The sequence below is a fragment of the Protopterus annectens genome, chromosome 1.part0 (assembly GCF_019279795.1).
Source record: "Protopterus annectens isolate FY-2018-M chromosome 1.part0, PAN1.0, whole genome shotgun sequence".
Classification (NCBI taxonomy): domain Eukaryota; kingdom Metazoa; phylum Chordata; order Ceratodontiformes; family Protopteridae; genus Protopterus; species Protopterus annectens.
The window spans coordinates 479,868,348-480,012,526 of NC_056725.1; the positions used below are offsets into that span (position 1 = coordinate 479,868,348).

Sequence of the window (144,179 nt, forward strand, 5' to 3'; positions counted from 1 at the left end):
ATTCCACTCTCACCTGAAAAAAATTAAAAACGGGCAATCTGCTCCCACAAAAAAATTCCGCCCCATACATAGCTGCCCATTTTGCACAAATGTCCGCTGGACACAGAAACTGAAATTTAATTGGCAGTACAACATACTTCGTTGTCCTCACCCCTCTCTCAGGGGTGGAAAGTTTCAAATTTCCCTCAAAATTACTAGTATATGCACAGCTGCTGCTGTTAAAGAAATGGGCAGCTATGGACCTTCCCTACACCTGTTCTGCACATCTCGAGCTGTTTTCCCTACTGTCTTTCCCTCTTTGTGCCCCTTTTTCACCACTTTCCTATCTCCCCATTTTCTTTTCTTTCAAAGAAATGAGTGTGGGTGTTAGAGTGAGTAAGCACTTTTAAGCAGTAGTAAGCGGGTTTGCGTGACTGTGCGCTTGTGTGTGCTTAGCTTAGTATTGCTAAGGGTCACCGAAACCCATGCAAACCTGCTTACAACTGCTTAAAAGTGCCTTAGTCGCCCTGCATATGAGGGGCCTTATTCTGCTCAGCAGCAAAATAAAACACCACTGTCAGTCTCAAACCTGGACCTTGGACACACTAGACTGCATGAAGTACCACTAGGCCACAGTAGATATACAGCAGGTTGTTGCTGAAATTTATATATCATGCATCAGAATGTGTGAATGTAAAGGAAAGATAGGCATGCCATAACACAAAACCTGCTCTGTGGAACTTTACCAGCAGTTGCTGTGGAATTGCATTACATGACTGTGACAACAGAACCAGACATTCTGGCAGTAAATAATGTTACAGCAGCACTTTACAACCCCCACACAGTATCATAGCAGGACAATCTCCAACCAAATGTACAAAATACCTGTGTGTTCAAGGTACAGCAAGGATGTAGGTAGGCATACTCATTACTGGAATTGTCCAGTTTTCATGAGCATCCTGTGATAATGTCAACAAAAGAAAAAACACAAACTGTGCAGAAGTGAGTACATTAATATCCTCAGTACAGCAGTTCCCAAACAGTTCATGTGCAAAATGAAAACATCTTAATAACTATGTATGTATGCCAGCTAATTGTATAAGTAGAAAAGAAAATACAAACTCCCATGTATCTTGTGTTAGCATTTGTAGTGGTGAGTACAATTCTACACTGTCAACTGTGTACTGGAAGTGGAAACATTCAGGTCTGAGTACAACATTCAAATCACTGGCTACACCCCTAGCATCAGTTATGGGAAGTATACCAACCTTCTGACTTACATAACGGTGTCCATAGCAAACAAGCATGGTCCCCACTTTGGAAAGCTGAAAGGGCTATGCCTACCTGACTTAGCAATTTATAGTATTGGGTTGCTATGACAGTAAGTACTGCAAGTACCACACAGCAGGCTGCATGCAATTGCCAAATGGTGGCCACCAATTGGTGCAGAGGCCATCCCATGCACATGTGCAGATGCCTATAAAAGCAGGCTGTATGTGCTGTGCACACATGCAATCACTTCATTGTAAGTACGGAGGGAGAGAGAGAGAGAGAGAGAAGTACAGATGCAGCCAACAGCAGCAGGAAAAAAGAAAAAAGATCAACCATAAATATATTGAAAGAAAAAGTAATATATAGCAAATAAAAGAAAAACTAAAAGAATATATTGAAAAAAAATATATATTGAAACAAAATATATTGAAAAAAAGTATATTGAAAAGAAAAATATATTGCAAAAAAAATCTCATATTGAAAAAAATATATATTTAAAAAATATATATTTCAAAAATATATATATTGAAAAGAAAAATATATTGAAAAAAATAATATTGCAAAAGTAATAATATATTGAAAAGAATAATCATCTTGAAATAAAAAATATATCTTGAAGAAAATCATAAGCTATAAAAAGAAAAGCTATTACAAAGCACACGAAACAGAGGAATACGAACACATACAAAGGTAAGATATGTAACAGCTATGTATTTACTGGCATGTAGTAGATATTTATGAAGAGTACTCTACATAGTTTGAATCATCCATATGTGGCAGCAGTACGTATCTATGCACAGATGCCCTACATAATTACTGGCACGGAGACATCAGTGTGTAGCTGTGTGCAGTGGGATATGACTGTGACATATGTAGTTCAGCATTAAATGTCAAACATCTGATCCATGTTATCTGTGTTCTGTGTGTACAATGTTTGTTTGTGGGAGTAGTGCATACGATTATATAAACATGGATGTGACAGAGTAACAAATGCATGATAGTCATATTAATGTGTAGCTTAGTATTGGCAACAGCTGTACCAGGCTAGTATGTTAATCTAGCATTTGCAGCTATATATACACCCTCTAATATTACTGTGTGCTCACATGTGACACCTGTTCATGTTGCAGCAAGGCCCAACAGGTCAGCCGTGAGGTACACAAACTTATAAGAGTGTGGACCTTGTGTGTGTATGGCACACAGATACGGAGAGATCTGTCTGTGTCAGATATATTATCATCTGTACATGTGCATAGAGCAAGGGACATACTGCAACTGTTTGTGAAGGGTGGACATATATATGTTGTTGAAGGCTGTTATGTGCATATGTCTATGTAGGTTGTAGTGTGTGGCAAACAAGACAGCATACAGTGCTGTTATATGACATGTGGTGGTTAAACGCTGTGGGTATGATTCGTCAGGTTTGTAGTGTTGCAATCAGTGAGGCCTGCTAAAGCTACATGGGCTGAGAACACCTTCAATGCTGTGCTATATTATGACATAACGGTATACCTCACAACCTTTGCATAATTGATATCCCCATGAAAGGTGGACTGTATATGTGCCTATATGTATATCTACATGTACACCAATGGATGTTTATATGTATGTGCATGTGTATATATATATATATATATATATATATATATATATATATATATATATATATATATATATATATATATATATATATATATATATATATATATACATACATATATATATATATATATATATATATATATATATATATATACATAGATAGATATATATATTTAGATATATATATATATATATATATATATATATATATATATATATATATATATATATATATAGATTATATATATATCTATATATATATATATATATCTATATATGCATATATATATATATATATGCATATATATATATATATATAGAGAGAGAGAGAGGGTCATATTTACTGCAACAGATGCCTGGTGACAAAGCCATGGACTCAAGCTTAATGTTGACACTGCATTGGCATACCTTCTTGCAAAGACTCTGTACCCATGAACTACCACATAGGTGGAAGTCTACTTAACACCAAAGGTGTGATAAGAGACCATGGGACACAGGTGGACAGTAGTCACCCCTTTGATAATGACAGTGCCACACTAGTCATGTCAACTATCTACGTGGCACATGTCATCACAAAAGGTGTGTCATCCAGGAAAATATAGGTCAGTGTTCTCCTCTACTCATCACACATAAAGCCCATTATCAAGTACAATGCCCCATGCGGTATGTACCTCCCAAGACATCTACAGCAACTGGAAATGACACAGACATACCTCACAAAGAGTAATACCGGCCTGAAACAGATGCCCTATGTAGACCATTTCACAAACCCACAGCTAGACTGTGTTGCATACTGCCTACACAGAGGTGACCTCTGCCTAACATACTAAGCTATGTCAAATCCAGAGCTGTTGGACATGCTCCACATAGACAGATTACAATCCCTACAAGCTACACGCACTAGGGACCTAAACCTTGTTCCCTCAATAGACAGCACATGCTGGAGGGATAGATTCCTATCTCAGAGACATCCCATACTCTGGAACAAACCACCTATCAATAGCAAACAAAGCCCCTAATTAGCTGTCATCAGAAATAATCCTGATGAATGTATGGGAGATAGGAAATACACCCCGGGAATCACCTCTGGGGCTCTGCTTGACAGGGCCACGTGAAACGTACTTACCTGTGTGTCAAAGGCCAAGGTAGCGTATGGCTAGACTTCTATAAGCCCCAAGACCAATAGCCTATTACCTACCTATGAAGTGATACACACCCACATGTACTTGTTGCAATAATTGCTATGTGAGGTTGACTGACTGTGATGGTGAATGTGTTGGGGAATGTGTCAGAGTTCTGTATATGTGTGATAGCTTAGTGGGAAACTGTTTCAGTCATGGTATTATGTGTCCTAGCTGTGATCCCAGCAAAAGATGTGTATGCAATCGCTAGGCAGAAAAAGCAGTATGCCATATGGTCTGATGTAATCCCTTGGTGTTGACTGGGGTGTCCCATTGTAGGTTAAAGCAGTACATGTATGCTTATTGAGTGTTACTGCTGGTGAATCCAACTCATGTATGAACTGTAGTACTACCTGAAGCTGTATGCCTATACAGCACAGTATGGTGTATGTCCACATTTCTTGGAACCACTGTTTTGCTTGTTCCCTGTAATCCTCACAGATTGCATACCTCAGGCATAAGGCTTTGTAACTACTGACACACAGTACTGTATGGTACACAGGTAATGATCATCTGGGTTGCCATACCTTTGTGACTGGTATGTATGTCTGATGTGTGTGTGGGTATGCCTGTACCATGGCCTCGGTCATATGTGTGTTACAGGATATAAGTGCATATCTAGCAACATGTATAGTCTAGTACAGCAGTATGCCACCTATATTAATGAATGTGCACATATGTTAGGCAGGGGTTTGCCATCAACGACTAGTGTCGTATACTGGTAATACCGTAACTGGACTTTACAATCATTGCAATGGAATACATATTTCCTGATGCATTAGGTTGATATATTCCTCCTGTGGCTAGGTGGTGCATTGTGTCGCATACAGTGTGCCATGTATTGTTGTATAGTCTTACATACTGGATTATCTTTGTTGCTGTGCAAAACATGGTTTGATATATAGAGTGTGCCAGGCACTGTCAGGCAGTTGTGGGCTGAGCACTGATATGTGGTATCGAAAGTGTGCATCCTCTGACAGCCAATAGGTTGCTATATATGACAGTCAATTGATATCTGTACTTTAGAATGATAAGTGTGCCACATGACATGCTCACACATATTGTTTCATTGTCTTCCAGGGTATTGGTCCACTGTCATAACCCCACCTACAGCACAGCAGAGGAGGAACTGATAACAGCAAGCCTAGTGCAGCACTAGGCCCTGCTGTTCTCCAGAACCAGCCAGGACTAACATGAGCGAACTGCACTGTGGCAAGATCTTGTCCGTAGGGTAAATGACATAGGCATGCATAACCAGACATATGAGCAGGTACACCATCACTGCAGTGATTTAATTAGACATGTCCGGCAGCGTGTGTCAGATATCCGTAGACAACAGCTTGCCACAGGTGGTGGGGTACCCATTCATCCCCCCTCACCAGAGTGGAGGAGCTGCTCCTGAGCCAGGTGGCTCCTGTCCAACAGCAACAATATCAAGCAACATGAATCATCATAGAGGCCGGAGCCACCCAGCAAGTTGACACGGAGTGTGCAGGTAACATGGCATAGCTGTACACTAATGTTGCCTCTATTGGTAGAGCATGCTCATGTGAGATGTGTACTGTGTAGTTAGAGAATGTGGTGCCTAGTGTTGTGCAATACTAATAATTAGAAATGTAATCTGTAGGCCTGTGACTGTCAACCGTTGTACTACTGTAAGATTGCAGACACACAGTAGCAATGCCACAGTTGTTGCCACTGACAAACTGTCTCATATCCTTGTAGGTCCCTCTGGTGTGACAGCAAGGCAGCAGACCCATGCTGGTGAGTGTGTTCTACATTTAATATTACTAATTAAATGTGCATGTCATAGGTGAGCTGTAGGCCATGTACACGTAACACACCTATGCATAATGCATGCTGTGCATGTTTGCTGTGAGACTATGCACATCCCAGTAACGTGGGTAGCTGTCTAAAACACATAACAATACACAGAGCATCCCACACAATTGTGGCAACACTGTAGTGGACATTGGATGGGCAGAGGTAATACACATGCACATAACATACACAACTTTGTCATATGCGGTGCATGTTCACATGCTACACATGGCGTATTCAGAGACCCACTGTAAGGTCACACTCCAGTATCCCAAATGTCATCCACACAGCACACATAATATACCTGAGGGGCTGATGCCTTTCATGTGGCCTTGTGACACTCTTCAACACATAACACATTCATGTTAGGCAATGCCCCCTATTGGGCACCATACAAACCCATGTAACAACTGGCTGTGAAATGGTGAATGTAGCCATGGTACAGCAGTTCTGGTACAGCATGGTATGCACTGGTCTGGCACACATTTGTAGCCTTGAGTGACCACATGATGCTGCATGGTGATGGCTCATGGTACTACACCCCATCCAGTTACAGTGACCACAGTACTACACATAGCATTAACTGCTGTGCACCTCAATGTTGTGTGTGTGCACACATATGGACCAATACACAATATGCATAGCAATCACCTTTTGTACAAAGTGACACATATATGCCTTGTAATGCCATTGAGTGTATTGGTCACATGACATACACTGTGTATGTGTGATGTTTAATGTTGCAGTTGTGTTGTAGCATGCAATGTCATGACGGGCACTGGCATGGCCACAATACGTCCTACACTCAACATAACCACTGTACAATGGCTATGTTGAGCAATGGTATTCCATCAGGTATACATGCACCACTCATCCTGTGTGTATACATCGCATGCATGTGCTAAACCTGTGTCCACATTTATCTGCTAAAGACACAGATGCTCTAATCAGAAATGAATATCTATGTGACACACGATACACATCCAGCCATGGTATGTATACCTGTGAGTGATGGTGCACAGGACATTGCAGAGCTTTTAATACTTACACAGCAATGTTGTGTCCATGTACACATTGCTTTCCAGGGTGAGACCAATCACTGAACAACAACACACATGCATCAAAGCCATGCATACTGTTATTAGCAAGGGCTGTCTACACCCGCACTGCATGCTGTTGAGCAACACACGTCCTGCATGCTGACACGTGTGATATCACTGTTTGCCTTGTGATACTGTACCCCACCATCACCAGCTATTGAGTACGTTCTGGATTGCTGGTGGTGTGTGTGTGTGTGTGTGTGTGTGTGTGTGTGTGTGTGTGTGTGTGTGTCTGTTTTAGTGAGGTGTGCATTCGTGTGCATGTGTGCATGTGTTCATGTCTGCATGTGTTAATGTGTTCATGTGTGCATGTGTTCATGTGTGCATGTGTGCATGTGTGCATGTGTTCATGTATTCATGTGTTCATGTGTGCTTGTGTGCATGTGTGCATGTGTGCATGTGTTCATGTGTGTCGACATCATGTACAGGTCATAAAGTGTGTTTCCTGTCTTCCTCTCACAGGTGCTGACTTTGGGCAGGTTCACTGCAGTAGGGAAACTGATGTCACTGAGCAAAATAGTGATAATGATGATAGGTGTGTTGAAGCACAGGCATGTTTGCCAGGGTCTGTCGTTGGGCCACCAATCGACAGTACACAAGTGTCCACCCCATCCATACACACAGTCATACTGCCAATACATCCATCACCAATGCCCTTAGCTGAGGGACAGCATACAGCTGGCATTGGCCAGGACAGTGTGGTATCCATGGCACATGCATCCTGACACAGCAGCCATACCCAGATGTCGGGAAGGGTACCACATAGGCAGATGTCCAGGGGTTCTCGTCAGAGCACTGCTGCTCATCATGCCACTGGCAGATGTGCCACAGGTCTTACATCACGCATGTTCCAGGCTGTCATGGAGGCACAGGCACGTATGGCACGGTACACCAGATAGGGACTAAGGGCACAGAGGGCACATAACACTGCCGTAATTGACAGTATCTGTGACCTAGATGGTGCCATCCGTAATTACACTGAGGTCACTGATAGATGTTGGGGAGAGACATTATATGTCCTCCGTAATGTCATGTCCATGTGTCAGTACAGTATGGGATGGTTGAGTCATCGACATGGACATATGCCAGCAACATCAGCAGCTGGCAGTCGCCGCGGACATCCCTCAAGCCACATCCACTCCTGTAGTGCCAGTACCAGCCCTAGCAATGTTGGGGGTGTGCTGTCCATAAAACATCCTAGAAGACCACATGCACGTGGCTCTGGACAGTCCCAGCAGGGACCTGGGTCCAGTGTACATCCATCTACCTCTGGGAATAGTACCCAGTCTGGCTTAGTACCTGATAGTGTCAGTAACACCCCTGCCAGGCACAGGTACCGTATCCATGGCCAGAGACGGTGATCTGTAAAGCCTTGCAGGTACAGCCTGTGGCTGTCCCACAAATACCTGTATATGGCAGCCACATGGTGGAACTGTGTGCATGCAGACATACACACACATAATCCAGACACTTAGGGCTAACATATACCCACACACATTACATCAACATTGGCCCATACCAGTATTCTTGCACCACACACACACACACACACACACACACACACACACACACACACACACACACACACACACACACACACACACACACATACACATGTCGATTGGATGGCTCACTGTAGGCCTCTGGCAAACCAACAACACACCCTGTGCATATGATGAAACCTGTGCCACCTCCTGTCATCTGTAACATCGATGCAGGAACAGGCTACCATGGTGCTGATACACAGGGTGTCTTTATAGCAGTATAGCAATGTTAGCATGTTGTCAGCAGTAGAGTGTAATACTATGCTTGAAGGTGTAGCTGAGCAGGCATGATGCATTAAAGCTATGATTGTCATTGTAGTGTTATTTACACCAGTGTTAGTTCCAATTGTGTATTGTCCACCCACGTGCCACTTGGCTGATGTGTGCAGTATTGGCAGCATGTGTTAGAGAGTGGACAGTATGTGTGGTATGTGTGTAGCACAGATTTACAGGTGTACAGTTGTGAACATGGTGGAGGTGCACTGTCTGCATGTACATGCATAATGGACACATGGGGAGGGTGACATGCTCTGTATTACACAGTAACACTCCATAGTTTCTATTGGTGGCCAGTATGCATTGTACTACACACATTTCGGAACCTGACTACACATGTGTGTATGACATGGTTTGACACTGTGCTGTGGGTGATACTGTTACTATCTGTCATTGTTTTGCATTCTGGTAGTATACATGACTTCAACAGCCTGACCATAACCAATTGTTAGATGATATCTTGACAACTGACACACATATGTAGGACACACAGCAACATTTGGATCCTTCAGGAACTATACTATGCCAGTAACCAGTGGTATTCACCTGCACCCATTACTGAGACCACTCCTGTTTGGCATATGGCTCTCTTAGGTACAAGCAATCACAATAGGGATATGTCTGTCCATGTCTGGTAATGCATACTGTGGCCTATACTGCATTCTCCAGGTGACACACATATCCTCCACAAGGGTATCATACAGACAGATACCTGTTGTCAAACCCATGCTGTAAAGCTATAGGCCAAACTAAGCATAGTCATCCACCTTTACGGAGCATAGTATCCCCACAGTACCACATAGGTAGTAGCCACCAACATGATGAACAGGTACCGATGTGTACATGCAACCTAGTGTTACGTCATCTCTCCTTTGATAATCACATTTCCTAAGGTATTTTGAAATCCCTTGGTGGATCACATAAGGATAAGGGGTTTGCATGCATATCCACAAAGGTTGTTGTACACCTATCATGAATAGTCATCATTGACAAACTTTGCTTTGTTTGAACAGGCCTGACATATACCTCAGCCATAAACCCTCACTCACACAATTCAATAGGAACCGTAATGAGTGTGTGAGACACAGATGACCTAGGTCAGGCATCACTGCAGTGGCTGGCCTTGTCACAAGCATACAGATGTGACCTAAGGTCTGGGAAGCAGCAGCACGGTTTGGCTAAGTTGACAGCTGTGTTCTTGGATAAAGCAGGGTTCCACACATGCAATAACTGAGGTAACATGTATGTATATGTATTTGCCTCACAGCTACCTCACATGTGCAATGCCTACTAATATGTTATACAGTAGTAAAAGCAAAACCCACAACACATTGACCAACAGTGTCACACACATAGAGCACACACACTCACCAATTGCAGGATTCAAACCCCTACCTAATTACTTCATTATACTAGAGGAGTATGCAGTAACACAACACACTATACACATTACTGGGAGGTCTTATTTCCACAGGTATATTTGTAGGATGGTGACATCATCAGACTTGACAAAGATAAGTATACCACTTGTAAGGTGTACTACTACTCTACAAAAAGGTTGCTCTTCTCCAAGGTAATTACACACACACAGTTGTCAAATTCAGGATTCAAACCGCTACTTAATTACTTCATGATGCTAGAGGAGAATGCATCAATATGACACACTTCATATATTACTGGGAGATCTCATTTCCACAGGTATATTTGTAGGATGGTGAAATCATCAGACTTGATAAAGATAAGTATACCACTTGCAAGGTGTACTACTACTCTACAGTAAGGCTGCTCCTCTCAAAAGTAATTATACACACATACAGTTGTTAAGTGCAGGATTCAAACTCCTACCTAATTACTTCATGATATTAGAAAAGTACGCATTAACACGACACGCTATACACATTACTGGGACATCTCTTTTCCACAGGTATATTTGTAGGATGGTGACATCATCAGACTTGACAAAGATAAGTATACCACTTATAAGGTGTACTACTACTCTACAAAAAGGCTGCTCCTCTTCAAGGTAATTACACACACAGTTGTCAAGTGCAGGATTCAAACCCCTACTTAACGATACTAAAGGAGTATGCCTTAACACGACACACTATACACATTATTTGGAGGGCTTTTTTCCACAGGTATATTCATAGGATGGTGACATCATCAGACTTGAAAAAGATAAGTATACCACTTGTAAGGTGTACTACTACTCTATAAAAAGGTTGCTCCTCTCCAAGATAATTACACACACACACACACACACACACACACAGTTGTCAATTGCAGGACTCAAACCCCTATCTAATTACTTCATGACACTAGAAAAGTACGCATTAATATGTCGTGCCGAATACATTGCTGAGAAGTGTTTTTTCCACACGTATATTTGTAGAGTGGTGACATCATCAGACCTGACAATGATTAGTATACCACTTTTAAGGTACTTTACTACTCTCCAAAAAGGTTGCTCTTCTCAAGGAGACTACACACAGACACATACTTGTTGAGTGCAGGATTCAAACCCCTACCTTACTACTTTAAGAGGACGCATTTACACAATGCGCTATGCACATTACTGTGAGTTTTTTTTCCATAGGTATATTTGTAGGATGGTGACATAATCAGACTCTACAATGTGGGTTACATTAGGTGACATTAGGTGGGCTACATAGAAGGAATGTCTGAACACTTTGGCCATGTGACCATCAAAGGGGAGTTTGCTATCTACCTGTGTCCCCAGGGCCATAATGACTTTCTCTGTACATACTGGATTACCACCTATGTGGTAATTTGTGTGCACATTGTTTTACCCACAGGGGATGACTATGCATTCATTGGCATTCAGCTTGAGGGCATTGTTTTGAAACCAGGTATCAGTCTCTGTAAGACACTTCTGGAGGATGTCTGTGTCAGCCATAGAGTTGATTATGGACCACAGTTAGCAGTCATCTGAAAACTTGTTCAGCCATACAACTCCCATGCTTGCCTGTACCTCTGAGCAGTATCTACTGAACAGGTGGGGTCCCAGGACCAACACCTGTGGGATGTCATTTGTGACTGGCTTAGAGTCAGACATAGCACCCGCAACTCTGAACATGTGTGTTTGATCTGTGAGCCACTTGGCCACCCATCCTGTGACATAGCTGTTAATGTTCAAGCTGGTACACTTGTCCATGATGACAGAGTGGGGAATAGTGTAGAAAGTCCTTAGTGAGGTCCAGGTGGGCTGTGTGGACTACTTTCACCTCCATCCATGTCCTTGGTAACTGTTTGACATAAGTCAACTAGGTGTAGGAGACAGGATCTGCCTTTAACAAGGCAGAGATGTGTAGAGTCAGTGTCTGGAGGTCTCCAATGTCTCTGTTTATGGGTTCCATAACAATTTGCTCAATAGCTTTGTAGACCAGGCTGAGTAGACATATAGGGCAATGGTTTCCAGGCTCTATTGTGGCACCCCCTTTGTGGAGCTGGATGACTGTTAGTGTATGCCATTCTTTGGGTACATAGCCTGTGGTATGCTTGAGTCTGGCCAGTGGATGTAGGTGAGGGTGTAGTTCCTTTTGGGCCCAGTGTGGGATGCAGCCTGGGACACCATCCAGTCCCATTGATGCTGTGTTCTTAACTTTGGAGAGGGCTGTCTTTACCTGCATGTCCATGACGTCTGGGGCTCAGCATCCTTCTGTGATGGACACAGGGCCATTTGGGGGTGATGGGGCGAAGTTTACACTGAACTTGTCCCCCGGGATGTGGGCAATAAAAGTTGGTTCAGTGTATTTCTTTCCTTTTTCAGTAGCTGACAGCATAGTTGGAAGTTGACACCTACATGTCTGGTATAGCTACCGAAGACTATATGGTTGTTAATCTTACATTGGCTATTTGTCTATATAAAAAGTCCTTGGATTATTTTATGAGCGATCATTGTTTCTTCCTAATAATGATCAGTGATGCCTTTCCTTTAGTGAAGTTGGCTCTATCATGTGTTCGCTTCCTCCTTCTGTTGTCTAGCTTATTTATGGGCAACAACCACCTGATTGTTGTCTTATTTTTTGAGGAGTGCATCTTGGATTTCTTTGTGTTGTCTCATTCCATGCATCACTGTAGATGCTCATAGGATGCACTTGTAAATGATTCTGCAGATTGTATACCATTATCCTATAGCAAGAGGTCTTTGGAATGTTCCACTTTGGTTTTGGGAAGTGTGCAGTTTGCTTTGGAATATGTCTTCGCAGTGGTTTCATTGACTGGGTGGGGGGTATGTGGATGTCCAGTGTGATTACTTTATGATCTGATATTACCAGTGAGGGGTTTATCTCTGTTGTGGAACCCTGGTACCCCATGTTGGTGATGATCATGTCCAGTATGTTGTCACCTGTAGTGGGTGTGGTGACCAGCTGTTCCAGGGTGTTAGAGTTTTTAAACTCTAGGAAACATTGGGCAAAGGACGTTGTACACAAGTAATTCTCCCACTCAATGTTTGGGTAGTTGTAATCTCATATAATGGTGTTTGACAGGACCCTTGTATTTTCTCCTATTCTCAGGAATACTGAGTGGGGTTCCTGAGACAAGATACATGATCTGTAGCAGGCTACAATCTGATGAGCAGCTTTGCCCAATGTTAGTTGCACTTGCATGGTCTCCAAGGCCTCATGCAGTGCCACTTACCTGAAGGTGTGGGTATCCATAAGGTAAATGGGTACACCCCTTCCTTTTGTATTTCACTCGTGGTTTTGGGTCCGAAGGTCAGAGGGATTGTGAGTGTTTTATGTGGAGCATGTCCAACAGCTCTGTGTTTGACATAGCTTTGCATGTTAGGCAGTGAACACCTCTGAGTAGGCGATATGCAAGGGAGTATGGATGGAGCATTTTGAGATGGTCTGTGTATGGCATGTATTCCAGTCCACTAATGCTCTTTGTGAGGTATTGCTGCAGGCTTTCCGGTTGTTGTGGTTGTCTTGTGAGGTACATAGCAGAAGTGGCGTTGTACTCTATTATAGTTCTAGTGAGTGATGAGTAGAGGGGAACAATGTCCTCTTCTATTCTGCATGAGACACATTTTGTGATGAGGTGTGCCACATAGGAGGGTTTCCTGACTACTGTGGAAATGTGGTTATCACAGTTGTGCCCACTGTCCACCTGTGACCCAAGGTCTCTTGTCACATTTTCAGTATGAAGTATACTACCACCTATGTTGTAGTTCTTGGCTACAGAGTTTTTAACAAAGGGGATGAAAATGCACCTTTTGGCATTGAGATAGAGCCCATGGCTTTGACAACAGTCATCTGTCTCAGTGAGGCCCTTTTGTAGGATGTCCACATCTTTAGTGTTTACAATTATGGCTCCTAATTTGCAGTCCTCTGGAAACTTCAGTTGCCACAGACCTTCCATGTTAAATTTTACTTCGGGGAAGTAGATGCTACACAGCCTGGGATGTTATCTGGTCCCATGGCTGCTGTGATACTGGCTTTGGAGAGTGTTTTTTACCTGTGCAGCCGTGATGACAGCAACTTTGCAGTCTTCCATTATAAAGATGTGCTCTTTCATGGGTGAGGGGGGGTAAAGTTAACACTGATCCTATCTGCCAGGATGTTGGCAATAACAGTTGGGTCTGTATATTTAGTGCCATTGAGCTGTAACTCAGAACAGATCTGAGTGTAGCCATGACATGGACCTGTCTGTTGGGCAGAGATCTCCTGAGTTGACAGTATGCAACAGAGTACAGATTGGGTTACATTCAGTCTTGTTGCATGGGCCAGCTATTTGAGGCCAGTAATCCTCTTGTTAAGGTACTTCAGTGGTCTTTCTGGCTGCTGAACATGCCTCGTCAGATTCATCGCAAGTGTGTTGTGGTACTCTCTGATGGGTCTGATGACCGCTGAGTAGTGGGAACCTCCTTTGACCTACATGCACAGACCTTGGCAGTTTGTGTGAACACATGGCATGATTTTCTGACCACTTTGTGAATGTGCTTCTGGAAGTAGAGATGACTATCCACATTTGTCCTAGATCCCTTATTATCACATCCGTATTTAGCCTAAGTGTATGAGCATGCCCAGTATGACCTTTCAGTGTGATGCTGAATGCAATCCACTACATTTGTTGGAGTGTATGAGCATGTCCAGTATAGACGTTTATACTATATGTGTATGGCAAATCAAGTTGTATTTTTACAGCAGCACTCACCTTTGTGTCATAGATCAACACAGATCATGCTTTGTCTGCAGGGCTTCCATGAGACAGTTTGCATAGACTTATCAACATTTCTACATACAGCGGGGACAGCTATTCTCTGTACATTTCTACCCGGGGGCACACCTGATTGTTACTGTGGATGTACATAGGATGAAGGTTTCACCTGACACTTATACACATTTGCTATGCCTGCACTGCTATGTACGGTACACCATTTCAGTCTGTACTGTTGCCTATCGTACTGGCTTGAGGCATACTACTGTGCTACAAATCCTAGTGTCCAATGTCACATATATTAGATTGCGACTTCATAGCCTACACAACCCACATCACACCGCCTGGCCTGATGTTCTCTGTGTACATAGGCCTGTGGGGGAGGTTACCCATATGCCTCTTTAGGGGCATGATACAGTATTTCTTTGTGTTTGTATTAGTGTACAATTGTCCTGCTGTGTCAGTGCCATTGAAATGCTATCATGGCTTAGTGGTTCAGTACTGTGACTATAGTGCACAGTATTCTAGGTTCGAGCCCTGTCACTGCTTTTTATTTTCATGCTGGGCAGACCAGACTGCTTAAGGAACAGTGAAGCAAATATGAGCATGTTTACCTGACTTTTCTCAACTTTGTACGACTTTGCCCAACCTTGCCCAACATTGCTCAACGTTGCCCAACATTGCGCTAGTTAACACGGGCAATTTTGTTTACATATACTAAATATTGGTAAACGTTGCTTAGCACTACTTTATATTGCTTAAAATATGGCAATCGTGCCTCAGGTGGTGCTGCAGGGCTACCTATGTTGGATGCACATACTACACTCCCTATACATGTTTGGAAACAGGTAGTGTCAAGTTAGGCATCCCTTTTATTTTATGTGTGAGTCAGAGAGAGGTATAATTTCCAGGGTTCCTACTGAGCCAGTGTATGTGCTATGCGTTGCCTCTTTGCCAAGGCCAAGGCATACTGGGCATGCCTCCTTCTGCCTACTGGGGCAGGCTCAGGTTGTTCCTCCTCCAAGTCACGCTGTGCCTGTGCAGGCCTTGGCAATGGTGGGGGCTGTGTGGCCCTGCCCCATGCTGTTCCTGCTGCAGCTGTTTTCACAGGATCATATTGTGTAGCATGACACATACCATGACAATTTGGGTACATGTAGTTGGTGAGTACTGCAAGGCTCCACCAGATGTGTCCAGGCACCAGAACCATGACTTGAGCATCCCAAACACACGCTCGATTATATTTCGTGTTTGTGCATGTGCCTCATTATGGAGTTCTTGTTCAGATGGGTGTGAATTTCTGATGGGTGTCATCAGCCATGGCTTCAGTGCGTATCCAGCATCCCCCACTAGGTGACCGTCAGGGATGTCCCCATTGGCAAATGTCTGGTACAGCTGCATCAGATGCCAGATATGGGAATCATGGTAGCTTCCTGGGCAGCCAGCACACACATTCAGTATTATACCCTGGGCATCGCACACAACCTGGCAGTTGATGGAGTGGAAGCCCTTGCGGTTGATGTAGGCCCTACCCCATTCACCGGCTGGTGCTTTGATGTGTATGTGTGTGCAGTCAATTGCACCCACTACCTCGGGGTAGTCCGCTATTTGCTGGAAGAGGCGCATATTGCTGGCCAATACCTCACGGGCATTGGGGAAATATACATGATCACCGACATGTGCTGACATGGCATTCAGGAACTGGTGCAGTACCCTGGATGCTGATGCCTGTGAAATCCCCATCATATCACCAGTTGGTCTCTGGAAGGTACCTGTTGCTAGTATTCTTAGGCCAACACATACCTTGGTTTCCACTGGGATGGGTTCCCCTCTGTTGGTTCTGTTTGTGAGGCGTGGCCTGCACAGCTCAACAATTTGCTGCAGGAGGTCTCTGTCCACTCTATAGCGTTCCACTATCTCCAGCTCATGTAGCCCCTGGTAGGTTACCCTGAGTCTGTACACTCTTCACCGTCTCTTCACTGTGGGTTGCTCAGCAGCATTTGCAATGGCACCACCCTCAGCATCTTTCACATGTTGCCTTATAATAGCAATTGCAGCCCCTAACATTTTTTTGTCTCAGTTAAGTTTTTTAAGTTTTCACTTCTCTTTGTAGACTGCAGTGTTGCAGTGTTTCTGAGAAAAACATGGGGGAATGTTGTTTGCAGAGTTTTAAGTGCTGGGCTGGGCTAGTGTACTGCCTGTGTAATTGACTGATTCTGATTGATTTCACCTGGCAGCTCTGCTAGTTCTCCTTGGTTAACTTCCTACTACTTCTTTTCCTTCCTTTTCCTTTTCTGTTTCCACAGGGGGCAGCGACGAGCAAACAAGCACAAACACGCGCACATGTGCACACACAGCCTTACACAGGCTTAGGCGGGTGCACATGTGTGCACCCAGGCTTAGACAGCCTTACACAGGCTTACATGGGCGCACACATGCGCACACAGGCTTAGACGGGTTTACAAGTGCGTACACGCGCGCACACAGTGTAAGCATCTTTGCAAGAAACTTTAGTGATAGCCATGGCTTACACCTTCAGTTTCTGGGTTTCAGTTCAGACAACTGTAGACACGCCTCTTCCAGTCCTGAGTAACTCACAGCAAACACATGCCACTCTGCTCCAATAAGCTTACAGTCTTTGTAACATACCCCCTCCTGATGTCACCTATTTTCTACTCTGTTACCTCCTAATCCTACTCTTACACTCTAGGGACATGGTTCACATGGCAGGGAAAATTGGGATTCACTATCTGTATACTCATTTGCATAGGATTGCCTACTAATGCTTGGTTACATCTCTCAGACTGAGCTTCCCCCCTTAGCAACCTCTACTCAGTAGCCATGTTGTCTTCAGCCTGCCATTCACCTGCATGGCAGATGAATATATTTAATAAAATGCCTATTTTTAGGCTTATTTTTCTGGTTTTTAGAGCGCCGCACATTTACTCGGCGCTGCACTATGCTTAAACATCGAAGATCGGGGGGAGAAAATTGTTTTTTTTTATTTTGCAACACATAATAATGCCAATGGCCTTATATTTGGCCATTGGCATGCTTCCTCAACTGGATGCATCCTTTATTTGGAGCTGTCATAGCTCCGTTTTGCTATTTGCAGAACGGTACTCATTTACCAACTGAGTACATTTCTGCAAATAACACTATTCTTACTCGCACAGGTTAGTGTTTCCTGGATCGCAAATTTACCTCATTTGCATAGCTTTCAGCAGCAGATGAGGTAATTTGCATATCCTAACACTGTCCGTGCAAGAGTCGTTTTAAGAGCTCTCGTGCATGCCCCTGCCGGCTGTTCCTGAATCGCTCGTCAGACATGTTGGCTGTCTGGAGTCTTACTCTACTCTTAGACTACATGCAAGCCTTCGTGAATCCGGCCCTTTGTTTTCTTGAATATATCTTTGAATAAGATTATAATTTATTACAGTCTTCTGTTTCCAACACTTGATTTACTTTCTGCCAGGCAATGCTCAGGAAAGTAGATTGTTCTGTTCTTTCCTTGATTGTTTTAAATTCCAACTGAAAGACTAATAAAATCATGTTCTTGAAATGTTTAAAACAGGGAGGAGTTACAGCTTTCTAGTTCTGTGTAATATTTTTTCCTTGCAATAGCAAGAAGAGTATACAAAATTACATATTTCTGCCTTGGAACACAAGACAGCACAGTTGTATTCAACAAAACTAGAGATTTTGTAAGTTGGAAATTATCAGTGAACAGTGTCTGTAACAAATAATTAATATTTTTTCCAATATTAAGTAAATGGCATTCATAGAACATGTATTGCCAGTTGGCTATTGATTGTGATTTACACCTCCAACATCTATTTTCTTTACTATATATTAGTTTTAATTTGTGTGGTGTTAAGTATGTTCTATGTATAAATTGCCATGTGAAATGTTGCCAATATAGTGATAAAGATATAAGTTTTGGAGATGTAAAAATTATTTTTTTATCTTTATCATCTGGAATTTTACCATTAACAGTTTAATCGCATTTCCATATATTTTGTTTATTATGAACTCTTGTTTCTTTAATTAATTTGTACAATACTGATAAAATTCCTTTCCCATTTGTGGGAAATTCCATCAGTGTTACTAACTGCTCTATGAACCTAGGAATCTTTTCCCTAACAGACGTCTGCCTTATTGCCTGTTGGTTTAAAACTGTTTCCCATGGATTCACAAAAGTTTGCACAGAGTGCAAGATTGGTGCAGGAGCCCACGCAGGCAATATGTCTGCCATGCGATCCAGGAACAGCCTGCAGGGGTATGCATGAGCCCTCCTGCACTAATCTTGCACAGACTAAGCCCTGGTATGCAAATCACCTCATTTGCAGGTGAAATCCATGCAAATCAGGTGATTTTGCAATCCAGGAAGCTTGCAACAGTCCGTGCAAGACTAGTGCTATCTGCAGAAATGTACTTGGTTAGTAACCAAGTACATTTCTGAAAAATCCAAAACGGAGCTATGACAGCCTCAAATAAAGACTGCATATCATTAAGGAAGCATTCCAATGGCCAAGTATAAGGCCAATGGCATTGCAAACAATACAAAAAAATTAAAAATCAACTTTTTTTTTTGCCAATCTCGGCTGTTTAAGCATAGGGCAGTGGCGCACAAACGGGATTGGGAGGAAAATAAAAAAAATAAACCTAAAATAAGCATTCTAACTAAAATCAGTATTCTGCCATGCAAGTCAATGGCAGGCAGAAGACAACCTGGCCAGTCAGTAGTGGTTGCTAAGGGGGCAGGCTCAGTGTGACACATGTAACTATGCATTAGCAGACAATCCTATGCAAATGAGGGGAAGGATGGTGAATCCAAGTTTTCCCAGCATGTGAGTCAGGTCCCAACAGTGTAAGAGTAGGAATAGCTGGGTGCAAGACTAGGAGGTAGGTGACATCATGGGTGGGTGTGTCAGGCATATTGTAAGTGGAATGGAGCCCTGTGGCTCAGGTTTGCTCCTAGCTTATCACAGCTAAGCTAGGGGGTGTGTCTAAACCTGCCTAGGACTCGTTACAAAGTGTAAGCGGGTGTGAACACCGTGCATTGGGTTTTACAGGCAGAAAAAAGAAGTTAAACCAGGAAATAGCAGCAGTGTGCACATTTGAGCACTCTGCATGGCACACACACAGGCTTAAACAGGGAGGCAATGGGAAAGGAAAATAGCAGTAGGAAGGTAATCAAAGAGAACTAGCCTAGCTGGCAGGTGAAATGTATCAGAATCAGCCAATTACACAGGCAGCAGACCAGCCCAGCTCAGCACACTACTATAAACTATGCAAACACATTTCCCCCTTGTTTTTTCCCAAAAACTCTGCATACGAACGGGGAAATTTTACAAAATGAAAGCAAGAGAAAACATATTAGGGGCTGCTTTTGCTATTATAAACCAGCATGTGCAAGAGGCCGAGGGTGGTGAGGATGTGAATGCTGATGACCAACCCACAATGAGGAGGAGGAGAAGAGTGTACAGACCCAGGAAAATGTACCAGGGGCTACATGAGCTGGAGATAGTGGAGCACTATAGGGTGGATGGGGACCTCCTACAGCATATCGTTGAGCTGTGTCGGCCACATCTCAGACACAAAACCAACAGAGGGGAACCCATCCCAGTGGAAACCAAGGTATGAGTAGGCTTAAGAATACTAGCCACAGGTACCTTTCAAAGGCCAACTGGGGATATCATGGGAATCTCACAGGCATCAGCAGCCAGGGTACTCCACCAGTTCCTGGATGCCATATCAGCACATACCGGTGAGCACATATATTTCCTCAACACCCATGAGGTATTGGACAGCAATATGCGTCTCTTCCAACAAATAGCAGAATACCCTGAAGTAGTGGGTGCTATACACTGCATGCACATACACATAAAAGCACCACCCCATGAGCAGGGCAGGGTCTACATAAACCACAAGGGCTTCCCTTCCATCAACTGCCAGGTCATGTGCGATGCCCAGGGTATTATAATGAATGTGTGTGCTGGAAGTCCTGTGAGCTATCATGATTCCCACATCTGGCATCTGATGCTGCTGTACCAGAGATTTGCCAGTGGGGACATCCCATATGGGCACCTAGTTGGGGATGTTGGTTATGTACTGGAGCCGTGGTTGATGACACCCATCAGAAATGCACACACACCTGAACAAGAGCTCCATAATAAGACACACGCACAAACAAGAATCATAATAGAGCATGTGTTTGGGATGCTCAAGTCATGTTTCCGATGCCTGGACACATCTGGTGGAGTCTTGCAGTACTCACCAGCTACATGTACCCAAATTTTTATGGTATGTGTCATGCTACACAACATGATCCTGCGGAAGCAGCTGCAGCAGGAACAGCATGGGGCAGGGCCTCACAGCCCCCCACCATTGCCAAGGCCAGAACAGGCATAGAGTGACTCAGAGGAGGAAAAACCTGAGCCTGCACCTGTAGACAGAAGGATGCGTGCACAGTATGCCTTGACTTTGGCAAAGAGGCAATGCATAGCACACATACTGACACAGTAGGAACCTAGGGAATGAAAACTCTCTCTGACTCATACATACAGTAAAAGGGATGCCAAAAATGACACTACCTGTGCTTTACCATGTATAGGGAGTGTACTATGTGCATCTGACATAGTCAGCCCTCTAGCACCATCCTCAATATTGGCACAGCCGCAAGGTAAGTCACCATTCCTATCAATCACTGAAAGCAGTAGTATGGTCTGCTAGTTGTATCAATGGTATGGATGTGAACATGCAAGGAAGGGAACCGGTTGGCTGAATGGGATGGCAGCAGATAGTGGACAGCTATATGGACAACATGAAACCATAACAAATACTGGTGTCAACAAAGTAGGCAGTAACAGACAAGTTAAAAAAACACTGCAGGACATGTGCTGGCCAAAATGTGTGTCCATTGGGCGCACACATGCATGTCATGGAGGTTCACATACCCAGCAACAGTCCCAGCCAGCAGGACAGATGTAGATGAACACAAGGAAAGGCTGTGCTAAGGTCTTCAAGGTATGGCAATGGAGATCAACCCCCTCCAGACCTACACAGAGTATAACAGGTCAGGAAGTGGGATGTCATTCATGAAGGGTAGGAAGTCTGAAATGGCAATGTAGGTCAATGAAGCCTATAAATTGCACTACACTGATAAGCCTGTAGTCTGCACGATAGGTCAGAATACAGATTTAAAAGAAAGCCAACAGACTACTAGAAATACCAGTACGGTCAAAGCAAATGTCCACATTTGGCAAGTGTGCTCCCCCAAATCCTATGTAGAAATGTATTAGCATCCATGTGTTGGAGTAATAACAGTGAGCACAGAGTACCTGTGCTTGCCAAAGTAGAAGCATGTATTATGTCATGTGTACAATATGCAGAGCTCTGAGGGTCAGGTTGATGTGTAGAGGCCAACAGGGTACCTGAAATATCAGGTGGGTATAGCAGAAATGTCTACAATTGTCAGGTGTGCCCCCCCCCCAATCCTATGTAGTATAGCAGTAGCATCTATATGTGGGTATCACAGCAGCAGAGCACATGGGAGTAATAACAGTGAGCACCGAGTACCTGAGCTGGTCAAAGCAGCAATATGGATAGTAGCATGTCTACAATAGGCAGAGCTCTGTGTGTTAGGTAGTTCTGAGTGGTATGCTGTGTGAAAGTGTTCAGCAAATAGCCATGGATGGTGTGTCCTGGTGTCCAATGGTCAGTACTGCTGATGACCGGGCCAAGTCCACACAACTGCAGTGCCAAACAGACTGGTATCCCAGCAAGACATGTTGCAGCAGTAGACCCATATGATTTGTACAGATGTCATAACTGTCACCATCTGGAAGATGGACATGGCATGAGCATTGGCCCAGACGTACACATAGTACACAGGTGGAAGTACCGTAGAGAGAAACTGTTTAAAATCTCACAGTGAAATGGAGACACCCTCCGTTTGTACATACAGGTTTACAGCACACCAGTTGGTTGTGTAGTATGGAAAACTAAAATGTACTGTGGGCAAACACTGGCAGACCACAAAAGGCAGAGGTATGATGTATGCAGAAGCTGCTGGTGTCCACCCACTAGCCACCAGCAGGGGAAAGGGCCACGTATCCCTGTGAGGCAGTTGCAAGTAGTTACCCTAGCACACATGCAGCCAGTCTGGCCTAACATTAGCCTCAGGTAACACAGAGGCCACTCCCCTGCTGCTGTGAGTGAGTACAATATGATCCCCACATTACTATGTGAATACTCACAGAATGCAGCATGCTGAAAAGGTGTCCCATGCAGGTGTGTCCATAGCTGTAGGATGCACTCTGCCAGCATCCACACCAATGGATTAATAAGGACAGAAACAATTGCCATCACCACCTTGCACACCTATCCTGTCAACCCAGGGGAATACATTGTCTTGCAGCCTGGGTCTGTAGAACTGATATAATGCACTGGCCTGCTACAGACAGCCTGCATCAGTACCCCATGCCCCACTGTCCTCTGTCACAGGTATGTGTCACACTTGTATTGCCACTGTATGTTACCTCATGGACTCCCACATAATGACAAAACACAGTCCACAGAACACAAATGCAAGGACATGTTGACAAATTCCATTAGTATGTCCATCATGTTCCAATGCATGAACTGTGGACCAACCTGTACATACTGCTGGGATGGAGTGGCAACTATAGGCATACCTATCAGATATCATGTGCATAATGGTAGGAAGAGGACAGAATAACAGAGGGGGGGGTAGCATCTCCACCATGGAGTGTGTGAAGAGTGAAACCCTGATGTGTGTACATACTTATCATGGCTGCAAACACTGGGATGGGTGGCCACAAACCTGCTTGCAAAACAAATTGTGAAGGGTTAATGAACAGAATAATGAGCCCTGCCTCTGGATAACCTCAATGAGTCTGAATACCTGGGAGGTATGGCCATAGCACGATATGGCCATCCTGTCATGGTGATAATTGTACAGGCATGGGCCCCACAGCCACAACAGCACCAAGGTGCTGGACCATATACACAGACTCATCAGCAAATGTCTGCAGTTTCCATGCCAGAATGATGTGAGTGTGCAAGAATATGTAGGTTGTACACCACATTACTGGACAAAGCTGCATTCAACCTGTAATCCCCAGGAACCTACTGCCAGCAAATATGTATACCTGTCAGAAGTTGATGACAAAAAAAATCAGAGGGTAAAACACCACATATCACTGAGTATCCCTGCCAGCACTGAAACCATGCAGCAGAAGCACTACAGACACAATTAGCAACAATCTCACTAGCCTTTGCCCAATGTCAACCCACATTGTCAGCCAATCTACAGATATCCTGCAGAAGCAGGTTACTAGCTATAGGTGTAGAGCACAAAAACCTGCACTGGAGTACAATCTACCTGGAATGGAGTCATGCATGCAATACAAACACTCATACTGGGCATGTTCACACACTTAGAGAAGCGAAGGCCATGTCAGAAAACAAATTACAGAAAATTCATACTGGGCATGCTCACACATTTAGAGAAATGAAGCCCATGTCTGGAAACAACTGTGGACTATACACAGCCATCAGTTACAGATGTCTGTGTAAACACTCCACATTACACACCAGTCATGCTCTGCACACACAACAGATGAGAATATGCACATATATCCAAGGAGAGCACACTATAACAGCTCAGACATACATGTAATAGATGTTGGAAGAGAGTGACAGACAGTGACAGACAGCTCCCCTCTCATGAGGCCTGTCCCACACAGCACACTCCCATTTTGCAAAAACATATAATGCACAAATGAACATCACTGTACACAACTGCCCCTGGTAGCCCTCCAGTCAATACACCTTTCATTGCCTTTCTTTGACAAGCCTGCTGATGTCATTCCCTGTGAAATACACCTTTGGTGTTCTAATCCCATTCATGGCAACTGTGTGTGTGTGTCTGTGCATATGTGTAGGGCCCAATGCTTTTGAGGATACTCAGTACACCTGTCATTGCCCTTCTTTGATAAGCCTGCTGATGTCAATCCCTGTAAAATACACCTTTGGTGAAAGAGTATCCCCGTAATCTCTGTGGTGTGTTCTTATAGGTTCTGTAACTGTGTAATGCTTTACTGTGCTGTAGTAGCTAGGTAGGTGCTCTAATCCCAGGCATGGCAACTGTGAGACTTTTGGTGTGTGTGTGTGTGTGTGCATTTGTCATATGTATCCTGTGTGAAGCACGAAGCAATGTGGAGTGGGTTTTGCACTTTTCCTATATGTTGGGCCTATTAAATGTCATAATGTCCACCTTACAAGCATAACAGATGTCAAACATCACAGTGGCTGGGGTAAACAATCCATACCCCCACATGTGACATCATGGCATGGGGAACAATATAGGCAACACCTGTATTACTAGAGAACACTCTCCACCCATGTCCCGGACAACCAATAAGTTGGTAGTCCCCTGCATATTGCCCACAGATGGTAACCATGGTGTGATTGCAGTGGACTACATTGGACATAGCACCCTGTCCCATCCCTACAATAGGCAATGCATTGCATACAGTGCTCCATCGCTATGTGTCCCAATGCCAGTTGTAGTAGACATGTGATAGCAGTACATAGTCAGGGGTTTGATACCCTGGACTGGTAGGTGTGTGACACAAACATGCTTACATTTTACTCTCCCAACCCTCCCTGACTTATCTTTGCTTCTGTCTGCCTCTCTCACTCCCTCTCTGGTGGATGTGGAGACATACACCTGCTTTGCTTAGGCAGCAGCATGTGTATAGTCAGTGATGCTCATGATCAGCTGATGGCCTCTGCACGAATTGCAGCCCTCATCTAGCTGATTGCATGTGGAACAGCTGTGGTAACATTCCCATAGCCAATTGCATGGAAACACACTCCAATATCTAGGAACATCATGTTGGTGTTAGGCCTTTTCATTCACTGTGAGCAGGAACTAGATTTGTTGTTTGGCAAACAGCATCACAGATGGATTGGGGACTTACCTCTGACAACATACACTGTGCAAACAGGCCAACACACAGGAGGGAGATGTGCCTGTCTTGACTACAGACTGTAAGTGCTGCTATACTGCAGTTGGGGTAATGTTGATTTAACAGGGTGTGTGTGGATATGGCTGTCCTACATGTTTAATACTTGTTATGTTAGTGCTATGTTTATGAGGAAACCCCATCTGTAGGATCATCTGCAGACTGGGCAGTGTGAGGTGCCTTGTGTTCCTTGTATTACCTACAGAGCACCTATCTGTCAACTGCAGAAGGTAGTGTGAGGATTGCAGTCAGCTGATAGTGACAGCTGGAAGAGTTACTGACTTCATATCCCTCATAGGACATATGTTGCAACAAACCCTGTTACGACAGGGTTATGAGGTTATCACAGCAACATGTCAATATTGGCCCTGTGTTTGTGCCTCCAGTCACAACTCTGTCAACCTTTGTATATATGCCATGCAGTAGGGGTGCATATGTTCTGTACACCATATTCATTGACAGCATATCTGATAAACCAGTGAGATATCACACTGCTACACATGTTATGTATAGTAGGGGTTATATTTGAGGACATAGCCTGGACATTCTGTGGTTGTGTGTACAGTACTGAGGTATGTGTAAGTCTGATAATTGTCAACAGTGTGTGTATAGTGAATATGTACCTTGGCCAGTGTAGAGACTGTGGTAGATGTCATTGTTCTTGGTTTTGATCTATCTGATGTTACATGCTGCTCCACTGTATGTCACCCTATCAGCTTACATGTTTGCATGGGCAAACACACATGTCCCATACCACAGACAGGCATCGTACCACACTGTGTAGCGGCCCAGTATATGTAGGGTTGGTGTGTGAGCGCACATATGAGGATGGTGTTGATCAGATAGTCCATATTCTGTAATATTATGCTAGCTAACCATATGTGACTGTGGCTGTGCTCACATTGGTTGTGGTATGCACTTTCACACAGGTGTCTGTTACTCTGAGATGTGACATGCCTGTAGAGCCTATCTATGCAGGTACATGTGTATTCCCACATAGGAGATGTAGGCCAGAGTTGAGTCAATCTTCCTGTAGCCTGCACTGTGCTTTGTTACATGCCTAGCAGCTTACTGTACTTACCCAGTGAGATGTCATGTCCAGATACTTGCCAGATGTACTGCTGCCGGGCCACCATAACAGTCATGTATGTCAGACAAAGCAGTGGGATGCTGTAAGATGTCTGTCACTAACTAGTTGGTAGTATGTGGCCATAGCACCTCTGTACCAGTGGTTGTTATGTGTCAGGACAGACAGGGGTGTATGAATGCATAACCTATGGGGGCAAATGTATACCAGTATTTATGTGATATACCCATCTACATGGCTGTTAACATCCACATTGTCAGGCTTGGTCCACATGTCTTGCATGAAGGGGTTCTGTGTATACCCCTGGACTGACCAGAGTGTGTCAGACTGTCCAAATATATTGGCCATATCTCAGCTGTAGTCCACAGAGGCATTACTGTGCTAACAGTGGTACTGTACTATGATGTCCTTAGGATATCTGTCAGTAGCCAATGGCACACATGTTAACAGCTGATGTGGCCTCCCACACACACCATTTCACACATATGTGCCTGTGTTCCAGCCTCTGTCCTCCACCTACATACCAGGCTTTGCACATATGACATGCTGTCAGGGGTTGTTATGTAGTGGCCTGTGTGTATGTCATGCTGTCATTTCTGCCATAACTCCACTACTGTTGTGACCCCACACATACTGGGGGGTTGGGGCCATATATGTGTGGGCTTCACCTACACAATACATGTGTGCCCTAATGCACTCCAGAGGTCAGTGTATATAACAGTGGTATATGCCCCAGTATTATTGAGTCTAGGGGGGTGCATCATAACTAACCTAGGCTGTTACAATGTGTGGGTATCAGGGGTAAGCTGCCTTAAGGTATCTGGATGTACATTACCATACAATCCACCTTGGGTAAATGCAGGCCTACTGCATCCTGCCATACAGAATGTTCTGTTTGTCATTGTGATTGTGATGGTATCAGTTATGCCTTGTTATGTAACAGATACATCCCATTGTGTCAACTGGGGTCTTTATCCCCTAGGGATTGTGTACAGTGTGTAGATAGAGGCTGCTGAACTATACATCTGCATTACATGCTGTTGATTGTTTGGTATGCTGTGCCCAGTCTGTCTTTACTATTGTACTACTTGAAGGCCTTGGCCTGGGCAGCAATATATGTCAACCTTTCCAGACTACTGTATTAGTATCACTGTTTCACAGTTGCATTACTCTGTTCATATGGATGTCAGTGTCTAAGCTATATGACATGGCATATAAAACAGTCATAGTACACAAATAAAGCTTTCCCAATTATGCCCACCTGTGTGTGGTGTTATATCCTTTGATATCTCTGTGGGTATATGTTGCAGGCAATGAATGTCATTTGTATGGGTGGCTCATACAGTTCCCAGTTGGTAAGGTGGTAACTGTAGGAATACTGTCTGCTCCGTATTGTGTGTACGTACTACATATGTATCTCTGTGTGTGTATTTGTAGTTACATATATATATATATATATATATATATATATATATATATATGTGTGTGTGTGTGTGTGTGTGTGTGTGTGTGTGTGTGTGTGTAGATATATATGTATAACTGTACCTGCATATATGTGTCTGTGTATATGTATCCTAGGGATGGCCATGTTGTGTCTGGTCCTGGTTATGGGATCTGCAACATTTGGTAGTGTATTGCAGGGGGGATGTGTTTGGCTGTGGGGGGTATATACCTATTCATACAAGACGTATATTGTTTGGGGCCTTTCAACCCCATAAACATTGCATGGGGACATAGATTCTCTGTACTGTTGAATGGTCTAATTGATATGTTTTGAATACATCAGGGCTATGTATATCTGACATGGCTAAGTGGTAAAGCATGTTGGCTATGGTGTGCAAGGTCCTGAGTTCAAGCCTAGCACAGGCTGTTTATTTTGTTGCTAGGCAGAACAAGGGCCATTGGAAACAGAGTGGTTAAGGCACTTTTAAGCAGTTGTAAGCGAGTTTGCACAACGGTAAGCACTGCTAACTTCCGGTTACTGTTTCTCATACTCAGCTAGCTCCTGAACTGCTTAACCTGTGTAGGCATTGCTTACCCCCATGCAAACAGGCTAAAACGTGCTTACCGCTGCTTAAAAGTGCTTACTCCCCCTTACCCCAGTGCTAATTTCTTTAAAAGAAAAAAGGGGTTGATAGAAAAGTGGTGAAAAAGGGGCACAAAGAGGGAAAGACAGTAGGAAAAATAGCCAGGGATGTGCAGGAAGGGTGTAGGGAAGGTCCATAGCTGCCCATTTCTTCTACATCAACAGCTGTGCATATGCACTGAATTTGGAAGTAGATTCGGACACTCAAACCCCTGGGAGTCAGTGAGAACAACAATAATTTGTTGTGATGCCAATTAGACTAGATTACATATGTCCAGTGGACACATGTGCAAAATGGACAGCTATGTATGGGGCGAGATTTTTTTGTGGGAACAGATTGCCCTTTTTTTTTCAGGTGAGAGTGGGATGTTGGGGAGGGGTAGTAGGTATATTTGAGGAGGTAGGTTGGGTAGGTTAACAGATAAGACAAACAAGATGCATACCACTGCACCTTCACGGCCCCAAAGTTGGCCATGCTGGGGTTGGGTAGGAGGGCAGGCTCACCCTCTAACTGCACCACATGGCCCTCAAGCTGGTGTAGCTGGTCTCAAAATGCCCTATTGATCTCCCTATGCACCACAGCCCAGACCTGATGATAGGTCACAGGTTCCTCTCCACCCCCGCCCCCAGGGGGGCCATGCCCCATCCCCTGCGGCGGTTCCACTCAAAGGTGGTGGAGGACCTACAGAGGAGGAGGTCCCAGGCTGGGCCCCAGATGTGCTGGTGCCGGATGCCATGGCCAGCTGAGGTGGGACAGATGGGTCCGCTAGGTATGGGCCTTACCATACGAGTGCGGTGTTGCAGTTTAAGGACATATATGGGTTAGTAATAGTCAACAGCATTCATGATTAGTTATAACAGCATACATAGGTATACCTATTAACCTAAGACAGCAAATTTAAACCAGTTGCATAGCGAGCAGAACGCATGCATATATGGAACAGCAGCGGCCATTACAACTGCATGCAGGTTTTATTGATGGCAACAGGCCACCAATATGGGTGCATTTCAACATGGCACATGCACAGAACCAAATGTGGATATTTATGAACCAATAGGACATATGTCCCAACATAAGTTTGGAGAGTAAACATACCCATTGAGGTGTATAATTGGGTTAATGTTGCACATATGATGGGGCAAGAGAGTGAGTTCAATTAACAACTGATATATCCCTGTAGTTTTCACAACTTTCTTAGTCACTGCAGTGATCTGTCCCTTACGAGTATTATTACACTATCCATTGGCTTTATTTTGTACAATGGTATGTTTGTAGATTAGTATATATGTGGACTGTGTCTAACGTATAGTCTACACCTTTTACCTGTTATAGCTGTTGAGAAGATCTTTGTTAACACTACCTGACAATTTCTACACATACTCCAAGACTCCATGTTGATATTATACACATACCCCACAATCCGTTATTGCACACACTCTGGTTGAGGCCTGACAGGATGCAGGTGTTACTGCAACATATTATGCAAATTGCTCTCATACACCTTGGGTGTGTTGCTACAATGACAGGTTTGTTTTCATATACATTCTCCGACTATGTACAGGTTTGACTATAGGTTATATGTCATCACAGGCTGTCTACATTTCTGGGATCCCCACACTGATTTCTTAGGGGAACAGGGTCCCAGGTAGCAGATTTGGGCCATTTATCTGCACATGCTGGGCAGATCAGAATAGTTGAGGGTATGCATATGCATACAGCTTACTATCTGAACTTTCTGAAGCAGTTTGTACAGTTGATGGTTATGACTATGCTTACAGCTTACTATCTGAACATTCTAGCAAAATCTGTACAGTTGTTGGGTCTAATTATGCATACAGATTTTTATCTGGACATTCTCAAAAATTCTGTACAGCTGTGGGGTATGATTATGCATACAACTTACTACCACTCCTGAGATTCTAAACCCTGCTGTGTGTGGTAAAAATATTACAGTTAACATCACAGTATGCTGTACTATTAGGAAATTGGTGTAAAGTTTCCAATGTTGTCTCTCTAAGTCTCCCTCAGTTGTACAATATGATTAACCTCTTGTTATACAGAACTTCCTATACATTTTATCTGCATACCACAGTGTGGGTAACACTGCTTAATAAAACAGTACTATTTATAGCATGCAACACTACAACATATTAAATCAAAGTATACACACACACTCCAGGGGTTATACCTTTATTCACAGGATATGACAGTTCATACAGGATTATTACTAACCTGCCTCGTAACACAGCCTTTGTAACCTAGCGGCATGGACTTGCTGGTTCAGCCATCTGCCTGGACTCCTGGATCTACTGTTCCAGTAGTTCCCCCCTATGCTGCTTCAGGTCAGCATGGTGATGCCTGACCTGCTCACCAGTCTGGGGGATACCTGTGGCACTAGTGAGGTCATGGGCAAGACTGCCCCAGGCCTCTGCTTTCCACTGGGAGGTCTGGTATTGGCCCTGCAGGAGTCTCTGCTCATGGTGTTTGACCAGGAGCCACACCATATATTTAGACTCATTAATGCCCCAGCATTGCACTCTAAATCGAGTGCCTTCTCCAACTCCAGCCATTCTGACTACAGTAGGAAGCTGCAACCAGTTATGGGATGTATTCCCACTTATGGGGTTTAAATATACCTGATTTCCCACACTCTTCTGTGATTGGACAGTTTTGAAAAGGCTAAGCTATGGGCACACCTGCTTACTTAAGGTTGGCATTACTTAAAGGGGCATACCACTGGGCAGATTGAGTTAGCCAGCCTACACATTGCTTACACAATGTAATCTGACCCGTGCAATGCTTAGCATTGCTTAATATCTAATTGGCATTATGTTTTCCTTTTGACATTGATTTATTATTTGTTACATGTTATATCTGTGATTCATGTGTATGTACACTGTATGAGGTCCTGGGCAATTCAACATTTTATTACAATAACGCCTTACTGCAGTACTCCAATTCACATATTTATGTTATGTAGCAGGTTATACAACATCACACTGTATATAGTTTCATTTCACATGTTTAGTTTGATTTTCCTATGGTGAGGATTTGTTTGTTGAAACGTCACTCTTATGTATTGCTATAATGGCTTAGTGGTTAACTACTGTGATTGTAGTGTACAGAGTCCTGGGTTCGAGCCTTTCAGAGGCTGTTTATTTTGTTGCTGGGCAGAACACGGGCTGTTGGGTACAGAGTGATTAAGGCACTTTAAAGCAGTTCTGCACGGGTTTGCGCGACGGTAAGCACTGATAACTGCCGGTTCCAGTTTCTTACACGCAGTTAGCTTCTACTTTTCTTAATCTGTGTAGCCAATGCTTACCCTTGCACAAATGCACTTAAACATGCTTACTAGTGCTTATATATGCTTACAACTGCTTATTTGTGCTTAAACCTGCTTACTAGTGCCTTATTCATTATGACACTGACACTTCACATGTGCATTTAATAAAGCACTCCAGTTCACATTTAAATGTTATTTTGTAGGTTATATAGCAATAAAATGTTCATATACAGATTTCACATGGAAAATGGTAGGTGCTGCAGTGGGACTCGAACCGGGAATGCCTGCTCATTAGGTGAATACTCTGCCCACTACACTATTGCTGTATTGCTTCATTTGCATATATCTTCCTTGTTATCCTCTTCAGCCTTTTAAGTTGCTTGAACTGTAGCTAAGCACTGGGCACACCCGCGCATTTATGGTTAGCTGTACTCGGATTCTTAATAAATATAATGGGGTTTGTTCTGTTTATTTATATGTACTGTTGCTGTTCCACACATGGGGGACTGTTGGTGGGGATATGCAGACACCTATGAGCAGTCTCGCTCATTTATTTCCACTTTCTGCTGTTCTACATTGCTGGGGCATGTTTATTCTGGTAGCTCTGCTCTCAGACACGCCCCTGCACTCATACACGCTCCATGTAAGCCTGGGAGGTTGGGCAGCGTGCCTTCATTAATATGCATGGCGCGCTGCCATTCTCCTCCTACATGGGTACTTCCGTGCAGGACTACACTAGTCCTGCACGAAAGATTAGTGAATCTGGGGGAACATCTTAATCCCTGCAGTGTTAACCACATATTATTTTCAAAGTTGGAATCATTAATAATTTGTTCTATCTTTAGTACTTTATTAGTGTTTATCAACTGATGCCAGTAAATTAGACCATTCTTACTAAGTGTTTTAATTGTTATATTATCATGTGTATATGCTATTGGGTATATGAAAAACACCATGCTTTTATATCTGGATTTTTGTTTACAAAGTGCATAAAAGACTTTAGGGTATTGATAATGTACTTAGAATTTATATTTTTGTTTCCCTGTTGCCATATATTCCTTCAATAACTAAAGTAAGCCATTCAGTACTATATCTATATGTTTGTTGTATCATGATTATTTTTAACCAGATTTTTTCATTCACTAGTTTCCATTTGGAAGTATATTTTTTGTTTAACCATAGATAAACTGTTTTTAAAGCCAACAATTGTATATATCCTTCTAAATCTGGTAAGCCTATTCCATCTTCTTCCCACAGATTTTCTTAATTCTTTTTTTCTATGAAAGTAAAAACATAACTGTCTGTGCACATCCAATAAACACATAACATATTCTCTTTTGTTAGATAAAATTAGGAAAGAAGACTGGGAGGCTGATGACCTGATTAATATTGGATTCGGACACCACGTTTGGTAAAATGGAAGGATTGGTCTGTAAAGAAACCCTATCTGTTTGAAAAATTAAATAAGGAGGTATAGAAGACAGTGCTTGACGTTCCAACACTCTTCTTGCAGAAGTGATATGAACTAGGAAAACAGTTGTCCAGGTCAAAAACTTCAAATCTCAAACTTTAATCACACTTAGCTGATGGTTTGAAAAGAGGTTGACTCAAGGTCTAAAGAACAATATTCAAACCCCAAGGAGGAATAGGATCTTTCAAAGGAGGTCTAAGTAAGTAGGTCCCTTTAAGAAAGGCTTTACAAAGCTTTTAGGAAGCTAAGGTAGAATTATTTACTCCTATATGAAAGTTGGAAATTACTGCTAATTGTACTCTGATAGTTGCGGAGCTAGTACCTTCATTAAAAATTGCAGGTAAGAAGTCAAGAGACCGGAGCACCAAGCGTGAAGTAGACTCTCGCTTGGGGAGTCCCCCACTGGGGGGATCAGGGCAAAGAACTTGCCTCACTTGTTGAGGTGAGATGCAAAATGATCATAGCCTGGTTGGCGCCATATATGGAAAAATCATCTCCACTGCATTAATATTGAGACTACTTGTGAGGCATCAGAATGGACCTGCTTAACTTGTCTGCAATCGTGTTGGACTTCCACTGGCTGAACATTGCTATCGGGGGAGATCATCCATTGCCATACTCACATAGCTTTTTGACAAAGAGGGTAAGATGTGGATCCTCCCAATTGCTTGTTGATGTACCATACCACCATTTTGTCAGTCTGAATCACAATAGTCCCAGTTGGGAGAGTGTCACAAAAGGCCTGTAATGCTAGGAAGACAGCTCTCATTACCAGGGCATTGATATTCATGTTGACCTCTTATGGTGACCATGTGCCTTGGACTGTCTTTACCAAGTAGTGCCTCCTCATCTAATTTGAGAGACATCCATGGTCATTGTGGCTTTGGGTTGAGGGAGAACAAAGGGACAGCCTTCATGTATTTGATTGGAGAGGCTCCACCAGACAAGGTAATTCTTGCAAGCTTGAGTTATCTTGACTGGTCTAGATAATGAGTGTTGGAAAATAGACCATTGAGTTGCGAGTGTTCATTGGAGGATTTTCATATGGAAGCTGACCAGTGGTACAAGGTTGATTGCCATTGACATGGATCCCAAGGCTTAGAGTATGAGATGCACTGAAAGAGAAGAATTCTGAATAATCATTTTGACCTGAAACTGAGTAGTTTGAATTCGAGACAGAGGGAGTAAAGTTTTAGACTGTGTATTGAAAAAAACACCGATGAATTCTAGAGTTTGAGCTGGATTGAGTTAAGATTTGTTGTAATTGACAGATATCCCCAGATGAGAGCACAGCTGAAGTAGGTAGTTCCTTGCTTGAATTAGTTGATGCATGGGTGTGAGCAGTCAGGAGCCAGTCATCCAGGTATGAAAACACTTGGAATCCCAGCAGTCTCAGGTGAGTTACTACTACTGCCATGCACTTAGTAAACACCCTGGGGTTTATGGTGAGAGAAAGGGCAGTGCTCTCAATTGGTAATGAATGGCTCCCACCTGGAAGCGAAGATATCTTCTAGATTGCCTGTTCATTTTGATGTGGTAGTATGCACCCTGAAGATCTATCAAGCACATCAAGCTGTCCTTGTGCAGAAATGGCAGAATGGACTGAACTGTGACCATCTGAAACTTTGTATGCTGAACCATTTGATTTAGTTTGCTGAGATCCAAGACTGGTCTCCGGCCCCTGTCTTTTTTGGAACTAAATAGAATCTTGAATAAGTTCTGGACTTCTTCTGGTCTAGAGGGACCTCTTGGATGACTCTTCTAGCAGCTTGTTAATTTCTAGTGCTGCTGCTGCTTCCCTCTGACTGGGTGGAACATCATGGATTTTATTTGAAACTGTCAAGAGTGAATGGGAAAATGGTATGATATAACTTTTAGATATTATCCTCTGCACCCACATTTTTTTTGTGATTGATAGATGACCCCAACTTCCTCCAGAGATGGACAGTCAGTCCTCCTTTCAGGAGAGCTGATATAATCTGTCAGAGAAGGTATCCCTACATACTTGATTGAGTGGACCAACTCTGCTGCATGGAGGTCGTCTTCCATTTGAATTTCCCCCTTGAGCCCTGGAGGAACTGTCTTCATGCAGATATTGAAAGGGACTTTGGGATTTCTTGAACCACATTTTTCTTCCTCCTCGTTGGTTTCTACAAAAGGACTGTTAAGGTGTCAAAAAACATACATCCACAGCAGACAAGGTTTTCCCTTCCTGTTCACACCTACAGAGAGTGTTTTTTACTTTGTGGCCAAAAAGGTTCGATCAAAGGGTGCACTGATGAGAGAAGATTTGAAGGGTGCTACAAAATCACATAACCACATTCCGGCATGTCTCCTAATGGAGATACCAAAACCCACCACCTGAGAGGTACCTTCAGCAGCGTGGGAAATAAGCCTCATGGATGAATTTGCAATAGAGTGAGGGGTGGTCAACTGCATGGAAATAGCACTCTCTTCCTCTGAGGATACAGTCCTAGAGAGAGAGATTTGGAAAGCTTCTTTATCAAATCTGCCTGAAGCCTTGTGAAATGTGCCAAGTAATTCATTGACCTAAGGGTGAAGGTCATTGAAGCACAGACACACTTCCCAAATTTGTCCAGTGCCTAGACTCCCTGTTGGGGGTGGACAGAGGAACTTTGCTCTGCAAGTTCCTTTCTAGTGGCCACCACTATGACCATGGCATCAATGGATACTCCTTTACTCCAGTGTGGTCTGTCTTTATGTGGTGCCAGGATCCTATCTGGTCACTTAGGGATTGGCTCAGCTGTGTTTGGTACGTTCCACGCCCATCAAAAGTCAATCTATTAGCTCATTGGCTGGTGGAGTCACCCAGGAGGTAGATGGACTAGGCCCAAATGCCTCCAGAAACACTGATTCTTCATGGGAATGGTTATCAGGGGACCAACCACCCCTTTGAGGAGCTCTAAGATGTCTCCAAAAAAGAAGTTATGTACTCACCATAACATTCCATCTGAGTAAATAAACTTCATTTGTCAGCAACCTGTGGGTTACGGATCCGACATGGATCCGAGTCAGCAGCATACCAAGCAAAAAGATCCGAGCTCCTCCCCTTACCCATACTACACTGCAACCTTCTTCCAATCCTCAGATCACGTTTGCCACCTGCACATAATAACAAAACCAACTAACAACCTGAGACACCTGACTCAAGGACAAAGTAAAGCTCATAAGTCCGAACCTCAAGCTCAGCTAAATAACCATGAAGGTCAGGGGGAAGGAGGGAGGGACGGTTGCTGACAAATGAAGTTTACCTACTCAGATGAAATGTTAAGGTGAGTACATAACTTCTTTATCTGAAGTAGTTAACTTCATTTGATCAGCAACCTGTGAGACAGAGTCCACAGCTACCTGAATCCTGAGAGGCCCTTAAGGAAGGATATTCCAGAGCACTGCAGAGCAAAAGGCAGCCTTCCTCTAGACACCAAATCCAGTTTATAATGAGAGATAAAGGTATGAGAGGACGCCCAGGTAGCGGCTGAACAAAGGTCATCCAGGGAAACTCTAGATCAGAATGCAGCAGACGTTGCCATAGAACATGTAGAATGAGCATGAACTCCCATTGGTTCTGGTAAGCCAGATTCTCTGTATGCCTGTAAGATACAACTTGAAATCCACCTGGCAAGAGTCACCTTTGAAAATGGTTTCCCTAGAAAAGGCTTAGCAAAGGAGACAAAAAGTTGATCAGATTTACGAAAGACAGCCGTCCTGTGCAAATAAAAACGTAACTGTCTGTGAACGTCCAGCAAATGAAGTTTATATTGTCCTTTGTTCTGGAAATTAGGGAAAAAGACAGGCAAATTAATGGACTGATTAATGTTCATCTTGGAAGTAACTTTTGGGAGAAAGGAGGGATTAGTCCTGAGCGATACCCTATCCTTATGAAACACAGGGTATGGAGGTTTGATACAGAGAGCCTGAAGCTCCAACACTCTCCTGGCTGAAGTAATTGCTACCAAAAAAAGCCATCTTCCATGACAAGAACTTCAGATCAATGGAAGCTGCGGGTTCAAAGGGAGACGCAAGTAGCGCCTGAAGAACTAAGGTCAGATCCCACGGCAGAGATGAATTTCTAACAGGGGGTCTCAAAAGGAAAGCGCCTTTTAGAAAGGTCTTACAAATTCTGGCAGCAGCAAGGGAACCAAAGTTTTCGCCAATATGAAAATGGGAAATGGCAGCCAGCTGGACCTTCACAGTAGATGAGCTGTCCCCTTGCTGAAAAATATGAGATAAGAATTCCAGTACCGCTGAAACAGAAGCGGTGAAAGGATCCATGTTCTTTTGTGAAGCCCAAATTGAAAAACGTTTCCATTTGCTACTGTAAATCTTCCTGGTAGAGGGTTTATGTGCTGCCACCGGGATAGACTTGACGCTGGAAGAGATACCGGGAGTCCTGGCAACTAGTGGAACTGTATTAGCCAAGCTGAGAGCTTGAGACCGTCGAGGTTTGGAGGAGCCATTCCCGAGGGCAGAGAAATCAGATCCGGAATGGGATCCAAGATCCAGAATGGAGCTATAAGATGATACCACAGGCAGGGGAACCGGACTTGATGAGGCCAGAATGGGGCTATGAGGATAAACTTGCTCCCCAACTGGCGAGCTTTCTGCAGAAATTTTGTCATAAGCGGAAGTGGAGGATATGCATAAAGAAGACCAGGTGGCCAAGCATGGACAAGAGCGTCTCTGGGGGCTTCTCCCAAAGGAGGAATTAGAGCAAAAAACTCACTGCACTTTGCACTGGAAGGCGATGCGAAGAGATCGCAGCAAGGCTGACCCCACTTGACGAAGATCTGTTCTGCTACACAAGGATTTAGAGACCACTCGTAAGGAGAGAGGGTAGGTCTGCACACTTTGTCTGCCAGTATGTTGGACTGACCCGGAATGTGCATTACTAACAGGAAGCGGTTGGTGGAGATTGCCCATTCCCAAACTCTCAAGGCTTCTCGGCAAAGGGGGTAAGACCTGGTTTCCCCGTTTGTTGATATACCAGACCACTGACATATTGTCCTACTGGATAGCAATAGTCCCCAAAGGAAGAAAGGCATGGATGGCCTGCAATGTCAAAAGGACCGCTCTCATCTCCAGGGCATTTATATGCAGTACGGTCTCAGTCTGAGTCCACGTGCCTTGTGTCTTGCCCACACAATGCCCCCCCCCACCCTAGGCAGGAGGCATTCATGGTCACTGTGGCCGTGGGTGGTGACATAACAAAAAGTCGTCCTTCTCGAAGGGTTCGGGATTGAAGCTACCACATGAGGGAGTTCCTGCAAACCAAATGAAGGAGATGAACAAGCGACCAACAATTACTAACAACAAAACCAAAAAAGTCACTCAGGAGTAGCCAAATAGGGGCTCAAGACCAAGGAGAGTAATCCACAATAATTCCAAGTCACTTTATTTGAAAAAAAAAAAAAATGAACGAGCGTACACCAATAATGCGTTTTCGAACGTCTTCCTCAGAAGCCAAACAGCAAGTCATTTTACCAAAATCTCTTATATAGCACATGTTCAATCAATTGAAAACATTAACACATCAAGAAATTATTCAATTAAAACAATTAAATAAATGCATGAGCCTAACTGTTCACATTGCCAAAATGTCAAAGCACAATAAAACCAGAAAATGACTGGTTGTATAGAAAATAAATAATGAAAAACACATTAAAATTCTTATAAAAATTCACATAATAATTATATAAAATTTATATAAAAGATATATTATATCTTGTATTAACAAAACGTATTGTTCAACTATAATAAAAGTAAATATGTGAATATATAAATGTATATTATTTGGTGACATACTGCCATCTGCTGAAAAAAATGTTAAAATTGTATAAAAATAAAGTTATAATTTTGCAGCTCTTAGCTTGAGAACAGGGAGAAGGGAAAGCATATCATTGAAATCAGGACTTTTTGTGGCCTCCAAAATGATCTGCCAAAATAATTCCCTATATTCTTTGTTTCCCACATTCCACCCCTAACTTCTTTGGGAACAACTTCAAGAACAAAAAAATTAAAAGAGGCCTGCTGGCAAATTTGTGTATGATGAAATAATGCTTTGTTTGCATTTTGTTTTTTTAATTTCATAATAATATTCATAAATTCTGGATTTTAGCTTCCTCTCTGTCTTCCCCACATAGAAGGAATGGCAGAAATAACAAGTAGCTAAATATACCACACCATTAGTATTACAGTTGGAATATTTGGTGCTTGTAATCTGCCTGTTTCGACTGGGAATATCAATGCTGGTACTATTCAAAATGTGCTGGCATTGAAAACAGGAACCACACTTGAAGGTTCCCACTCTACCAGTTCTGTTCTTAAGGCTGGAACCTCCACCAAACTTAAATAGTTTCTTGAAATTCAGGTCTTTTTTGTATATACTTTTTAAAGGCTGCCTGTGTATATACTCCAAATCTGTAATTTGTTTGAATCTATCCCATTCTCTAACAACAGTCTGTTTAATAACACCCGAGTCACCTGTATAATCCATAATGTATGCTTGTTCCCAACTATTTGTAATACTCTTGTTGGCAGTGGGGTTAAAATTGACAGAATCTACTTGACCCAAAATAGGTGCAAACCTCCCTTTTCTTCCTTCCAATACCTCATGAAAAATCTCACAAACTAGATTTTCTGGGTAACCCCTCTCTCTAAACATATCCATAACAAAACCACTGTCTTTAATGAAATCCGCTTCATCTGAAGTCATATGACTGCACATAACCAATTGCCCTTTAAGCAGATTTTTCTTTTGGAAAAAGGGGTGACCACTGGTGAAATGGAGGTAAGAATTTGAAAAGGTTTTTTTCCTATGTATTTTAGAGGTAAAGGCGTTGTTGGACTTATTCAGAGAGATATCCAAATAGATACATTCTTGACCATTTAGATTATAAGTAAAATCCAAAAAGTTGGTTGTACCTTTTAGGTAAGCCAAAAATTCAAAAAATCTTTTTTGAGAATCCATCCAAAATATACAAATGTCGTCCAGAAAACGTTTATAAAAAAACCAACAACTAGCATATTCACAATTGTTGACAAATAGGTTCTCCCACCATGAAAGAACAATGTTAGCATATGTGGGGGCATATTTCGCTCCATAGCTACACCCCTTTCCTGTTTAAAAAACTCCCCTTCAAAGTACATGAAATTATTTTTGAGAATGACCTCCATAAGCAAAAGGCAGGTCCTAAAATCATCTGAGGAGAAAGCACCACTCTCCCTCATGCTTTCTTCCAACCATAAAAGACCAATGTCATGTGGAATTGATCCAAATAAGTCAACATTATCAAGCGTCACAAAAATAATGTCAGGAGAATAAAGATTTGTTTTAACCTGCCTCAGAAAATCCCATGAATCTTTTAACAGTCTCCCCCTTGTTTGACAAGTCCTTCAATTTTACATCTATATATTTGGCTAATGGGGTGGTAATAGATCCCTCCAAAGAAACAATAAGTCATAGTGGGGGATCAATAGGATCTTTATGAACCTTCGGAATGCCAAAAACTGAAGGTACCCTAGGATTTTTGTTTGACAAAAAATTAAATGTATCAATATCTATGGAACCTTCAAACAATAGATCATTAATTAAAATATTTTTTTTTAGATTTGGCAATATTAACCTCATTAATGGAGGCTCTAGAATACTTGGAAGTGTCATGTAAAGAATCCTTCATTTTGGATTCATAAAGAATAGTGTCCATGAGAACCGTTCCACCCCCTTTGTCTGGTTGCATAATTCTTATCGATTTGTTGTTTTTTAAAACATTCAATAAACAATTCTCATTTTTAGATAAGTTAGAAAACACCCTATGCTCATTGATCGTGTTTCTAATCTCTCTTTCTAATAAATTTTCGAGATTTTTAACTGAGGGTGAAGGGGGGATTTATAATGCTTTTTTTTCTTGAACAATGGTGGTTCATAAATATTGGGACTTGAATCATGAAACATTAAGGACAAATTTTGTTTCCTTAAAAAAAGTTTTAAATCCACAATGACCCTTGGAATACTAACTTTCCTGGTGGGAATAATTTTAAAACCCTTTGAAAATAACATAAAATGGTCCAAATGAATGTCCAAAGTACTATAATTAAAAATTTTGTAGTTATTAAACTCAAAAATATGTCCTTGTTGAATAATGCTAGTGTTGGGTGGTACCAAATTCACCTCCTGATGTTCCCCCTGTGATTGTGATAGTTGTAATACACTGGGTTCTGATTCTGTATCTTGTCCGACCTCAGGAGGGGGGATTGTGGTGTGGTGGAGGGGTGATGGGGGTGAGTAATCTAAAGGGATATCTCTATTGTTTCTTTGAGCAACATCCTGTAGAACTTCCAAATTGGCCCGTTGGTCTATGATAGATGTATCATCCCCTAACACCATTCCATCGATTATTGTAGGTGTTAAAAGGCCTGGGTTTGGTCTAAGCTGTCCCTTCCTGATATTCCCTAATATACCTTTCTAATTTTCCTACCTTTCTCTTCATATTAAGGATACATTCCTTATCTATGTGTGTAAAAATGTTATAAGGCCTTCTCTGATTCGACCTTGAACAAAAGATCATTAATGATACATGTATTGATGGAATTTATCGTCTCTAAAAGGGAAGTTCTAACCCTTTCATTCTCTGCCAAAATGGCTTTCACAATGTCCAAGCCACATTTGTCGAAGATCTGTATCAGATCTGTATGAAAAACTGAACCTACTTCCACCCTGTTGGGAAATTTACAGACCCAGAGGCCTTTGGGGACTATGTTTTTGTTTAAACATTCCTTGTTTATCCCTTATTTGGCTACTCCCGAGCAACTGTTTTGGATTTGGAATTCCTGCAAACCCTGCTGAGGGGAATCGGGAAGTCTAGAGGGTGGTGTAGAATAGACCACTGGACCTGCAACATCCACTGTAGAACCCTCATGTGCAGATGAGCGTAAGGAATCAGGTTGATCACTGCCGCCATGGACCCCAAAGCTCTCAGGACTAATTCTGCTGGGACAGCAGAGGACTGAAAGAGGGCTAGCACAAGCAGAGTCATGCTGTGAAGTTTGTCTGACGTTAGGAAGGCCCTGGTCTGGAGGGAATCTATCCTGGCCCCTATGAAGTCTAACACTTGAACAGGCTGGAGGAAAGACTTCTTGACATTTATGGTTATCCCCAACCGGGGTGACATCCGGAGGAAGAAATCCCTGGCTAGAGAAAGTAGATGCCTGGTGGGGGCAGTGAGGAGCCAGTTGTCTAGGTACGAGAAGACCCGTATGCCCTGGAGCCTCAGGTGGGCCGCTACAACTGCGATGACCTTGGTGAACACCCCTGGGGCTGTGGTGAGATCGAAGGGTGGAGAAACCTACTGGACCGTCTTTTCATGAGAATATAGTAGTACGCATCCTTGAGGTCTATGGAGCACATCCAGTCCTCCTCCTGCAAAAGGGGCAGGATGGATTGAATCGTGACCATCTGGAATTTCTCTTTGGCAACGAAAAGGTTCATTGCTGACAGGTCGAGAATCGGCCTTAAGTCCCCCATCTTTTTTGACACCAGAAAGAACGTGGAGTAGATGCCTGATCCGGACTGGTCTGGGGGCACATCCTGGATGGCTGTTTTTTCTAGCAGCTTCTTTATTACCAAAGCCGCGGCCTCCCTTTGAGTGGGTGGGACATCTGGGAGGTGTCTTCAGTAAGGGAGCTTGTTGATGAAGGGGATTGAATAGCCTCTGAATATAATCTGAAGCACCCAGTGATCTGTCGTGATGGACTCCCATTGAGCCAGGTGCCTCAAAAAATGCCCCATGACTGCCTCCAGAGAGGAGCAGTCAGGCAATCCCTCGGGGCTGCTGCACGGGTCGGTTGTAAAAGCATTCCCGTGACTCGAAGTTCTTCAGTCCCCCTCTGCCTCTGGGCCGGCATCCACCTTGTCCCCCTCTGCCTCTGGGGGAGAAGGAGCCCTGAGCATTCCCGGGCCTGCTGAAATTTCCAGAACCACATCTTTTTCTGCCCTCAATAGTTCCTAGAGAAGGACCTTTGAGAGGTAGAGAAGCGTATTCCAACGGCTGACAGCATTTTTCCATCTTTCTCGCTCTGTACCAGCATCTTGCGGACAGTCTTCCTGAAGAGGGTCGACCTGTCAAAGGGTGCATTCGTGAAGGACGCCTTGAAGGGTTCTGAGAAATCACAAAGTCGAAGCCAGGCATTACGACTTACGGCGATACCGGACCCGCTAGCTCTAGCGGCTCCTTCTGTGGCATGGGAAAGTAGCTGCATAGAAGTATTGGACACTGACTTGAGAGTGGCCATACGAGCCGAGAAAGTCCGTTTATCCTCGGCCGACATGGACTCTGAGGGAGACTCAGCGTACTCTTTGACCAGGTCCCACTGCAGTCTGATTACATGGGCCAAGCAATTCAGCGCCCCTATAGAAAAGGTAGCTGAAGCAAAAGTCCGCTTTCCAATATGGTTCATTGCCTGAGACTCCTTGACAGGGGGATGGACCGAAGAACTTTCCTGGGAGAGTTCCTTTTTGGTGGCCACTGCCACCACCATGGCATCAACCGGGGAACCCTTGCTCCACGAAGCTCTGTCTGCAGGGGGGCTGAGAACCTTATCAGGCCTTCTAGGTATCGGCTCTACAGTGTCCGGCTCCTTCCATGCCCTGGTGGTAATCAGGTCGACCAGGGGGTCGGCTGGGGGGGGGACACCCAAGAGGTAGATGGGCCTGTGTCGAATACCTCCAGGAATACTGACTCATCTGAGGAGGGTTTTTGGGCAAACCACTGCCCCCTCTGGCGGAGTATTTCCATATTATCTCCAAAGGAGACATCGTCGGGGGTGATTTGGGGGAAACCTCCCCTCCCTCCAAATCGTTATCCTCGGTGAGGGACTCTGGGGAGTCCAAGTGCCTTCTTTTGCACAGGCATTTTTGAGGGACCTCCTTGGGGGGACTGTCCGAGGGGGGCTCACCCACAAATTTATGTTCCTCCAAGGAAACTGGCTTGGGCATCAACAACACAGGATGCCCTGGGGGGACTGGATGATGGAGGACAAACTGAGCTGCCAGGGAGTGGGGGTGGACCCTGAGGAAAGAGCGAGGGGTCTCGGTCCTCCAGAGAGAACCCTCTCCACTAGGAACGCTGAAGGGGAACTGGCTTCTCTAAGACAGGTGGCCGGGGCCCTCGGATCCGACGAGGTGATTGGTGTCGGAGCCGAAGTGATCAGACCCGAGAGGATGGTGTGCTCTGACCACAAAGGAGCCGAAGACACACTCAGCCCCCGGATCCGACACCAAGCTCTCAGTTCTGAGAGCTCGGATCCAAAAGTGGATTCCATAAGCTCGGAGGCAGCAACACGCCCATCTGCAGCTGAGTTTGAAAAAATCAACACATCATCCGGTCCATATCTGCCTCCGAAATGCATCGAGTAGACCTGGAGGAAGCCGCTGAAGCAGGCTAGGAGGGCCGCCGTGACGACGCTCTCGAGGCTGGTCGGGTCTCCTCCGGCTCTGGGGAGAAACGTGGAGAATGGAGCCATGGGGAGGAAGGCTTGGACACTCTTAGTGGGGAAGAGACCACCTTCGCAGGAGGGGCCAAGGGGTCCAATTCAACCTGCCACTTGCGGCTTCTTTCTCTCTCGCTTTTTCTTTCTCTCTCTCCCTTCTCTCTTATTTATCTTTCTTGGCCTCTCGTTCTCCCTGAGACAAGGTGGGAGGGTGAGTCCCAGACAGGGGAAGAGGGCCAGTTGGCTGAGCAGCCGCAGCTGTTGCTACTGAGAAGGAAAGAGAAGAAGCTGATTCCGTGGGTAGAAGACCCACCAGAATCTGCTTGTTCCTCCTATCCCTTAAGGCTCGAGGGTTAAAGGCCGCACAAATCTGGCAGCCCGAGGAAAGGTGCGTAACCCCCAAGCAAATCACACATTGAGTGTGACCATCCACTGGTGACAGCTTATGGCCATACTCAGAACATTTGGAAAGGTCACTTTGTGACTTTCAGCCATACCAGAGACACACACACACAGCCACACACGCGCACCTGAAAGAGGGAAAAATAGGAGCCTACAAAGGGATGAGAAACTACCAAAGGTAAATTGGAGATAAAAGCTAGGTAGAAGGAACACCTGTAGAAAGGTATTAAAATATACTCACACACCAAATAAAGAAGACTAAAAAAAAAGTTTGAAGAAAAATATTGCTAAACTTGCCTGGAGCTCTAAGAATTCCGTGCTTGGCAAAGCCGTGGCAAATGAGATCTGGGGATTGGAAGGAGGTTGCAGTCTAGTATGGGTAAGGGGGAGGAGTTTGGAGCTCGGATCTTTTTGCTTGGTATGCTGCCGGCTCGGATCCGTGTTGGATCTGTAACCCACAGGTTGCTGATCAAATGAAGTTAACTACTTCAGATTGAGTCATCACTGGATGGTGATCTGGGTAACCCTTTCTCCTCGTCAAAATCAAGTGCCCTCAGTGACAGATTCTTGCGGATAGTCTAAGTGCCTCCTTTTGCAATTTCTCTTCTGAAAGGCCTCCTTGTTGGGGTGCTCCAGGGAGGTATCAGAAGAGACAATATGCTGCTGGGTGGCCTGGAGACCAGTTCGCACTGGCTGTCCCAGTGGAATGGATGACTGAGGTTCTGGATGCAAAATCAGATTAGACTGGGAAATCAGAACACAGGAGAACAGAGCGGTTTGAACTCTAGGTATAGAGAATACCGTCTCTACTGTTTCAAAAGTGGAGTGCCTGTGAGAAGCAGAAACCAAGAGATCAGACAAGGCAGGCTGGCGGATCATTGGATCCTCCTGTCACACAGGCAAACCACCCAAGGAGGGAGTCAGAGCTGAACTATCTAACATCGATGCTCAAGGGGAAGAGACAGCTTTGACAATTTCTGAGTCAAATCCAACACCCTAGAGCTGGTGCCGATGCTTTGGCTCAAAGTCATCTGGTTCCAAAGTACTCAGGACCGGACAGCTCAGATACACCATCAAAGTCAAAGATGCCAACATCTTCAGATCAGAGGCATATGACTCCAAGGCTTTGGGTGATGGAACTCTCAACATAATTGACTCTGTACCTTACAGTGGAGAATGGATCCAAGGTGATTTCACAAATGTTGACTTTGGATCCAATACACTTGGATCCAACGTTTTAGCCAGTTTAGCTGGTGGCTCCAAAGACTGTCAAAGCCAAAGGGTATTCTGGTGATCTCTTCAGAGATTTCTTGGAGGAATCTTCTTTCTTCTCTTGCCATTTAGGAGTTTGAGCCCCAGTAGCTATTGATGACAATTTACAAGGTAGCAAACCATGAGGATTAACTTATTTTTTCTGTCTATTAAGGCACGAGAGGTGAATCCCTTACAAATGTCGCAGCTAGTATCTAGATGTTTAGGTCCTAAACAATAAAAACATTCAGAATGTGTGTCAGAGTTCCAAATTTTGTGGGCAAAAGCCACACATTTCTTAAATCCTTAGGGCTTATCTGACATTTTAACACTATCACAGAAAGGATAGAAAAGTTTTTTTTTTTTTAAGAAATAAACACAGAAAATGGGAAAGAATTTCCAAAGATGGTAATAAAAAGTACTTTTCAAAGTACAGTAAGGAAGAGATATCAGCAATGATATCACAAGTACTTAAGAAGTACGAAAAAAAAGGATAGCTAATACTATGAAATAAGCATTAAAGGAGGTAAAGATAATAGCAAAAATAATATAGAAGATTAAACTCACTGACTTTCAAGATGTAGAAGAAATTAGAAATTCCCAACTACTCGAGAGTTCACAATCTACGTCAGAATACCATGGCAGCAAATGATATTTGAAGTATGTTAGGCGCCTGGAGCATTAAGTGTAAAGGGAGGAGCTTGAGAGTTCAAGTGTTCTACGGTCTGGAAGAAGCAGCTGAGTTGGATCCAAGGATCTGATCTGGACCTGGACCCAACAGTTGAGGAATGAATGAAAATGACATCAGACTCTTCAGATCTATCTAAATATGGAACTATGGAAATGATGTGCAGTCTGCAATGAGTTATCCCTGAAGCTAGACACTTCATAAACACCCTTGGAGCTGTGGACAACCCAAAGTATAATGAAGTATAATGCAGTAAACTGATAATGTGACCCAGACACAAGAGAGTCCAAGAAATTTGTTGAAGTCTTGGGCTATGGGTATGTGGCAAGCATCATAGACTTAGTGATACCATTAAATTCAAAGAAGGAATGAGATGTAACATACTCTGAAGGTCAGTATTTAGAATGTTAGTACTTTCACATAGGGACTGAGAAAGGAAAGATCTAGATCTGGCCTAGTTGAAAGCTCTTTGTTTGAAACCAGAAACATTTTGGATTATAGTCCTTTGCCACTTTGATCTAAAAGCTCTAGTCCTATGACTCTGTCTGTATGTCTATATTACTACGGGTGAGCAGTGTTGAAGAACCTGAGTAAAAATCATTCTTTAGCTTGGAGGATGGGGAGGCATTCCATTGAAAGGAGGTATTTATATCCAGTGCCAGCTTTGTTAGTTTGAGGGCTATCCTACGTTTTTAAGGACTGAGGATTGAAAGGATTATTTCAAACAGAATTAAACTCATCTTTCTTGGCTGGCAAATTAGGAGGGACGGATGTAGAATGAGGTATACATACTTGTAACATATCATCTTCTCAGTTCATGGAGAACATCCCCTTGTTCCGACAAAAATACTTAATTCATCCAGAACAGTCTGTGAAAAAGAAAATTCCCCCAAATGAGGTGGTGAGGGCAAAGTTTAATCAGAGTTAATTTTGCTTGGGAATCTGTAAGAGAAGAAGCCCTGTCTCCATCCAAGTCAGGATCCTCTGAAAAAATTCCCTCAGGAATTTCTTTACTAATATTGACCTCAGGTAGGGATTTCTGAGCAACAGAAGTAACAAGCCTATCATAATCGTCTGGATAAATTTAAGAAAATATTTTTTACAAACAGACACTATGTCTTCAGATGAACATCTAAGCCTCTTTGTTTTCCCTTTACAAATTAACCTTGAAGAAGACTGACAAGGAGATGGCACCTCAACCCTGTCAAGAGGTCTCTTTCCCTGGCTACCCCAAGAAACATCTCCCTGCATGTCTTTCATACTAAAAAAGATGCTTTTCCCATGCCCAAATTCGACATTGTAACAGCCATGAAGGACCTGGCTGACCCCCTGTACCATAGTGGCAGAAAGGACTACACCAGAGGAACCCAGAGAAGTGAGTGGCCTGAGGAACAACAGTTGGCCACTACAGGTCCACACATCCATGAAGTACTGCTTGAACCCATGGTGGTGGCAAAGGCTCTTTATTCTGCTGTTTTTTATTTCTTCTTAGGTACAGAGGGAGAAGTGCTGATGACTAAGTATCCATGCTGTAACCTGGGAAGAAGCTAGTAAGTGCTGCTGAAATGAGCCGATCAGAAGGCAAGTTGTCAGAACAAGTATTCAGAAGCCACACACACACAGTCTCATATAAACTGTAAAAGAATAAGCAGTACACTAAAAGTCCTGTCAAAAAAGAACACAACTGAAAACCGCACTGACAGAAAATGTTTCAAGATATCAAAGTGAATGGAAGCATTAAAACAGTCATCATTTTATGCCTGTAAAAACCCTTCCCAATCCTTAAATTGGCACACAAAATTGAAAGCTTTCACAAGTAGCACACATTTACCACAAAAATCTTCCTAAATACAGACCATAAATCCTAAACGAAAAATAACCGTACCTGACAGTAAATTTCTGATACTGAGAAAAAAAATACCAAATTTCTTAAAGGGAAAATACTACATTTATCTACATAATAAAATAGGCCGATATTTTCTTAAAAGGGCAACCATTTCTGTGGGAATTTATCTGCCAGAAAATGAAGCTTGAATGCAGATTATTGCTCCTGTGAAGCCTCACAGTTGCTTCCTCTAAAGGTAGTAAGAAAGTACTTAAGGTTTCGACTCTCTGACTGCTGATTTTCATCCAAAGGGCTGACGGATCAACATTCAGGGTACAGGTGTGGGAGGGAACGGGATGCAACCAATACAGCCAAAGGCCACTGAAGCAGTTAGAATGATAAACATCTGTTAACTGTTATGTTTTGCAGTGTTAAACTATGCTTCTACTGCTTCTGGAATTTGCTTAGTTCTTTGCATATTTTCCAGATCCATGCTAAATAACCAATAATACAAAACATATTTAAGAATTCCACAGATTGCCCTTGAACCTTTACTATGCAGCTTCTCTGGTCATTTTCTCTAAAATGAGAACTACGTACCATCATTCTTCTTTATTACTTAAAAACATTCTAACTACTGCAATGTGCAATCTTAATACCAGTCAAGACACTAGTGCCAATTCTGGCCTGCTTTAACATAATCATAGCAAAAAGCCAGTCAAATATAACCCAAATGTGATGACTGCAACAGTGAAACATGAAGAACATCAAATATTACATATATATGCGTGTTTTGGGCTGTAATCTGTCTGTCTGGGTTAATCACTGCATAAGTAATTTCTTCGGTCAAGGGGAGGGGGTGACTATTTTAGCACCTATTATGTTCCTAAAAATACACCAGATCACCAGACAAATCCTCCTTAACATTTAGACTATGTAAATTGTGGTCTATGTAATAAGAGTGTGTCCAAAAATAACCACTATACTGGAAATAAAAGAACCATGTCCATCTTAAACTATCTCGTAGGCCAAGACCAACAGGACTAAGACAGTTTGGAACCCAAAACTTTGCAGGACTACTCAAATCTTCCATTTTTATCCTCAAACCTGTGTGCAGAAAGTCCCATCTCAAAAGCTATACTAGCTCACAAAAAGGTGAATGCAAAGAACCTAAAAAAATAACATCCTCTGAAAGACCCAACTACCCAGACTAACTGTATTGGGGAAGAAGTGTGGAATCGTATAAGATGGACCAGATGAAATTATTTTTCCCTGAAAGGGTAGGAACTCATGAACAGGCGTAGCTCTGTGTAGCCTTATGAGTACCGAGCAGTAAAGCCAACTCATCCAGCAGGAAGCAGATACCAGTTCGGACAATCAAAGTACTGCCTTACATATCCATGCAGCTACTCAAGATTTAAAAAAAAATGTAGATAAGGTATCCAGCATTATTTATACTAGTCTACTGATCTTTAGAAATAACATATAATACCATATAGAAGGTGCTGCGGTAGTTTTGTCGCCTCATAGCAAGATGTTGTCCCATTCGATTCTCAGCTAGAGCGTCTTCTGTGTGGAGGCATACGTGAATGGGGTGTGTACCTTCGTTGAAGGTTGTGTGTTAGGGCTGGTAACCCGGTACATAAAAATCCACTACCAATCATTAGAGGACCAGAGTTCCGCTGTGGCGACCCCTAACCGGGAAAAGCCAAAAGACACAAACAAACAAACCATATAGAATACCTCAACAGTGATCTAAGGAAGGATATAATGTATAGAAGATTGTACCTGGCTATAGGTTTGGGGGCAGAAACTGTCAATGAAAAAGTTCAAATGGAGACTAAACAAAAAAGAGAGAGGTACAGTGTAATTATGAAATACATCCTCCACTGATCTCAAAGGAGGCAAGTGAAGAATGAGATAAGCAGATCTATAAATGCATTCTATTATTCAGTCAGAACAGGAAGGAAGTAAGGAAACAGCATCCTCTGAAAACATGCACGAGTCAACATTGATCCATCTGCTGTCTAAATGGGGTAAAAGAGTTAATTATGCCAAGGTGAAAATTTGTATTAACAAAACTGGTATAAACTAAATAAATTCCCTTCCAACTGAAATCTTTAAAGGGAAGGGGAAGAAGTTCTATACAAGACAGTACAGGTTCCTTTAGACACAACCATAGCAAAGCAAGATCTAACATCACTAAAATAAATGAGCAACTCAGGAGTTTAATCAAAACAGCTAAAGCCAAACTTGAGGCAGAGCCACCCATGCAAAGGGCAACCATAAAACCTTCTTAATCTATGTTCATCACCTCATAGCTCTAGACACAGCAATGTGTTGAGTGGATAACACCTACAATGAAATTGAAAATATAGCAAACTTACTAGCTGATAAATTCAGCTCCAACTTCATACCTGTTTTACCTGCATTATGTCACAAGATATGCCAGTAACCGATACCCCCCTCACCTTCATGCAGGACCAAAGTCCTGAACGAGCTGTCAAAGAACAGGACTACTGCATCAATGTGCCCTGACAATATTCCAAGGCATATCTTAAATAGTTTGTAGCACAATTTATCTGCAACCCTAACAATGCTAGTCAACGTCAGCCTCCACACAAGGCTTTGTACCAAGTGAATGGAGAACTCCAAATGTCAAACCCCTGCACAAGGAAGGGCCATCTATTGATTTGACTAATTATCAACCCATAAGTCTGACCAGCATCATTTGCAAGGCCATAGAAAGACTCATCATGGAATTAATCAATAAGGACACAGAGAACCTCCAAGCTGAAGATGAAGCCATCCCCATTTTGGGCTCGACAAAGGCAGGTCTTTCTTACTCAACCTAACAGACTTCTTTGAAAGGATCATCAATACAATGGAAGGCAAGATTCTGTATACAACATACCTGGATTTGGCCAAAGCTTTTACACAGTACCTCAATCAGGCATAGTGGAGAAACTTGCCTAACTGAGGTTAAACCTCTATGTCACCCATTGGATTGCCAACTGACTCACAGATATGATTAAGAGGTCAGCACAGGGAAACTACCTCAACAGAAAGACCAGTCACCAGTGCAGTCTCACAGGGATCAGTACTGAGAAGCCTCCTGTTTGAAATCTACTTCTCTGAAATAAAGGAAAACACCAAGGGTCTTCAGTGACAAAGTCTGTGGACGACTGCAAGACAGGAGCAGTCACTGAATCCCCAAATGACTATGTCATTCTGTAGGAAGGATTGTCCTAAACAAATAATTGAAGCCAGAACTAAAACTAAACACAAAGTGCATTATTGTATGCTTTGTAAAACCATTAGCCACAGAAATTACCACACTGACAATATGCCGTTAAGAGTTGACTTTGTAGTTCAGAATTTATATATATATATATATATATATATATATATATATATATATATATATATATATATATATATGGACAGTAACCCTGCACTGACTGTCATTTCACAGTGGTAAGAAAATACTTCTATTTTGCACAGTTTATAATGCAAAGGGATAGCCGCCAGGCTCAAAGATGTCATTATTCCATTTACTCTGCTCTCATTAGGCAAATCAATGAGTACAATGACCCCTTTGGCATCCATCTGGCCAGACATATACCAACAATTCAAATGCTCACAGAGGTTCCTCACAAAGAGAATGTGGGGACTAAAAAAACTGTCACTCTATTTTGGTATTCTACAGACTGCTGAGAGAAGACCAGTGTTCGGCTTATAAGTCATCCTCTGACTCAAAAGTGATGGACTTACTGCACACCCACAAGTCAACTGTCATCAGAGGTTCTCCTTCCAGGGACCAAAATCTCATCTGTAACTTAAACAGAATGGTTTGGAGAGGCAAGTTAATCTTCAGAGGTTACTACTATTCTGGAACAATCTACTCTCCATGTAAAATAAAGTTCAACCCTGTCTTTGTGTCTTTGTTCAAACATAACCTGGATCTATAAATGGGAATGAGGAAAATTTACCCCAGGAATGCCCCCTAAATGCTCATCCCACAGAAATAATCACTACCTCACCCAGCACTAGTCACTATCCTGTGGGTAGTAAATCCTGGAACTATGTATTGGCAAGTTTAACTAATAACTGTCTATGCTTAAAATAGACCACATGGACAGTTAACTTAGTATTCACCTGTGAACCAGACAGTGTTCTTCATCTGAATTTGAAAAAAAAATACAGTGCCTGTGTGGCTCAGTACTCTACTCTGGTTAACAAGCAATAAAAAACATAAATGCATAAATAAGTCACCATATTAGACGTGAAGAATACAATAAATTTAAGTCCCACTCTGTGCCCTGATTGACAGGGAATAATAGCAGATAATCCAAATGTGTAGAACTGATCCTTACATAGAAAATGCATGCAGCATATAACTAAACTCTAGATCAGCATGTATAGGTGAATTGACTACAAGCCTAAAGTTCCTCGAAGAGCCAAGTTATGTAGAATTGGAAATATTAACGTCAATACTGATATGAAGGGTAAAAAAAATGCAGAGAACTCCAATAAACCCCTTGGGGATTGAGAGTCAGATTCCTAACAGTGTTTTGACGAAGTCGAGCTTATGAACATTGAACACTGAAACGATTCTTGATGAAAACTCTCAAGGAGACCAAGTGGTACAGCTGCAGTCCAACAAGATAAAACTCATATCAGCACTGTTACCATCATCAAATCATGACGTCTGAGGTTGTGTCCAGCTTGCATCTACTCTGATGCTATCAGTACTGAACCACAAGCATTGAATTTGGTACTGACCCTGTGACAGAGTTGGCAGTTATCTGCACCATGCCACAAGAGTCAAGGTCGGTGCAGAGAAATGTTTAAAACATTAGCAAGAAGGAATGCCTCTGTCTCAAGACGATGGTTGTCATTGAGGCCCATCTCAACTAAATAGCTTTGCTGAAATCAAACAGAAAAGATCTCAACTGTCAGCTAAATATACTCCTTCTAAAGGTCTGTTTGACCAGGGAAATTGGGTCAAAGCTGACATTGAGACAGACCCAGATAGGCCGGCTGGGAGCAAAAGCAGATCAAGGGCGAGATGAATCTTATCTTGACAAGCCAGAAATCGACCTTCCTGAATCTCTATATTTAACAAATTAAGGTCGATATTTAGGTGAAGACAGGACACAGATGTACCAACCTTGATGAAACTGGAAAAGGTCAAAGAAGAAACTGTCACATAGAAGCCTAAAGGGGCTAATGAAAGGGTCACATTACAAACTGGCTTGACTGTTCTGCACAAATCATCTTTGATAATCAATAATATATCTTTCAGTGGTTCAAGCACCATGTACTACTTGGAAAAATTTGTCATTGGGAAATCATGTTTTCAAAGGACAACCAAAAGGAAATCAGAAACACCACATAATCATCTAAGGAAACTGGCTACTACCAAAAAAGTACTTAATGTTTAATAAAGGGCATCAAAATATGTATTTTCTCAATTATCTTGACAAAAAGTACCCTCAAGGAATTAACAGTAACTCTGCAGCAAAAATCTAATATACAGAAGCAGACAAAACCCTGAAGTAAAAAATATAGTAGGCTGGGGCAACTTACAGATTCAAGTGTTCTTACATGTGGCCAGAAATTTGGAGAAGTGTCCTTTTGTGTTTGTGTTTATGGACAAAAAGGGGGGGGGGTCAGGCAGCCTTGGAAAGCTTTAGTTATTAAGTCCTGCCAGCTTTAATCCTACAGGTGGAGGAAGGTGGACCTGGCTTATGACATCTGGAATCACCTTACTCTAAAAAACAAGAATGCAATTAGTAATATCACATGTGAGTGACTTGCTCAAGACTGCTGTTGCTGAGTGTCATAATCAAAACAAAATTCTAAATTTTATTTGACTGGGTAAGGGATCAAAACACACTGGGCAATGTGTCAAAATGTTATCACACGTAAAAATCTCTAGAGACTTGATTAGGTATAGAGGAGCTTCTGAGCAACTACTGCAAGGTGTTATAAGGATGTGAACATTGAAATACTACAATTAGATTGTAGCTTCTATTTCTTACAGAATATCACTGACGATGCTGTGGTCAATACACTGGAGAAAAATGCCTATTTCCTGGCAAACAGTGAATTTAGAGCAGATATAAAACTTACAGGATGCATGATACAAACTCCTCTTCTTGGAAAAAGTAGGACTCTGCTCCACTCCCCCGTGAAATACAGCTTATAATACATCTTCTTGAGTCACCATTAATTTGGGTAGATAATACTGGGCAAGGATGTACTTTGTCAAGTAGAGATTTTGCCAAATTGTCCAGTTTTTTGCATGCTGTCTCATTTGTCCTACTTGTCATACAGTCTGTTTAATCATTTATTTTGGATAACACACTATTTTACCATATTTATTGCAGCCATTTACTTAAGTCACATATATGAGATAAATTGTCAATGTATAGTTCTTTAAATACTTTGCATGGATTAAACAAGCTACATTCCTCTTTTTCCCTTAATACATGTTCAATTTAAATTCAGTGAGTGAACCCATCTACTGTTGCTACTTTCACAGTGGAAACATACATAATGACTTTACTGTTTCCTCTTGTTGCCCTTTCTATCAATTAACTGCATATCAACAATTGTTAAGTAGAACTTATCTTTCAATGAAAGAAACATCTTCCCTGGGATTCAGTAACGCCTACAGTAAGTGTACACTGTTATGAGTGAACAGACAACACAGGCATAACTCATACCTTCTTCCTCCTAATTTTAGTTTTCCTATGGATATTCTTGCAGCTTTACATATTGACAGGGATTCATAAAGGTTACCACAAAGTGTAGACTACATGTAACTTTAGTGCAATCTTTCTGAGTGACTAGAATGTGATAAAAATGTTCTTGAATACATACTGTGTACACAGTGTAGGCTTTACTGAAAATGGCCCATAATGTTTATTAATGTTCTGTTCAAACCACAATTTGTTGACATTATTTATGAAAATGTATCTTAGATTGCAGGACCATTGCATTATTACCAAAAAAATACATAATAGAAAGGCAGATCTGAATCTTACAAAACAAATTGCACAGGCAATGGCTACTTAGAATTAAAATTTATAAGAAAACCATTTTGTTTTCATTTGACATTCTTCATCTTGAAGGCTTCTGGTGCCAAGTGTTTTCTGTGGATGCTGTCAGCTATTTACATGTAAATACCCACCTGCCACCACTAGCTATGGCCCAGATACACAGATCAAATGGTCTGTTCAGGCAAATCAACATCAAAACAGCCAGCTCACCATCTTCAATTACTAAATACAACTGAAAGTCAACAGATCTGTGGCATACCTGCACAACCAAGTTAATAGTGCGTTTGCTTCAGAAGTAGCACAAATAGTTAATTATATACAAAATATGGGGTTATTAACTTTTATAATACTCATGGATTTCAGTAAAATATATGCACCGTCAGTTAAGGAAACAGTCCTTATAATAAATAAAACTTAATGACCAAACAATATGTGTGGATCTTAAAGTCTTTAATACAAAATGAATTCAAGATATTACCGCTCTTTAAAATAAATACAGTTGACTACAGAATATTTTAATAAAAGAAACTAACAAATTCAAATAGTGTTGTTAATATTAAACTTCTTTCTTTCAGTATGGTAGCACCAATAAATAACAACATATACTACAAAAGATATACTTAACTTGGAGATTTTTTTTAAAAATAAAAAAAAAAATGCAGAATTGATGGTCCTACCTGCATGTTATAGTTTTAGAATATTTAGAGCTCTTAAATGGAAATGTAGTGCTGGCAACAAGATTTCTTGAAAGCAAGTTTATAGGAATGTGTAGGGGTTAGGACAGCTGAAATGCAGTTATAGATGTAGTGATGTGTCTGATAACCATGAAAACTTAAGTAAAAAGGACGAGGAAGGTCAGGAGTCATAAATGATAAGGAAACTGTAACAAAACCAGTAACAAAGAATGGAAAATGCAGGTAGTTCATACTGATCATAAATTAACTGAATTTAAATAGCAACACAGAATATACAATGAACACTGAACATTCTAATTTTAATTTATAAATTCTAACTTTTAGAAATAGGAGATATTATATTATATCCGTATATACAGAGCCATGGTTTAAGCAAATGGGAAGATGATTTCCCTGTTATGAATGTACAAAACATTTTTCACCGACATTAAAGATCAACCACATCAGCCTTCCATATTTCAAAGCTGTATTTAATAAATATGACAACAAACTGAACAACCAATAAATAAATAACCATAATCTAACTGATACAAGCTGAAAGCAACTGTGAATTAAATGCAATGAAAATTTGGTCAAAATGAAATCTATACTACTTCAAGTACAAAAACCTCACAAGGGTAAGACAATAACAGTTTCTAATTCTGAACTGTAAAAAAATTGCTGCACAACCAAGTAAAGGTGAAAGCCTTCCAGAATTGGCCATGCCCCATAGCAAGCAATGGGGAAGTCGCAACACCATTTGTCATTGTCTGTCTGCTTTCATACAGAACTATTTGGGAAAACAAGTTATTAATCTGAATAAATGTAGGTAATCCTAATGCCATAACAAGTGCAAAAGTCTCTTACAGCTATGCAAGGTGTCAAACCACTACAAACATTCCTCCTTGGGGGAAGGTAACTACAAAGTGCCTGTCTAAGGGTCGTTCTATAATGAACAGTAGCAGCCTCTCTAAATACTGTCAAATACAGTAAGATGCAAAGTGGGCTGATTTCCACTTTCACAGCACCACCTAAGTTTCATATTTTAATTCCTGTCCATTCTCCTTTATTCTCCCATCAATTATGTAACAGTTTTGTTTTTTTTTAGGTCAGCACACCAAAGGCTCCGTTACTATTCTGCCATTAGCCCTCATTCAATAACATATTCACCTCAACCCTATTGATACACATAACATACTGTTAAGTCTCACACTTTCTATAGGGAAAGCCATTTCACACATCTCTAAAAATTCACCTGTAAACATTCAAGTATCCATCTCCCCTCTTTAGTTTGCAATTATCAAACTGAATGAAATGGCCTTAAAATGTTTGTTCTTTTTAAACAAAATAACTTCCAGCTATTTACTGCAGATTTTTTTTTTTGGTCTAAAACAGCATTTAATGCTTTTAACAGCTACAGCAAATAAATGGCTGACTACATTAGTTTCCGGAAAATTCAGAAGGACTTGAGTGTATGTATATATGTGCATCTGCAAGTAACAGAAGTTGAGGCCCATATACATAAAATTAAATCAATTTTTAATAAGGCAAAAGTGCTTGTCTAACATGGTGCTGAACAAGGTAAGAGCTATACTGTTTTATCTTATTCCTAAGACTATCCAAATAAGGAATGCACTCAGTGCCCCTACTAAATGGGGAAGGTTGCAATCAGATATATTCAGCAACTGCAGCACAACAGAATATTTAAAAAAAAAAACAGGACAGAATCTGCAGCTGCATTACAAGGCACTCACTGTTATAAAACAGCTGTTTCATTAGCAGTTATGTCTCAGTCCAATGTGTAGAGTAGTAGTCTCTTACTAATCCCATGTTCCAACAAGCATAAAATCTTACTGATGAAGCAAGTTTCACTTTGCCCAAGAATATCTAGAAAGAGCAGTGACCAAGGGATTCAGATCATGACTTCTGTCCGTCTACACTGAATAAAAGAAACTGACAGTATCTGACAGATTTTGAAGAATTCAAGCAGGAAATCTTTCAGGAATCCTGTTTGTTTTTCCTTCTGTAGTTTAAAAGTCATGTTTACACCCCCTCCCCCATATTACTAGGTAATGGAAATTTTTGTTTAGCTGAAAATCTAGTAGCAGTGCAGTTCTTTACTAGCATAAATATGCTCTGTCCCAGGCTTAACAAACTAACCCAACTTCTAAGAGCTATCATGTGATTTTCCTGCATGAAGTGACACAAACTGGCAGTATAACAGATGTGGTAGAGTGTGTTAGATATGTAGCTCTGTATATACAGATATTTAATATCATCCATGTACAAGTAATATTCTGAATCAACTTGAGAAAATTGTTTGCTGTTAATCCAAAGGACTGACTACACACATCAATATGCAAAGCTCCACTGTGTCTTGATGATGTTATTGCTGTTACGGGTCACAGAGGAAGAAGGAGGGAATAAACAGGTTTGTTGTATAAGGCTGAAGAACTGAACCAAAAGGCACTAGATGTCAAAACACCATGGGACATTCATTTTCACATCTGACATTCATTTATAATATAGGTCTGTTTATTTTCCTAGTGGTTTGGATATAGTATTATGTCTCAAGCAGATGCTGACATCCTGCAGCAGAGGGTCCAATAGGGTGGAGTACAGAAATATCAAACAATAAAACAGTGCCACCCTTTGCTTTGGGAAATTTCACACAAGAACACTTCCCCTCCTCAAAGTCCAAACTCTGCAATCTGTCTTTTCCACACTTCACAGGAAGGGGAGCAGATGTGTCTGTGCATGTCTAAACATCAATATGTTTATCCAGTATAGCCACAGATACCAAAGGCATCAACAGTCCGACTTACAAGTAATGTGGCTCCTCTGAACATTTCGGATGGACTGCATAATTCCAAGCAAGAAAAAATCCATCAGCTGTATTCAGTGAAGGAATAATGCTTCTTATGAGGATCATGTGCCTGGGTACCCCAGGAAATACAGTTTCAGAGAGTCTCTCTGTTGCATATAGCAGCAATTATTTTAAAAATAACCGAAAGTCCCCCTCCACCCACCCCTTATGCAACGATGATCATTTCTAAAGATTGTGAAATGTAAAGGGTCCTCTTTCCATAAAAAATATCCATGTTAAGTTCATCCAGGGAATGCTCCAGAATTCAAACCGCCAGGAACAAAAGTGCTGTGCTCTGTCACTCCTTCATCTTCTTCACCATTTGAACTGGGAAAGTTAAAATTAAAAATTCAAAACAGAAACACACCAATGTGTCTCCCTTGACTGGCAAACAATCCCTTTTTCATGTCCATTTATCATCTAGGCTTCTCACATCTAGAAGAGAAAATAAATAATTAATAAAGGTATAACATTCAGAAAAGGTGTATAACATTCACAACCAAACAAAATGAACAAAGTTTTAAGTCATAAATGACACTGAAAAACAATCTTTGAGAAATGACTGCTACAGTGAAAAAGCCCACCTTCAACAGATTCCATTTTAAGAAAATTTCTAAAGTATGCTGAACTGAATCCTAAATGAACCCAGTCTTTAATAATGTGCTAATACCATTGTATGGATTGCCTTAACAAGTGATGCCTGCAACGTATTATCATCTTCATCTCAGTCTTGCCAAATTTCCTGTAAAACATGTCACTAAGTCAGCAGTCTTTTGTTAGTAACAACGTGAGACGAGACTAAGATAGGTTCTATTTTGGTTAGTTTCTACACAGTACTCTTAACTACCCACAAGATTTTTTAATTGTGTTAGCCACATATTTATAATAATGAACCTGACACATCAACCAGGTAACCATGTATACCAAAAGACAAGTACTAAGCAAATCAGTTAAGCAAATTTATCCCATAAGGGTCAATACTTTGCTACAGCAAGACTAGGATTTCAGAGAACAATTCTCAGGCCAACCGCCAGATTTTTTTAGACTACTCTTTACTAACTTACTTACTAATTACAGCACTTTTGCTGTTCTCTTGTGTCCTTTCAACACAATACCTATTACAGTTTGCTGACCAAATTGTCAAGAGGGCGGTACCCATTTTCACTGAAAAACTGTGGATGCAAACTATAGACAAATAATAACAAACTAGGGTAAGGATTAAAAATAAGTTTAATAAGAAGTTATTGAGGAAAACTTAGGATTTTCTTGGGTAAGAGAACGGAATCTAAAATGAGCCATAAACAACATTTATGCTTATGTAGCAAGATGCACAGGAATGGAGAAAAAAAAAACAACACACTGCAAGCACTACAAACTGGTATTTTAAAGTAGCAAACTCAAATGCAATTATATTTTCCTAGCATTCTTTGTTGCAGAAAACACACTACAGATAGATGGGCACACACTTCAGTGCTTTTAGTGTTTTTCAAAAAAAGCAGAGGACATTTCAATGTCTATTTAGTGTTATAAAGGGGTGGTATTATTTATTTTATTTATTTTACATTTGTTTACCGGGATAGTCCGACTGGATACATGTCCATTTTCATGGGAGGCCCGGGAAGAAAAGCTCCACAAAGACAAACTTACATAGATTACACAGAAGTTAGCAAACAATTATAAAAACAAAGCGATTATATACAATGTGTTAGTAGTGTTCCCTAGTAGGGACTCACAATTGTCATGGACAGACAATTAAAAGTAAGAGACATCAGATTGGAAGCAGAGCTTGGTGATGTAGTTACATGTTATGATAATTGCAGAATATGCTTTTAGTTTATAACTTAATCAGGGTTGGTACATGGGCATAGCCAATTCACTTTGAGATACTGTTTGAGGTTTTTTTTTTTTTAAGAGACTTTTTGAGGATTGTAGGGTTATATAGTTTGGCAACGAATTCCAGGTTTTGCCAATGAAGTTGGCAAACAGGGATTCACCAGCAGAGTTATTAGCTTTGTGGGTTTGGACCGGTAGTTTATCGGCTGACCGTAGGGATCTTAGATTGTTATATGGCTTAATAATATTTTTAAGTGAGGGGGTATCCTCAGGGTGGTACAAAATTTTGTGCGCTATTAAGAGTTGATTGAATTGAATTAAGCTGGGCAGTTCTAGCCACTCTAGTTGTTTAAGGTTCTGGCAGTGGTGGGTTCTATAGGTGGAGCCAGTGGCGAATCTGGCAATATGATTGTAGCTATGGGACAGCTTACCTAGGTCAAATTTGAGATTACTGTCTATGATAACCCCTAGCAGTTTGGTGTGATTATCTGGTGAAATAGTGGTACCATTGTTAGATGTGACAGAGAATGAAAGTGTGGTGGATCTACTAGTGGGAGAGAAGAGTAGAAGTTTAGTTTTATTGGGGTTCAGAAGTAGGCATTGATTATTTGAAAATGAATATTTTTAAGTGAGGGGGTATCCTCAGGGTGGTACAAAATTTTGTGCGCTATTAAGAGTTGATTGAATTGAATTAAGCTGGGCAGTTCTAGCCACTCTAGTTGTTTAAGGTTCTGGCAGTGGTGGGTTCTATAGGTGGAGCCAGTGGCGAATCTGGCAATATGATTGTAGCTATGGGACAGCTTACCTAGTTCGGATTTGTTGAGGTCTGAGAGTACAGGCGAGGCATATAAGTTAGTACAGAGTAGGTGTGATCGGGCGATTGCAGTCCTAGCCAGTGAGGTTAAAATGTCTTGTTTCTATACAGTGATCCAAGCTTCCTATTGATGATCTGTATGGTTTTGTTGACCTGTAGGTCAAATTTGAGATTACTGTCTATGATAACCCCTAGCAGTTTGGTGTGATTATCTGGTGAAATAGTGGTACCATTGTTAGATGTGACAGAGAATGAAAGTGTGGTGGATCTACTAGTGGGAGAGAAGAGTAGAAGTTTAGTTTTATTGGGGTTCAGAAGTAGGCATTGATTAGTGAGCCAGTTCTCGACAGTGTTAAAAGTATTTTGGGTTAAGATTTGCAAGTCGGATGGGGAGGTGGCTGAGCAGATGAGAGTGGAATCATCTGCGTATTGGATGCAGGTGGCTTTAGGGATAGCAGCGTGGAGGTGGTTGATAAAAATAGAGAAGAGTAGTGGACCTAGTATGGACCCTTGAGGGACACCAAGTGTGAGAGGTAACTGCCATAGTACCGCCTGCTGTCTACCAGTCAGGTAGGACTGAAACCACTGGATAGCAGGCTTGTTGAGGGAAATAGATTTTAGTGAAAGAATGAGAAATTCATGGTTGACCATGTCAAAGGGTTTTGACAGGTCAAGAAAGAGGGCAGAGGTTAGCCTATTGTCATTCCTGTTTTGGTTTATGGCAGTAGTAAAGGAAAGGAGGGCTGAGTTGGTGCTGTGGTATGGCCTGAAACCATGCTGGGAGTCGGACAGTAAGTTATTCTGTGAAAGGTATTGTATTAGTTGCTTGTGTACACATTTCTCCATTATTTTGGCTAGTGGGGAAAGGATATGTCTGAGGAGCTACCACCTTTATGGAGTGGGATGACGTGAGATATTTTCCAGAGGGAGGGGATAACATTTTCGGATAAGATTCTGTTGATGAGGATAGATATGGGATATGCAATGGCATCTGCAGCTATTTACAGGTACTCTGCAGGGAGGAGGTCAGCAGCGAGGGTGGTAGGTTTTAGATTTTTTAGAAGTGTTTTGATAAAACTAGAGGATATTGGTTGGAAGCCAAATTCCGGGTGATTATTAGGTATTTAGGCATTAGGCATGTGGTTTAAGTTAGAGGGGGTTAGTTGATTTGCTAGGGATTGGATTGTTTCAGTGAAAAAGTTATTAAAGGCGCTAGCTATTGTCTCTGGGGAACTATGGGTGTAGTTAGCTGGGATAGTGGTGGAGGAGTGACCTGGACAAAGCAGTTGATTTAAGCCTGCCCAGAACTTTTGAGGGTTGCTGTGGTGTTTTTTGTAGGAGATTTTGGTAGAAGCTTTTTTTATCCAGTAAAATAGAGTTTTTTGTATCATTCCTAAGATGATGATATTTTACATGGTCAAGTGGCGCTTTGGTTGTTCTCCAGCTGGCCCAGGCTCAGTTTCTAGTTTTGATTTTTGCTTTGGTATCTTTTGTGAGCCATGGTGCTGTATTTGATCTAGTTTTTATTGTACATGCTGGAGCATGGGAATCGAGGATAATTAGGAATTTAGTGTTAAAGTGATCTATGGCCTCCTCTAATGTTAGATGTTTTAGTTTTTACCAGTCAACTGCTTTTAATTTATTTTGGAATATAGCAGCATCAAAGTTTTTCCTGTTTCTAAATGTTTTACATTTGGGCTGGTGAGGGTTTCCTGCCTTATGTTTTATGATATAGGTTAGACAATGGTCGCTGAGGTCATCAGGGAGAGTACCAGCTGTGTACAGTTGGGATTGGTTATTAACTAGGATCCAGTCTAGAATACTTTCCTTGTTGGTTGGTTTGTTTATCCTAGTGGGAGAGGTTATGGTCTGTTTAAACCCAGTTAAGTTTATATGAGTGGGGGAGGGGGTCGGTCTTAAAATCACCAGGAACTATGGTTTCTTGGGGATAGGCAGTGGATAAACAGTAAAGGAGATCTTCTAGTTGTTGCCTGGTGGAATGTAAGCACAGACGATGTTCAAGTGTTTGTTTTGGTTAATCTGTAGCTTGGTTATGAGGAGTTCCGCGTTATTGAATTGGGGAGGTTGAATGGTATCTCTATTAACGGTTAGAGTATTTTTGTAAAGGACTGCTATCTCACCTCCTTTCCTTGTAGCACAGTCTAACCAATGAATATTGTATCCTGGAGGTAGTATCTCATTGTCAGTAGTACTGGGTTTTGGCCAGGTTTCCGTAAGACACATAATGTCTGGGGAGTGGGTTGCTAGGAGGGCGTGTAGATTAGGAATATTATTGTTAATACTTCTAATATTTAGGTGAAATGCTAGGAGGGAACTAGTGGGAGTATTCATGGGTAGCTTGACTGTGGGGGTTGTGGTAGGGGAGTGGAGGTTATTGGGTGTGGGTGGGCCAGGGTTGGGATGAATGTCTCCATGTGTTATAAGGTTATAGTGACAGGATATTCTGAGCTTTAGGAGTTTGTTTATAAGCTTTATATAGTCTTTGTCTTTAGGATTATGTTTTGTGGCTGTACAAGGGTGGTATTTTATAGAGGGTGGTATATTCGGTGTGCAGGGGAAGGTAAAGTGTTTGGTGTTATGTGTGAAGTCGTGGGTGTCCATTTGACCATTTGGGTACTGAATACCATGGTCAAGTGTTTGTTCATAGGCAGTGAGATGGTAAAATAGAAACAGTATAGGCATTTGGGTAATTAGTGTTTTTTTTGCTTGTTTGCATTTTGATAGGGGGCGAGCCAAATTTGATGGCTGACTGTGCTAACAGGGTGTGGAAGAATGAGGGAGAAGGAAATGGGTTAAGGGGGCAGGGTTGCTCAATGATGTGTGAGGTGCCGATTGGTGCTTAGCAGGAGGGGAGTGGCAAGGTACATATTACAAGGTATTTTATGTCAGCTATGGAATTTAGTGAATTACACTGTGTTGTACCAGGTGCAAGCACTGAATTGTAAGCAGACATCGAATGCAGCACTCATCTTGGAAGACATCATACATTTTCTAGCTAATAATGTCTCTTTTTAAGAGCTGTTTATGCCAACTCCTGACAATTATGACTAAAATATAAAAAGATGGTCACTACCATCCCATTCTCAAGTGCTACTGATCAGATCACATATGATACCAGGCTTAATTAGTGCCAAGGCGACTCGCTATATAAACATGAGTATGGGTGACCCAAACATAGGAGTACATTCTAGGGTAAGTACTTTCCTTAAGGTCTACTGCTTCCTCACAACCAGATCAGTGACATGTACATCCAGTACTCTGGTGACAATCCAGTTACCTGGTTTTACATTGATAAAACAAATAATGTCCCTTTGGGATATCAAGAAAGAAAAAAAATATTTCTGGAATGTGTCTGATTCAGCAGATATGCAAGTGCGCCTGTCAGACTGACAGAGACGAGATAAATAAAACCACCATAAGGAACTAACCACAACTGTCAGTTAGCAGCATGCAGATGTGATCATGTAGATATGTCATGCGGACGTGATAATGTAGATATGTCATGTTTACGTGATCATGTAGATATCTACATGATCACATCCGCATGACATATGTCATGTTTATGTGATCATGTAGATATGTCATGCTGATGTGATCATGTAGATATGTCATGTGGATGTGATCATGTAGATATGTCATCAACTAATCGTTAACTTACATGTTTAACAATAATTACATTGTTCACATACAGTAAATGTAACAGTGTTCACAAACACTAAATGTAGTAGATTAGGTTGGGAACTTTGTGACAAGGGCAGCAGTAATCTGTTCCATACTAGCAAAACTCACTAAGTACACACTGTGGTAAAGATGTAGTATATGAAAAGTTATTGCACAAGATATGCAGTGCAGCTAGCCGCAAATACTGCATCTTATATCTGTAGAAGCAGGGAATGCAATGGTTACTTATTCTCTGACGTCAGAGCAGAGGAGATCACTGATGCAAGTTATGAAAGGAAAAGAAGGAGCTCTATACCGGAACATTCCACTCAAAACACACAAGCATCAGAGGTTGAACACCTGAATAAAAAGGGCACTTATTATGGCAATGCACACTAAGCAGAAGGTAAGACTGGAAATCAGGAAAAGCCTACAGATGATTTATCAGTATCCCTTTCCCTACCTGTAGGAACAATGCATAAAGTGTTTTTTCCAGGCCATGCTTGCTAATTTAATTTTTTTTTAATTAATCGAAACGTGTTAATCTATGCCATCATGATGCTTAAAAAGTAATCTTCTCTGGACAGGTCTTTCATTTTGTAATGGAGAAGCACTAAAAATGAATAAATGTTAATGACAGGTCAGAAATTCACTGCTGACAAGCATTTTTGTACAGTATATTTACTCTATACTACTTGCCTGTATCAGATATGGAAAGCATGTCTGACATTCATTAAAATTAAATTCATTCAGGGGATAGATATAGGTCTAGTAATAATACTCCTGAAGTACAGCAAAATCTTTTTTACAGGATTAAAGCCAAAAAGTCAGGGCACTTAACTAATCAGATGGTGCCATTCATTCTAAGCATATCCATGGCTAGTAAATAAAAGCAAAACTGCATGCACTGAAAGGGCATTTCATATTGCACTGTGTGTCTGGAATGTCACCAAAACTCAAGAATAGGGAAAGGAAGGGCTGGGTGATGCTTTGCCAGGGAAAGACGAGAAGCATATAATGCCAAACATCTGACAGAAGACTATAGACAACTACATTTAAAAAACATTTTTGGAGCAAAGGCAAAACAGAGATGCACACAGACAGAGGCACATGGACAGAGGGAGGGAGGGACAGACAGAGAGGGGGAGAAGACACACACGGACACAGAGACAAAGAAGAGAGAGAAAGAGAAGACGCACACAGACACAAAGACAAGACAGACAGGGAAAAAGACAGAAGTTGCATATTGACAGAGAAAGAGATGCACATAGACAGAGGGAGAGACAGACACACACACTGACAGAGAGCGACACACACACACATAGACACACACACACACACACACATAAAGAGAGAGAGAAAGATAAACACACACGAAGAGAGAGAGAGACACACACACACACACGAACAGACATAGAGATGAACAGAGAAAAAGACACATACATGAACAGAGAAAAAGACACATACATGAACAGACAGACACATGCAGATGAACAGAGACAGAGAAAATGGCGCACGAACAGAGAGAGAAGGAGAGAAAGACACACAAACAGAGAGAGAAGGAGAGAAAGACACACGGATAGAGAGACAGACACACATACACATGAGCACTGAGAAAGGGAGAAAAAGACATACACGCACATATACCCATGAGCAGAGAGAGAGAGAGAGAGAGACAGAGAGATACACACACGCACACAAGCAGAGAGAGAGAGACAGACACATGAGGAGAGAGAGACAGCGATAGAGAGAGAGAAAAACACAAGAGCAGAGACAGAGCGGGAGAGACAGAGTGAGAGAGACACCCACAAGGGCAGAAACACACAGGTACAGAGATGCACACTCACGCACACACACACACACACACACACACACACACACACACACACACACACACACACACACACACACACACAGGGACAGTCATAAGCGCACACACGAGACTCACACACAGGGACAGTCATAAGCACACACACAAGACTCACAGACAGGGACAGAGACACGCACACACGAGACACACAGGGACAGAGACACGCGCACACACACGAGACACGCACACAGGGACAGAGACATGCACACACACACAAACCGGGACAGGGCCCCCCACACACATACACGCACACGACAGATACACACACGCAAACAGGGACAGAGACATGCACACATGACACACGCAAACAGGGACAGAGACATGCACATACGACACACACGCAAACAGGGACAGAGACATGCACGCATAACACACACGCAAACAGGGACAGAGACATGCACACACGACATGTAAACAGGGACAGAGACATGCACACATGACACACGCAAACAGGGACAGAGACATGCACACACGAGACACACACACTATCAGAGACATGCACACATGAGACACGCACACACACACACACAGGGACAGAGACATGCACACAGGAGACACACAGGGACAGAGACAAGCACACAAGAGGCACACACACAGGGACAGAGAAGCACACACGAGACACACACACACACAGGGACAGAGACATACACACCCACACGCACTCACACACAGGGACAGAGACATGCACACATGAGACACACACAAGGACAGAGACATGCACACACTAGATACATGCACACAGGGACACAGACATACACACATGAGACACACGCACACAGGGACAGAGACATGCACATACGAGATATAGACAAACAGGGACAAAGACATGCGCACACGAGACATGCACACACAAACAGGGACAGAGAATTGCACACACACACACACACAGGGACAGAGACATGCACACACGACACTCAAACACACAAGACATACACACAGGGAGAGAAACATGCACACACAAGATGCACACAGGGACAGAGACATGCACACACACAGGGACAGAAATATACATGCACACATGAGACACACACAGGGACAGAGACGTGCACACACAAGACACACAGGGACAGAGACGTGCACACACGAGACACATAGGGACAGACATGCACACACAGGGACAGACATGCACACACAGGGACAGACATATACACACAAGACACACAGATACAGAAACATGCACATACAAGACACATGGGGACATTGACATGCACACACAAGACACACACACAGGGACAGAGACATGCACACATGAGACACACATACACACACACACACACACACACAGGGACAGAGACATGCACACATGAGACAGGCACACACACAGGGACAGAGACATGCACACATGAGACATGCACACACACAGGGACAGAGACACACACACACACAGGGACAGAGACACACACACAGGGACAGAGACACACACACACACACACTCACAGACAGAAACATGCACACACGAGACACACACACACACACAGGGACAGAGACAAGCACACACGAGACACACACACAGGGACAGAGACAAGCACACACGAGACACACACACACAGGGACAGAGACATGCACACACGAGACACACACACAGGGACAGAGACATGCACACACATGACACACACACAGGGACAGCGACATACACACACGTGACACACACACAGGGACAGACATGCACACACGAGACACACACACACAGGGATAGAGACATGCACACATGAGACACACACACAGGGATAGAGACATGAATACACGAGACACACACAGGGACAGAGACATGCACACATGAGACACACACACAGGGACAGAGACATGCACACACGAGACATACACACACACAGGGACATGCACACACACAGGGACATGCACACACGAGACATACACACACACAGGGACATGCACACACAAGACATACACACACACAGGGACAGAGACATGCACACACGAGACATACACACACACAGGGACAGAGACATGCACACATGAGACACACACACACACAGGGACAGAGACATGCACACATGAGACACACACACACACAGGGACAGAGACATACACACGAAACACACGGACAGACACACACATAAGACAACACATATACACACAGGGACAGAGACATGCACACACGAGACACACACACAGGGACAGAGACATGCACACACAAGACACACACAGGGACAGAGACATGCACACATGAGACATACACACACAGGGACAGAGACATGTACACAAGAGACACACAAGGACAGAGACATGCACACACGAGACACACATACAGGGACAGAGACATGCACACACGAGACACACACACACACAAGGACAGACATGCACACACGAGTCACACACACACGCACAGGGACAGAGACAGGCACACACGAGACACACATACGAGACATGCACACACGAGACATGCACACCACGACACACACAGAGACATGTACACACACAGAGACAGAGACATGCACACACGAGACACACACAGACGGATAGGGTGACACCCACATGCAGACAGGGAGAGACACATGGACAGGGAGAGAGACACACATGAAAGACAGAGGGGCAGAGAGACATGCACATGAGAGACGCACAGGGACAGAGACATGCACACGGACACGGAGATGCACACACACACCAAGCAGGGATAGGGACACACACACAAAAGACATGCAGGGACAGAAAGACACACAAACACAGGGTCAGAGAGATACGCACAAACACACTGACCGAGAGACGCATGTGCTCATGGACAGAGACAAGGGTGTGCGCCCAGAGAGACAAGCGTGCGCACAACAGAGAAACAAGCGTGCACACCCACGGACAGAGAGAAGCGTGCGCGCCCACAGACAGATCGACAAGTGTGTGCGCCCACGAACAGAGAGACACCAGGGACAGAGAAAGACAGAGAGAGACACCCACACACATGGAAGGAAAGAAAAAGAATGAACAAATGGACCAGCTCTTCAACGCAGACATTTGAAACCCAGGTGATGGAGCAGCTGCCCAGGTAATGAAATTAGTGGGAATAGAAGTCTTATCCTTTACCTTTCCTGTTCTGGGTGGGGGGACATTGTAAAACACATTAAAAACTGCTGTGGCCACTGTTAGCGCTGATGTACTGGAGAACTATGATGCTGCTCTACCTTGTTCAGTAAGTTGAATTGTTGGACTTAGCCTTCAGAAGTCCCACTTCCCCTCTGTATCCTCTGTCTGTGGACTAGCAGGGGGGCTGGACAGCTGGGTTAATAGGGAGGATAGAAATTGGAACACAGATGATTAGCGCTAAGGAGGATTGGGAAAACAGTATGATAAGGCTAATGTTTAAGCTTTTTTCAGAGACAGTAATCAGAGCATTGAGTGTAACTTTATACCACCAAGGAGCTTCATGCATCTGTGCACATATGACAAAATGCACTAGTTTAAGTACCATGCATTTATAAATAAGAAGTTTAATCTCCACACATTTTCAAAACACTGTTCACAGATGGAAAATGTAAGAAAATGAACTGCATTTTCAACTTAGTGCTGCTATCTGTATGGGATATACTGACAAAGGCAAGCTAACAAAATTATCACTCTCTGAACATACAATAGCCCTGCAAACTTCATCACTTCCTGCTGAAATAGTTAAGAATAAGACAGCACTCAAAGACTTGTAATCAAAAATACATCTTTTTTGCAGCATATTTAACAGCCCTGGTAGAGAGAGAGAAAAAGGGGTATACAGACAGGCAAAGGATTTAAGAAAACACGTTATAAAGATGTGGAGTGAATGTCAGAACTCAAGAAGCCTAGAACAAGGACTGAAATGTTAAGTGGTGAGCAGAGTTACTAAATATTTCATTAAGTGACTTACTGCATAAAAAGAATATCTATTATTAGCATAAGGTGACAGCTACGAATATTAAGATTCATGTAAAACACAGAGAACAAATATGTCAAAGTTGGAAGTAAATTTTCCATATGGTTAAGTGGTAAAAGTGATCAAAAATGTGGTGTGAAAGGCTATGGTTTATAGCCAAGCTAAGTCTAACAAAAACAAAACAGGAGAGAAAGAAATGAAAACAAGCACGCAACTGTCAACTTCCAGACTAGCAGCAAACATCCTTTCATTTACTCTAATTACCTACTTAATCCATTCCAGGGTTGCCAGGGAGCTAGAGCCTATATTTGCCCTTACTGGTCACAAGGCAAGGAAGTAATCCTGAATGAGGCACTAGGTCAGTGCAAGATATATCCCCAAGGAGAATATGGAGGGACAACAATTCACCTGCAGCACATCTTAAGCATGAGGGAGGGAATCAAACCACCCAAGAAAAAAACAAGTGGATACAGAGAGAATGTGCAAACTGCACCTGGGACACACCTCAACCAAGAACCTCTGTGCTGCATGTTTATGTCGCAGAACATGTTTGGCAAGATTATGGTACTGGTTCCTTCACTGAAAAAGGAAACAAATGTGGACATCAACACTGTAGGATGTGGAAAATTCACCTCCACATATGGAGCCAGAGAAATGGGTAATGTTCTAAAGACACTGGCTACATTATGTGAACAGGTTCAAATCAGCAATAAGGGAAACATTAAAAAGAATCTTATTAGAAAGGACTGAGTAAACGGAGAACACAGACTGTTAATGTTAATTCTGTTTTAACCATTTATGTGCTCTAGCCCTGCTTAGGCCTGTTTCAGTAATGAATTTGGTCGCAATCGAAATGCAGTCGATACAGACTACTTCAAGCGTGGTAGAATGAAAATGCTAAACTTTTGTTAGTCATTCATTATTACATTAATAGCTACATATAACCATTCTCCACATCAAAACACATTTTAATTCTGCAGCAGTACATTTTGGCTATGTTACTGCTACCAGATTTAAAACAGAGCAGGGATTCATTTGCATGCTTTCATTTTTCAACCTGAAAACTCTTTGTATAGACAACAAATGCAATCAGTTAAACATAAAAACTAAACAGATAAATGCTAAATTCCCTCCCCAGTGAACCTTTAAAACAAGAACAGCTACACTTGTCAATACTCAAAAAAAACATTGAGAGAACACTAAGCAAGCCACATCACAACACATTATTCTCACCCCCACATAAAAATACAAAGCATTATTTCTAACTTTAAAAGCCAGCAAAAGCAAGCTTTTTTAGAAAAGTTTGTTACTGTCATTGTACCTGCAAGTGCGTTCGTTTAACTCAAGCTGCTTCAACTTGCAGTGCGAGTGTGAGTGTTTGCAGGAACATTTACAGGTCAGCGGGTCCTGTACAAAGAAGCGTTTTCTCCTCTCTGAGCAAGGCTCACAGGGACTGCAAAAAGGCAAAGGAAAAGAAGTTCTAAGCTACAGCGCTCATAGCAAGAAGTCAACATGCAATCCCCCCCAAACAACACCGCAACATCAAGTACACCTTCCCCTTGATCACAGACCATACAGGGAACAGGCGTACACATTTATCTTTAAAGGTCTCGTCATCTCAAAAATTAGCACAGTCCTAAATTCTCTAAGCAGGAAGTGCGACAGATGCTTAGGGGAAGAGTTGGGGGAAGTATAGGAGTTAGGTTCAGAAGAAAAGTATTCAGGTATGATACACCTTTAATATGCAATCACAGAACAAAAATGAGGTGGGTACATCAAACATTAGTTGATTACGTGCACTTCTATTTGATCAACCACATCTCAAATCACTACAGAGTCCAAAAGAACTTCAAACTTAATTGCTCATAAATGTTAAAAGTATAATATTAAACAATATCCAACTACTAAAATGAATTTTACATTTAAAAGTATGTGTAGAATCTATTGAAAAGTATGAACAAGGTGAAACAATATACATTCACACATCAAGTCTGTTAAATATGTGCTTCTCATAACTCCACCCACCACTATCACCACCATCTTTGCTCACAAAAGACTTTAGTTCTACTTTTGCCTTTAGTAACAAGTTCTCGCATATTAAAGGTGCTTTCAGAATACTACCTCTTCTTGGTCAAGCAACTAAAATGCATTGTTAACTGACAGAGCATAAACGTTGCTTTTAACACTTCTTCATTACATCACATCATAAAAAATGGTTATACAATTCAAAAACAATATTTCTACTTCTTTACAAACATCAAAATGGCACTGAGTAAGGATCAGGAACTATCCAGTGTTGTATCTGACAGTCTGCCAGCACCTTAAAGAAGCTGGGGGCATCCACAAGGCAAAGCAGCAGAGACACCTACACCTGCTGGAAATTGCCTCAAAGTGGGTAGAACAGGAGACTGGAGTTTGCAGAATAAACTTATAAAGGAAAGAATGCTGATACATATAGTGGTACAAGGAATTTTAACCAAAGCTATGTCAATAGGCTGGTATCAATCAGGCCATCGATAAGGAAAAAAATATTATACTGGTAAATGCTAAATCAGACTTAAACCTTCATCTTTTTGCTGCACATTTTTACTTAACTTTCTTTAAGTGCTTTTCTGAGATGTCACTGTTCTGTAGTTCAGATATCTGCAATGCCATTCTGATGCTTTAAGTAAATCATTCATTCTGCTATTAGCTTTACCTATACAGGTTATGGGAATCTGGAGGTTATCCTGGCAAGGAATGGATACAAGGGATTCAACTAATCCTGGATGCTAAAGATTGTCCTTCATAGGACACACATATCTACTCAACCACACATATCTACTCAACCACACCACGTTCATACATGAAAGACAACTTAGAAGACCACTGAGTCATCTAAGATCACTTTTTTATTTGAGATGACAGAGGAAACCACAATACTCAGTGGAAACAAGGCAGACATGGGGAGGACATGCATCTCCATGCAGAGGGCACTCATCTGGTAAATGGATCAGAGAAACAAGAACTGGGGTGGGCTAACCACTGTGCCACCCTACCAAGCAAAATGAATACCTCGAGTCAAAGGGACACAAGTGTAGCTGCAGTCTGCACTGACTGTCACTAGACAATAATTCACATTGTCTTAAGTCTGTGCCTCCAGCATCAAACCATATACTTATTTCTATTTTCCATCCATACACCTGACTATTGGAAACACATTTATTCCTTTTACTTTTCACAACGATCACTGTGCAGTAGCTACAGCTTGTGAGGAAAGACTTCTGTGATACTATGCGGGACAGCGTTTCCCATACACTCATTCCATTTAACTTGGTCTTCTTGCTTTTAGTGTAGATCAACACGTAATGAGACGTAGTCACACCATCCTAGTATCACATTGTTACAAGACAGCAGAATAGCTAGGGTGTACATTTTAAAAATATTTGTGCAAATAAAAAAGATGAACCCACGCTTTTACAGACTGATAAATACTATATGGAAGAAATGGAACCAAAGGAATTAACCAGAGAAAATAGGAGTAGATATAAAATCACAATTTTTCCCGATCCTTCACAAATCCAAAAACTAATTAGAAGGGATGAAAGGTAATATTTGTAGAAAGCAAGGATGAAAAAAAAGTCCCACATGTACAGTGTGAATTAAAAAATGCTTTATAAATAGAAAAGTAAGGAAAAGAGAATTATTTTAAATGTTTAGTTAACTAGCTCTGATCTCAGAACGGAAGCACACAGATGTAGCAGTCTACAATACAAACGTCTATGCATGGATGTGTGTGGAGTCAAGAACAGTGATGATATTACTGCTGAAGTCAACGCCTAACATTTATTTTTGTATTTGAATTCATGAAGAAAGAACTGAGCAGAGGTGCACTGTTACACACAATATTTTATATAATATTTAGACTTACCAGAGGAAAAAAATCATGGCCTATCAGTGCTATAACACAGTTAACAGGTTGTGTCATAACAGATTGAGGACTGATCATTAAGCAAGGATTTTCTACTAATAAAATAAGATGGTTCCATTGACCATTTAAAAAGGGTGCCTTGAGGGTGAATCAGCAAACCAATATGTACAATGAAATAAACTAGTCATTGGAGAGTTCAAGGTGAGGGTCTCTAGTAGGCCCTTATCTTTACAACATTTACAGCTAGGGAAATGTAGCTACAATATAACCTTTAAGAAGCTACCAAACAAAGGGGAACATGATACAAAAAAAATGTTCAAAAATAAAGGAGGAAGCTAAAGAAACTGGGATTGCTACACAACACTGACCACAACTGAAATGCTCAATAACTGGCATGCTGCAGTTTATGTGAGACTAAACTAGAAAGGAAAAAAAAAATAAAAGTACAGGAAGCTTAAACGTATGCACAAAGAAACAATAGAAGAGCACCTGAAGGCAAGGTACTACAGCAGAATGTTAGGAAAATACATTATGAAGTGAAAAACCTCACTAGGCTGGACATGTCCAACAGATTTTTTTGCACACATTTTGCATTCTTCTACTCACCCACTGATGACAATACTACTACTAATTGTACTACAAAACAAAGCAATGCAGCATTGAGGACAGTGCACAGCACACAGAATGACAGTAAACTACCTTGCACTAAAACATCCCTTTACCATAAGTCTTCAGCAATCTAGTACTGCAACCACACTGAACTCAGCACATATGAGGACATAAGTGCATCAGGCACATGTGATTCATGTAATCAACCAAAATGGATGGTATTACAAGAAAAATTGCATCAGTGATTTGGAGTTCCTGATCTAAGTTCTAACACTTGCACATGGCTATCAAGGCTGAATGCTGCTGTAAGAATAAGTTTTAAAAAAAGTACTCTGGCTTGGGAATTTAAAGTGGAGTGGAATAACATGGACAGCCAAGCATTCATACATTTCTTCTCACATTACACTTCGTATGTACTACAGGCACATTTTTCCTGGAGTACTAGCTTTATAATTTCTATGAATTTCCTATAAGTTAAACTTAACTGAATAATTTTAAAATGAGACCTTTCTTTTGTCAGTTAGCAGTTAGGCAGGAGGACTAAACTAGTATGTCTGTTTTGCTTCAGCTTTCTGGAGTAGTGGTAGCAACCTCATAACACAACTCTGAAAACTACACAAAATATCAGATATTTTATTCTGCTTCAGAAGTCATTGCCTGGGTTTATATGTACTTGAGTATTTACAATTATACAAGATTCCAATCGACATAACCAAATGATGATTTTATTCAACTGAAAATTATTAGACAAGAAAACAAAAAGCACAATGAGAACAGCTGACATTCTTAAATCATTTGTAGGTTGGAATGGATGTGATTAATCACATAAGCAGAAAGTATACAACTATGGAATTACTCACATTTTTAAAAAGCTGTTAAGAAAGATAACTGGCAGAAGTTTTAAACAGTTGCAAGCAGCAGCAGCAGCAACGCTGGCTTGACGAATACAGACAGATATGGACTACAGCCTGAACTGGACTATAACACAGAGGAAAATATGTTTCTTAAGTAGCTGAACCAATGTGTGCAGATTGTATAAAAAATGGAAGCAAAAAAATTAAAAAGACTTCATTTTTGTCATGATCTATTGATTTCTGCAGTCTCTAGCTTATGTTTAAATGTGCCACTTTCCAGCAGGGATGTTACAGGGGAAACAATACCTCTGCTATAAGCTCTATAGTGGGCAATGCCAATAGGCCAAGATGATTGTTCTACATTCCCCTGTGGTGTCTTGTAAAATAATGTAATCTGTGGGTCACTGGAGCAAACTGCACCCCCCAGTCTACCCAAAAGCCAGAAGACAGCAAAGGTGAGGAATCACTGATCTTATCTAAGTGACCTAAAGTAGATTATGAGGAAGGAAAGGGACAAAAATGGGGAGTGAAGAATAAAAAACAGCTGACAAGAATGGTGTATAAAGAAAGAGTGAAGAATGTTGTAGTTTGAGGGGTATACCAATAAAGAAAATGAAAGAACACATATTTCTGTTGACTGTATAAAGATACAGTTATTGCATCACTAATACTTTTTAAGTTGCTATAAACCCATACAAACTAAACATTTTGAATTTCAGCTCCAGCAGAACAAAAGAAAGACAGCAACAAAAAAAATCAAAAATAACCAGAGAAAAAGAAAGAAAACAGCATAACAGCTGCATGCAGATACACAAGTCTGAAATTTCCCAGGAAGTTTTACCAAAGTGTTCTTTACTGGCAAAGAAACATGTAATAATGTTATCTTAAATGGTGCCCCTAAACAAAGATTCCCACTGTCTAAATACAGTACCCCCATGGCCAACTAAAACCACTGGAGATATAAAAAGGCCATTACTGTCCGCAACCTCCTATCAAAACAGGATAACCCTGTGGCATACAGGGAAGAAGCTCCAAATTGTGCCAGATGATCTGTACTCAATGAGGATGGAAACTTAAGTAGCTGATGCTGGCTCGCCCACCCTGTGGTGGGGAAGCAGTGGCTTGGCCTTCCACATTGTTGACATCTCCTGGAAGTTAGGTAGTATTCTGTTGTCAGATGCCAGTCTTGCTTAGGCTGTGAGCTGCACATCTACACTGCTGGAGCCATGGGATATGGGACGTGTGGGGAACATGTACGTCACACTCTCCTAGCCAGGTATCTTAGTGAGACAGCAAGCTGCATTGTGGGTGGGAAGGTAAGATGCTTCTTAGGATTTGCAGGCTGATCTACTCGTCTCGCTGCAGGGAAATGATGATCCAAATGGGTTTCCTCAACAGGAATGAAGAGGCTGCAGGGCCCTCACCTAACCAGAGGATATCCAACTCCCATCTTGTGGAACAAATGAGACGAACAGCAGGTAGAGGAGCCACTGATGCAGTGTCCTGAAGACGTTAGGGAACATTCTTGACAACTCAGCTACTTATTTTAAACTTGTTACTTTGATTATCTCCACCCTGATCAACTGTACTATATCAGGCAGTTTCTCATTTGCTAACACAAGGCATTTAACCAGGATAAATCAATAAAAATAATGGTTGCAATGTCAAAATTATAACTGTGTGTGTGTGCTCATAAACAGCAAACATTACCTGAGGAGGTTGTGTTTACATTGAGTTCAGGTTATGTTTTTATGTGAGGTACACTTTTGTGAGCATGTCTGAGAAGGTTTAAATATTTAGATAATTACATAATCTGATTGTACATTTGCAATTACCTGAAGCTTTCCGGAAAGCAGAGTTGGTCTTGTAGACAAACCTTACATCAAGAAATGTGGATAGTACTTGTGAAATGAATGAATAAGCATTTTAAGGTAAGCAGTAAGGAATATGTATGTATCAGTACTTAAACCTCATGTGAAACACACAAGTCAGTCACTTATATACACTGGAAAAAATTATGAAATGTGGTATTTAAGCCCAAAGTATTCACAGAACTGTCTGTCACCTGAAGCTGTTTACAATGCATTAGAAATGTGTGACTCAAAGTATTACCACTTTAGGACTATGGTGGTTTCAGTTTGCAAAACCAGTGCAGAACAGTACAGGACTGAAGCTCTCCATGGGGGGGGGGGGGGGCAGGACCCACATTTAAGAATTTATTTCTGTTTATTCAGTGTTATATAAAAAAGCAAACAAGTGGATACAAAAGAAACAGAAGTGCTAGTGAACATTTGACATTTACTTTAATTCACCACTACTAAAAGCTATTTAACCAAGAATTACACTAGCACCTGTAGCAAATGAACGTCAGGGCGCAGACATCAAATGATATACACACACACACACACACACACACATATATATATATATATATATATATATATATATATATATATATATATATATATATTATAAATACACACACATACTCACACACTGTATACAGGGAAAATATTCCCATATTCCCTGAAATTTTTTTTATATTTCTGTTAATACAGTTATACATTTATTCAGGTCATATTTATTTTGCGAAGTGCAAATCACGACACCTGTTGGGTATCCTCATGTGTCCTATGGCCCCACCCCAGTCTTAATAATTTAGGGCATTATTCTAAAATCAGGTAAAGTGATTTCCTGCAAACATACCAAAAGTGAAACTTAGTGTTTTAAGTGGCTTTGTTGGTAGACAGATCAAACTAGAATTAAGATGCTAGAAAAATGGTGTGGGCATTTTAACTTTGTTTTTGCTAAGCTGTTATTTTTCTACTTGGCTTACATTTCTCATTTCATAGAGTATACCCTACAAAATACTACCTATTTTAATAGGCAACTACAACACTTTGCTGTCTTGAGATGGTGTACTTTAATTGTGACTGTTTGTACAACACAACACACACATATTAGCAAAGACATAGGGAGAAGACTATGGCAACATAATCCCTTACTGCCAACCCCAGATCCCCACACTTGATATTTATTTTCTCACAAGTACCTCCTTAGACATTAGCAGAGTTTCTATTAATTTAACTTACAGTAAATGAGTCCATTAAAGCCACTTTTTACTTTATGAAGCCTTATCTCCTATTCTATTGTATTCCTTTCTCCATGTACATTTTCCTTAAACATTTCCTCAAGAATGAGTCTTAGAAATGTCTAAATTAGTACATTAGTTCTTACCCCATATACATATACATATGGCAAAGCATATAACCCTAGCAGTTTAAGTCTGCACGTATGTTGATAGTCGTTCATTCCTCTTATCTTTAAAATAGTTTGGATGTTCTTTACTCTTTGTATTTGCCTTTTTTGTCACTAAAAACACATAATACACGCTTGTAACACAAAATGTCAAAAGAAAAACTGGAATCGTTGCTTTGATCTAGGATGTCATCACTTATAGTAACAGTGACAAAGAAAAGAACAGAAAGTTAAACTGGAGAAAATGCAGAAAATTGAAAAGAAATTAATGTTGAATCAAGATACCAAAAGTGCATCAACATGCAGCTATATGGAAGTGACATAAAACACAACAGATAGTATCTAATTCCTCAAAACTCCATATCCAAGGGGGCCATACCCCATACATGCCTACATTTTATGAGCAACTCTGACGTAGTTGCATGTTGGGGAAGACAATTTCTCTTTTGCAACAAAAGCAAATTGTAGAGTGCCTCCCTAGGAGAACACCTATAAAGTACACATCTTTATCTATAACATTATTTCTATGTGACTATACCCCTAATAGCACATCAAGAAATGTTTTCAGATTGCCAAACAAAATGTACTGACACACAATTAGATCAACAATCAGGTATCAGCAAATAGAAAAATAGCAGGGAGCTTTGCACCATGTCTCTCTTGAGACTTAAATACTCCAATTCCAAGGTCACTGTAGATCACGGGAAAGTGAACTCCATAACTGCAGTAACTTTTCCTGTTTTGGAATACTGCGTGTCAGTGATTCTGACTTCAAAGAACAGAAAAACTGCTATTTCACTGATGCTCAAACTTCTGTTCAGCTATTACAAAGTGGGTACAGAAAAAAAAATATCTGCAGCACTCACTGGCAGCATGTTTGCAACATTTTTGCAAACATCAAGTTCACATTTAGTATTTGCAGAATCAAAGTTCTTTACCCTCCCCTGTCATAAAACATAAAGGCCCTTCAAACTGTGGACTAAATGTTAAGCAAACCATTTGCTCATGATGCTTCCCACTTTGTTCTAGACCAATATCAGATGTAGAAATAGGCATCTTAATGCTCCAGAATGAACTTTAAAGGAGTTTTGTTACATAAGAGATAGAAAGGGAGAGACACAGAGAGAAAGATCCAGTTCTTTGTATTTTTTGATAATCTAATTAAATATTTTGATCACAAGTAAGTTTCTCAAGTTAAGACCTTTATTCTAGCAGTTGCAGCACTAATAGATGCCATATGTAATAGTAGGCAAGGTCCACAACCAAAATCGTGTATCAACTCATTCCAAAAGGGAAGAGAAACAAACCAAAATTATACGTTAACTCATTCCGAAGGGAAGGTGAGCAAATGGCTTGGCAGCTACACAAAATGATGCAACACTGAATGTTTGCAACACGAAATGTTACTTTTGTCACGTTTGAAAGGAGTACAATACTGCATCTAGGACAATGAAGAATGGATAGCAGATACAGCTGAATGACAGCTGAATGACAGCACTGAATCTATCTTCTTGGGTTTCCTTCTGTAATTTCAGAATTGATCCTTAAGACAGCCAAAGACAGCATATAGGCCACACAAAGAACGGTGAACAAAAATGGGTAACCATTACACTGCTGGTGAAATGGAACATCTCCATGCATGTAACTGTACGCAGCAAGAGGCAAACAAAACAAGTTAAATACTCCAGAACTGTATGTACCTCCTGTCCAAGAACAAATGAAGCAGGAAGCTCAGAGTGACTGAAGAAAACACAAGTAGGAGAAACTCAACATTGAAAGGTACGTGAAAAAAAACTTGTTTGCAGAACATTTCAGGATAATCAGGTGACCAGAAATGGAGGTCATTAGGGTTAGATGTGGATATTCAAAAATTAAAAGATGCATTTTCTACAGCAAATGAGAATATTAAGGTAAAACCAGGATGGTTATATGAGGCAGGCAATTTCACTACTAAAAGAGATAAGAATAGAAAACAGGGAGTTATGTATTTGGTTTTTAGGTCTCTCGCAATCAATAACTGACACACAATACTTCTTCTACAAGCTGCTGTTTCTGTTTATAAACAAATGCACCTATTTTTTCTATTAATATTTACAGCAGAGCTTTCTCTTTCAGATAACTCAGCACAACACTTCTCCTTATGACAAAAATCTCTCTCTCTCCTAAAACTTTTGGTTTCATAACATTAAGTGCCTTATCTCTACCAATATGTACTATCATGCAGTTCCTCAAGTCTATAAAATTAGTTTCTGGTCCTCATAAACTAATTAACTCTGGGAAACAACATTGATAAAATGGATGCATAGTGAGGTGCATTCCCAATGGTATGACAATTCACGAATTAATATTCAGGAAACCTACACAGAACAATGGCAAAGACTCATTCGTACTTTGCAGTTGCGGCTTAGCTATCCCAAACCTAAGCATGTCCATTTCTGCTTACGCGAAAGAATGCGATTAGACCAGCGTGCCACCTACTGGTCAAAAGGACATGTACACAGGTGGATACTTACAGGTTACAGTGCTTGAAAACAACAACACTCCCCTCCCCCCATATCTTCAGTTATCAATGGCAATTCAGGAAGCAAATGGAATCATTATTCCATTAAAAAAGGAAAAGAAAGAAGTTGTTACTCACTTTTCAGGTTTAACTGTAGCTACTTCCTTCGGCCTATAAAAAAATGAAAGTGAAGGGCTAAGCATTAATGTTAAAGTCTCATTCTCTTTTTCCCATTCCCACCTCATGTAAAAAAAGTAATAAAAAAGGCATTACCTGCATGTACAGTTTTTGTGTTGAGAGAAGCTCATTAGCACTTTGTGTCCCCCATGATGAGGCTTAAGTCTCATTATCTATAAAAAACAAAAATGCATAAAAGTATGACTTAATACTGAAACTGCAAAATGTAGTGTTTTTCAGGTCAAATACGTACAATACAGTACATAAACAAGCCTTACAAGTTATTCAAAAGTACAATCCACAAACACAAGTCAAGAAACAGTAACATAGAGAAGTCAAGTGCACAATTCAAAATGTCAAATCTCACATGCTACAATAAATTTGTCTTGCATTTTTATCATATATAGCAGAAAATTACTAGTACAACAAAATAAAACTAATGATTCTTCTGCTCTGAGACAAGGCTTGGCTAGGTGACTTGCTCAGAGTCAAAGTAGGCAAAATGAAACAGAAGGACTCAAACCCCGAACTACGAGACTGACCAATTAGTAGTCCTAAACCTTAATCCCCTGTGCTAACCATCATACATTCTAAGTAAAAGACCAAAGCACAAAAGAATACAGGAATTTGCTTTGGGTTCTCTTGGTGGCTTCCCTTTACTTTTATGTACCTTTCTAACAAGACCAACAATTATCAGCTGCAAAGTGAGCCAAGTAACTGTCACTAGATACAAGCTCTGACTTACCTCCATTGTTACATTATATGTAACCAATGGAATGCACTCTAAACTTTCATCACTGCAGCAGCCTGCACATCTCATCAACGGCACACAAGATGGCCTAAAGATGTATTCCACTTCTTCTGGGTATTCTTGAAAGATGTCAACCATCATTTCTATCGATCGACAGTAGCTTCGCGCGTACACTTCCACAAAGCCAATAACTGTAATACAAAATGTATAAAGAAAACTTGTAAAGAATGGACTTTCACCACAGAAAGGATCTAATGCTCACATTGCACACAAACATACACTACATGCATGTGAAATAATCAGTTAATAATTTGGTTGTACTCATAATCATTGGAAAGAAATATCTGTGATTTAAGAGAAGAGAGCAAGCTACCAATTGCTCTGAAATGCTTTGTTATATCTCCTGAGAGCAGAGTAATACATTTGTACACAGACATTCCAGCTGCCACAAAGGTCAGCAACTATTCACTCTATTTTGCAAATGTACATAATTTGGTCAACAGCACAATGGTTTAGGCATAGGAATGAGTGATCTAAAAGACAAAGAATAGTAAAGCATGATCACAGTTGAAGTAAGTGTGAATACAGCATAATGCTGTTTTATCTGTGATTGGAACACACTCCTTATAAGCAGGCCTGGATATAATGCTATAAACATCCATGAAAATTATACTTGCAGGAATGTCAATAATTTGTATACTTGAAAACTACTTGACATGGATTTCTTAACATCTAAATTTGATGATCCCCATCCACATCAGAGTATGTTGGGAGAATGAGAAAAAGCATTTTTGGGGGGAGGGGTACAAATCTCACACTTTCTATACAGAGGGATTTGCAACTTGGTACTCCTCTCTCTCCAAGATTGCTGCATATCAAAGACAGTTTCACACAAACTTTGCCTGAAAATCTCTTTTGGAAAGTGAAGGTTTTGCTTTTTTGAAAACTTGGTACTCCTCTCTCCAAGATTGCTGCATATCAAAGACAGTTTCACACAAACTTTGCCTGAAAATCTCTTTTGGAAAGTGAAGGTTTTGCTTTTTTGAAAACTTGGTACTCCTCTCTCTCCAAGATTGCTGCATATCAAAGACAGTTTCACACAAACTTTGCCTGAAAATCTCTTTTGGAAAGTGAAGGTTTTGCTTTTTTGAAAACTTGGTACTCCTCTCTCTCCAAGATTGCTGCATATCAAAGACAGTTTCACACAAACTTTGCCTGAAAATCTCTTTTGGAAAGTGAAGGTTTTTCTTTTTTGAAATAGTGGGTGCCAAAAAATCTAGAGTTGGGGAATGTTTCATAATCAGCCATCCCGCTACTCAGTAATTCACTCAACATTCCTCCTCTTCTTTGGTGGCATACATCAATGTAGTTATTTAGTTTTACTTGCAGGAATAATATGCAGCCAGCAGTTTCTAGATTTACTTATAAAATTAAATGTATGAAGGAGAACATAAAGAATAAATGAACTGTGTTCTTTTTACTTAAGCAGTGTTCCGCGGCCTTACACTTTAAGCAAATGTAGTTAAACTCAAAGTAAAATATTATGTCCACATTCTAGGAAAGATCCAAAGCCTCATTTCTTTAACTGAAGTAGACCAGCACTAGCGGATTTGGTAATGTAAGGAAAGGGCTTCTGCTGTCACCCCTAGCAAATTGGGATCCAAGAGGCAATACAGCTGCTGAGTACAGATAGTTAAAAAAACAGGCTAACTGCAAAATGTCAACTTGTTTTTCAAAAGGCAGGGGTGGGATTTTCACTGTAACAGTGACCACTAAGAATGCATGGGAAACTCTGATGGCATGTGAGCTGTGGCATGATGCAGTGAAGTCCACAGACAGAGCACATGCTTGGAATTGCATCCGTCTGGCACCACCACACTGGAAATGTTATGCTTCCGGTGCCTCAAATGTCCATTACACCATTAAGATGCAATGCCAAGGCTGGTCAGGCTAATTTTAATATCAGAGTTTTTTTGTCTCATGATGGCCTGACAGGCACTAATGAAAACCAGTAGATTTATCTTGGCATTGCAATTAGAGCTATAAGTTAGAAGACTTGACTGTTGTAGTGAGTAAATGAATGTCCCAGCTTCAAAACTTAGACACCATGCTAAAACTGATCTAGGAATCTTGGGTTTAAATTATCCTTGGAGCAGTCCATTAAATAACAGTTTACATTCTATAGTAGATTTCATACTGCACGACCTTGTACAATATTATTGGTTATGGTCCTTCTTTGTCCCCGCTCTTATCTACAATATGTAGATTTACAGTTGGTCAAGACACTCACCTTATTAAACAGAAGGTTTAATAGAACTTTGAAGCTTTTAGATTATATTGTTTCTGAATTAATCACTGGTAATTGGTCTGTTCAGATCTTTAATTCTACTTACTCCATGTCACTACCAGAGGTATGAGATTTTAAGCTTGTATAAAGAATATTTTCAATGTTTACTTGATGGCTGTTATCTTTATTTTTTGAATACACTTATTAAAAAAGAAAAACAGATGCACAGCTGGTGAGGTAAGCTTGCCCAGGCATAAAAAGCCATAACACTGTAAATGTGCCTTCAGACTTGTTTGTGACAGAACTGGTGCTGGCAGTCATGATGCCATCAGCTTTGCAAATGGCAAAACCAAACAAGCCATCATGCCAGAGTGACATACACCAAGCACAAGAGCAAAGCAGAAAAATCTGAAAGGAGGAAATGGGGACAGTGATGGAAAAAGACAAAAAAAAACTCTCCAGTATTAGACACTAAGGGAATAAAGGTGAACTTTCCTATTGCACATTGCAGACATATGTACCGAGCAACATAACTGCACGGCACCTGCTGCAATAAATGTTCCTGTTTACAAATGTAAAAAAAAACTGTCACAGCAAAAAGTTAATGTAGCAATATCATCATAGCAAATTCTACAGCAACATGTTTGTCAACGTCTAACAAATTCCAAATTATAAAAAGTGCACGCCTTAAGATCTAATGAGAAACAGCAAATCAACATGAATTTTGCATTGACCAACATAATGAGACTTATCACAAAACAATAAGCAAAGGCCAGCCAGTCAATGAGAATTCCCATTAACATTGTTAGCTAAATAAAAAAACATGCCAAAATGCATAACCATGGAAATAAGCAACTGTCATAGAAGTAATTCTTCAAAAGCACAGTCAAAAATGACTTGTCACTCTACAGACTTATGAAGCACTGCACAAAGTGAGCCACCTGCTCAGCAATTACATGAAGCCCCCCGAGCATTTCTGTGATGTGAACTGCAACATGTTGTGTGATTTAAAAGGCTACATGAAGTCCACCAGGCAGCCTTACAAATTTACTGTGAAGAAAACTTTTCCCTAAAAAAAGGGCAAAAAAAAAAAAAAAAAAAAAAAACAAGAGACAGAGACCATAAAATATCCATAGTCCTGCAGTACAGAAGTGATCCAATAATTATGTTTCTCCACAAAAACTCACAATGCACAGCTATACTACCAGTTAAGATAGAAGGTGCTGTTTTGTGTGCAGTTCATATTAGCTTATCAAGTGCATCACTTCAAATCCCAACTGGAATTTGCAAGCAAGGAGAATGTAATTATGTGGTAGTCAGAAGGATCTCGTAACACAGAGGGATTACTCCTGACACGACTGATATTAAATGAGAGTACAACATATGACAGATTCCTCAGTAGCAAAGCTATAAACAACACAAATATACAGGACAAACATACAAACTATATTGTTCCCGAGGATTCTTGTTTTCAGTTCCATGACTCCAAATTTAGCAAATGCTAATGATTTGGTAAGTGCATATTTGCAGTGAAGTCACAAGTGTTTTGTAGGACATTCTAAGAGTATTTATAATGTTGTGTGGGGAAATAAAGTTAGCACTCACTGCAAGCTCTGCAGACTCTATTCTGATCTAAGGATTTCCTACCCTTAACATCCACATCTCCCTGCATTTATCAAGGATTTTTGTTATGATACAATTATTATTGGCAAATACCTTCCAAGTATGGTGAGTGGACATTTACAACAATGGCAGCAGCAAACTGTGATAAACACTATTTAAATTCTAAAAAGACTGAAGAACAGTCTGAAATTTACATAAGTAACTACTTTTATTAAACACGGTGCACTTACTATAGCAGGGTACGCCTCAAAAAAAGGCTCCATTATTGCCATAATTTTCAAAATATACACTTAAAGCTAAACTGCTTGGGCAAATATGCTGAAATCCAGACTAGTTTTCACTTTTTTTGCACTACCATCATGCAAATTTCTATAGCAGATGCTCCATTTTTCCATCATCTTCTCAAAGAAAAATATACTGCATTTCTTATGAAACTGTCACTTTTAATCCACTTTATTTTACTGCTGTGGTCTCTTTGTACATATTTTCTCCTATAAAATAACTCTCCCTTTTTCTTTGTTCTTTTTAAGATGATAAGTATGACTTGGTCACAGTAATAATTACTTCTTTTCTTCCACTTAATGCATGATTAAATTAAAACACAATGATCAAAATGTTCAGAGTCTGACCAAGTTATGTAACCCCTTCCTAATGAAATACATCTCACTGTCCCATATCTTTTCACTAAGCCAGGCTCCTTTAAGCCTCTAAAATGTCTGATATTCTCCAATACCCTTCAGTACACCTTGCTAAGGCCCCAAAATTATTTCCAAAGAGCAGCATTCTTAAAAAGCGAAGCTGGTATCAGGTTTAAAACTGCCCTTCAGTTCCATTTATACCACCCAAGTCCTACAAAGAATGTCCCGACTGCATTTCTTGTTAGGCTTTCCTCTGCATGCTCCCAACATATGCTCTCAGTATACATGTATATGTTCTCTGCAAAACTACCTCTAACAGGTATCACAGCAGAGAATAAGGGTAGCATTTTCAGTCCCCTAACAAATCTGGACTACCTTTGACTATAAAAGCAGTGTAGAAACATTTAACTGGATAGTTATTTATGAATACAGAAACTTTATTTTTCCTACACGACTTCTACCTTCACGAACTTCAGCCATCTGATCACACACTTGTTCTTTTACAGCCCTACCATGCTGAAGCTAAGAAGTAGCAGACCATTAACCAGTCATCCACAAGGGGAACCCAGGTCCCGCTAGCTTACAATGCTCTAGGCGGTAGAGTACAACCTCCTTCTCATAATGGCAAACCCCTATGTGGAAATGAATACTTCCAATCACAGTCACAATTGTGTTCACAGTGCATCACGTGACATGCTTATGAGGCATGTAAAATCCCCTGTGTGCCTCAAGCCTTTGCTTGCTTGATTTGTGGGTGATAATACAGAAGATCGAAGCTGTCATCTCTCCACCCTTAAGGTAGAAGTACAGGCACCTTTCATTCAGGTCAGGATCTTCCCTACCACCTCCACCAGCTCCCAACAAAGCAGATCAAACCAAGATCATGCAAGTCACAGATGGGCTTTATTCTGTTCCAAAGAGCCTATAAATGGGAAAGTCCACAGAGAACCAAATGAATTACATGCGGACAATCCTCTGAAGTATCTTGATAACGTCGACTTAAAGGCACCTCAGAAGCAGTTAGTCTGTGGATGCCTACTCGGTAATATTTCGACAGCTTCCACAGATCTATCACCCTCACACAAGTGTAAAGGAAAATATACACACACAAAAAATAAAATCCATTCAATTTCCTGAGACCATGTACACCTTTATATAGACTTTCTAAGATATGAACCATCTTAAACAAATAAGTTATAACCACCACAGTACACTCAAAGCATTTAGTTTACATATGTACACGAATGCACACACTAACAAAGTTGACTGACTGAATAAACAACTCTGAAAATCTGATAGAGTTACCTTCTTGTTTTTTCTCTGTATCTTCGGGGATGTGAGCAGTCATGGATACCTGAAAAATATAAAAAAAATTACAATTCAGGGTAACTTGAAGGGAGTAATAAGTAACTACTTTGAATATCTGTGACAAATATCAGTAACATAACTTAAGTAAGTTTTATTTATTTTACATTTGTTTTCCTGGAAAGTCCAACTGGACACAGGTCCATTTTCAGCGGAGGCCCGGGGAGAAAAGCTCCAAGAGAAATACAAACAGTAGAATATAATATAGTACAAAACATTAAATATTATACAATACAATACATTATAATATAGGAGAGAGCCTTAATAGCTGTTACATACATCACTGAAAAACAATGCAGCAGAGATTAACAAGTTATACAGTAAACCATGTAATTTTTTTTTGTTTTGTTCAGTAAGGTATATATCAGTGGGTTGGCTAGCTTTCAGGAGAAAACTGTCTATATATAGCTGAAGTTCTGAAACAATTTCTTGGTGTGGATTATCCTGGGGAATTACATGAACATAGCTGGTTATTTAGATAGTGGGTTTTCAGGAATTTTTTTAAATGAGAAGTGGAGGTGGTAGAAGTTATTTCATTTGGCACTGAGTTCCAATTGTTGGCAATGGTACTGGCAAAAAGGGATTTCCCAGCATCGTTTTTGTGTTTGATGACAGTTATGAGGTGCTGATTACTAGAGTGTAAGGCTCTAGAAGGTAAGTGGGGCTGAATTAATTGTCGAAGTCCTGGGGTTCTATCAGGAAAGCAGTAAAGCTTGATTGAGTAAATTGAGTAGTAGTAGGATGTGAGGCAATTTCAGCCAGTTGAGCTGCTTAAGGGATAAACAGGGGTGGGACCTATATATGAGGCTTCAGTAGCAAACTTGACAATCTTATTATAGCAAGATTTCATTTTATTTAGATCGGTTAGTCGGAGATTAGTCAACATGGGAGAGGCATATAGAAGGATGGATAAAACAGGAGTCCTTGCAATGGTTGTTTTGGTAAATTTAGTAATGAAGTGTTTGTTCCTGTAAAGGAGTCCGAGTTTTATGTTTACTTTTTTGATGGTTTGTGCAATGTGGACGTAGAATCTCAGATTATTGTCTATTATTACCCCTAGCGGTTTGATGTGTGTGGTTGGGCTGATTTGAATGTTATCTTTGGAGTTGATATGAAAACTATTATTAAGGGGCAGGTGGTCTGCCTGGACCAAAAAAAGAATGAGTCGGCTTTTTTTGGGACTAATAAGGAGTTTGATGTTTGTGAACCAAGTTTCAGCTAGGGTGAAGTTATTTTGACTAAGCCTGTACTGGTTCATGAAAAATGGCAACTTACTTAATATTTTACAATAAAAAATATTGTCTGAGTTTTCTCTAAAAGAAACTGAAAGCTGTGCACTACACTTATGTTATCTTAATATCATATAAAGCAGTATGACAAAAAAATGAATGTCCCAGCTTCAAAACTTAGACAGACACCGTTATTTTGGTAAGAAGATGAACTTAATGCTTTTCATTTGATGCTGGCGTGGACTGTCCTGTACAATCTGACGTTTCAGAAAGACTGTCCCACTCAGTATTGTGACCAAGTTGTCTTGAATTCTGCAAGAAGTACAGAATTTACTATTTAAATAACAGGCTGTCACAAAATGCTACCTTTAAATTAGGATTTACAGATTTCAGCAGGTTTACATTTAAGTCAATTTTTATGTTGTGCAGCTGAAGGGGCAAACTATTGGAGCTGATGTTCTACCAGGAGAACAGTAGCCATGTGAGATCTACGACTGCAGTGCTTCACAGAGCGGGGAAAAAGTCACAGCTTAAGAGGATAGAAATGGAATGAAACAGAAGAGAAGCGAGTCACTAGACCTACTGTGTTGCACGTTCTGCTTCATCTCACAGCTTTTTTAATAATTAAAATTACTAACTTTATTGCTGTGGCAAACTGGAAATTGGAGTGTGGATTAAGCATTTGAATCAGGCCAGTCTAGAAGACAGAACAATACAGAAAGAAGCCTTGCCTGGATATTGTTAATTTGCCTTGGCAGCAAGTAAGAGACCAGCTTCAGGATCACTCACTGGTAACCTGTCAACATTTTTGCTCAATGGTTCTGACAAAGACAAAAAGGGGAAAACCCCAATATTAAGGAAACTTTACTGTAATCCACTTAAAAGTTAACAAAACAAGAGTTTTTTTGCATCAGTATGTATTTTCTGTACAGTAAGAATGAAACTCTAATGCCTGCCATTATTGATTATCTGCAATAGGTTCATATGTATTTACTAGGCTAACAACTGTCTTTTTAAGCCTAGACATGCATCCCAAATCTCTGACAAGTTCTGATACCCTTAATAAGTGCAAGCAGGTGCTTGGGAGATGAAACATTTACAAGCAGGGGCCTGTGAGATGAACCATTTACAGGTTGCCTGTGTCTATTAGACACATAGGTGCCAAACCAGAGATGAATTTTCTGTAACCCATTCAATTGTTGTACTTGAATTGGGTTAGGGAGGAACTCTACTTCACATGGATGGGGAGCCTATTCCAGATACGGGGTAGTCTCTGGGATACATACCTGTCTCTCCAGGAGGTTCTATTTATATCACAGGCAAGGTTTAAGTTTTAGAATTTGTAATTCTGGTGCTCTTTGTTTGGTGGATATGCTGGAGGTCCATCAGACTGGGGTCACAATGCTCTGTATGACAAGCATGGATCCCTCCTCAAAAGCCTGCAGGAGACAGAATACGGGGGTAGGGCCTTGAGGTGTTCTGCATAGGGCATTTTACCTATGCCCATATTATTTTAGTGAGCAACCTCTGTGGAAGTTCCAATTGTTGGAAATGCCTGGTTAGGTACATACCAAAGGGGGCACTGACTCAATGGTCTAATGAATGCCGAATACAGTGGAACAATGACTTCCTTGAACTTAGATGCCATACCTTTGTCTATAAGTTGTACAATATAGAATGATTTCCTCACTACTGTAAGGGCGTGCAGCCAATATGATAGTTACCAGGAAGGATGACTTCCCAAAGGATACTATTATGCATTTCTTGGCATTTAGTTTTAGTCCATGGCTCTGACACTAGCTGTCTGTCTGTGTCAGCCCTTAATGAAGAACATTTGCGGCAGTGTGGGATTCAATGGCAGCTCCTAATTTGTAATCTGCAAATTTTGTCAGCCAGAGACCACGGACATTGGCTTTGACTTCAGAGAAGTAAATGACAAAATGAGTGGTCCAAAGATCAATGCCCGAGGGACTCCACTTGTGACTGGCCTGTTTGTAGAGGAGGACTCCAATTCTAACTTCCTGAGTGCTGTCTGTGAGCCAGCTGGCTATCCACAGAGTGACATACAGGTTTGTACCTAACCTCCTGAGTTTATGAACAATGCCCGAGTGGGGTATTGAGTCAAATGCCTTGGCCAAGTCAAGGTGGGCAATGTGAACCATTCTGTCCTCATCCATTACTTTGGTGACCGTCTCAAAGAAGTCCACCAGGTTGAGTTGGCATGATCTGCCCTTGAAGAAACCAAACTGGGTTTGGGTCCAGTGTTTATTTCCACGGCTTTACATACAAGACTAGTGAGACTTGTGGGTCTATAGTTAGTAGGGTTTGTAGATGGCCCACCTTTGCAGAGTGATGACTGTTCCTGTTCTCCATTCATGAGGCATGAAGCCTGTTTGTAAGCTACAGTTAAATAGCAATTCCAGACGACCTGATAGGTCATGTTTCATGCTATTTAGAAGGCATTCTGAGATATTGTCTGGGGACATTGATGCAGTGTTATTTACCTTAATAGACAGCATTAAGGACCTGTTCCCTAGTGACACAGAGGAGTTATATTTGATGGTATTTCCTGAAGGAAGGTTGAGGGGGAGAGAGGGGTAAAGTTGGAGATGAATTTGTTGGCCAGTAGGTTTGCTATACCTTCTAGCTCAGTATAGGTGGCTCCATTTACAATGAACTCTGCACACAATTATGTACTGCTTTTGAGGTTCCAGACATAGATAAAGAATAACTTGTGGTTGTCCTTGGCCTGAGAAGCCAAACTAACCTCAAATTTGGCTTTGGTAGACTATATGTCCTCCGAGTTGTTTGTCTAGTTTAAGGAGACTGCTTTTATCCTGTTGGGTGTTGCACCTCGTAATTTTGCCATGATTTTCTTCTTTCTGTTATACAGCCTACTGATTTTGTGATTCCACTAGGGTGGCTTGTTATTTGAGTTAGTTCTCTGCTTCTTCCTGGTGGGTACAGCTGCCTCTACGCAGCTATTAACACTCTTGTACAGAGTTTCTGTGAACAGTTCTCCAAAGGCAGCAGTGTTATCAGGGTTTATGGAGCCTTGAAATTTTGTCAGGTTATCACTTAATAGCAGGAAGTTAGCCTTAGAGTAGTTCCTGAATATTTCAGGTTTAGCTGAGGGTCCAGGTTTTAGTTTTACTTCAAGGAAGGCCATTTTGTGGTCTGACCTTACCAGGTCAGAAATTACAGTAGGGGTATGCAGCACTCTCCCATATTAATGAAGACCAGATATAGTATGGTTGCACCCCTGGTTGGTGTACTGAATCTCATCCAGTCTGTTTGTGTTTACAAAATCCACAAATCTATGTGCCTATACATTTGGTGTTGTATAGGATTCCCAGTTAATAGTGGGGTAATTAAAGTCACCCATGAATCTAGACCAGGGTCGGATGGCGAGTGTTTCCAATAAATACATGGTGTGGGTTTACGGAGTCATAGTGGGGGACCTATAGCTCGCAAGGAAGTTGTACTGCATTTTGCCTTTGGTGATTTGAACATGGAGTAGCTCAAGTGCATTGTCCTCCTTGATCTACCAGAAGAAACATTTAGTAGGGAAGGAGCAAACACGGAAGGAAGAATCAGGGGCAGTTGAGAGGTATGATGTGATCAGACTATATTTGGGTACCTGTGGGCCAGAAGTTACGCTTCATTCTTTTGCATAGATGTACATTAGTTATCACAGAGTTTATACAATACGAGAAGTTGTGTCACTTAAACGATGAGGCAGTTGCAGTGTTTGGGGTGCACATTCAAGTGTGACACACGCATTCCTCGGGACTGGTCTGCAGAACTGGTGTTTACTTATGCAGCACTTTTAAGCTGCTTGTTGCATTTTAATATGTAAATAAGGGCACCAGACCCCCTCAGCATTATAGAAAAAGGAGAGGGTCTAAGGTAGCCTAAGAAAGTTTTAGCTGCCAGCCTGACTCAAGTCTTACAAGTTTTATTCCTACTGATGATGCAAAGGATACTCACAATAACAGGTCCATGCACCCTTATAAAGCAAAGTCATTAAAGGGAGAAAATATACACACTTGCAGTGTGTGTGTGTGTGTGTGTGTGTGCGTGTTGATATATTGTGACTAAGCTTGTTTGAGAGGGAGGGGGAAAAAAAGCACTGAGGCAATAAGTAAAGGTACTTAGAATTTTTCCCCCAAGGGTGTTTCTCTTTCTGAAATGTGCAGCAATTGTGGACATTAGCAGATAATGGATACTATACTAATGCAAGGTAAAGGGGAGCATCTACAGTGTAGAGCATAAGCAGTGCATTAACAATGTGGGAAGGATCCGCAAAGCATGGATCTGTGATCTCACGCCATGGCTCACATCAGCAAAGAAAGCACGTCTGTATACAGCTTGAGGCTGAAAACACATCCAGGAACCTCTGCTAAAACAAGCACCAACACAAACTTGGGAATATTGCACTACTCTGATGACACACTGGCGCTTCACAACTAAGACAAAAGCTGCATGCCAGCTTAAAAAATCCACCTTAGCTAGCCTCATGACAGAAATGAGGCACAATACATACAGAATCTATTATCTTTTACATTTTTTGGTTTTTGGCTGCTGCCTTTATTAAGCATTAACAGTAGAAAAATGACACTACCTCTCCTGGATTCAGAGAGAAACACAACTGTCTGGAGAACCTTACAAAGAATACTGCTACTACATAAAAACAGTACTGCACCACAGCTTTTTGGGAAACAAGGAATGGGAACTGCAACATTATGTTTCCACTACAACTCTACTGATGATGAGTGGCAAGCATGCTTTTCAAGCCACAGCCTGAACTCAGACGCATAACACTGACAAAATTTAAAGTAATTATCTATGGGATACATTTTCCTGAACTTTTAGGTGAAGTGTGGAAATGCTGTATTAAACACAGACCGTATCACATACTAGTGAAAAGCAGGTCTGCCTTTTAGAGGTTCATACAATAAGAACTTGAAAGAGCTTGCACTGTACCCTTTACACATGATAGTAATGAAGAGCGTCCCATGTGGTAGAGATAAAGCCATGCAAGTGAGTTTCTCTTCTTGCTTTCATGTAAGCAAAGCCTCAAGGCCAAAAAGAGGACACAACCCCAACCATGGAAACAATCTAAAAATACTGGCCACTCAGTGCACCAGTGGCTTCATAAGAATGCCCCTGCCTCCAACACACACACACACACACACACACACACACACACACACACACACACACACACACACACACACACACACACACACACACACACACACCAAAAAGAAACACTTTGCTGTTACAACTAGGCATAGCAGAACAGAAAGCGCAGGCAAAGTACAACTTGCCATATACACTAGATTTTTATTTTCATTTTTAAATATTAAACTTTTTATTTACTGCATCTTGGGACTTGATTTACTTTTGGATGCTTTGTTTTTGGCATCTCTAGTTTGTTACATTACATTTAAAAACATTAACATATTAGCACCTGTCAGATAAACAGTTTTGTTTACCTGACACAAGTAAAATGAAACTGACAGTATTGTAAACACAAACTTGAACATCATCGCCCAGTACTTTGTTTGCAACAAAAACACCCACATTCTACCTCCACATCCTCTTCACTTTTACCCAAGTTTCCCTGTTAAATCCAAGGAATTTCTAAATCCTCGCATTATCTATGCAGACATCATTTAGTAGTATGTACTATTCACATGCACCATTTAAGTTACATTTCATCCTCACTTATATGGCACTGTTTTAAAAACTACAGTTTCACCATAAAAAGTTAAGTAACAGTGCCAGTGGTGCAAACAAGCAACACACTCGCCTTTGATGCAGAAGGATGTGGGTTCTATTCCCACCCAGGTAGATGGACTGCTGGCAGTGCAGCATGCATAACTTGCAGTTCTCCAAAGTAAGTAGCCCTTTGGATGAGACATTAAATAGAGGTCTACACCTGCTCAAGTTTGTGGCAACTCTATGCAAATGATCCCACTGCACCTACTGAACAAAGTAGGGAAATGTCCCAGATGCCCTGGCCAAATTTCCCTTAGCAGTAAAAAGACCGCCACGTGTCTCCCCTGAAATGTGGGATGAACATGGTTAACAAAAGGATAAAAAAGACATTGTATTACAGGACAAGCGGTAAAAAGCCACTGCAGTACTTGGGCTAAATGCCAGAGGTAACAAACTGAACAGACCAGTACATATAAGATTATCAAGCAGCAATGTTTGGTTACATGACACTGAATATGTGATAACAACATCAACCTTTCTTACAAAAATGCTTTCAGAAACCTGCCACAACTGACTACTAAATCAGTGTTTATTCATTTAGTTGTATGTGTATTTCTATCCTAGAACATATTAACAGTACCTGAAATGTAAAAAGACCATTTATTGGTACTGCCAATTCCCATATTGTCCATATCTCATCTAATTATGCAGTGCCTTAATCAATCAGAATGATTGACTAAATTGACTTTTGAAGTGATATGATCACTCAAGAATGAGGTGTACTGTGTAAAGTGAGGGCAAGACAGCTTTAGAGTAAAATGTAAGCATCAGAGGCAAACAAAAATGTCAGCCCTGCATACTGACAATTCACATAGTCACAGTATCCCATTACAGTCCAGATATTTACCACACCAGCATGACTGCACAACCACCTGTCTCACTTCTATGTATGCTGAGTCTTTCTTCAACCTGTGGTATACAGTCTTTGTGCTTAGAGAGAGTCACTACCAGAATTTCCAAATGTTAAAGGCCGTTCTTATAATACAGCTACCTTTTTTCCTTTTGATTCCTTCTTTGTATTCACCAGGGTGTAGGAAAGGATGAGTGATATATTAAGTTATTCTAAAGAAATGTATCTATTAATGCAATAAGCTGCCTTCTAAACGTAAGAAACTGACCATTTTAAATGCCTATATGTTCATAAAGAATTCTTCTGTTGAAACTTTTCTTAGTTACATCACAGGATAACTGACAATTCAAGTAATTTCACAACATATCCTGTTTGAGACAATGTATTCGCACTTAAAGGGATACAATATTAACTTTGAAAAAGCATTCCAAAACAGCAATCACTCACCACACAGTTTACTGAGAAATCAGATGCCAATTTGTGACTTTGCATCACACTTTGTGCCAACCTGTATACAAGTATAAACAACTGCTTTGCAAGTCTAACACTATTCTTCTAAACAGTGCCTTTAACCCTAACTTTTCCAGTAGAAGTTGAAGTAAAAAGGTCAGCTATTCTGACTGATTAAAATGCCCAATCCCTCCCCCTTCCTTCAGTCTTAAGTGAGGAGGACTGGGATTTGAGCCACTTTCAAATGACCCATGCCAAAGTGATGAACTACCCAGTTATTAAGAGATATTGGTCTGAACTTGGCACCAGTGGAATATCAGATTAACCAGCAGCGTGCAGTGAGGGGGGCAATCAACCCCCCCCCAAGAAATAGACACAAGACCCTGCACAATGCAAGTAGCTCAACCATTTCATATTTTGTGCTTCCACTCACAATCAGATTCCCGAGTCTATATCATAACAGTGAATGCTAAAAATAGCGAACGCTGTTATGTCGAACTCAAATGTCCAAAATCTGAAAACAGCGAAGGAACGGATCAGTGAATTTTTCCCAGGGATACAGTCAACCCCCCCGCCAACTTAAATATACCAACTCTGAGATTACACCACAGTGGAGAAAACAGCAAAGCCCAGAACGGCCCAGCAAATTTTTCCCCCCGAGAAAAAAAAATTTGCTGACCCGTTCCTTCGCTGTTTTCAGCTTCTGGACTTTGAAGTTCGATATATCAGCGTTCGCTGATGTGATATAGACCCCAGATCCCCTACACACAATCCTTTTTGTAACACTGAATCTCATTCACAGTACATGAATTGGTGACCATCACTCCCATTACTTTTAATTTCTGGAATAATCTTGAAATGCAACTACACTTTTAGGTTAATAGACCCTTCACTACCTACTCAAACGGGAGTGTCCAGCCTACAAATACAAGTGTTTACTCTACCAGCATCCGCTCCTTGACATAAACAAAACAGTTCCCGTTATATTCTTTTTTTTTTTACATTTAATAAATAACATTTCATTTTTAAATTCTTCCCAGAGTCTACAACCTAAGCCTAGCACCCCACACCCTTTCCTTAACAGGGGGTTACAGAACATCTCTCTCATCCAGACTGCAACTCATTAAGTTCCATGACTTGGCAGCAGATAGCAAATTAAACATTTGGGACATTTCTTGGCACTTTTGCCCCAAACTTTAACAAGGGATCTACTGATTCACTACCGCATACGCAGTTGGAATGACACTGCACAATTCTGCGTACAAGGTCAGTACACAAAGTCAAAATCTAAGTTAAATTTCACTCAACTCTACAAACTAAGGAAAATACACGGAAGGAAAAGCATCCAGTTCTCAGAGGCTTGGCTTTACTGCATTAACAGCCCGGATGCACAGTAGCAAGGCCTGCCCACCACCAAGCACCAGTTGACGTGTATGAAAATCTATGAATACTCATGTCGATGTCTTCTTCGTCTGCATGAATATTCTGCCGGCATTCTCAGCATGCGGTATACAGATCCTGCAAACTAGTTATAATATCAAGAAATCACAGTTGTTCGGATTAAATAGTCTTCTCTTTAATAAAGATGCAAGGTGTGCACTCTGCTACAAGGAAATAAATTTTAAAAACAAAATGAAAGGAAAAGGAAAATGTGATGGATACACAGCACCATCATTATTAAAGACAAGAGTATTTCATCCGCGAGCAGTTATTTCTTTACAGTGTAACAAGCATATCAGGATCTGTAAAGCACATGAACAGTAGAAAAAAAGGTTGAACAGTGGCAAAACGAAAAGCCATGATGCTGTGTGCAAATTATGGTTGTACACAGTTGACGGGGACATGATGCATATGAGTAACCCTTTCCTCAATGTAGTGCGATCTTGGAGTTGGAATATATCATTTGGGGGGTACACCCTCCCATGTGGGGTATGTAGGGGGTCACAGCCCCCCCTCGCAAAAACAAAAGAAGCAAATTTGCCTGGCATGTCAATCATGTATCATTTGCATACGACATCATTACCATTTGCCATGTCAATAACTCAGGCCATGCACACTTCTACACAAAACTACTGGGGGTGGGTTTAATACAGTAATACACTGCCTTCTACAAGTTGTTGCCTGTTCTAGCATGAAATTATGAACAAATTAATTAGTGCACAGCACCAAAATAAAACAGGAGACAAAGTATTAAATATTTTTCATGCACTATTTCAACATGTCATTTTCAATTCCTACTTCCAGTTTTGACTCAGTTACTTCTCTGTAAGAAGCAATGTTGAATGTTCATCCTCTACTCTCAGCATACAGTTGGGCAATTATTTTTTTTCTGCACCCAAACACCGGTAAAGACAAAATGATAGCTCTGGTAACTACAGAATGTCTTGATGACTTGAAAAGGAAAAAAAATCCATACTCAAAATTTCCCTCTTTTCAGCAACCTGTAAATATTAACAATTAACACAAGCATACTCACACTAATAGACTTCAACCTAAGTTTGTATATCTCTGAAACAAATAGGGACTCACAAATGTCATTAAGTGCATACAATCCACAGTTTAAAATTTCTTACATGCCTTTGGCTTGGGTCATGCCTACAAGGTGTCTACTGTACCATGCTCAATAGCTGAACTTAGTCAATATTTAAACTGTAAAGCGGTTAAACAATAACAAATCTATCACAAATGCTCCTGAAGTCAAACAAAGACAACTGTATGCACATCATAAATGGCAACCACTTGAAATATGAAATTACGTAATATCACTCATGGGAAAAAATTAAAGCATAATAGAAGTCAACAGTGATAGCATATACTATAATGCTTCACTTAGGAGTCTTTATGCTCAATTATAGTTAGTGAAATTTACCGTAGTAACACAGCGATAAAACAAAAACAGAAACAGTTTGTGATTCTCAAAGATATTCCTTGAAGAACACACAGACAAAAATTAATAAATAAAGAAAAGCCAGTAGGTGGTGCTACAACTTCACAGTTTACTTCTGTAACACTTGAAACAGGATTGACTTTTGCCTGTACACCCTTCATGTCATGTCCTATTCAAGCACCCTGGATTCTTATCCCTCCTCCCCTTTCAGAGTCTGTGCTGAATAACAGACTGACCCTGAATGAATAAAAATTGCTGGCAAACAGCATGGACCAATCCCTTTCTCAGTGTTACATGTGACTGAGTTGTTCAGCTATTACAAAGTGGTCTGATTAAAGATGCTTGAAGACAATGGCTCAATATTTTTAATTTACTTCACTTAATTAGCTAGGATCTGGTGATCCTTTTCAAAGACGGCATGCTGTAAATAACGTAGAAAGGAAAACAATGTTCCATAATGAGAGTTTGCTATGAGAAAAGCAGCCACAAAAACAGGAAAAAACAGACAAGACACGCAGAAAGATTCAGGGAAACAAATACGAGTTTTAAACAAATAATGGCAGAATGACTTTCTAATTGCCTATTTACAGAGTCCCATACAACAGAAGTCCAAAAGGAGGAGGTCTTGGAAATAAAGAGGCATAGATGTGGTCAGCAAATTTTGTCCATATTTCAAAAAATATATCCAACAGCTACAACAAAACTTTTTGTGGGCAAACCAATTTCAATGAGATTACATTTACTGCATAACTGACTTGTATTCTCCTTGTTGAGATGGAGTCCACACAAATGGTCATTTTTTTTTCTCCCAGCCATCAAACCATTTTGCTTTCTAGTTCAGTAAATTTACTCATTTGTTAAGTAGATAAAGCTTTAGGCACAGGTGTTTCTTTACAAGTGTGTCCTAATAACAACAGTCTGACTAAATGATCTGCTTGGCATGCAATTATCCAAGCAGAAAGTAATGGTATCAAACCCATAACTACAAGACAAGAGCTCATTAGCAGCAAAAAGTTTCAATTCTCTGAGATGTACTGCCACACAGCAAGGGTACTGTAAAACATCCAGAGTACTGCAAACTGCAGATTCTGCGGTAGGCAATCAGGAAGACACAGCAATAAAAGTGGTTAAGTGAATCAGTGCAGTTACTCACAGAGCACTGGACTCAAGAACAAGAAAGTTATAACTGTAGCAATCAAGTAGCAGCAAACTGAAAGATAAGGCAGGCAGGAAATCCAAATATACAAAAGTTATAGAACAGGAAAGTAACAAGGTTTCCGTCCAATTGTACCACCCAATAATAGAGTACCTATCAAGTAAAGTACTCAGTTCTGTTCATAATCAGCAGTACTAACAATCATGATAACAAGGCAGATAAGTTCCCAAGTTAACAGATCATGTACTTTTATGCTGCTGCAATCTGTGAAGTTGTATCTATTTTTAAAACTGATGTCAGGTGGTGCAAAACTCAGACTGCAGGAATGTACCCGACCAGACACCACACATACCCTGTCTTATTTATGAACTATAACAGTGGGCTTCACAAAACATGTACAAATGTATAGCTATAGAAATGTCTGTGTAAGCAGCTGTTACACTGTATGATACAACTATGCTACCCCAGCCACACGTTAACGAACATGTTTACTTCAATAGTTACTTGGCAGAACTGGGCTGTACCTTATCAAACTTCGTAAGCTGTTTATCTTCAACTAACTTGTACACTCTAAAAGCCACCCCTACATGTAACAGTCACCAACATCTACATGTAGAATGTCAAACATCCTAATGGAAGATTTGTTAGGCCTCTTCCAGATAATTTGTACAGGAACCTCAAACAATCAGCAAAGGCAATAAAGGGGAGTTCACTTTTCAGTGAAAATGGATATTAAGCTAATACGTTACAGTGAGGACCCAGTCCCTAAAAAGTATACCTTAGGAGTAGTGTAGAATTACAAATGGTAAAGGAATAGAAGAAATTGAATGTCAGTCAAGTGATATCAGTGGTCAACAGCAAACACTAACTGAATACTGCGTTGTGTCACAAGAGCCATGAGCTCAAGGGACAAGGGACACTATTGTGTTACAAGAGCCAATAACTCAAGGGACATGGACCTTACCATATATCCCTACACAGCACTGATAATACTATACTTATCTGCATTATGTAATAAAGCCATCACCCAGGTGTAGATGCATCACTAAAAGAAAAAGCAGTTTGAAAATTAGACTAGCTTATGGCTGGATATGTATCCCTCAAAGATAACATATAAATTCAAAAGATTCTGCGAGGACAAGCAGAGGAACAAAACTTCCAGAGCAGGACACAGTACGTAGGAAGGGATACAAATTCAAAATGAAATGTAGCAATGTATCGTCACAGAAAGGAATGCGAGACTACGGAAGTTGAAGCAATGGAAAAAAGTCAAATCTGAGTGAATAATAAAAATTTACAACTTCAAATACCAAATGTACCTCTCCCTCACCCAGATGCACTGCAAGACCAACCACTTTTCTATCCGTACTCCTACCGCAAGTCACCCAATGGTCTCCCAAGAAAAAATATTTGAAAGGAACAGTAAAAATATACATTCTCCCTGGCCAGGTAAAGATTACAAAACACAGCAAGTCCCTACATGTCATTTCTTCTTGGCCTTTTTACAAAGCTGCAGACCGCAACTCTATAATGCAAGGCAGCAAGAACAAAAAGCAGCAATACAAAAGAAATAAACTGAACGGGGAGAAAGAAAATCAGCACAGTTTACTGAGCCTGAGCCAACAAGGGTTATTTAACTTGTACAGAAACTGACAGGTACTCTGCACAAGGCAAATATGAGCAAGAGCTCTACCTCCTTATTAGCCAGCTCTACATCCTAGTAACTCCCATCTAAAGATCCAGTGCTAAACAAATAACCAATACTTCATTTTTTTTCATGTTAACCATGTGTCAGAATGAGGAAGTCTTGCTTCTACAGACGCTTTCTACACTTTTAGTGGAAAGTGGACTGCGTCAAGCAGCACCAGAAAACAGAAAAAATGTAAAATGCTTTAGGAGGTTTGTCCATGTTAGTCATCAGTTAGCCCCACCCACATGCATGACTACAGTTTAAGGGATTGAGAAGTGGCATGAATTAGTCTCAGCCTATCACAGACAGTTTCCACACAACTTGTCAGATTTCAGAGTCCAAGAACTGCAGCCCTTTCATTCTCCAATGTAAATACGCAGTTCCCTGCACGTCAGCAAACACATCATTCTAGAACATGATACTACAAGTACTACTGAAGCACTGCTGCACTGCCATCTCCAGTGCCTGTAAATACAGCTTTACCAAAGGAAAAGGAAACACGCAAAACTTATTTTCCACTCTGCAGCATACATATTTTACTTTCCTTTGCAGACAAAGTAGATGCACCTGTAACTACCCATCCAGAGGTGTTAAACACCATGACAATCTATTATTCTTATGCCAGCTCTGATCAGATATCTTTGTCAAAGATACATCTAAGACTATAAAGTGCTTCAATGCCAGACACCCCTCCAACACCTCTGAGCTGGAAACTTCTGGGCAAATAGTACCCTTAGTAATGCCTTTTCTAATCACAATATAACTAAACACAGGTTGATTCGGGTGAAAAACACTGAAGACAGAATGAAACAAGAATTTCACTGATACTTTAACCATAACTTAAGTTCTTCCTAAGGAAAAAGCTGATGACTTCTGTTACTTTTGTAAACAGCAAAACATCCGCTAAGCACAAGTGCCGCTTTTCAGCGGTAATATTAATTTGAGGAAAACAGCAATGTCAGAGGAGGAAAAAAAAATCAAATGTTTACACTATGTGCTAACATTAAAGCCAATATTAATTGAAAAGGCAAAGAAGCTTTAATCAGGAGACTGAACAACTGAGGGTGCTCTTGCTTTAACAGCAACAAAGCATAATGTTCCTAAAAATGTCTATTTAAGGTTACTGTTAACTAAATCCATCAGAAAAAATGCAAGGTCTCACACCATGTATGAACAGATTTTGTCAAGCTTATAACATACAAAATGATATAATTTTTTAAAGAAAATATAGGCTCCTCCAATAGGGATTTTTTAAACTGTAATATCACAAACACAAGGACAAAAGTAGTCATACGTTGATTAGGTACTGTGTTACTTTTCAAAAACGTTTCCCCCCTTTCCTTACATATTAAAAGCATTGCATATCTAGGCAGTACGGTGGCTTTTTAGTAAATTCTTCACTTTTCAGTTCCAGGATTCATGGTTTAATTTTATCTTCTTACTTATTGTCCGTGTGGCATTTGCATGTTCTCCTTATGCCTAGGTGTTTTTATTTTTGGGTGGGGGGTGCTCCAGTGTCATCCACCTCCCAAAACGCATGCTGGATGATTGGCTATACACTCCCACACACATTGTGTTTGCCCTGACACTTGTTTCCCAGGCCATGAAAACTGCGCACCAAACACCATGCAGCCACATAAAAAGTGATGCACTCATTGATGAATAACACAATTTTCTTAAATCACCACCAGAACTACCTATTAGCATTTCCTTCCTGCAACTGATTTGAGAATAAAAGGGACATCATTTCAGAGTGGGATGTCACACAGTGCCTTCTTCCTCCACAAAGGTTTTCCAGCTACAGATGCATCATCAAGAGGCAAGAGTTAACATCCAATACCATTGTGGAAGATAGTTGGCCTACATGAAGATTGCCCTGCTGGTCAATGTAACATCACAGTAGTAGTAAAACAAGTAACTCCTTGCCATGGAGCATCCACATTAAAAGTAATATTCTGCTAGATTTTCATTATGAGCTCAAGATTATTTCCCTAAAATAGACCCACACATAGCTTCTGAAAACATATTAAGATCGACTGATGAAAAATTGTACAAACAGCTAATTGCATGGTAAAAACATGCATTTGGCCTGTTGCCGTGGCATCTATTTTAATTCTTCTGAACAGTAGTTGAGTAGTTAGTAATCACTGCCTCATAGCTCCTGGCTCTTTGGTATATTCCTTGGCTTGGGTACCCTGGTTTCCTCCCATGTGCAAAGAAATGTTAATCAGGTGAATCTGCAGGCCTTTACACTGTCTGCATGTATGTGTGCACGTGTGTGTGTGTATGTGTGTGTGTGTGTGTGTGTGTATGTGATACTGCGATCTTGCCCTAACATAGCCCCTGCTTGACAGGATAGGGTCTGCTTTTCCTATGGCTCTGAATAAGTAAAAAGTTACAAAGTTAAAATCAAGTGATAGAGGGTGAATTAACAAAAGAGCGAATTAATCAGATCAGACATCATCATAACCACATATGCAGGTGTCATATCTAAAAGAATAAAAGCTGTAAGGCACCAAAGAAACATTTCAGACTTAAAGAAAAAAAAAATGCATGACAGGTTAAAACTCTGTCATGCAAGGATTTCCCACTCCTGACATGACAAAGCAGTGTATTTCAGTTGCTGCAGCCACTGAAATATAAGATTTTCTATAAACCAAATACTGCTTTATGTATACGGGCCTTACACTTCCCAAAACTTTCTACCTTCATCTGACAGCACAGCTCCTCCTCTTTGTGAGAACTGGTACTGCAGGCAGTAGAGCTTACCACTACATACTGGTATGTCCAAAATTAAATCCTTCCTTTCCTATGTATTCTTCAAATTTCTGCTACTCTGTAGTGACATTCACCCTAATCCAGGTCCCAGTTTCACAGCCTCCCCATCCCTAACCCAAACTCCAGCATCACACAATAAATTTTTTTATTTATTTATTTTATTTTATTTTACATTTGTTGACCGGGCTAGTCCAGCTGGATACATATCCATTTTCAGCAGAGGCCCGGGGAGAAAAGCTCCTCGAGAGTACAAAACAATGTATGACGTTAATCAAATAAAAACAGTAAATAAATTCACAGTTTAAGAAATAGAAGTACTATATACAATTTAACTATTTTATGCAAAAAAGAACATATTGAAATAAATAGTTGGGTAAAAAGTAAGTAAATAAGTACAGTACAGGAACATGCTAGAAAGAGGTGTGTTAACATAAGATACTAGAGTGACAAAGAGAGATATTAAGATATAAGAGATAGTCCAAATTAGTTAAAAGACAAGTTCAGCTTCTGGATTCCAGTATGCAGGTAGATTATGCAGACATTAAGATTTAGAAATTTAGTGAGAAGACAAGAGTTGTTAGTCTGGGTTAAGACAGGTGCATAGCCAATGTGTTTTAAGGTAGGATTTAAGCCTGATTTTGAATTGCGTAAGTGATGGTAGTGAGGTTAGGTCGCTGGGAAGAGAGTTCCAGGTTTTACCAACGGTGTTAGAAAATATGTAAAATATAAGTAGTCTTTGCAATAAAGTGACCGAATTACATGCTTGGATAACCCTACAATCCCCTGATATATTAGTAATTACTGAAACTTGGTTCAAACCACACAGACGTACTTCTCCCAGGTTTCAGTATGCTCAGAGCTGACCGAATCAAAAGAAAAGAAGGTGGTGTAGCCATACTCTATCCAAACTCCATCTCTTTAACGTCTCATAATCATCCTATACCTTCCTTTGACAAATCCAAACTTATTATCTCCTATCTTAACTTAAATAATCATAAAATCCTCTACATTATTGCACTGCAAATACCCATGGCAACAATCTATCAACTCTTGAAGATATCCTATCCTGGATGTCAACCAATATTTCTCTAGAAACTGCAATATTAAGTGATGTCAACATCGACTGGCAGAAACTTAACTCCTAATTCCCTGCAAACAGCATTAACCTCTTTTGGCTTTTCATAACTCATAATTCACCCAACCTATACCAACTCATCATACCAAGAATGGTCAATTATAGACTGAGTTTTGGTCTCCCACCAAAGCAATTTTATTCAGTTGGAAATACTGCCAGACTCTAGTAGCAATCACCACCCTAGTTGCACAACTAGACCTGTCACTCACCCGTGCAAACATACTTACAGGACAGTACGCAACTTAACCCACTTCAACCCTCAGACTTTTACAAATATATTAAATACTCTTAGCTGGTCTTTCCTTAAATACTTGCCCCTCAGCAGTCGAAGAATTCAACTCTATATTCCTAAACGCAACAGGTTGGCTCCTGTCAGAAAGAAACAAATAGTCAAAACTAACTATTCTCCCTGGCTGTCAATACCAGATCCCTTATGCAAAAAAAGGGATAAGGCTGGGTGCTACTCAAAGCAGAAGGCACAAGAAAATCTACAACACTTTAGAGAATTGCATAATCTAGTAAAGAAATAACTTAAAAATAAAAAAAAAGATTCTACACAAACCCACAGGATCAGCACAAAACTAGTCCAACAGGATTCTGGCAAACAATCCATAAAATTTTATACCTTGGAAATCATTCTTCCTATTTACCCTTCAGTGGCAGAACTTCTTCTGATATAGCATCTCAGTTTAATTCTTATTTCATCAACAGCATAGCTTCCATTACTAACAATTTCTCAGAATCACCTGCCACTCTCTCGCCCTCCTACTAGCTGCATCTCCACATTTTCCCTACAACCAGTACCCACATTCTTTTAAATCCCTACTGAGCAAACTCAAACCTTGTTCTCCCTCTGCTGATGATCTTCCTAATGAATATCTAAGAATGTCAGTTGACTCAATAGCCTACCCAGTTTCTACACTCACTAATAATCTACTAAGGAAGCCTATGTCTCCACCCTGTGGAAAAGTTCTTCATCCTTCTTCTCCACGAATTGGCACTTCCATAGAAATATCTAACTATAGACCTACAGCTATTCTTTCTCCTTCCAAAATTCTAAAAAAATGTATCCACAAACAGTTTCTTCAATACCTACTTGACAATAAACGTCTTTCTCCTACCCAAAATGGATTCAAGCCTGCACATAGTAATACCAAAGCTCTATTATCCTTCACTGATGCAGTCAAAGCTCGAGCTACAGGTAACTTTGTCTCATCTCTATTTTTGGATCGATCTAAAGCTTTTGACACTGTTTCTCAGCCCAAACTCTTGTCCCAACTATCCTTTCTTGGCTTAACCTAAACTACCTTACAATAGTTCACCAGTTCTCTCTCCAACATATATAAACCAGTTAAATGGAATTCCAATTTCTCTCCTTATTTACCAGTCAGCACTGGGGTACCTCAAGACTCAGTTCTGGGTCCACTCCTCGTCAACATTTTTATCAATCATCTCCACACTTCCACTAAACAAGCAACCCTTATGCAATAGATCAACGACTCCGCTTTAATCTGCTCCTCTAACAATTTTACCAAACTTCAAAATATAACTCAAACTGCATTCAATTCCATTGAGTCCTAGCTCACCAATAACCATCTCCTACTCAATCCAAACTTCTGTTATTCTTACCTAAAACAACTTTCCCCTAATAACTCCAACTTTACAATTACTTCTCTCAACAATACTGTAATAGATCTTGTCTCACACACCAAGCTGTTGTAACAACTGTCAACAACCTTAAGTTTGACTGCATATTAATAACAGCTGAAGAAAGACCCATCAAACACTGGGCATGTTGCATAGAGCTAAAACATTCATCACCAGCTCCACAAAAGTAGCTCTTGCCACCCCTTATCTCTTACCATCCCTTCTATATGCTCCTCCTACACTAACTAATCTTCACTCTTCCCTTAAAGTAAAACTCAGTTAATGCTATACATAAAATGGCTAAGTTTGCCACTGTTCAGCCCCTCAAATCAGACCACTGCTCTCCACTCAAAAACCCCAAATTGTCTCAAACTCCCCCTCCTGCTGACTCTTAATCAGCTAATGTTAACACACAAAATACTGTACAATTCCTCATTTTCACAAATAACCTCTATACTACTTTGACATTATCTTCCATCTCGTGACTTGTGTTCTTCTCACAAGCATCTCCTATCTATTTAGAAACTTCAAAGGTCAAATGGTGTTTGTCTGTATTCACACTGTGTTGACAAGACCTGGAACAGTAGTCATGAACCAATCAGACTGATACCTCACTACTATGCCTTCAAATCCCGACTAATAGAACATCTGCCCAATTCCTGGATCTGCTTATGCTTATACCATCTTAGTACTCATCACTATTCACATATCCCAATCCCTCCGCACTACACGCTCCAGAGACCTCAACCTCATTACCACAACCAAGAGAACAAGCTGGAGGGACAGGTTCATAACCCAGAGACTGCCCATACCATGCATTCATACATACATTCATTAGCACTCTCCAAGAAAAATTTGATGAGTGGATGGGAAATAGGAAATACACCCCAGGGATCACTTCTGTGTCTCTGCTCGACAGTGGCACAGGAAAATAACTTTCTTGGGTGGCGTAAGCCAGGGAACCTTGTTGGCTTACATAGGCCCTTGGGCTGATAGCCTAGTACCTACCTATGAACATATGAATAGACTTCCCATACATGTCAAGCGGAGCGGCTCACTGGCTGTCTTCAAGAAAAATCTTGATGAGTGGGTGGGAAATAGAAAATTCACCCCAGGGATCACTCCAGTGGCTCTACTTGACAGAGGCACTGGGAACTAAGGTCGTGTGGCATGATGCCAGGGTAATCCTATGGGCTAGGCTTGTAAAGGCTCCAGGGCCATTAGCCTATTACACACCTATGAACACATCACAGGACTTACTGTTGACTCAACTTACTACCCTCCTGTTGTTCTGAATTGTATTACAGTACTTACTCTTGACCCAACTACCCCTCCTGCTTTACCCTCCTTCCAAACCTTATCCTTCAGTAAACCTTAACTACAATATATGTTTTTTCTTCCCTCATTCTTTGTCTATCCAAAACTATCAATTTGTTTCTCTGCTATACTGTTACATGGTACTTGCTTTTCTCCCCAGGCCTCCACTGAAAATTGGTAAACTTTAACCCAGTCAAACTTTTCTGGTTACCAAATGTCAAATAAAATACAATAAATATGAATATAAAGATTAAACAAATACATATAAGTATATTGCATACATATGTCTGGAAAACATAGATATACAAAGATTTCAGACTGCATTCAGTTTAGATGCCTTGACTGTATATATAGCTGTATTATAATTAACACAGTGGTAGTGTGTGGGGTAGGGGTGTAGGAGGGCTTGTCCCCCAAGGGAAAAAAAAGTGTTTAATGTTCTATTTTTCAAACATTTGCGTTTGACAAATGTCATGACTGCTTCTGTGTACATACACTAGATAGCACACACATACGTATAAAATAAGTAGACAGCTTGTAACTTCTGGTATGAGAATTTGTACCTTCTCTCAGCTGGGTAAGCAAGCCACCCCCTCCCAACAAAGATAAAAAAATAAATGCATACATTAGCAAGTTACACAGACATCGATTCATCTACAATAACATTTTGCTATATAGAGTTCCTTCTAGCACACTCCTTCAGTATATTTATGACTCACTGGCACTGCCATATACCATTGTTACCAATTAAATTTAATTCCAAAATGTACAACGGACAGAATTAGACAGTCATCCCAGTCCTTCCCCCAGCAGTATCAGACTGTTACTGTAAAACTCAGTGTTCTGATTGGAGTACTGGAAAAGGAGACAAGGCATTTCTTAATTATGTGTGTTTCTAATGTCCTTGTCAGTCACCTTCACAGTCAACTTGGCCCAGTCAACAAAAGTAACTCAGGCCTCATGTAGACTAATATCAGGAATACATAAAAGGAAGTCAAATACAATAAAAGGGATGAGCGAAGTTATATTTCAACAATTACAGTGCTTTTCAACGAAATGAGCTTAAAATATCCGGTTCACTGTGTGCCAGAAAGTTGCAGGGTGGTGGTATGAGAAGAAGAACGCTGCCTACTCCCAGACTCGTCTCTCTTAAGGGGAATCTTTCAAGTCTTCAAGAATATTCATCCGTAAGAAACACACTGTGCTGCGCCACAGTATTCTAGCAGATCTCTATGAATTAGTGACCTGACAGATACCACCATCAAAAGACCGCCTGAATCTCCGTACTTCTATTTTTTATAACTTTGCGAAACAGATTAGGTAATTACCCGAAGCCCCCCCCCCCCTCAAAAAAGCCCACTTGGCTCAAGACATAAATGAACTTGTTAACCTTCTGAGGAAAAATCTACTCCGTTTAAAAAGAAAGCAATGCTGAATTCGAGAGGGGGAAAATCATGACAGCTGACTTGTATGGTACGCACTCCAAGTCTGCGTCGTAAAAAGGTTAGTGTGTAACCAGTCTCGAACCCTTCACCTTCTATTTAAAGTCGTGCCCGGAAGTCTGCGATTGTAAATACGCAGTAAAATCAAATGCTTGTCGGGGTCACCAGTCCAAATTGTTGTTCACTGGACCAGTTTTTTAATGTTAAATCTTCTTGATGAAGAGTGAAAGATTTAAAACTAATACACTGGGATTACCAACACTATGCTGTCAAAACCAGCGCATGCTAGCGCCCACATTAGGAATTACGGGGGGGGGGCATAAAACGCTGCACTTGTCTTATTTCTTTGAGGCAATGCTCCTCAATTCGTTAATTTTGACACCCGTTTTTAACTATTACGATTGGGGGGCGGCAATAGCCTGCCCAATCACGCAGTAGAATTACGCAATAGAGACTATACACGAACAGGCGACAACCCACGGAAGAACACAAACACACATACTCCCACGGAAATACATGCGCGCACACACTTAGCAACACTGCGGCGCCACAGTGTGCAGTTTTCATCCAAACTTCATCGCGATGAGGGGCATTTAGTAGCATACGTGTCCATTGCTTAAGTATAAGTGACAAGGGCTGTTCGCAAAAAAATAAAAACGGGACTCAAGGGTTTATATCTAGAATCAGCTGCTGCTACTAACTTTAACGTTTGGCATAATAACAGACTAATAATTCCATGAAGACAAATACGTATCACATTTTAATTATTACCTTTATTTTGACTGTATTCCACCAGCTTTACTCAACAAGTTTCAGACTTTTTTAAAGAGGGACAGAACACTGAGTCAATCAAAATCTGGGACGTCCATAAGACTCAGGGACAACAGAGAAATATACTTTATATAAAAAGTGCCTGTATTTGACGCTATTTAGCGGGCGTAAATTATACATTACTTCTAATAACACACAGCAAAATTATAGAAATGAAGACTAAGCCGAGCTAAATAAAAAGTGACAGCGAAAAAGAGAAAATACGGTTATGCTTTTAAACCGGAATGGATTGCTGCATCTGATCGGGTAGTCTGCTAGCACAGGCCAAAAAGAAGTATGGCTGGGGCATACCTCTTAACCATCCCAGGTTATGATTTTAGCACAGCATTTTGTTCCGACCCCCCCCCCCCCCCCATGTAGTGAATTAAACTCAGTAATGACAGTCTCTATAACGACTTGTTTTACTTCAAAATGGATGTCAGTTCACATCCCTTTATTTGTCAACATTTCAAGTTAATAATGCAAAAAATAAAAACATGGGGATTGGATCCATAGTTCTCACCATATTTTCTCAAGAGGTTGACTACATAATTATGGACAACTGTCCTAAAACAGGCGGTCTTTTTGTTTAAATATTAGCAATACTGGTCTTAAAAGTTTATATAAGAAGCTTTGATTAATCAGCATTTTCTAAATTAAAAGAAGTCAAGTCACTTTACTAACATTATTTGTTGATAGCAACCACAAGTTTCTCCTGAAGAATCAAATTTTAAGAAGGGAATATCAATTTTTAAGCTAGACTCAGAGACGACCCTAAAAAATCAGCGACAGCGTGAGATAAGTTGGAACGATTTTGTGGTGGCTTTCACTGGCTGGGAGTGGAAGGCCTACAGATAGCAAGTTAAAGTGTGTGCTGGACTAACTCCATTACCATTCTAATCACATCTACACATGCCACTATGCCCCCTTCCTCTCGTTGCTGTCCCTCTACCCTCCCCCTCCCCAGTATCTATGGCAATGTCTAATTCCACGAGAGTAGTTTTCCATTCACTGAACGCCTGAAAAGCATACCACCCAACTTGCATAAAACTGTTTTATCAGTCTGCCGCCATATTCCATGACACTACACTTCTCAGCAGGTACCATACCATTTTTATTTCATTTCAAATTCTTTTAAATCACTATAAAATGACACTGAAGGAAATCATCGTCAAGTTCATTCACCCAGTGAAATGATGCAACACTTAGCAGTAACCCGTGTAGTTTCAGTTGTTTTATATTTCCTTTGCAACTAAAAGAAGCAAGTCCATTTAAAAACAATGAATCGTGCCCGGTCCCATCATCTTTGTACTTTGACAATTCCGGTGACATTCGGACAGGTGCAAATTTCCCCTTCTCACCACAAGTTGTCTTTTCTTTCGTCTAGCAAAATATAGGTGATCTTTAATGACAATCAAAATACACGATGTGCTATTTTACTGCGTTATGCATACCCTACCTCATCATTTGATTTCACTTTCCAAGAGGCACACATCACACTGCCAGGCGGCTCAAGCATTACTTACTGGTACTTGATAAGAGCTTTCGGACTCCTCAGCGTGCAACCGCACACATCTCTACAATACGCACATACAAGACTGTTACGGTTTATGTTTAAAAGTAGCATTAAAGACAAAACTACAAATACACGGCCGTGCAGATAATTATAACACGGCATGCACTGCTGTCACACCGGCACCATGCATCCACTCCCCCACCCCCACTCTAATACGCGCGTCACTGTAGGCCGGGGTCCCTTTCCTCCAATCAGCAAACCCTCGGTTGAAATAATGATGAAATTTCAAATGCTAACATAACCAACCAAGCACAAAATGGCTTACTGCCCTTTTAAGTTCTCGGATATAATAAGTGTAAAATAAACAGCTGTTATAGTTACACGTATAAATGCATAAGTACAAAAACAGTGACACTGGAAATACTGCATCTAAGTGAAGACAGAAACTGAAAGGCGTATATAAGAAAACGCCAAGTAATCGTCAGCAGCCAGCTACTGAAACCAGATGGCACGGAAATAATTTTCTTTTAAGTTTGCACATGTGGTTGTGAGTAGAACCTGCAAACCTGACCAAGATGTTCAATCTGAGGTCAGAAAAATATATACTTATATCTTGAAACGTAACCTCGGCTTGTATGCATTAGACATCGTAGCACTGTCTTTTTCTAGAAATCACAGCAGAGATTCTCAGGACTGAAGGTCTTCATGCACCAGTTCCTACACAATCTGTAATAAGGAATTTCTGTATGTGCAAGTTCAGTTACTTAAGTGCCTTTAAAATGCCTACAATTATGAAGAAAACCACAATCTAAGTAGAACAAGGCTAATCATAGGAGAAAAAATACACCCCTATGCCAAAATCATAATTCTTAATACTACTACCAACAACAGTCGAATAAGACATTATACAAGTTGCAATCAAATGCTGTGAAAGCTTAAGTAACAAAACAGCTTACGTTAGCACAGAAAATGAAAAGCCCCGTCAGCACCAATTCAAAGGCCACCACACAAATGTTCATGATGAGGACGGAAAAGGTGCTGGTGCTGAAGCTGGTGGGCTGTGGGAATTGAACCCGCTTGCTTCAAGAAGTATAGAGCAGAAAATCCCCCCAAAATTATTTCTGGGCACTAGGCAGCAGCACTTGGATGTAGTGATCAGAAATCCAACAAAGAGCAGCCCAGGAGTGGTGACAGCGCGCCTCTGGTATGTAGGTTCAGTGCAGTTTGCGGTTTTGATACTAGCAACGTCTCCTTACAAATCCACTGCAGATCCAAAGCTACGACGGCTTCATGGTCTCCCCTGTACCGGATGCTAGAGGTTCACGAGAAGATTCAAAGCGGCGTAAACCCTTTAAACTGGAGGTGTATGTCTTAACAAGAAAGTACAAAAATCTCAGCTAGGCACTTTTGGGGAGCCCATCCACTGGCTCCTTTTGTAATATATATTGCCTTTTATAGACCAGCCAATAACCTTCAGTTATTAACTTTTTTCAATCCATTCTGTATCTTTATTCCAAAGTTCTTGATGACCAGATTCTACCTAATGCAAAAGTATCCCCACGATCTCATTTAAAATAATTTAGCTATGGCACGCAAAACCTTTGACAACGTTAAAAGCGTGGCTAGGGTTTCCGAGAGAAGGAAGCCGGCTTTTACAGAAAGCGAGTTTGAGCTTCTTTCTACCTCACTATTCAGATCTTGCAGTTCGCAGGTGAGGGCTGATTATCTTTTGGTTTTGCAAACGAAAATAGTCGATTGCGTTCCAGTAATATTCTGAAGTTCTGTTAGTGCTACTACGAAGCGTCTCACAAGATTTTCCTAAAATAGATTTTTAGTTACCTACAACATGTGTGTTGTAGATAACTGCAACATGCATGCTCAAGTGATCGGCCCCAGCTCACTACTGAGGACGAATCCTGTGGGGGAAGGCTTGTCACTATCTCAAGGCGGAGCTAAAACATGCCCTCCCTCTACACACCCCTGCATGTCACGTGTTCCGGATAATAAAAGAGGTAAACGTCTATTTTAAATTCGTATAGCGCTTTTGCATTTGTATTGATCGTGTTCTTGTGACAAACTGGACATGCCAAGGGAATAGGCATAGTGTCCGATACAAGCAAAAGAGTTATAAAACGAATACCATCCGTGTTTTAATACATTTGCCGTTTCTGAGTTTGTTATGCATTTTATGACTTTGGCACATATTCTGAAGCCAGTGAGATGGGCTTGTGCATTTTTATGGGAAAGGCCAAAGGTAGCATCTCAGCTTCACTACCGAACAACTGAAGTATGTATAGTCAGTGTCACTGAGTGGTAGGCCTTACTATGCACACATGCCCATGTTCCACCATGCCTGTGTGGCGTACGGCAAAATTAACCCCGTACGTTTAAAATGATAGCGCTTTCCTTTAAAATTAGTCACATATAAAATTACATTATTGTAAACAAGACCTTTTTTCGTGTGTGTGCCTGGATAACAATCGGGGAGCTACTGTTTTACAGCAGTGCCCAACCTTTTATCTCCAGAATGAGGAGCATTAGCTCTCATAAGGTGGAACAATTAGGAAAATGTGGAACACCTACTAACGGCTTACTAACAACTTCAAGTATAGGAATCTCACAGAATAGTTGGCATTTTTCAGTTTAAAAAGTTCATTAAATAGTACCAAATCATATTATTCCATTAATCATGTACATCAGTTAAAAATCCTAACACTGAATATGATACATACCTTACAATGTGGAACTTAAAAAAAAAAATGAGCTTCCCAAGACCCAAAATGAGGAATGTTCTGTAATTGGGTACACTTTCCGTCAGCTTCCATATAAAATCTGGGCAAAGGCACTTTAAGTGCATCAGGCAAAAGACAAATAATTTGCGTACCAACCACACAGCTCCTCCCACTTTAGGTAGGACGGTAGGATACCACCGCTCAGCTACACAAGTAAAAAAAAACGTGCAAAATTGCATTAGAGACTTGATTACGGAATTTTGGGTACTAGTTGCGTATAATAACCAACCAACTGTATTTCAGAAAAAAAGGCATAAAGGAATAAATAAACAAATACCAAAATTATTACCATGCATATCTTACTTTTAAATTGTAATCATAGCTCTCAACCTTCCATCTCCAAAATGAGGAGCACTCGCCTTCATAACGTGGGACAAATGGGCAAAATGTGGAACACATACTAATGGCTTAGTAACAACTTCAACTAGGAAGGTCATAGGATGGTTAAAATATGCTGGTTTTACTTCTAAAGAAGATCTTTTAATGAATTAATATGAGTTGTATAAAAGGTTGGACACTAAGGAGGGAGAAAAGGATCTGTACCGATTGGCTAGACAGAGGGACCGAGCTAGTAAAGATGTGCAGCAGGTAAGGGTGATAAAGGATAATGAGGGAAACATACAAGCAAGGAGAGTGTGTTGCGCAGATGGAAAGAGTACTTTGAGGGGCTGGAATGAGGGGGAGAGAAGGTTGGATGGTGTGTGGAAAGTGAATCATGAAGTGCAGTGGATTAGCAAGGAGGAAGTAAGGATAGCTATGAAGAGGATGAAGAACAGAAAGGCTGTTGGTCCAGGTGACATACCTGTGGAAGCATGGAGGTGTTTAGGTGAAATGGCAGTGGAGTTTTTAACTAGATTGTTTAATGAAATCTTGGAAAGTGAGAGGATGCCTGAGGAATGGAGAAAAAGTGTTTTGGTACCAATTTATAAGAATAAGGGTGATGTGCAGAGCTGTAGTAACTACAGAGGGATTAAATCGATCAGTCACAGCATGAAGTTATGGGAAAGAGTAGTGGAAGCTAGGTTAAGAAGGGATGTGATGATTAGTGATCAGCAGTATGGTTTCATGCCAGGAAAGAGCACTACAGATGCGATGTTTGCTTTGAGAGTGTTGATGGAGAAGTACAGAGAAAGTCAGAAGGAGTTGCATTGTGTCTTTGTGGATTTAGAGAAAGCATATGACAGGGTGCCTAGAGAGGAGTTGTGGTATTGTATGAGGAAATCGGGAGTGCCAGAGAAGTATGTAAGAGTGGTGCAGGATATGTATGAGGGTAGTGTGACAGTAGTGAGGTCTGTGGTGGGAGTGACGGATGCGTTTAAGGTGGAGGTGGGATTACATCAAGGATCAGCTCTGAGCCCTTTCTTATTTGCAATGGTGATGGACAGGTTGACAGATGAGATCGACAGGAGTCCCCGTGGACTATGATGTTTGTAGATGACATTGTGATCTGTAGTGAGAGTAGAGAACAGGTGGAGGAGACCCTGGAGAGGTGGAGATATGCTCTACAGAGAAGAGGAATGAAGGTCAGCAGGACTAAGACAGTATATATGTGTGTGAATGAGAGGGAGAATAGCGAAATGGTGAGGATGCAGGTAGTAGAGATGGCGAAGGTGGATGAGTTTAAATACTTGGGATCAGCAGTTCAGAGTAATGGTGAGTCAGGAAGAGAGGTGAAGAAGAGAGTACAGGCAGGGTAGAGTGGGTGGAGAAGAGTGTCAGGAGTGATTTGTGGCAGACGAGTACCAGTAAGAGTGAAAGGGAAGGTCTACAAGAGGGTAGTGAGACCAGCTATGTTATATGGGTTGGAGACAGTGACATTGACAAAAAGGCAGGAGTCAGAGCTTGATGTGGCAGAGCTGAAGATGTTAAGATTTGCATTGGGTGTGACGAGGATGGACAGGATTAGGAATAAGTATATTAGAGGGTCATCCCAGGTTGGAAGGTTTGGAGACAAAGCCAGAGAGGCAAGATTACGTTGGTTTGGACATGTGCTGAGGAGGGATGCAGAGTATATTAGGAAAAAGATGCTAAGGATGAAGCTGCCAGGTAACATGAAAAGAGGAAGGCCTAAGATAAGGTTTACAGATGTGGTGAGACAGGACATGCAGGTGGTTGCTTTGACAGAGCAAGATGCAGAGGACAGGAAGAAATGGAAACAGTTGATCTGCTGTGGCGACCCCTAACGGGAGCAGATGAAAGAAGAAGAAAACAAAGAAGAATAATTTCTATTTACCATGGATTTCACTTAAAAAAATTCCTAACACATTATGTGTGACAAACTCTTTCAATGTGGAACTTTGAGGAACTTCTAGGAACATGAACTTTTTAAGACCCCAAATGAGTTATGTTCCTCGTAGTGAGGTACACTTGAGAGGTATGATTATAATCACACTAGCCAATATACTAGCCCAAACTAAAGAATGCCCCTCCCAAATGGATGTCTCAGCTCACTTGCTTTCCCACAAAAATTGTTCAGTCACTCATATGCCAGCATAACAGAACCACTATCAGTTCCTTATAAACAAGTTGATTGAAAGCAAATTCATCCATAGTGCATCATAGAAAATGGCCAAAAAGATGCCCCAAGAAATATTAATGTAATTATATTCAATATTCAGAAACTCTAGGCTGCCAAAAGTGCAAGCAAGGTGCCAAATAAAATGACTAAACAAACAAAAAAAAAACAAGCAAAGCATTCATTTGGAAATCTGCACCCACTCATTTGACATTGCTTCTGTAGCACTATAAAAGCAATACAAACTTGATACCAATCATTTTATTAATATAATATTACAGGACAGGGCCCTTCATTATGCCTTGCACTAGGGGTTTCCAAAATGTGTGCAGCGGCACCCTGGGGAGCCGCAGCTTCCTCACAGGGGCGCCATGAACTAATAAAACTGCAAAATAAACTGCAAACAGTTTGTGGTTTATTTTGCAGCTAAGCTTATTAGTTTGCAGCAAACTAAGTCTAGACCTACACTGTAGCTTTTTAGCAGAACTGGCATCAAGTATAGCAGCGGCCCCCAACCATCGGGCCGCGGACCAGTACAGGGCCATGGAGCACTTGGAACTGGGCCATCAGGTAAGTGAATGCCTGTATGAGTGTGTGTGTGTGTGTGTGTGTGTGTGTGTGTCTGTCTGGTGTGTGAGTGAATGCATGCATGAAAGCAAAAGAGTCTCTGTGTGTGAGAGAGATTGGGAGAGTGAGAGCTGTGTGAGTGAATGCAGGAATGAAGAAGTGCCTGTGTGTGTGTGTGTGTGTGTGTGTGTGTGTGTGTGTGTGTGTGTGTGTGTGTGTGTGTGATTGGGAGAGTAAGAGTGATGTGTGAGTGAATGCAGGTATGAATGAGGAAGTGACTGTGTGTGTGTGTGTGTGTGTGTGTGTGTGTGTGTGTGTGTGTGTGTGTGTGTGTGTGTGTGTGTGTGTGTGTGTGTGTGTGTGTGTGTGTGTGTCACAGGGGGAGAGAGTGAAGAGTGAGAGTGATCCCTGGCAGCAGCAGCAATGAGATCTGTGTAAGTCTGGACCATATCACTGGACACATACCTCTCACCTTCTTAGATTAAGAAATCTGGACAAAGCCAAAAATAGTAGGGGGTACAAAGGCACAAAATAGGGACACTTTTAAGTACTGCTCTCACACACTTAGAAAGTTGATAGAAATGCAGGTTTTGTATTAGCATGAATTTTCTGTAGGGTATGAAGTATGAAACTCAACTGTCTGTCATTATTTTCTGACTTCAACCTCAGTGATCTACCAGTGATTTGCCAGAAAACAACAATTTTATGAGAAAAAGACCAAAAATATGAGGCAACAATCTGGACATCCTGCAAAAATCTATACAGTTGAGAGGTGTGCTGGACAGAGCCAAATAATAGGGACAGATTTTAAATATCTTATAAACTTAAAGTTAATAAGGTTGCCATTAGGTTTGCTTACCTCTCAACCATAGTAGATCAGTGTTATGCTGTTAAGCAGAATGTATACTTTTTTTGGTAATTGTCTTTTTATTGTACTTTTGAGGTTTTCTCCCCAGGTCTTCTACTCCAGTTGGACAGCCTCATCAAACAAATGTCAAATAAATAAATTAAATATGCACGTTATGCACGCCTTGGGGGGGGCACCTTGGGAAAACCTGTATTCAGCAAGGGAGCCGAGAATTGAAAATGTTTAGGAACCACTGCCTTATACAATGCTGCAAATAAATTGTGAATAATTAGCAGAAATCCATCTCTAACACTGGATACTATGTCTTAGAGCTATGAATAAATCAGCTTATAATTCTCACCGGGAGCATTTAAGACATAAGTAAGAGCTGAAAATACTTCCTCTTGGTACTCTTCTAATATCTGCAGTGTGTTCATCAGTTCTTCTACATATGTGACTCAAAAACTAAAATAAAAAGAAAAATCAAACTTTATAAAGTAAAAAAAAAACACCATTGTGATTCCTTTAACGTTGATTAATAAAGTGCATCTTTTTTACAAATGCATTCCTGCATTCGATTTATCATTCTATGTATATGTACATTTTCCTATATTCACGTGTTTTCTGTGTTAATGTTATGTTGATGTAGAAGTTTGGTTTTGTTAATACACAACATAAACTGAGCCTGACATTGGTCATTTGTGATCGGTGTTCTACCTTGGTAAACACATATAAACAAAATACATTAAAATAAATAAAACTCTGAAACTTTTTTACTTGCAATGTGTTGCTAGTCTCCCCAACATGCGCTTACCTCGCTAGCTGACTATTCTCATATTGTGCTCCAAAACATACTATGCTTTCCTGCATCTCAAACCCTGATGTGTACTGCCCCAGATAGATAGATGCCAGACTACACTCATTACCATTCCTTAAATCAGAATTCTGCAAACCATTTTCCATTAAATCACCTCCTAAAAATTGATGCCCACCTGTTGTACAAGTAAATTGTTAAATTAGTAATTCTACATTGTGAATGGCATAATAATCCATGTTATCTTCTTAGTGTAACACTATGTGCCATTAATAAAGGATCTACTGTACTTACCATCTGGAACTGGCTAACTCTTCTTAGCTGCCACAGAACACTGAACCACTAACTGTACTGGAGAGTCAAGTAACACCCCTTGTCAACACTCCATTTTGGTCCTCGAACTGCCTTATTATCAACTACTCAGGCTTAAACACAGTTAAGGAGCTTCATTGTGAAACTGAATAAAGAATAATGCTGGAGTATTGGGATAACAGTATTCAGTATAACCTTTCATGACACTGTTGCAAACCCTAAGTTAAACTTGTTATTGCTGTTTCAGTGCATTACTATTAATCACGTGACTACTGAGTAAACATCAGATGTGCCTTACCCATATATGTGGTGTCCTCTCCCACCCAGTACTAGGATATTCCCAAACCTGTCATATGTTTCTCACTCTGGACTTTCACATGCATTTATTGTTTTGTTATTAGTTTCTCTTCTCAATGTGTATAGGCTCAGCAAAGCCACTTCCTTTTAGGGTGTAGATCCAGCCCCAGGAATAAATATGTCTGTGCCTGCCAAACAGGTCTAATTTAATTGCAGTTTATGACTAAGCCTAAACCCTGCCAATCTTTTATCCTCTTATCCAGTTTACCCAATAATCTGATCTCAATTCCCAGCTACTGAATCTGAGTAGCATAATACAATGCTGCCGATTACCTTTCTGCCTGCAACTCAATAAAACACACGAATAATGCTTGATGCACTTATTTCCTTCAGTTAAACATTTCATCTTGTTTCAACCAGCAAACTTTCCCCCTCAGCCATATATCTTCAGCAGCAGTTACTACACCAAACTATACTGCAAAGTTGCTTACTGCCTTTCCAAGGCTTCTTTAATACCCATCTGCCATCTTTCTCTACCCTTACTCAGGTCTGCTGAAATATCATGAATCTGGCTGTCATCGACCTGGACAATACCTTCAGAGGCAATAAAGCTGTTATTGAAACTGTCTCAGAATCTATGATCCCACCAAGAAAATAAGGGCCATATGACATGGGAAATAATCTCTAGCAGATTTAATTCATACTGCTACAGTGCATTTTTTAGTTAACTATTCAAACTATAAGAAGAAAATAATTTTAAGTTTGCATTCTCTTCTGAAAGTCTCTATAATGAATTACACTACTGTAAGCTTCTACCTTCAGAAGTATAAAATGTACCCTTGGTTTGCTGCAGCTTGCTAAAAACAGGAATTATTATTATTATTATTATTATTATTATTATTATTATTATAGTTGCGGTGGTGCAGTGGTAGCATTGTCACCTCACAGCAAGAGGTTCTCCCATTCGATTCTCGGCTGGAGTGCCTTCTGTGTGGAGTCTGCATGTCCTCCCCGCGGTTGAGTTAGTTTGAAAGATATGCATGAATGGGCGTGCCTTCGTTGAAGGTTGTGCGTCGGGCTGGCACCTCGGCACCGTAAAAATCTACTGACAATCATTAGCGGACTGGAGTTCCGCTGTGGCAACCCCTAACTGGGAAAAGCCGAAAGAAGACATTATTATCATTATTATTATTACTTCAAATACCATTCCAAATGACAACCTGGTTACTATTTACTGGTTTGCAAAATCTGACTACTGCAGAGTACAACTATGCTTGCCTACTGATCTGCTGCTACTGTACATTGAAATGTCATTTATTAGCTTAAACTGCTGTTGTATGGTGTTATTCACCCAGGTGTTAGCAAAAAAGGTGGGCAGGTCATCAGAATATATACAGATCTGGGCCATGCTCCATGAAGAGCTCAAAATAAATATCTGTAGAAGAATACATCAGTGATTCAAAGAAGTTGACAATTTATCTTAACACACTTATGGAGTAGCATTTACAATACAATAAGCTAAACAGTATACCCAGTATGTCTCAACTTGCATGACAACACGGAGTTATACATCAAACTAAATCCCTAAGTGAATGCTAGATCGACCCTTCTTTTTTTGCCCTGTCCTGCCTACAAGTTTGACTTTTTCATGAGTCACTGATGGCCGTAGTCATCCAATAATATTAGAGTTTATCACTTCTTATTGCTCAGACAAAGCACACTGATGCAGTAACTGTGGTCCTATTAATATTGAAGTGCATTACATTAATTCTTCTAAATTCTCCTGATTTTGGCTTTTAAGCTTGGCTTTGACCAGAATTCTTGAACCAAGAAGTTGAGAGATATGCCACAACTTTCTTCCTCAAGACACAAAGGTCTTCTGTCTATCAGTTTGGAGATTTTTTTATCATATATATATATATATATATATATATATATATATATATATATATATATATATATATATATCAGATTTCAAGTAAAGCTAGAGTGTGATTTGCTTCTACTTGATTAATCTTTTTTGTTTTGTATTGCTGAATTCTTGCTATCAAAGCGATGTAAATATTCAAAGACAAATACCTGTATATTACTGTGTTTGCACATTTATAAACTAAGCTTACAATAAACTAGGAAAGTTTTATAACCCAAGGCATTTACAATGCCCTAAAATTAACAAGACAAAGTACAAAAACATTCCCCTCATGAATTGTATGTGGAAAGCATTAGAATTTTTTTTATAACTTGCATAATGCTATCTCTTTTGTTTCCACTAAACTCTCTCCACCATAAAACCTAATGACTCTGAGGGGAAAGGGAACAAGCTAACAAACCAGTTTTACTACCCTTTCAAAATATATAGCTTATTATAATAATAGCCTATATTATAGCTTGAACTTAGAAGCTAAAATTAAATGTTTTGCATTTTTAGAAGTACTCCTGCCTTCTTTATACAGGATTATGCCTTAAATCTGCTCTCTGTTCTTCCAAGAGACATTTCAGGAATAAACAAAAGATAAACAGAATCTAACTGGTAAGTTAAAAGCTTCACCCACATCTGAAATATTATAGCCTTCTCTGAACAAGTTCTGAGCACTGCCTCATTACCTTCCCCCTTCTTCTTCTAAAGTTTAGAAGTTAACACCAATGAAATTAAAATGGATACAATATTCTACTACCTGGCCACAGAGTTGCTGGGATCCTGTTGTTGTTTTCTATATTAAATTTTAAAAGCGTGTTAGTTAGTCTGCAAGTAAATAAATAAACTACAGTCAATCCATAAGGTCATCGATTGCAAGGCACGTGCTTTTGGTTTTGTGGGAGTGTGGGGGGTTGTTATGCAGTCTTCATCTTAGCTACTTCTGCCATGTGGTCTTGAACAAAGAATTTCCAGAAAGGTTACCTAATGCTTGGTGTACCCACACAACATTTAGTTAAGCATTTCTATCCAATACTTGCCTTGGATGCGCAGTAGCAAACACTACCCTTGCCCATCCCATTTCTTGAATAAATGGCCTGATTGACAGACAGGTGCATACATATTCCAAAAATAAAAGGAAAACAAAAGAAAATGTATCAGCACTTATTTTGCTAACAAATGAGCTACACTGCAATCAATGTCTCCAATGTGAGTGTTACATCTTGAATTTGTTGTACAAGATTCCTTATCACAATACTTTAAAGTGCAACTTTTCCCCAGAAAATCTACAAGCAGATAATCTGGCATATCTCAGATGGTCAGTTTACTACTGCCAAGAGGTGTTGATGTTGAAGACTTTATTCAGCATGCACGACTCTAAACATTCTAAAAATGATGCAAACTGCATGCAGCACACTTACTCACTTTTCAGGCTTCATTCTCATCCCCATTAGCTCCTAGGTATCGCTACCATCTGTAATGAACTCAGACGCACAAGTCTCCCCCTCCACACGCATACATTACAATAAACAAATTATGTATCCATCCAGAAAATTCCCCCCTAATGCTGAGTAAAACAATATCATTCATATTGCAGAAACCAACTTTTTTGTATAAAACACAAAATAAAATAAATAACAAAGGGGGGCAACAAATGCAATTGCATCCTGTTTTTTTTTTTTGTGTGTGTGTGTGTGTGTGTGTGTGTGTGTGTGTGTGTGTGTGTGTGTGTGTGTGTGTGTGTGTGCGCGTGTGCATGTGTTTATAAACAGTTGCACCTTTAACCACCAATCAGCTTACAATCAGGTACTAGTATTGGAATCTAACAAACAACAGACATTTGGCAGGGCATACCTTTCAAAGATCTCACACAAGATTTCACAAGTATACTGACATCTGCACATATGTCAAGCATCCATAACAGAACTTATAACTCACGTCTGTAAAGAAAACGCTATTAGTAATGGTTGAAACAAGTTTGTATCCCTTGTTACCATGTGCTTGAACCTCTTTTAACTAGTGTATTAAATCTTCCCTAAAAAGACCATTTTTTCTGCCTAAACATAAAACAATGTGCTCTGTTGTCCAGTGAAACAATACAGGAGCATCCACATCAATGCAATATGTTTTACACAGCACAATTCTGAATAATCTCACTCCACACCAAAATATACAACAAAATGATCACGTAAATCCATCAGTATAAACAGTGTACACTTATGAACAGGTCATGACCCAACTATTTAGATAAATGTATGGCAATGCCAGTCCCAATTCTAGCTTAGCATCGTAATTCTGCTCAGCATCGAACCATAATACTTAGCCCTGTTACATCACAACTGTGACATAACTAAAGGAAATACACAACACTACACAAATGAATTAGACAACAAAAATACATGTAAATAGTCTTAGGCAGGGAGTTTTTCATAAATATAAATGTAGGTTTATTACTAGACCTGATTATACTAGTGCTGTTTAAAACAACTAAGTCCTGGAAACCTCAGAACACCAAAATAGTAACTGTTGACAGCTCATGCACATGCCTATGTTATAGATCTTGCAATAAGTGCTGCCAGTCATTCTAGCCACACCCAGACCTGCACGAAAAGTCTGGTGTGGTACTCATTTCAGATATCATTTACCTTGTACTAAGCATCAACAATTAGTGAACCAAACATAACTTGCCCTGCACTAAGCACCAGCTGAGTAGTACCTACACACACACACACACACACACACACACACACACACACACACACACACACACACACACACACACACACACACACACTAGTAATCAACAAAACATTCTTTACTTTGCACTAAAACATGAACTAAGTAGCAACCACTTTTCTAATATGGGTAATTTGGAATACACAATTTAGCTTACAAAAAGTGTGTGTGTGTGTGTGTGAAAATCTTTTCTTGAGGCAGCTTGAGCATTTAATAAACTAAAACGGATCCTGGGTTCTGATATTGTTTTAGTAATGCCCGATTTTCCTAAAGAATTTACCTTCTATACCAACATGTTTGATATAGATATAGGAGCAGTTGCTATCCCAAGACATTCAAAATGAAGCTGATTAATGCAGAAAAGAGATAGTTACTGAAGGAGAGTATTTAGCAATAAATTGGGCTTTCTTTGCCTTTAAGCACTGTTTATTAGGCAGACCCTTCAATTTGATAATCACACCCTCTTGCAATGGTTATGTAGGCAGACTGATGGCAATACAAAGCTGTGCTGGTGGCCACTGTCCCTTCAATCCTTTCAGTATACAATGATTCGCAAGCCTATCCTAGCTATCATATATGCTGGCTGGTGTCCAGGTTTGATGACCCAGTATTTTGATTCCAGAATCCCTGGTAATATTCTTGGGCTTAGTTGTAATATGCTGACTAGAAAATGTGTAAGATACCTTTAAGTGTACTCTAGTGTAGAGTATAGCAGTAGTCACAATATTTTGTTAGATAAGTTTTTATTTGACAATCAAGGATGCATATAACAATTACCAAGGATTATTTGGAGGAAGACCCCAGAAGCATGGTATGAGAGAGAGAGTGTCCATTCAGGGTTAAACTGTGTTTGTGGGGGGTACATTGTGGAAACACTCGCTTATTAAATAGGAAGCTGAACTTGGGAGAGGCCTGCAACCTTGGACTTGTTTTGATGGCAGTCTGTATCCTTAAAGGACAACAACGGGATATTAAAGCAGATTGCTCAACCTGCTGTCTCTTTTATTCCCTGTTCATTGATACAGCCTCGAAAAATAACCCATGCAGCTTTAAAAACGAATCCACTCAACTGTTTTCCCTGTTAGGCTTCCTACCTTTCCCTACTGTTTTACTTTCACTTTGAAAACCAAGTTGAAAAACCTCTAGCTGGCTCTGAAATAATGATGTCACATCTGCCAGAGCTCTTGTTCTAGCTACCGAGACGTTTCCTCCCCCAAAGTGATATAATCCCCACCTGATTTGCATGCTGTATAGAAGAGCCAGTGGACCTCCCACATTGTGATGTCAGAGCTGCCTTTCCCAGCCCACTCTTAACCTAGCAAAAATGTCAAACTATAATCTCACTTTTCTGAAGAGCCCTACCGATATGTGACAAAGTACAGGCAGAAATACAGTAACAGCTGCAAAAACTAAGAGCATAAACTTGCAATGACCATGCGTCGGCATTAATTGCATGTTTTTATATAAGAAGCAGATGCCTGTCACAATTAACCGACAACAATGCATCAGATTACAAGAAGTATGCAATATCGTAATTTTCTTAAATTATCACTTAAAAAAAGCATGTGGGTGCTGTCATGCAAGTCTGTGAAATATTTTGTGTTTATAGTGCATCATTTATTACTTATTTAACCAAACAGGAAGGAAAAATAAGTGGGAGTTTGATGCTTTGCAAAACAGTGATTATTCCCAGTAGTATGGAGCTTGGTTCTAAACTTGACAGGAGGAGTGCAACAAAAAAAATCTCCCACTGTAAGGAAGGAAAGGCTGACAAGAAAACAGTACATTAGTCTGGTCACTTGCTGTGAGCTGTCAGTCACATGCAGATAATGGGTCAAATTACACTTAGCTCTTTGACAGCTTGGGAAGATAGGTGTGAAGGGGGAGGGGAGATACCTTGAAGAACTAGATTTCAGCCTTCACAAAAGAAATCAAGTTAGCATTTCTAAGAAGAAAGAGCAATACAGTGCACTTTTCAGTTCTGTTCTGTAGCATTTGCACTGCTTGTGTTTGAAGTAGTCATTGAAAAAGGATAAAATTTTAACCAAAAGTAGGTGAATGTAACACAGCAGCGAATGCCTGTAAAATCAGTGGATTGACAGGAGCTTTAGGGAAAATGTGGCAGATCTGATGCAATTTTTTGGAGACAAGCAATGCATTCTGGGATACTTAGCGACAGACTAAACAGTCAGAATTATTTCAAGATGCCAGACCCCATGTGGTCAGAGTCAGAAATTGCGTATAAAAATATCTAAAAAGCTCTAAATAATCCCAGAGTGGTGTTAACATGTAGGAAACTCCAAACCATGAAGAAATAAACATATTTTTTGAGTCTGTGGTTATGGTTGTCCTTTAAGGGACTGTTTATACTGCAAATCTTGAATAAAATATCTTGAAGTACTATGTGTTTTGTATGGAACTGCAAAGCCAAGTGGGCTTAGATTTTTGTTTTTCTTTTGGATTGTGATAATAAACATGTATTTTTTGCATGCATCCTACTTCCAGTATTTTCTTGGATTTACAATAATTATACACCAGTATTTGGATTTATTAATTAAAACATCCAAAATAACCAGGCCTTATCCACAAATATTTATGATGCTCGAACACTGTGCATAAATATTTATAAGTACAACAAATGGAACTTCATAGCCAGTTGAAGCATTACTAATATGAAGGATGAGTGTAAAAGGTCAAGACGTAAATTGAGCTGTATATATGCACTTTACAAAACTGCTAAAATAAGACTTGTGAGATTTGTGGAGAGGATCATGTTATAAGTGATGTGCTAAAAGTGACATTTTGGACAGTTTCTGAAGTGTTCTGTTAGTTGTTTGCAGAAGAGTTTGGCATTAGAGAGACTATAGCCAGCCTTAGGCATAGGCCAACTTGGCAGCCACCTAGGGTGCTGCTCCAGCAGGGGCATTTTTCCAGTATTTCTTTTGTTTATTTTTTGTAGTAAATAAATAGTTTCTTTAAAATATGTTGAATGAATACAGGGAAAAAAAACTGAAAAGTAAGACACACTATGAGAAAAAGGAAGAAAAAAGTAATCTGTGTGGTGTAGGTAGACCAGGATGGGATACTGTGTACTGGTGGGGTTCTGTGGAGCCCTTTTGCTTAGGGCACCAAAGGCTGGCCCTGAAAGAGGACAGTTCCACACTTAGAACAGTAATCAGGTTGGTATCGTTACACAGCCATCTTAGGACATTGACTTCTCTAAACTGTGTCTAGAGGTTATAGTGGGACAAGGAAAGTGAGTGCTCATTTCAAAGGTTTGAGTGCAAAAATATCTAGTTGCTGATCTGGCTTTTATTTAAGTTGCAGTGTAGCATTTTTTTGTTAGAATGCTGCATTGCTGCTGTTTACAAGGGGCTAATGTAATGAACATGTGAATTCTGTTTGCTGCTCTTTTGAAGTTATTTTGGAGTGATGTTGATTTCTTTGGGGATTTCATTGGAGAGAGGGGATGAGGCAGTAAATAGAAGGTCATGTTCTATGATGGCAAAATAATACCATTACCTCTTGCTGCTTTGGCTTAGTGAAAGGAACAAGATGTTTTCTTGGCCCAAAAAGAGAGGTTTGCTGATTTTGGATTTTATTGTAGTTTGTTATATTTGGTTGCTTAAGGAAAGCAGATGGCCTAACACTATCACAAGCTCTTTAAAGTGACTGACAGTTTCACATTTGTTTCCTGGTGCAGTAGTAGTAAAGAATCAGGTTTGGCAAAATGAGGTTAAGATGAGGCTTGACTCAAAAGATCAGTGCTTTCATTTTAAAGTTGATAGCTATATTTTTATTGTGGAGCTAATGTGATAGCTCATTGTGGTCAAGCTATAGTTACTTTCTGGTGGTATTGTGAGAGGATGATGATTTCTAAATCATCATATTGTCTGTCTAAAGGATACATCACCATTAATAAATTAGGCATAAAACTTAATTATCACAAATTTCAGTCCATCAGTTTTCTAAATATTTTTCTCTAGTGAAGATCACAGTGGCAGCAAGCTGAGCATGGTAGACCACACTTGTCTATCTCCAGCAAACTATATGTGATCCCAAAGTCAGTCCCAAGTGAAACGTGAGATTTAATTCCTCCAGCTGTGCCTGGTACATTTCCTGTGAAAGGCACACAGGGGACATTCTCTATTAGCACTTCATCAGGGTGTTCCAGGTACGTGATCATATGCCTTCTCCAAGTCCCAGAAACATATGTAGACAGTACTGGGCAAATTCCCATAAGTCCTCTAGTGTCTCTGCAAGAACCAAAAGTTGATCCATTGTTCCATGGCTTGGGCGGAATCCACATTGCTTGTCCTGAATCAGTGCTTTAACTCATCACTGAAGTATCCATTTCCGCATCTTGGCATGTGTTTTCTCGTGGAAATTTAGGAATGTGATTCCTCTATAACTGGATACTCTTCTGTCCCCCATTTTAGCAGATGGACACTACTACTGCAGTCTTTCACTTCAGTGATACTATCCCAGCATTCCTTGCAGCAAGTGAATTTACGTCTAGTTGGTGAATTTTTGCAGGATTATTTCTTAGGACTAGGTTCAGAACTTTTGATTACCAGTAAAATGGTTAAGGCTAGTTGTTTTTTATACTGTTTAAGTGGGACCATGATTTTTGAGCATTAGTGTATTGTCATTTTTTGTGTTCTCCATGTAGGTGGAAAGTCTCCTACTACTATTGTGTTAGTAGTATTAGGTATAGAAGCTATGTTGTCAGTTTTTCATGGTTCTACTAATGAGTTAAAGCAATGTTGTGGGGTTTATGCTAGGGCAAGTGTATTTTTAGATGGGCATTAGCGTGTTTATGATCTAGCTGGGTTTATATACTGTGAGATTTGTTATTATGTCTATAATCTGTAAACTAGTATAGTTTTTATAAATGAGCATAACCTATCTCATCTAAAAATACATCTAGACCTGGGATACATCCCCAGCATTGTTCAACTTCATTGCTAGAATGATGGAAAACTGACAATATGGCTTCTCTTCTTGATGATCAGTTATTATATGATTAGTAATCTGTCTATCAGACTTCTGGTTTTAAGGTAGCTATCTTAAACACAGACATGTAACAGTCAGGCAGTTTGCAAGCCATCTAAACTGCAATCATGATCAAGCTCACTTAATAGACAGCTTATAAACTTTCATTTTTTTATTTCTAAAGGTAGTTACCTTTAAAAATCAGAAGTGTAACAGCTGGACAGTTTACAAGCTGTGTGATACACTATTGTTATTCTTTAGCAGAGAGAATATATATATATATATATATATACACACACACACACACACACACACACACACACACACACACACACACACACACACACACACACACACATATATATATTTAAGGTTTGGCATCCCTGTATGTTAATGTCCAGGGTAGGTGCCTTGATTGTCCTACCCTTCCAACAGTACTGTTTTTGGTTGTGATTCACATTAGCTACATATCTTGGAAGCATTATATGCTATGCTGTTGACTTAGTGACTGGTCAGAGGAGATGAGTCACCCACTTTCATGATTATGGTATAGATGTCAGCATCAATTGCAGCATTTCATGATTCCTGTGAAGGTGAACATTACAACAAACTTACCTGCATGAAATGCATAATGTTTTAGCATCTGCAGATCACTTACCTGTTTTTTTATGTAGCATATAAGGAATGCTGTGCCTGTCTGTTTTTTCAGTACCTTGCCAAACAAGACAACCTGCCAAACTACTTAACACATAACTTAGTTCTTCTTTCACTTATGTCTGTTAAGATCATAATTACTGACTTTATCTCATGTAGTCTTGAATTCCTATGCTGTATTTGAATCATATGCCACACTATCTGAAAAGTAATGTATTCTTGATTCTCTCCTGAGTTTTTGTACCCTGTTTGAATCATCTGCCACTTTTTCTGTGAAGTAATATTTATTAGTTCCTCATCTGAGCTGCTCATCCTGCATTTTCAGATTCTGCCCTTTTATTATCGTGCTTGTTTTGAAACACTTTTGCCTTTTATTGGGAGTGTACACATAAAGTTGTTACTTTTACTTTCAAGTTCAAGTTTATTAAGGTGCCTTAAAACCTAAACACCATTACAGTCTAAAACAAAACAAATGTAAAAGGCAAAGCAGCAATAGCAGAAAAGTCATGAGATGTCATCTGTAATCATCATAAGAGCAAATAAATGTGTTTTTAACTCCTGCCTAAAGCCAGAAAGTGTGGGGCACTCCCTAAGCGACTAAGGCAGCGGGTTCCACAGGTAAGGGGCCTGATAATGAAATGAGTAGAAAACAGCAATTTCTAGTTTCACCTGAGCAAACACCAGCAGACCCTGAGAAGATGAAAGAAAAACCCATGCAAGGCAGTAGGGTTCAATAAGCTCCTTTGGGTAGCAGGGATCCAAGTCATGAATGTAGAGATATACTAACACCAGGTTTGAAAACCAACATATAATGGACTGGAAGCCAATGAAGGCTGTAGAGAATTGACATAATATGACTGTAATGTGACATACCAGTCAGAGCCTTCCTGATGAATTCTGCACCATTTGTAAATGCTCCAGCTCAGTGTTAAATAGTCCGAGGTTTAGGGTATTACAGTAGCCCAAACTGGAAGAGACAATTGCATGAACAAAAATAACAGATCCCATTGAGATATAATGCATTTAATCCTGGATTCTTCAGATGGAAGTAAAAAGACTTCACAACAACTGACACCTAGTCATGAAATGTCAGTTGTGCATTGGCAGTATTTCCCAGGTTGCCCACCTTTTGAGAAAATTCAAGCTTACCTCCTCCATACTATATATACCTTGACAGTGGGAGAGACAAATAATCTCTCAGGGTTGCAAGAACTGCAATATCTTCAGTGTTTGCAGTGTTTAGTTTAAATTGAGTCATGTACGTATGGCATCAAGTTAATCAGTCAGGGAATTAATACACATCATCTAATTTTGAGGGAAAGATAAATAAATCTTTATAATGCTTGGAGAGAAACCATGACTTGTTTTTGTTTCTCCTCTTTGAACTGCCTTTATCTGATTTCTCTTATTCTACTGATGTGTCTAGAAGCCCCATCTCCAAGTTTTGTCTTAAAACCAGTTAGAATAAAATGGATACTAATAACGTTCTGTTTTCTATAAAATTTGCTTTCATTTCTGACACTTCCAGTCTTTTGTGCTTTCCTTTAGGTTACCTTATATAACTACTCATGTTTCTCTCCTTTATATTGTGTCATTTTCCTTTCCTTATAATATTATAGTCCAGTTCTGTGTTTCCATTTCCTTGAGTTGTTTTGAATTTCTTTAATGAAATTAAGCTGCCGTGCTTTTCACCATCCTGTTAGTCTTGTCAAATCTTTTATCAGGTGTTGTGCTGAAGTCCAAGTCATGCATATGGCTACTTTCTGATCTAAAGTATTGGTAACCAGTTGAAAATCTTTGTTAGATTTATTTCACATAAGTAGCTTACTGTAGAAGTCCGTGTTGCATTAGATCTGGTGTTTGGTGGCTTCCAGACATTTGAATATCTCCCATTCAGAAGTGATTTCCATAATCTGCACTATAGCTCAGCTCAAGGTCATCAGCAGATAGTTTCCTGACTCAGTCCTGTTCTCACCTTTGAAAAAAGGGATCACATATATCTTCTTCTAGTGATGGGAACATTATTTGCTTTCCACAATTTGTTGAAAAGGGTTAATTAGTGTCATTACCAAATTTGTTCTCAGGACTTACACTACAAGGACTGTGACCACTCATCCTGTAGAACTTATCTAGACTGCTGTTTTGTGGTGACTTATTTTGGGACAGAGTGGCTTGTATATCCCTCATATTTTAGGATCCTTCCCATGTTAAAGTACAAGGATTATCCCTCAACACACACACACACACACACACACACACACACACACACACACACACACACACACACACACACACACACACACACACAGTCACACATCCTTGGTATTTCTAATGACTAGATGTCGTCACAGTCCTAACTTTTAACTATCTTAGCTGCCCCATAGTCTTTTAGTTGAACTTTCTTTTCATCCCTTTTGTTTTACTTTTGTTCCTTTAAATATTCATAAAGGTCTAACCCCTTGACTGAACTGTTTAGCCTTTCCCATTTCAGGCATTTGATTTTATGGCTGCATTTCCACTTCTTTCTCATTTAGTTAGTATTTTCTTCCTTTTCTGTGTTTCCTTATATTTCTTAGCCATTAATGCAACCTCATTTGTGAACTATTTTTTTATTTACATATTTACATGTAAAATTCCAGGCAGAGTAATTTTTAAGTTTAATTTATTTATTTGCCAATTGGGCATGTGAACTGGTCCTTCTCTGACCCTTTTCAATCACAACAATGGCCAAAAGGGTAAGTACAAAACATATGAATATTTTAGTGTAGCCACTTTAATATCAAATTTATAGGGAGTGGGAGGAAATTGAAGTACCTGAGAGGACAAAAAAAAGAACATAGGCAAGGAAACAACTATGCAAAACGCCATGCAGTGGTCAGATGTTTAGACTAAAGTCCAAAGCCAGGGGCTGTGAAGCAGAGAGCTTGCTACTTAGACATAGTGTGACCTAAGGAGAGAAGGGAAAAGAAAAGAACTTTAACAAAGAGAGTAGAAACACATATTTGTACATAACTTTTAAATATGGAGTAACACCTGGAACCTTTTATATTCTGCAGCATTTACGCATAACTTTGGGACCAGATTAGCAAAAGATTTAATACTATGCAGCCATGACATTTCATAATCTTTTACTTAATAGTGCGGCCAAAACTGCATCATTGTATACCTTATCATAAACACAAAAGTCATTTATTTAATATTATTCTGATCATGGTTTAATTCTGCATTTTCATATACTTACTTTCTTAGATATAACAACCTCTTTTTAATGTAAAGATGCCCATTGTAAAATTTGAGTCATTCTTTGATGTAATTAGGTATTTGAGTGTTTTTGGAAAACACTTCTAATTTCATACTGTTGTACTGCATTTTCCTAAGGGGAGCTTGTCTTTCCCCATAGTCTGAACTTTAACATAGTTTGTCAATTGTTTGTGTGATTTTTATTTTGCTCATTTTGACATACTTAGCATAATGCAGCCAAACAGAACAGGAAAGCAATAATAAGAGTGTTACTATAAATATATTTTTTATTTGTTTTCATATATTTAGTATTATGCTTTCTATGACTTCACTTTGAGTGCAGCAAGTGAATATTTTTCCTAAATCTGATTTTTAAGGAAGCCTTAGCCTTTCTTTCTAACTGAAAACATAAATTAGAGAAAGGTTAAAAATGACCACTGTTATTCATAAGGTGGGTATTTTTTCTCATTTGCTAGGTTCATTACTGTACTAGAAAAAGACTGTACTGGTATTGGCACATCTTAACATCACTGTGTAAAGTCTGGATATTCATTATAATTTTGGTACAGAATTTCTTCTTGAATGTCACTTTTTTGTCAGACACTAAATGCCAGCATAATATGAAAGAGAGAGAGAGTGAGAGAGTAAATGTGGAAATATGCAAGAGCAAGACCTTTCTGTGTGATAATGTAATAGAGTTTACCTTACCTGCTGGCAGCATGAATCACAGTCAATGGATTTGTTTGCTTTGCTTATCCCAAGGCTCCCCCTACTGGTGATATTACAGAGCACAGTGTTTCAAATTCTAAGCAATGGAAGTTTGATGCATGCAGAGTATATATCCCATTGCATTCTAAAGAATAAATAAGTCCTTTTCATGAAATGATACGTAACTTGGTTGTGATTGCAAAAACTATAAGTTTGGGACTGATTTGAAGACAGTATTGTAAGTTAGAATGTAATAAGTCACTAGTTACTGACCATGTGTGTACAAACCTTTTAATTATCACTGTAATTAACAATATATTTGTTTTTCATAGGATATTTTGATTAGAACTGTTTAGAAGATACTGTGATTTAGCATCTGTATTGTGTTATAAACACTGGCTTATGAAGAAAACAATGAATGGTATTAGGGAAATGATCACACTTTATGGTATAACAAAAAAAAAAAAACCTTCCACAAATATATTTACTACTGTTATGTCCTAATTCAGGCTGTGAATAAGCCTAGTTCTGCAGGTTTATGTTTGGTTTTCTCAACCTTCATTCTTACTTCTTTGGCACTGACCAGATTTCTAAAATCTCTGCTTTTGTGAAATTTGGTGTAGGCCTTCTTATGCACATAGAATTTCTATATGCTTTCTGGAAATGAAACTAACAAAACTAACCAGGTTAACAGAGAACAGGATTACCACTTGTCCCACTTTGTGTGGGACAGTCCCTCGTTGAGCAGTTGTGTCCTGCAAAAAATTTGAAAAAATGGTAAATGTCCTGAGATTTTAGGACAAAAATGTCTCCTATATTTTCTATAATAGTTGCATAAAACAGTTATGTTCTATTTGAAACACCTAAATGTTATAAGAAACAGAATAAGCAACTCAAATGCTACAGGAATAAGCTTTTATTTTGGAAAAAAGTGAAGTTCTGTCCTTTGTACTGGCTGTCGGTAAGTTTTGCCCTGCAAAATCTGACGTTTCTACAAAAAATGTCCCTCTTTGGGCATTTGAAAAGGTGGCAACTCTAACAGAGAACAGACAGCAAATGTCTAGTTAATACAGGTAAGTAATATGCAGTACTGTCACTTCAGTAAAAGAAGTGTGGTGTAATCTGTTCAGCTGTTATAACTTCTACATTTACTTTACTGTTTGTTTTATTTGACCAGTTTGTTTATTCCCTTACTGTTTGTTTGTATGCAGATGGGCATATTGATTCATTTTGACACTTTTCAGCCACAGCCCAGATATAAAACAGGATACAGACATGATGTAGAAATGAGAGAGATCATACTCATATAGGTTACTGTCATAATACATATTGGTGTTATAAATGTACATCTTGAAAAATGAGCGGACACATTCTCAAATGTAGCAGTGTCTTATGAGTACAGCATTTAACTCTTCTGCAAGTTGGAGATCACTCATTCATTCATTCATTCATTCATTCATTCATTCATTCATTCAATCATTCATTCATTCATTCTTTCATTCACCTGCACCCACTTTATCCAACTGAGTGTCATGGGGAGGCACAGCCTATTCAAAAAACACACGCGCACACACACACACACACACACACACACACACACACACACACACACACACACACACACACACACACACACACAGACTTACAGGCAGCTTGCACGCCTGTGGCATTTTGGATGAGCAAACGTTCACCTATAGCATATCTTTTGGATGTTGGAGGAAAGGAGAGAATCAAACTTGCACAGAGGGCACGTGACCATGAACTGAATGAGATAACAAGAGCTGTGAGATAGCAATACTAGGCCCTGTACCACTGTGCTCTCATACATATCATTTAATTTTTAAAGCCTTGTTGGACAGGTGTGTATTACTTGCTCATGATAACATGGATGACTACACTGGTGCCAGAGGTATGCATTGTTCAGGTGCACAGCTGTAAAACTGAATATGTTCACAATTCTGTGAAGTCTGTAGATGGCCACATAGTTGAAAATGAGGGATAGGTGTAAAAGTCAAAATTCCTGTTTATCAAATTGTTTTACTTAAGGCTACGTTTTTAGAGTAGTTTGACTTCTTGTCCATGCAATGTGGGTCAGTTTAGGTTTTGCTATTTTTCCCCGTATTATCTGCTGCTGTTTTAACTGAAACATGGCACTGAACATTGCTTATACATCTGCACTTAAGGGACTAAATATGTTACTCAGTACTTCTGGAGAATGTCAGACTCTGCCTTAACAACCTTTGTACAGGCTAGGAGTAACTATTATTGACCTAAATGTCCTGTTTTAGAGTCTCATATACTCAGAGGATTAAAGTTCTGAACTGTTAATAAGCTGTTTCCTTTAGTCAAGGGTACAGCGTGTGAGTCTTTCCACTCCATTTACCTACTGTGTGGCTCTCAGCAAGTCATTTGACAACACAGTGCTTCTGGGTCATCCCTAAAAAGAGACACTTGTGCCCAGTGGGATTACCTGGTGAGCAAATGTTTAAACTAAAAATAAAAAGCTAGGGATCAGTCAGGAACCTAATGTCCCCTTTACCATGTATGGCTTGAGCTGCATTTCTTCAAAATATAGAGGGAACTGGGCATTATCAACACCAGTACAAGTAAACATCCTGCTATGATTGAGGCTTCACAAATAAAGGATTATCATCATAGGATGATTTACTTTCTGGTGCTAGAGGGAGATATAGACTAAAAAGCAAGCACAATTAGATTCATAAATATTTTGTGTATAATCTTACCATAATAGAATTTAACCTTATACTTTTTAGCACCCTTTCTCTGAAAGTATTACTTTCCTACATCACTTCAACTCATCTTATATTCCTAAAATGAAGTAGTAAACCAGTTGGAAGTAGAGCTTAGCTAACTTTGTCCTTATGGCCAACCTACAGGTTGGATTTCTTTTGTCAGAGCAAAAGTATGACCTTTGTTCAGCTTGTGATATCAAATGAGCACAATTATCTTTTTACCTTATGTTCTGCTTAGTAATGGGATGCAATTCTCAGTTTTCCACCTTTTCAGGAGAGGGACAGTTTGGCTTTTACATAGGTGTCATAGACAATGGATCCATGTCTATTGTTGTTGTTGTGTCTTTCGGCTTTTCCCTATTAGGGGTCACCACAGTGGAACTCCAGTCCTCTAATGATTGGCAGTAGATTTTTACATGCCGAGTTGCCAGCCCTGATGCACAACCTTCAACGAAGGGATGCCCATTCACGCATGTCTCCACATAGAAGATGCTCTAGCTGAGAATCGAACAGGACAACATCTTACTGTGAGGCAACAACGTTACCGCAGCACCACCACTGCAGTAATGGATCCATGTCTATGTATTTGTATAACAGACCAAAGTCTGATAAACTTTTGTTATGATTAGTCACGGCATTACTTAACATTTTTTAGGAGCTTGCATACATTTTTGTTTGTGAAGTTGATGCCCATTTAAGTAAAATCCACTTAAGTATGCCTGAATGAACAAACAGTATTAAAGGAAATGTTTCAACTCACTCCACATTTATGCAACCCCAGGGTGGTTTATGATAGTTAAAGTGTACAGGGGGTTTGGTTGTATGGTGCTCATCTTCAACATCACTCAAAGTGTGTGATTCATTTCTCTTTGATCTGGTGTGCTTCCGTGTGTTTTGTTTCAGAGGGTATTGATTACATAAACTGAAAGCACTCAACTGCTATGATTTAGGCATAGCTGTATGATTTTGGCCCTCAGATTTACCCTTGCTCTTCCTAATTCTGCTGGTGCTCTGACCTGTGAGTGGTACATTCTTTACTAAATAAATAAACTAAGCCTATATAAAAATCCCCTACCACTAACTATATAAGGTCTAGTATATAAAGATCTTTTATTGTTAAAACTAACAATTTTTTCTTTGTGACCCTCTGCTATAACCTTTAAAGACCAGTGTTATGAGTTTTCATTCTAGGAAGTTGAGAGGTATGCACAAACTATATTCATTCATTCATTCATTCATTCATTCATTCATACATACAGTTTAATAACTAGAGAGAGCACTGATCCCACTGGACCAATTTCAGTCTTAGCCTAGAATGTGAAGAAACATCACGTGGAAAAGATAGAAATCATTTGTACAATAAAAGAGCACACTAAAAATAAAGGTATAATATACAATAGAAAAAAATGATATAAGAAGGTAGTCAACAGAAACTGCTATGTACAATATTTACATCAGTTACAGTAGCATTATTTAGGAGTTAGAGAAGAGATATTATAGCAAAAATGATAGGCAGTACATGTTGGAGATTAGGGAGACTAGGTTGTGTGACCTGAAGCAGAGCATTTACAAGCATCTCTTGCGCTATGAGATGTTTAAGTTTCTTTGAAGTTTCATTTTATGTGCGCTCATAGTTCCTATGAAAGCTCTAATTTACAACATTGTCTTTTAGGAAGATTTCTTAAGCTCAGTGAACAGTTTAGTTAAAGACCCATTCCCACATCTGCATAATTTATGTTGCACAGTACTTTGTCCACTCATCTTTGTTGCCCAAAATCTGAAGGGTGGCAGGTTCTTTCCAACACTAGCCCATTAGGCTTATGTATAAATACTACAGTGCAGCTAGGGGGTGGAAGTCATGCAGCTGGAAATGCTGTCCTAATGAGATGTCATGGTGGGAGTTCAGGTGGATCTTAAACAGTGTGTTGCAGTTGTCACTGAAGAGTATGGCTGTTTCCTAGTGTCTATGCAACAGACCTGCCTTGAAAAGAGTCACTGGACCTGCCAGGATGCTCCAGTTTAAAATTTGTATGAGTAATGTGATTCTGTCTCTTTGATGTTGCCTATGCCACCTCCCATAAACCATTAATCACGTCCAAAGTTTTCACCCAGGTGTTTCTTTTTCTCTCCATGTCTGTCAGCTGTCATCCTCCTCCCTACTGATTTCAGACTCATTCATTCCCAGATATCAAGCAGTCTCTGGCATGGAGGGGATAGCTGATCAGAGCAGGTCATCATCCATGCAACAAAAGAGATGTTTTGTCCAAGCAGTGAGGCTCTTTCTGTCTTTGACCCCAACTCTACCTGGTGGTTGATGGGACCTACAGTACCCTCCCTGTGCATGTAAATACATGCACCTACATGCTAATGAGGCCTATCATCATGGCAATGGTAGGCCACTCTGTCATCCAGGTTATTGGCTGCAACTTTGCTACTGTTGGGGGTTGGCATAATGGTTAAGGTGTTTAGCTCATATTCAAGAGGTGCATCATTTGATTCTCATTAAGGGAAAATGATCTACGCTGTACATGATTTACCAGGGCAGCTAGCACTGTACTTAACTATGAACCTGCAAGCCTCGACTTCATATGGTGAAGCAGCCAATCACATCTCTAGGCTATGCTTCTGTGCTAGTCCCTCTGTTCAACACTCTACCTGGTTTTTAGCATCCGGGGCACTATCTGAGTTTTATCCTTCTACACCAAACAGCTGGGCAGTTCCATCCAGATCTGCACTAAATAATGTAAATGATGCAGATGAATTTCATAAAACTTTCCTCTACATTATGTAGGGATGATATCTTAGCAAGAATATTCACAGTAATGTATGATGTTGAATGAAAAGTGCATTATGTTTCTTTTCCCAGAAAGTGCACCAGTTAGCTTATCTTCTGAAACTTGAATCCTGTCTAGGTCTGGGCAGAGCCATACACCAGTCTTTATTAGAGATGACATTTACAAGTGTTGCATTCAAATTATGGGTAAATAGCACATTTTTCTGCTTCTCCTTCACGTGGTAAGACATTCAGGAAATCTCTTCCAACATTATCAAGAATTCCAGAATTTCTGAAAATGATCCATTTGTAGCTTGTGATTCTCTGGAGCACTAGTGTAATACTTTGTTGTATCAGTGCTGCTTCTGGTGTCACAGACATACAGGCAATGATATGCTTGCATGTCACTTTCTATTTGTATTAGTAGGGGCCAGTCACACAATTCCAACTGACTTTATGTTTTTTCCAAGAAGTACCACTCAGATGACCTAACAGGACCAGTACAGATGACATCTTGCATGTATCACTGATAGGTATATTATTTAGAAACCTAGCTGTGTTTGCTAGCATGTCAGAATGCTTAGTTTAGATGATTTACTCTTTCAGCTATGTACATTTCAGTTTTTTAAGGTTTTATACTACACTCTTCCAAGCTGTATAGTACAGGCTTTGAATTGCTTTAGTTTATGCAGCTTACCAAAACCTAAGGCAGTTGGGAATTTCAGGTTTATGCATATACCATGTAAGTCATGGTATGCATATTGATTATGAATTCTGCTATGATCAGTTGATGAAACTCTCCCAAAATCAAATTGCCTGATGACAAATGAACACTGTTTTTTCTGAAGTTAAGATTACATCATGTCTTGCCATTGGTATAGATGGAAACAGTCCTAGCTATGGTACAGGCACCCTGAATCTTATTAGTGTCTTGTGTGCTTAATGGTGTAGGGGTGGAGGATGGGTGTGCCTATCCTGTGGGGTGGGGGGGGGACAAGCTGGGCAGAGTTCTTGCTGAATTCTGGTAGAGACGGGAGCTTGCCAGGCTGGTAGGGCTGGGAGATGAGCTTCTCTAAAAGGTCAGGGTGGGTCCATCCTCCTCATTTCCTCCTCAGCTGAACTGTATATCTAAGCATGATGGTAGGGGTGATGGGGCTATGTATAGCTGACAGACTGTTCCATACATGACAACTCCTGGTGCATTGCCTCTTGTCCCTGATGGAATCCCTTGCTTTCCAGGCATATCTTATGAACACTGCAAGTGTTGACTCTGACAAGTTAGGGAGCCACATGGAATTAGGGTTATGTCTGGGATTCTGTGGG

At 40.4% G+C, this 144,179-nt stretch overlaps 1 protein-coding gene across 4 annotated transcripts; it reads right to left on the reverse strand.

Moving 5' to 3' along the window:
* Positions 1 to 57,117: 57,117 nt before the first annotated feature.
* VEGFA (vascular endothelial growth factor A) lies at positions 57,118 to 116,832 on the reverse strand. Of its 4 annotated transcripts, none has more exons than XM_044060634.1 (7): positions 115,895 to 116,832; positions 90,185 to 90,233; positions 84,326 to 84,522; positions 83,677 to 83,753; positions 83,542 to 83,574; positions 73,594 to 73,725; positions 57,118 to 60,659 (listed from the first exon to the last, which is right to left on the reverse strand). In XM_044060634.1, exons 1-7 carry the CDS (start codon positions 115,955 to 115,957, stop codon positions 60,641 to 60,643), a joined length of 570 nt encoding a protein of 189 aa, XP_043916569.1. In that variant the 5' UTR covers positions 115,958 to 116,832; the 3' UTR covers positions 57,118 to 60,640. The 4 variants fall into 4 exon arrangements, with proteins under 4 accessions (XP_043916569.1, XP_043916560.1, XP_043916577.1 ...); XM_044060625.1 differs by having other exon boundaries at positions 83,542 to 83,598; XM_044060642.1 differs by lacking the exon at positions 115,895 to 116,832 and adding an exon at positions 114,949 to 115,124 and having other exon boundaries at positions 83,542 to 83,598.
* Between the last annotated feature and the right edge of the window lie 27,347 nt (positions 116,833 to 144,179).

Excerpts from the sequence above, each read along its gene's own strand:
- VEGFA (XM_044060625.1), bottom strand. The coding sequence starts at position 115,957 with ATGAACATTTGTGTGGTGGCCTTTGAATTGGTGCTGACGGGGCTTTTC. Across the intron at positions 83,599-83,676 it reads CACAAAAACTGTACATGCAG|CCCTTCACTTTCATTTTTTT; the intron begins GTAATGCCTTTT and ends ATTAATGCTTAG. Across the intron at positions 73,726-83,541 it reads GCTACAGTTAAACCTGAAAA|TCCCTGTGAGCCTTGCTCAG; the intron begins GTGAGTAACAAC and ends GCCTTTTTGCAG.